The sequence below is a fragment of the Cornus florida genome, unplaced genomic scaffold, assembly GCF_030987335.1.
Source record: "Cornus florida cultivar Cherokee Brave unplaced genomic scaffold, ASM3098733v1 CherokeeBrave_3.0.0_Hap2_Chr11, whole genome shotgun sequence".
Classification (NCBI taxonomy): domain Eukaryota; kingdom Viridiplantae; phylum Streptophyta; class Magnoliopsida; order Cornales; family Cornaceae; genus Cornus; species Cornus florida.
The window spans coordinates 42,809,392-42,953,570 of NW_026775581.1; the positions used below are offsets into that span (position 1 = coordinate 42,809,392).

The following is a 144,179-nucleotide window of genomic DNA, read 5'->3' on the forward strand; positions in this document are numbered from 1 at the left end:
TGAAATTTCACACATTCAAAAGGGACGGGAACAAAGTAGTCCTAACCTGCTTGGTTAGAGATTTTGCCAATTTTAAGTTTGAGGCTGTTAGAATTGGCCGAGGTTTTATTATATACATTTGGTAAATGGCTTCTGTTTTTGGTTGAGAAGACAAAGCACGGGTGATTGTAGATCTAATATAGTTGTACACTCTTAAGGTACAATGGCTGGTTGGATGCATTTCATAGGATATGGACGACTGAAGGCACAAGGGGAATGTTCCGAGGTAGCATCCCCAGAATTATATGGTATGTTCCAGCCTCTGCTCTTACGTTCATGGCTGTGGAGTTCCTCAGGGACCATTTCAACGAGGCATTAAATGACGGTAATAACCAGAAAGTTGCAAGCTTATCAACAACCGACAAAAAGAAGTCTTGCTTGCAAGAGTTGTCTTAAAGAACTACAGAATTACAATTTTTATCTTCTTTTCTTTGGTCGATCGAGCAGAAACATAAAGGCAAAGAGAATATATCTTGAGATAAACCTTCAAGGGATGTAGTTTCTTGACTTGGGGCTTTGTTCGAATACGACTCAAGCTAATCATCTAGTTCATTTTAGTGATGGAACACTGTATCATATCAAATTTCACAGATCCGACGGACACAATCAATTGTATTTGTCTGATGAAAACCTCAGCTACATTGAATCAACGTATCGGGATCATTGGATTTGGCTTTGAGAAATCTCCCTTGTTACACATGTAGAATTAGAAGACAAGCAATAATCGATTTTTTTGATATTGTTTTAGAAAAATATATCATGTTTTGGTCCTGTTTTGTGGTTTGTAATTTTCTGTATTAATGTTTTTTTCCAGATAATGGTTTATTGTACCAATAATAGTGATTTTTAGGAAAATTTTATTCATTTTGGTGGAAAAAATGAAACATTGTGGCTGCTGAAAGCCATACTTTTAGTTTTCAGTTGAAGCACGAATATAAAATGTATTCCCTAGGTGAATGCTTATTTTCTTTTTTACCTCGAAGCTTGGTCCTTCTAAGCTTAGAAGGTGGTTGATTTTGTGACTCTTTTGAGCTCCTTACAACATGTGCATAGCTTCTTTCAATTCCTTATGTGGTTTTCGATTAATGTTCTACTGTTAAAATATTTGGGATAATGCAACTTATAGTCACGTCCCGCAACTAGAAGTTACGTCATGAAAGCTTTGTGAAGGTACTCGGTTTTTTTTTGGAAAGTTTTGTGAAGGTACTTGTTACTAGAGGGGTAAGCATTGAGAAGCAATATGAGCACACTGATTCAATATGCACTCTAAATTATTGCATATTCGATGTAATTAGTATTTTATTTTATTTAAATTGTTTCATGAATGAATGTGATTTTGGAGGAATGTAATTAGTTTGTGGCTAAACAAATCTTACATATTCTTAAATTTCATTCTTTTTAGCAGTAATTATCACTTTTCATATTTTTAGTTCCAAGCCCAATCACCTATATAATAAATATATGATTATCACCACTAATAAGCAATTGTAACAATAAATGTAACCAAGATTATTGAAAAAGATTTACGACAAAATATTTTTCAACATTTACGAATTTTTTTTTTTTGGGTAAATTGCAGTGACACCCCCAGGTTTGCCTAAAAGACAGGTAAATATAACTTGGGCCATTTTTGGACAATGACACTACCAGGTTTGTAAACTTGAACAATGACCCACCCCATTTTATAAAAAAGTACAAACACAGCCTTGATTGACATGAAATATGAAAATATATCTAAGATATATTTTAATTCTCTCATAAAATGACCAAACTACCTTCTCCTTATCTTTCTCTTTTCAATCTTATTTTTGCCAAACACAGATTTTCATCTCTCTCTTTCAACCCTCTCATCTCAGTGGCGGCGGCGAAGGTTGTGGGTGAAGGTGCGGTGGTCGGGTGGTGGCGGCGGCAAAGGTTGTGGGTGAAGATGCAATGATTGGGTGGCGGCGGCGGCGAAATTGATCATAAATTGATCTTGATATTTTTGTGTTGGCTTTTTTACAGTATTACGACTCCAACGTCATACCAGACAAGCAATTCGTCTGTTGCTCCTCCTTCCAAGCCTGCTGAAACCAAGTCATGGCTAGGCTTAGCTGCTCAATTCTCCATTGTAGTTTAAGCAACATCTGCCGTCTTTTTTTTATTTTTTTATTTTTATTACTTCCTTGCTATATATTTTGTTGTCAACAGCAATCTTTATTAACTATATGTTTTGGGCATTTATCTCTTTTGGCTTTATCATTCCTAGGCTTAGATCTAACTGTTATGATCTTACTATTAGTCACCTCATTCCAATCATCATTCTTCCATTTTAATAAACTTTAATGAAGAATTTAGAATCACCATTCTGGTATATGTTTGGAAATTTCAATGAAAAAAATAATGTTTATAATTTATTTATTTATTCCAATCACTGTATCTTCACCCACGACTTTTGCCGCCACCGCCCGCCCACCGCTAGTTCACCCACAACTTTCGCCTCCACCACTGAGATGAGAGGGTTAAAAGAGAGGGACGAGAATCTGTGTTCGGTAAAAATAAGATTGAAAAGAGAATGATAAGGAGAGGGTAGTTTGGTTATTTTTTGAGAGAATTAAAATATATCTTAGGTCATATTAAACATTTCATATCAATTAAGGTTGTGTTGACTCTTTTTTATAGAATGGTGTGTCATTGTTCAAGTTTGCAAACCTAGGGGTGTCATTGTTCAAAAATGGCTTAAGTTATATCTACCTGTCTTATAGGCAAATTTGGAAGGTGTCACTGTAATTTACCCATTTTTTTTTTTTAATTTACTGAAAATAAAAAGGTGTTTCAACCTCCCAAATAATTTTATAAATGACAATTATATGTAATCTAATTATGTGTCTCAAAAATCAAGGATATCTTTTTAACTTCCTAACATAGAAGACGAAAGGCTCTTATATGAGATAATTTTAGTGGTGACGACCTTAAATGAAAATAAAATAATTATTTTTTAAACGAAAATAATTATAGTACAAAAATATAGATATTAATTGAATAAATTTTCATTCAATAAGTTTATGATTGTATTTGTTGAAAAGTTTTTATCTTGTAAAAACACAAAGTTGGGCCTTTGTACAATTATTTAAAAATAGACATGCAATAACTAAAAAAAAAGGTATAATGAGTGTGTGGGGTTAAATATCTTATATTATTCGGTTTTGGGATTTTTTTTTTTAAATGTATGGAGTAATTCTGAAAATATAGTATTTGATTTGCTTTGACCTAAAAAGTCTACGAAGTGCTGGATTTGTGTTCCGCATCGTGTCCGACACTGACTTTTTATGAGCGCTCCTAAACACATAGTCAACATTTTATAGCCATATCCATTATTTAAAAATAAATTTTATAATTTCAAACACACACTTGGCCTACACATCTTCGATAGTTGGTGACACTCTCAACACTTCCTACACTAAAATTAATATTATGAACATAAATTAAAGTGGTTTAATTTCTAAATAACAAAAACAAAATTATAATGACAAGATAAAATAATAATATTATATATAATATAATATATTCTTTTTGATGTTTGAATAATGATATTTTCTAACTCAAGTGACTTTAATATTGAAATTATAAATTAATTAAAATTTTATGATTGTCTCAATCAATAGAAATATATACTGTTTAATGTAACTAATAAAATCAATTTATCACATACAAATATTCTGTTTAATGAAGGTAATGATCTCTTGCCCATTGGTCAGTAAGAGATCAAAGTAACCCCATTCAACAATCATCCATGCATTATGTATATAAATATCTGTTCATGAGTAAGCAAGAGATCAATTACATGGTAACAAATAAAATTAGTCATTACAATATTTTTGTGTTGTTAATGATATGGAAAATGATATTATTTACCACCCTACATATATACTGTTTATCATTAACTAATAAATAATCTGGCATTACCACCTCAAATAATGATATTCAATTTTAATGTGGATATAGATGTGATGGGCCTACTGAGGTGAAATGTTGGACAATATGTGGCCTTAAATATGGGACAAAGGACAACAATATTTCTGAGGCAGAGACTTACAATTAATTATAAATTAGGAAAATAATAAAAAAAGTAATAAGAAGGGTGGCTGAATTTATCTAAAAAATTTACTTTTTTTTATATATTATTTTATTAATTCTATAATTATAGACTTCATATATATTTATATTTAGATCACATTCACAATAAAAAGAATCACTTAAACACCAGTGAATAGGTAAGTATATGATATTAAATGTCTGAAGTATATGTTTTTTTTTTAGTTACAAATTGCAACAATAGATTTTTTATAATTATAACTTTTCTAAGTGTTCAAAAAAAAAAAAAAAAAAACCGTATACTCCTTCCTTCCGTCTCAAATTAAGTTTCAGTATATAGTAAGAAAATAATTAAGTTTCAGTATACAGTAAGAAAATAAGTGATGGAGATCAAATATTGATATTGATATTGGTCGTGTCAGTGATTCAGTGAACGGATTAATACTTTACTTTTTCCATGTGCTCTCAATTATTTTCTCCTACTTTCCTGCTTTGTGGCCGACACTTTTCAACGTCTCTGTCTTTAGCAAAAGACTTTTGAATATTCTAATCAACCCACTGTGGGCGGCCCAATCTAATTTCAGGTGTTAGGTAAAAAATAAAAAATAACTTTTTTAATAATATAAATAAAATTATTTTCAACTTAAAAAAACAAAATATACAAATATATATGCACACAAATTTATAATAACAAAAGTGAATAAAATAAAAATACAATTAAAGATAAACCACCATTGAACCTCACTTAGAAAACCCAAATCTAATACTTTTACAAATTTTTTAATAAAATAAAAATGCATTCATAACAACTGTAAACTTGTAATGAGATAGGGAGGAGAAGACTTGCTTAAAAGAAGAATATGACACATTAAAAAAAAAAAAGAATATTAAAAGTTTTCGCCATTTTCCCATATAACAATATTAAATAGATATTTAATATTTTAGTGTTGGTGTAACTTATCCAAAAATATTTTTTAACCTAAATGAGAGGGAAAGAAAGAGAGGAAAAAAATTATTTAATGATACAATTCTTTGGGTCCAATATTAAATGTCTATATTAGTTAGGATTTATTGTAAAACGTGAATGAGAGTAGAACAAAGAAGGGAAAAAAAGTTGTATGAGGATATAAATCTTTGTGGGTGGCCAATATTAAATTTATGTATCAATTAGAGTTCAATGGAATGAAGGAGGTGAGAGAAAAGAGAAAAAAGACGAAGTTATGTAATATTTTCGATTTTTGCCATTCTTTTTTTTTTTTTTTGGAATTTAATGTTTTCGCAAGGGCATTTTCTTCTTTTCATGTGTTGCGCGCCGGATATCGTGGGGTGTGCCGGATGTATCAAAGAGTTATTTGGAGCATTTTATTGAGTCATGACTCTTTAAAATGCAAAGGTTGTCATTTTTGCATTTTTCCGTTTTTCGAGCCGAACGATCCCGTGTGAGACCCGCTCTAGGAATTGTTGTATACGAGAATTTTAGTTGGGTCCATCTACATCTCATATATTTTATTTAATGTGTTTATGTGATTTTATATGATTGTATGTATGTATATAATTTTGTGGTGAAAAAAAATTAAAAGGAAAATAAAAGAAAAAGTTAATTAAAAGTGGTAGGACCCACATGCACCTTTAGTCATCAAAATGACCAAATGTCACTTTACAGACTTCATTTTCCTCTCTTTCTTTTCCTCACGTCAGTTTGCTCTTGCTCTCTCTTTCTCTCTCATTCTTCTCCCAATTTTCTTTTTCTTTTCTATACAAACTTTAACTCTTGATTAATCTCTCATTTCTTAGAGTTTTTGGGAGCTGTTTGCGGCAAAACGGAGAACACGGCGAGATCTACGTGTAAGTGCAAGCAATTTCAATTTTGGCCTACCCTAGGATTTCTAGTTTTGAGACCCATTTTGAGAGTTTTTCTATAATTTGAGGTAGGGGTGTTCTAATCCATGACTTCTTGAATTTTTGTGAATTTTCCTCTTTAATTTGACCTTAAGCATGCTTAATTTTTATTATCTTGTCCATTACTATTGTGGTTGTATGTGCTCAAATTGACAAATGTGTTTTACATGCTAATTGGGTTATATACATGGCTATTTACATTATTGTGAAGAAGCAAGCTTAATTTTGGTATACTGTGTGACTTGTGAATTTCTAAATTGCTATGAAAATTGATGTTGTGGTTATAAAATAATTATTTGGAATTTTCTATATATAAAAAAAGAAATAATAAAATAATGATGATGTAGAAGATCATGTAGAATTTTATTGTTGAATTGATGATTTGAAACATGGAGCATTTTTGCATCCATTGGGAAGAGAAATGGGAAAACTGTTTTCAAAACAAAGGAAATTAAATTTTAGGAAAATGTTTTCTAAAAACGTTTGCGAAAATCTGGATGCCTAGGAGGCGCCTAGTGGTCCGTGGTGTTAGTATGATCTAAAGGGAGTTAGAGAAAGACTCTAGTGTGTTTGAGCTACCCAAACGACGCCATGTGGTCTGGGAAAAAGTAGCTAACCCCTCCCTCGTGATGCCTTGGACGTGCCTTGGGTTGGATAACACTAACGGTTTGGATGTTGAAACGGAAATGTTTCCGAAATGGGAAGCGACATGAGCATGACATTGCACTTCATTGGCATACATGGCGTGTTTGTGACTTGGATGGCATATGTGTTTATATTGGATGTTGTGGTTATGGTATACATCCCAAATATAGTTAGTATGATCCCGTTCTCTTGTTTTCTATTCTATATATGGATTCACATGGTCTAAGAAGTGTATCTTAGACACTTTCTACTGAGTTTATGTTCACCCCTTTATTATTAACATTTTTCAGGACACGGAAGGGAAGTGGCGGACGACACTTCTCCACAGGGTTTGATGGGTTAGTGGATTGTTTTAATATATTTCGTAGCTATGATCTCATTTTATTATTATTGCTATTGCTATTTTTTTTTAAATTCTGGGATGACACGTATATTATATATTGACGTAGGAAAGGACGGTAGTGTCCTTAGTTGATCTCGGGTTCGGATAAGGACCGGTTAGCGATTCGGACCCTCAGGCTCGGGTTGTTACAAGTCATTTTAGAATATAAATATTTGAGACCTAATATAAAATCGGAATGAAACGAGGAGAGAGAGAAAAGAGAAAAAGAAGAAGAAGTTATTTTAGGATATAATTTATGAAATCTAATATAAAATTGAAACTAATGGGAAAAAAAAAAAGAAAAAAAAAGGGAGCTACTTTAGGATATAAATCTTTGAGACCTAATATAATTATTTATTTATTTATTAGAGTTTAACAATATTAGGAAATAATTATAGAATAACTTAATATAAGAAAATTTTAAAATTTTGGGGCTTTCTTATGGCTTGGCCTTAGGCAATCACCTAAATCGCCTAAGGCTCGAGCCGACCCTGTTTGTGCTTGGTTTGAATTTGAGTAGTTGCAGAAACCAATTCGACCATCATATTACTCAATAATTTACAAACTTACCCATCTCTTTCTTCCTTCATTTCTTGCTTTGATATCACAAACGATCTGGATTTTTCTGGGCCGATATTTGAGGTGTTGCTTGACAAGCTGGTCTCTTTCATTCCTCACTTTTATACTATGTCAAGAAAAGTCAACAACGGGCCTCAATAAGACCCCAAAAAACAAAAGTCGTCAAAATGCGCTCAAACGGACAAAACACGTGAAAGTAAAAATATCGGTATAAAAAATAACGAATAACAAAATTAACGGCGTCGAAAAATAATCCCGAGCTGAAAAATCCGGTCCGAACCCACGTGGTGAACTCTTGGGTCAAAAATCCAAAAATGAAGGAAGTGGTCCAGAATACATTTCTAAGAGTCTAGAACTTGAAGAAAGGCTAAAAAGAATCCCGAGAACCCTGTACACATATCCCAATGTCATAAAAATAAAAGAAAAAAAAAATTCGAAAAAGGACTGGTCCCTACAGGTGCACTTGTGGAGTGCATTACTTTATTTAAATGTATAAAATACGTTGTGGGATTATTAATAATTTTTGGGAGACACTTGTGACCTTTGTTACTTTGAGAATCCGAGAGTTTGGCGCTCGCGGGTGAGCTTGGGCTCCCCAATTTATAGTGGTCACTTAGGTAGTTCCCTGCGGGTTAGTAGCCTAAAAATAGTTATTTTTCTGGTGCATGTAGTGCGCATAAGTTATGTGATTTTGTATTTGATTTTCAAGTTGACATCCATGTGTAGTTGTAACTTGGCTCTTTTTGGATTTAATGTATATAGGGGGGGGGGGGGGGGGTGTTGTGCGTCCAAGTTATGTAATTTTGTATTTGATTTTCAAGTTGACATCCATGTGTAGTTGTAACTTGGCTCTTTTCAGATTTAATGTATATATATCTTGCATTGTGTATATAATTGAAATGATCATATGATTATTTATTCAATTGTTAGTTCTTGGATGTCTCTTAGAATTTTCATTGAATTAGACGTTTAGGTGGCATGTTCCATGCTTGTATAGCAGGTGCTATATTTGCGAGGCCAAAAAAATCTAGTTTAATGTATTTTCCTACGAAGTAACTTAAATTACTCACCCTCGTTGATTTAATATTTTTTAGGTAAGGACGTGCTCTATTTGGACGCACCTCCATCTTAGCTTAGATTTACTTAGCTTACTTTTTTGATCTATTTTGGATGACATTTACATGTTATGTGTTAAGTATGTTCTTTTTGTATTAATCTTGGAAATGTAATAATATGGATTTGTGAATTTTGAGAAAGAAAATGGTGTGGGAACTCGTCCTTGAGTGATTTCCTCTTCTTCTCTTCTCTTTTGTAAAACATGGATAAATGTTGTAATGAGGCCAAAATGTCATTTTAATGCTAATGAATGAATTCCCTTCTTTTAATGCATACTTTTATGTTCAATGCATACATGGTTTGCCTCACAATTGTTATTGTCATGATCTTGTTGCCATGAATTGGTTTTTCTTGCATTTTTGACAATTTGAACATCATTGGTACTCATATATTTAATATAGGTAGAATCCATGGTCATGGTACCTCGAGAGGACCTTTTTTTCAGCTCCCAGGAAGTTTTGGTCGATTGGTGATATAAGTCAGCAGATCGACATACTATTTTTGGCTTGGACAAAGAGTGCACCAGCTAAGAGGCATGTTTCAGCCCACTGAAAGTGCAGTTTCAGCTGGCTGATCCTCCCTAAAGCCTTCCATTTTCAGTTTTTAAGGACAACTTTGATTTGTCGACTTCTGACAGCCATATCTCATTTATTTCTAATCTAAATTAGGTCATTCTTAAGTCCATTTTGAACGTCTTGAAGTTAGCTTTTCATTGATACCAACCTCATTTAAAAACTCCTACTACAATGAGAGTTATGTTTGTTTCTATGAGACAATTTTGTGATATCTCTTAATTGGAGAATGTCGTTTTGAAACAACCATTTCTCCAAGTCTTAGAACCTTGTTTAATGTTCATATAATATTAATGGACTTTATTTGACTAATCATTCATGATCACATTAGACACGTGGGCTAATGTGGGTTTTGGCTTTTATAATCGGGTTAGACATTTTTGGTTAACGCACTTGATAATGAAATTTAGGACGTTACAAGTATATAATATTAAATGTTTAAAGTATATGTCTTTTTTGCCCGATCACAAGTTACAATAATAGACTTTATTTTTAAATTGTAACTTTTCAAGAGATTAATTTTGAAATAGAATAAAAATATTACAATTCTCATACAACAAGCTACTTTTTAATGAACAATTATTTAAATTTGCATTGTTTGAGAATTTTTACAGATAATTGAGTTATTTGGGTTATTTGGTAAAAAAATATTATATAAAGAAAATGTCTTTCTATGATCTTAGTTTAGGAAAAATTAGTATATGATTTCGAGATTGTTAATTGTGCGGATCAATAATTCATTTTAACAAAAGGCTAATTAAAACTTACACCATTATGGCAAATTTATTGTTGTGTCCCAAATCATGTAATAAATTTTCTAAAGAAGGTGTTATTGGAGCTCCACAAATTGTACTATCTACACTCCTTATTCTTATTACATAAACTGACGAAAAGGACCTTGCGCCCCTTTCTCAAACAGACCACAATCCCTCCAGTCTTCTCTTTGATTTTTCCTCTCTGATCAATAATAACCAGCCACTGAATCCAATCTCTCCCAAATAAAATTAATTTAACTCCTTATCTTCCTACTTATTTTTATTTTTATTTTATTTTATGCACAATTATCGTATTAGTCTAAATCAATTAAAAAATTAGACACAAGTTTTGGTTGTTTCATTTTTATTTATTTTTTATTTTTTTATATGATTAAGATATACAGTATAAAAGTATTCCAACTCAACACATGGAATCTACAAATATAATTAAAACTCTACCTTCTTTTTCTTTCTTTATTTTTATTTATTTATTATTGGATATGTAAAACTCTTTTCTTTTTTTTATCCAAATGAAAAACTATTGCAATCAAGCTGTGAAGTTTGAAGGAGAGGAAAGTAGTGTACAGTTGGCCATGGAGAAAAGAAGGGAAAGGAGAACAAAGAGAGATAATAAGAAGAAAATTATGAAAGGAAAAATTGTACTTCCTGGATCCAAAAAAGGGTTTTGTCTTTTGAAAAACCGTGACTCTTAACCTTATTCTTTTGAGTCATCATTTAAAAAAAAAAAAAAAATATATAAGGAGGGTATGGGGCTGTTTTGGCATTTGATTTTATTGACATAAGAATGGAGCGCAAGAGAGACATTTGTGGAGCTCAATTACGATCAAGATAATATGCTATCAAAATATGACAGCAGAGCAAAAGTACTCTCTAAAAATGAGCGATGGAGATCAAATATTGATATTGGTGGTGTCGGTGAATGATTGATGCTTTACTTGTCTGCTTTTCAATCACCTATACTTTTTTCATGTGCTCTGAATTATTTTCTCCTACTTTCCTGTATTGTGGCCGACACTTTTCAATATCTCCAAAATTTTTGAATATTCTAATCAACCCACTTGTGCTCTGCTCTTGGTTTGACTTTGAATAGTAGCAGAACCCAAATTGATCATCATATTGCTCAGTAATTCACGAACTTACCCATCTTCTTCTTCCTTCAGTTCTTGCTTTGATTTCACAATCGATCGATCCATGGAGGTTGCCGGGATTTTACTGGGGCCGATAATTGAGGTGCTGCTTGACAAGCTGGTCTCTCGCACGGTGGCAAACCACGCCCGTCGCCAGGGAATTGATCGTCAGCTGAAGAAGTTGGAGAAAATGTTGCCAGATATTCGTTCTGTTCTCGCCGACGCTGAGGAGAAGCAAACCACAAACGATCGAGTCAAATCGTGGATGGAGGATCTCAGCGACTTAGCTTACGATTTGGATGATTTGCTGGACGACTTACATACCGAAGCTTTGCGACTCGAGCTGATCATGCCGGAATCTCAAGCTAGCAGCAGTACTAGCAGTACTAGTAAGGTAAGAAAGCTACTCATCCCAACTTGTTGCACTACCTTCACTAGTAGTAGTACTCCTCCTAGTTCTGTTAAGCTTGATCACAATATGATGTCCAAAGTAGAGGAAATCACCACCAGATTAGAAGATATTGAAGACCGAAAGAATAGTCTGGATTTGAAAGAGAATGTTGGAGGGATTAAGTCCAACAAAGTTAGAGAAAGATGGGAAACGACTTCTTTGGTCAAAATATCTGATGTTTATGGCAGAGAAGGAGATAAAATGGCTATCATCGAGTTGTTGTTGAGGGATGAAGCTCATGTTTCTGTCATTCCCATTGTGGGCATGGGAGGAATTGGTAAGACGACTCTCGCGCAGTTGGTCTACGACGACAAACTTATAGAGGGTCGTTTTCATCCCAAGGCATGGGTTTGTGTTTCCGATGATTTTGATGTGGTTAGAGTGACTAAGACGCTACTAACTCAGGTCACTTCACAAACTCGTAACTTTGAGGATCTAGATTCACTTCAATGTACACTAAAGGAGAACCTGTTGGGGAAGAAATTTCTTCTTGTTTTGGATGATGTTTGGAACGAGAAGTATGAAGACTGGGAGCTCCTGCAACGGCCTTTTATGTTTGGGGCACCTGGAAGCAAAATTATTATCACAACTCGCCATGGAGCCGTTGCATCAACTATGAGTCTGTCTCCAACTTACTCTCTAAATGGGCTGTCGAAAGATGACTGTTTATCTTTATTTGCTTATCATGCACTGGGGAGAGCAAACTTTGATGCACATCCGCGTTTGAAAGGTGTTGGTGAGCAAATAGTGTTGAAATGCAAAGGCTTGCCTTTGGCAGCAAAAACACTAGGAGGCCTCTTGCGCAACAAACCACTACAAAGAGACTGGGAGAATATATTGAACAGCAAGATATGGGATTTACCTGAACAAAAAAGTGGTATTCTTCCCGCTCTTAGATTGAGCTATCATCATCTCCCATCTCATTTGAAGCAGTGTTTTGCTTACTGTGCAATATTTCCAAAAGACTACGAATTTGACAAGGATGAGCTAGTTCTGTTGTGGATGGGGGTAGGTCTTTTGCAGCTATCAAAAGAAAAGAAGTGCATGGAAGATTTTGGTGATGAATGTTTTGATGATCTATTATCAAGGTCATTTTTTCAACAATCAGGTGGCAGGAAATCACGGTTTGTGATGCATGACCTTTTAAACGATCTAGCTCTACACGTTGTTGGGGATATATGCTTTCGGCTGGAAAAGGTGGAGGGTGATATGCAATTTGAAATTCCTAAAAGAGCTCGGCACTTGTCATATATTCGTCAACTATATGAAGTCCTTCAGAATTTCAGGCCTCTTTGCAAAGCGCAACATTTGAGAACTTTTCTACCGTTGTCGGGCCAGTATAGACAATGCTACTTAGCAAACAAGGTTCTGCTTGATTTACTCACAAAGTTACAATGCCTAAGGGTGTTATATTTGTCTAATTATGCCATAACGAAGTTACCAAACTCGATTGGTGATTTGAAACATCTAAGATATCTTAATTTATCTTGGACTTTAATTAGACAATTACCTGAATCAGTGAGTACCCTCTACAATTTGCAAACGTTGTTACTGCGTGGTTGTCGTGATCTTTGTATGCTGCCCCCAAACATTGGGAATTTAATTAACCTACATCATCTTGACATTACTAATACTCCACAATTACAAGAGATATCCTCAGGGATCGGTAAATTGACCAATCTGCAAACACTGTCAAAGTTCGTTGTGGGCGAAAATAATGAGCCAGGATTAAAGGAATTGAGGAATTTGAGGCTCTTGCGGAGAAGTATTTCTATTACAAAGTTGCAAAATGTAATGGACGTTCAAGATGCAAATGAGGCGAATTTAAAGGCTAAGCAATACATTGAAGAACTAGAGTTGGCATGGGATAGTGAGTTCAATGATGTTCAAAAAGAAAACCTTGTATTGGACGTGCTCGACAAGCTACAACCCCACAAAAACATAAAAGGACTCACAATTAAGTTCTACAGGGGCATAAATTTTCCAAGTTGGATAGGTCATTCATCATTCTCTGAAATGATGAAGTTGACTCTTTTAGGGTGTAGAAAATGCAGATCTTTACCACCACTCGGGCAACTACCCATGCTCAAAGAGCTACGCATTGAAGGTATGCATGAAGTACAAACTTTGGGGGTTGACTTCGGACATCCTTTTCCATCACTCGAGAGACTGATATTTGAGGACATGCCATCATGGAAAGAATGGTCATGTTCTATTGGCGTTGAAGAAGGTGCAAGACAGTTCCCTTGCCTCCGTGAGCTCACCATATGTGGTTGTCCCAATTTGATTCAGGTGTCACTTTTGAGGCTTCCATCACTTCAAAAATTAGAATTGGAACAATGTCATGAGTTGGCGCTAAAAGGTATAGTTGATTTGACCTCACTAATCAGCTTGACAGCTAAGAATATTATAGGGCTATCTCGGCTCGATGAAGCATTATTGCAGTCATTGGTAGCACTTGAAAGTCTTGTGTTCAGAGAATGCAACCAACTGATGGCTTTATGGAAAAACGGCGGGAGGGTTACACACAGAAATAATCTTGTCCGTCTACAGAGACTGAGTATTTCATCATGCCCCCAACTTGTTTCCCTTGGAGAAGAATTAGATGATGAAGAGCTGCCTTGCATTAATCTTGAGGAATTGGATATAGAAGATTGCGTGAATCTTGAGAAGTTGCCAAATGATTTGAATAAGCTGTCGTCTCTCACATCCTTGAAGATTAAGGGGTGTTCAAAACTTGTGTGCTTTCCAAAGGCTGGTGTCCCGCCCATACTTAAAGAACTTCGGATAGAGAAGTGCAATGCGTTGAAGTCCCTCCCTGATGGCATCTCTGGTCTTGAAAAGTTGGAAATTGAAGGATGTTCATCATTGACGTCCTGGCCCACCATCACATTACCCACTGCCCTTAAGAGGCTTCATATTCGTGAATGCATGAATTTGGATTACTTCGGGAAGGTTTCGGAGACCACGATGGTGCAGCAGCAGCAGGAGGAGGACTACTATAACAACATTAATATTAATATGTCATCATCAATTGAAGAGTTAAGCATCTACAATTGGGCGAAGGTTGGAATGCTACTACTTGATGTTGGGGGGTGCGTTAAGAATAAAAACAATAATTTCGCTAGTCTCCTTGAACTTGAGATATATAATTGCGATGTCGTGGAGTCCTTGTCGTTTCCAGAAAGAGCCTTACCCAACCTCAAATATCTTGATATAGACGGTTGCGTGAATCTCCGATCCTTGGCTGCTACGACCAACAACATTCTTCAAAGCCTCGAAGACCTTTTTATCTGGAATTGTCCTTGTCTTGAGTCTATGCCGGAAAGAGGAGGCCGCTTGTCCACCCCCAACCTCAGATGGCTTGGTATCAAAGATTGTTCAAATCTGAGGTGCTTGCCATTTTTTGATCAGAATCTTCAAAGCCTCGAATCCATCGGCATAGAAGGTTGTCCATGTCTTGAATCTATTCCAGAAAGTGGAGTCTGCTTGTCCACCCCGAACCTCAGACGGCTTTATATCATAAATTGTTCAAATCTGAGGTGGTTGCCATTTTTTGATCAGAATCTTCAAAGTCTCGAATCCATAAAAATAGATGGTTGTCGATGTCTTGAGTCCTTTCCTCAAGGGAATTTGAATTTGGCCCCCAACCTAATTGAGCTTACTATACGTACTCGCGGGCAAGTACTGAAGCCATTGGCAGAGTGGGGTCTGCACAGACTCACCTCTCTTCGGGTATTCAGAATTGAAGGTGGATATCCGGAGCTGGTCTCCTTTCCATTTCCCGAAGAAGAAGATGACAAGTCCTGTCCACTTCCTGCAACTCTAACCACATTATGCATCCAAGATCTTCCAAATCTGGAATCTATATCATCATCATCATCCAAAGGCAGTGGCGGTTCCCTCCAAAATCTCACCTCTCTTCGACATCTAGAGATCAATAATTGCCCTAAGCTTCGATCCTTGCCCAAGGAAGGCCTGCCTTCCACGCTTCAAAGTCTTCAACTAATCCGATGTCCACTTCTTGAAGAACGGTGCTTGGAGGACCAAGGTGACTACTGGCTCAACATTGCCCACATTCCCTGCGTCGAAAGGTTTTTCTTTTTGCTTTCCAAAGGCTCTTCTTTTTATATATGTATATATATATGTATATGCTCATCACCACATACATAACACATGCATCCAACTGAGCCACGTTCTACTACTTTCCCGTTGACACGGGTTTTCTATTCTACATATTCTCTTCTAAAATTATCATTTGGATAATTTGAGGTCGAATTTATTTCTTCATTGTACTGGGAAATTTTCTTACTTGAAGACGGACTATTTAGTAAGGGTGGCAATTTAAGCCTAAATTCATTAAATCGTCTAAATTCTTTTATTAAAATTAAATAATTTGGATAATTATAATTAAAATTAAAATTTAAGTGAGTAGGTTAATAATGAGTAAGAAGTGAGTATCCATTCAATATAAAGGTAAATGGTGGATTAAGAGTGGTACCCATCTTAACCCACGGAAATTTTTTTTTTTTGTAACTTTTGAAATAAAAAAATTAATGTAAAAATAATTTTATTTTATTTTTTTTGTTATTCAATAATATTACTAGAAGTGTATGTATTCTAATATTATTAATATTACTGTAATTCTTCTTCTTCTTCTTTTTATTTATTTATTTATTATTTTTTATCTCTCCTCCCTTTTCTTTTATCTCTTCTCTCCATTTCTCTCTCTTCCATTTTCTCTCCCATCTTTCTTTGTTTTTGGGCCGTGATAACCATCAAAGTAAGTTGTATAATAACATTTTTTTTTAAAAAAAAAGGAACAAAAAATTAATAAATTTAATATAAAAATAAATTTTTTTTATATTTAACAATTAAAATAATTTGACAATTTGTATTTAAAAATATTTGGACAATTGGGTTGGGTGTGTGTTAAGTAGCCCATTTAACACCCAAGTGACCCAATCCTTTAATCACCCATCATAAATGGGTTAATAATGGGCTATTGACCCAATGGATTGAATTATAGCATGCTTAATATTTTAATGATTCTGTACCCAAAAAATATTCGATAAAATAAATCATCCAGAACAGTTCAATGTTGCTACAAACATTAAAAACTTGTAGTGATCTCAATGTTGCTACAAACATTAAAAACCCATAGTGATCTATTTGATTAGCCAAACAATCCAAGTTTTCCTTGATTGTTCAATGTTAAATCGAAGTTTTGTTTATGTAAATCTTCTTTTTTATCAACTACCACAGTGAGCAATGGCCTAACCTCCAGGCTCTAGGTGGAGATCTCATTTAAAGAAAGAGGAAATATTAAAATTTGCAAATCTTCAGTCACTAAAAGCTGGCCATAAATGCAAAGCAAACTGAACAAACTCATTTTTCTCAGCATTTGGTGATGAAAAACTAGAAGCCGTATTTTAATGACATGGTCACTCGACTTTCTTTTAATTTCACCTAATTATTTTGTAGATTTATTGGACCTCGCATAGATGCGATTCTATTATCTATGAACAGGTTGATTTTATAATTAAGATGCCATCAGATGTTCATGTTAGTTGATGAATGACTTGACTAACATTGAGTATGTATCAATGTGTTTCTCAGATGCCATCAGATGTTCAGGTTGATTTGACTAAATTTGATAGGAGATGTTTGATCATTTTTTTTGTTTTATTTTTGTACACATTTACATCATATTTGACTAGACATAATACAAAATCAAATTCTTTCTCCATTTTATGCATATATATGACAAAAATGGCTAGATGTATATTGTATGAACTTAATGGGTAATGAAATGCTCTTGTTTATGAATAATCTTATCTCGTATCTTCTTATATGATACTTAATTCGGGAATATGAATCACTTTTCCGGTTACACAGAGGTCATGTTTCAATGGTCATTTGGGCTAACAGCTGGCTGCTTGTGGACATGAAACTCATATCCCCCTGTGACTCACACCATTTTGTCTAATAAATGAAATTGCTATGTCACATCTCACTGTCCATTTGAACATGATTTTCTCCTTCGCATGTGCCTTATTGTCTAATAAATGAAATTGGTGTAATACACAGAAGTTGACAATATATGCGAGGAGCAGGCTGCCATTTCGTGATATTGAAGTCATTTTGGAGAATGCGTAACCCCAGTAAATTTCTTATATATTCAACGATTCCAATCCTTTTGTAGAAGATGTGAATTTTTTTGGCAATCTAGGATGGTATAGCTGTTCGTCTAAAGGTATTTTCTTCAGCATCACTGCAAACTGAAATTTTCCGTTCTTGTTGTCCCTGTGGCTGTTAGTTTTCGTCTTGTTCTCTTTTCAAAATTACCAAACTCTAAAATAATATTGCCTATATGAGTGCTCAACTGAGTTTGAGAAGTGAAATTTATTTCTTGCATTAGAAATTGTTCTAGAGACGGCTCTTGGCTACTAACCATGTGCCGGTTTTTTTTGTTGGGCTGATTTACAGCATGGTTAAAATATGCTTATTTTTAATAATTTTGATTTGAAAAGGACTTTGAGAAATATAATTTCATCCATTCCACAAGACAATTTTTGTATATACTTATTTATTTATTTATATTCGTGTTTTATCGTATAAGAATTCAATTGAATAGCTCTTTTATCATTTGGTTGCTGTAGACATTAAAATTTTGCGTTGTTGTAATGGTCATTGAGTCATTCAAAGAATAGTTCAGTAATCTAGCTAGCTTTATGTCATCATAAAAACTGTGTAATGAAACTGAATGGAAGTTTTGAGTTGTTCTTCCGGCTTGTTTAGCTATATTAAATTATCGTAATTTTTGTACATTTATTGGACCGAACACTGATGCAATTCTAATTTCTCAAGTTTGATAACTGTCAAACCTAATTGCAACTATTGTGTCTTAAGTTTTCTAAATTTTGAGATTAAGAATCCTTTGAATTTCTTAATGATTAGTAACCTAAAAATGGCTCTATAAATTCTGTTTTTCATGGTAGATCTAATAAAGTAAAGTATATTTTTCAAGCTTCTATATATTCCTCTAATATGATGTATTATTAATTGGCCTGGATAACCCTTTCCACGGAAATCACCAACACTCAAGGATTGCTTCATACATATTTTTGTTGTACCTGCAGGGTCCATCCAACCCTAACCAAGTTGAAGATAGACAGCATTTTTGAGATCATTTGTTATCATGCTTTTCCAAATAAGCCAAGTCCATAAAAAGGTGAGACTATAGTTATTGTTGCTTTTTTGTTATAATTAGTATGTTATATTTAGAGTTTATTGTTAAGATTTAATGTTTATTGGTTTGTGATTATAGTGTTAACGAGAGAATTGTTTACTTGTCATAGATTGGCAATGAAGCTTGCACTTGCAATCAAAATCTCAGAGCTTCATCCACCAAGGTAAATAACTTTCTGAAAGTTTTATATACGGTATCTATGTCATGGAGTTGGTTGAGTTATATGATTTATGGGTGCCCAAGAAGGGCGAATGTGGATGCTTTAGGGATGTTTGAAGGAGGAATTGTGGAGTTGTTTGTATTGCTTGTGAATTTAAGGAGTTCTATGCTTTATTTATAGAAGTTGTACTCTGTGTTGTTGAATTGATTGATCGTGTCATCTAATTTGTACCTTACTTTTGAAAGTTTCTTTTTCCATTTATGAAGGAAGATGTGCATGGCTGCCTGTCATTCACTCTGTTTAGGAATATTTACATGAATCATCTTCACTTATATACTAAAACTAGTGGTTATAAAAAAAATCACCTGATAATTACTTATTAATTTATTAATCTGTTCCATATAATTATAATCCGTTAACCATATATTGCGTAGATGAAGTATAGATGACTGCACTAAGATTTCATTATTTTTAGCTGTTGAAGGAGATGGTTGAGTTGTAAGAATTTTGATGGGTTGATCCAATTGATTTGATTGGGTTCAGTTTTGAGAGCCAAAAAAAAGAACTGCATCAGAATATTCTTGAAAATGACTTGTTCCCTCATAAGTATTCTTGTAAATTAAGTTGGAATTTTTTCTTTGATTTTGTTGGCTTCTGAATCCGAGGTTCTATTGTATACATTTACTCAACGGCTTCTGTTTTTGGTTGAAAAGACAAAGCACATGTGATTGTGATTTAAGGTACAATGGCACGACTTGGGGAATGTTCCGAGGTAGCATCCCCAGAATTATATGGTATGTTCCACCCTCTGCTCGCTCTTACGTTCATGGCTGTGGAATTATATGGTGAAACATTGTATCATGTCAAATTTCACAGAAAACCAGATTGAATCAAGGATCGTTGGATTTGGCTTTGAGAAATCTCCTCTGTTACACATGTAGAATAAGAAATCAGAATCAATAATTGAAAATTTTGATACTGTTTTTTCCTTTCTTTTAAAAAATTTGTTTCATCATGTTTTGGTCCCCTGTTTTGTTGTTCTTAATTTTTATGTAGTAATGGTTTGTTTCATTATTAATTGTCATATTTAGGAAAATAGTAAGCATTTGGTGGTGTCAAAAATGCATTTCAATGGAATTGATTATGGGAGAGTATCTATTCATTTTGAAATCTGGTACCGTTTTGATCGACGTGAACCAATAAAAAAAAGTTGTTATTTTTGTGTTTATGTGTGTTTTATCTGTTTGTTTCTTTATTTATTTTTTGTTAATTTTGCCACATGATATATTCATGTATTCAAGCTAAGGCTTCTTGTTGAGTGACCAAAAAAAAAAAAATTGAAAAGGTTTCTGCGTGTGTCTATATATATATTTGCAATAAGGTGTATTCATTTTAAGGAAAGCCTAAGAATGAATAACATGAAAGAAACTATAAAGTCCAAAAGTAGATCCCATCGGAAATCAGTTTTGTTAATATTTGTAAAACAAAGTTAGAAATCTACTTGTTAGGAAATTCCTTCCTTTATTCTTCTCATTCAAAATGGTAACCCCCTTCAACTACACCGCTGGAACTTCTCAAAACGTGTATCAACTAAAACGTAAAACGGGGCTTGCTGAAAATGAAAGCTCTGTTTTTATTTAAGAGCGGCTATTTGCGCTCTAAAATTATACTAAAAGGTTTCATTTTTATATCTTCACACACTAAATTAATGACAAAAATAATCTTGAATTCTTCCAAGGTCTGTCCTTTTTCTCTCCCCCACTTGTTACGACTCTCTCTTGTGAGTTGCATTACGCGGAATGATTATAGAATTGTACTTTGAAAAATACCTAGAGGGGGTGAATAAATTCAATTCGCACTTCTGTCTGAATTTTACTTTTATCAAAATAAAACTAGAACCAATCCACAAAGCATTGGGTAACAGTTGCTATGTAGTAACAACTCGACATCTTCTATGTAGTAAGCGTTGCATTGGGTGGGGGTGAGCCATAGTGTAAATTTTTAATAATTTTAATATAGTCGGTAGTATAATTTTATAGATATATATATATCAAAAAATGTAAATTAACAGGATGTATTATTATGTGCTCACTTTGATATAATACCATATTTGCTAGTTCGTTGCAATCTAGCACGACTTCTAAAATCTCTCCCAATATATTTGGACACATATTTCATTTCCATAATCTCTCCTACCAAAATTTTTTTAATTTAATCTTTGGTGCCATGTGGTGATGAGGTTGCATATATGGTAATCAGCGCACCTTTTGCATCTACGTGGCAAGTTTTACTAGAATTCATCAGCAGGTCAAATTTTCGTATCAACAAGATGCATTAATTATATATAAGAAAACTAGAGAATAACACACAAGTATTATTAGAGGACACTGTACACCCATATATAAGACACAGAAATCTTATTACAACACACATTATTTTAGAAAATACACACATATATAATGGAAGCACACTTTCAAACTTGTCACACGCACTAACTTGAAAAACATTACCTGAAATCACACACATGGAAACAAATTTGTGTTGTCTTAACCACTTTGGGCAAGTTTAAAGGACAACACAAAACATCCATGTATATATATAAGTGCATAGATCCCATGGAAATGGAGTTAATTATTGATTATATATAATACCATATCATTAAAATGTGGATATATCATGATCATTATCCAAATTACTTTATTTATTATAATAATACTACTACGGTAAAGTGGATGATCATGTCCAAATTTTTTCTGAAAATATGCTCCAATCGATTCTATATCAAAGAATCCAACCAACTTGCGATTATCTGCTGGGGATGGACAAAAAGGAGACGAACATGTTTCCCCGGGATTTTTTACGAATCCAAGATTGCGTCCTGACGCGTCAACGCTTTCATAGTATCCACTAGCTACGGGCATGGTCTGCAACGATAACGATAAACATAAGATAAATGTGAATAAGATGCAGTATGAAAAAAAATAAAATAAATTACAAGTATGATCATAAATGAAGTTAATTTGAATGCGAAAGTCAGGTCAAAGCTATACATAATAATATGGTTTGTGCATGAATATTGTATATGCATGTGTCTATGACATTTAAGGAAAAGTAGAAAGCTAGGCTTCTTGGCTGACGATCAAATTTGGTATAGAAGTCCTATTAGGGTGATTATATCTACTTCAATATATACGCTCTGTTCAATTGATTTTCTGAATGTGTGTACATATTGACACGCAATTGCATATATGTGTTAGAGCTCATTAACACCAACACATGTCACACAATATATATTGGAAGTTGATTACCAAAATTAGTAGTATTACTTTGTCTTTTATAGTGGGAGGGTGATAATCTCTAGATTCTGATGGGGGCAAAGCAAGTGCGCAGATTATTTATCGGCATAACAAAAAATAAAAAATAAAAAAGCATAAGATACAAAAACTCACAAGTGTTTTTCATATATTATATATATATATATTTATATACACACATAATGGTGAAAATAAAGAATAACTACTAATTTACTCACCTCTAGCTATGTTTGAAAGGAACTAAACTCGGAGAAAGAGCTGTCTAGAAAGGAAATGAAGAAAGAGTGGTGTGCAGGAACAAAGGAAGATGGCATGGGTTTTTATAACCAATCTCTCTCTCTCTCTCTCTCTCTCGTTCAATAGATCGTTTCATACTAAAAGACAAAAAATAGTTTGTTGAGTCCTGGATTCATTTTATTATTATTATTATTATTATTATTTTTTTGACAATGAGCTATTATGAGGTCGTTGAACTAGTCGGTATTTTTTATTTATTTTTTCTTCCCTAATAAATTCTAACAACTTTTAGGGTAAGGTATACCTTGCCAATATTTATCTATTTATTTTAAACTGTGATGCCTATCTTCCCTTTACATCAAATATTTTATCAATTTTTTTTTTTTATATTTGTATAAAAAATAATGAGTTAATTTCACTGACACACTCCTTCAGATTTGGCTAAATATCACTCTCAAACATTTTTCGAAATTAACTATCACTCATATCCCAATTTTCTTTTCTGTTACTTTTATCCCTATTTTTTAAAATCTATTTTAATCCAAAATATAAAAAACCTGAAATAACCAAATTGCCTTCATTTATTACTTTGTCATCCCCAAAACTCTTTATCTCACAAATATATATTTTTTGGTGTACATGATGATGATAAGATATATATATATATATATATATATATATATATGTAAAGAATAATTTTAAAAATAATTAATTTTAAATTATAATTTGGTTGGTTTTAAAAAATAATTATAAATTTATAATTATAATTTGGTTGGTGTAAATAATGAGAAATATATATATGGAAATATGCAAGTTAACAACAGAACATGAATAACTTTGAAGAACTTTTGATTAAAATATGGAACTTACAACTTTGATCTTTGAATACAACACTTTTGTTCTGAGCCGAGCTCCTTGGATGAAGTAAAACTAAAAACTTAAACTTAAAAATTACAATTTGAACTGAGAACTTTTGAAACAGAAACTAAAATCTAAACTTGAAAATTGAGCCTGCCTCCAATGTCTTGAGGAGCTGTTATTTATAGGGCCTCGAAGGAGCCTTGGGGAGCTTTGGATTCCTTGGAGATAAGGATGCAACAGGAGGCCATGTGCTGAGCCTGAAAGGCTGATTTGAGGTGATGTCTTCTGAATGATGCCGGAAGCCATGTGCAAAGCCTGAAAGGCTGAATTGAGGTGATGGCCACTGACTTGCCTTGGATTCCTTTTTTGAAAAGCTTGTCTGTCATGAACACCGAAAGGTGCTAAAAGCCTGAAAATGGAGAACTGTTGAATAAAATTTTAAACTGTAGTTTTTGCCTTTTATTTATTTATTTTTGAAATGAAATGATGATTTTTGAGAATATTGTTTACTGGAGCTGTTGGGTAAAAATACCGAAACAGTCATCTTCATTGGGTTGGGCCAGATCTGTTTGGGAATCATGGAAAGAACCTGAGCCTTCACTTCTGTTGGAGCCCAATTTTGAGAAGGCTATGGGATTGACTTGGGTTAGAGCTTCCATGAGGAAGGCTTCATACTCATCTTGGGATTTTGCTGAAGAAAGCTTTGCTTGGGCCTGGCTTTTGGATAGGAGGAAAGCCGAAGACTCTCCTAAGCCAGAACATGATATTGCAGGGTGCTTTGAGAACCATTCAGAAATTGCTTCCGGAGTAACATTTTTGATAGAGAATTGGTCCCACCATTTGACTTTGAAAATCCTTCCTAGAAGAGAAAGATTAGAAGGGGTTTTGAGGATTTGGAATTGCCATAGTACTATCCATGGCAATGCGAAATTTGCAAAAAATAAGAATGATTTGGGAAATTCGGAAAGCTCAGGAGGAGCATGGAATTTTTCATTGAAAATTGAAAATCCCTTGGACATCGTTTCAGGGATGATTTCTTGGCAGGGACCAAACATATGCCACCAGTCAATGAACCATCTAGGGACATTTAGATTGAAATTTTTTTGGAAAAGGATAAGCCAGGAATGGCTATAATCCTGATTTTGGAAATAAAAGGTATTGTACCAGGCATCCTGATAGTCCCAGTAATTGAAAGTTTGAGGGTTGCGAGGCTGAGAAAATTGCCTCGGAGCATTGATGTTTTTACCTCAGGCTGCTGGAGTAAGGACTTTTTGAATGGTACATGTGGTGTGAGAAATGAAAGACTCATCACCCGGTTTTGAATGAGTTCGAATTTTGACGGAATCAGTATCCACTAAAATAAACTCATAAAAATTTTGTATTTTCCGAAAATCTGATGTTGGATAATGAAAACCTTTGACAAAATGATTTTGAGAAAGTAAAACTGGGTTTTGGTTAAAAAGCTCTTTTTCAACCACACAAATGGTTGATGAAGTTGGTTTTTGAAAATAACGAGATTTTTTGAGAGTGGGATTGTTGACCACCACTTGCTGTGAAACAGATCTTGAGGAAATTTGTTTATCTGATGCTGAAGAAATTGCAGCATAAGTTTTTTGAAGGGGAGGAAAAATTGGTTGTTGGGATTGTAAGTATGCTTGGATGGGGTCATACTAGATTGGGGACATGTCTATGATATGTTGGGGAATTGTGGTTAGGGCTGAAAACTGGTTTGTAATTAATGGAGGTGGACTAGCACACATAACTTCTTCATCTTCCTCGACTTTATCATACCAGGTTTTTTTGGAAGGGTTCTGAGAGGAGGATGATTGAGCATATGCATCTTTTGTTTTGTGGGGTTTTGTGCTTGCAACTGAGGCTCCTCTACCTGCCTTAGGAGGCATAGTAACCACCCCTAAGCTCCTGCTTTTCCCTGCAAAAATTCCCTGGTGAGAAAATCAGGAAGAGAATTGTTTTCTCCTTTTATATATTCAATATCAAAGTCAAATACAGAAAGAATAGCTTGCCATCTGGCGAAAATTTGTTTTGAGACTATGTTATGAACATCTTTCTTTAAAACAGTTTTTGCAGATTGGCAATCAACACGAACCAAAATTTTTTGATTTAGTAAGTCACTTTGAAATTTCGAAATGCATAAAATTATAGATAAAATTTCCTTTTTGACTGTAGAGTAATTTTGTTGTGCTTGGTTCCATGTGCCAGAGGCGAACTGAACTAGTTGTTCCTTGTCACCTGTTTTTTGTTTTAGGATACCTCCATATCCTAATTCAGATGCATCAGTTTCCACAAATTTGAAGGCTTCTGGATCGGCAATAGATAGGCAAGGAAGGTTTTTTGTTTTGCTTTTAAGGATTCTGACTGTTTTTGTATGCTCATCGGACCATGGGGGAGGGGACTTTTTTAATCTTTGGCGTAGTGGAGCACAAAGAAGGGAAAGATCCTTAAAAAACTCAGAGAGATAATTTAGGCACCCTAAAAATCTTTGAAGCCGGGTTTTGTCTTTAATTTCATCAAGGAATTTATCAGCAAATTGGATGGATCTGTTGATTGGGATGACAGTTCCTTGGTGGATCTGGAAACCTAAGAACCTAATCTTAGTCTGAAACAAAGTTAATTTTGATAAAGAAAGGACTAATCTATTATGCTTGATGGTTTGAGCAAAGACATTGAGATGTTTCCAATGAGCATCTATAGAAGAAGAAAATATTAGTATATCATCAATATAAACAATTGAAAAATTCGTAAGATGAATAAAAATATCATTCATAATTTTTTGGAATTCTGAAGGGGCATTTTTTAATCCGAAAGGCATCACATTTCATTCGTAATGGCCAAAAGGAACCGTGAAAGCTGTTTTGTATCTATCTTTTTCAGCAATTTAGATTTGCCAAAATCCTGACTTGAGATCAAACTTTGAAAAAACGGTTGCATGAACGAGACGTTGGATTAGGTCCTTTTTATTGGGCAGGGGATACCTGATCCATTGAAGAACTTCATTGAGGGGCTTGTAATTGATAACTAATTTGGGAACACCTCTTTCTATTTCAGCATTCTTTTGGACATAGAAAGCGGCACAGCTCCATGGGGAACGGCTTTTTCGGATGAGGGATTTGTTTAATAATTCCTGTACTTCCTTCATACAGTAATTAAGAAGTTCTTGACTCATTTGGCTAGGACGGGCTTTGGTAGGGATATCCTTTTCATTGAAAGATTTTTCATAAGGTAATTCAACAATGTGTTGTCTTCTGTGCCAAAAAGCGTTTGGGAGATCAGAGCAAACCTGACTTTCAAGTCTTAATCTGAACCTTTGAATAGAGTTTTGGAGACTTTTTTGACTGAGTCGTTCATCAATCTGTTTGAAGATTAGTTTTTGTTTGAGAAAGTCTAAATGCTTTGTTTTGCTTTCAATCCTGTTGACAGCAGGGACTTGAGTAACATAGGAATCCTTAATGGTATTGAGATCCTTGGTGTCTATAGGATGAGCAAAAGGAAAGCAAGTTTCTTGTCCAACTAGACTTGTTGAAATGCCTTAGCTATCAACTTTGAACGGGTAAAGAAGAGAAATAAATGGAGTTCGCAGAATAACAGGGGTATGTTCCGAGGACCATCACTTGGAATGAAGTCACCTTCCCGACAGAGTGGACTCTCGAGCATGTAGCTCCTCCTTCAAAGATCGAGCATAAATGTTTGGAACAAATATCTCAATTTTCTGATGGCACGGTAAAGGTTAGATTTAACTCCAACAGGCCCAATAGACTTACTATCCAAGAAATAGAAAGATCTAGACCTTCTATCCAAGAAATAGAAAGTTCTAGATCCTCTTTTTCTCATGCTACTCCCTCAAACTATTCAAAAGCCCCTTCCCGAAAATCATTTTCAGGAATGCCTACAAGGTATCCAAACCTCGTTGGTGTAAAAAACAAAGAAGTTGCTAACCCGGTTTATCAGGACAATGTTAGCATACAAACTGAGGAAGAAGACATCCATCCTCTTCGCAGCACTCCTTTACCTACACAAATTAGTTCTCAAAACAAAGGTCTGCAAAACCCTCCCCTAAATGAAGATCATCATGATTCCCCTCCATCCCCAAATGATTCTCAATTTGAAGATCCCGATCATCAGGTTCATCAGCTCTACATGATAGAAAAGGTTTATGAGATCGATAAAGACTTTTTACGCAAAGATTTCTACTCTGCGATCAATGATTCGAAAAGACAATGGTATTTCCAAACCTTTTCAGCTCAAAAAACCATCCTTATTAGAGAAAAGTGGTATGCTTTCTGCATACAACACAAGTTCTCAGCCCCTTTCTTCACATGGTTTGAAAAATATTGTCTCGACAACAATATTGATTTTCCTTTCTCTACAATCAAATCCTTAAATGTCACAACCAAATCCACTATTACCTGGCAAACATCACGTGGTGAGGCTCTTGAAGCCATCCATCCCCCAGCCGAGGCAATTGAATTCAAGACTAAGGCGTCAGGAACAGTCACACTTACTGCTTCTCCTTTCAAGACAAAGGCAGGTGCCAATGACAATACCACATCCACGACCCGTGATGTACGAAGCATCATGGAACAAAATAACTACACAAACCAACACCTCCAGACACTTGGCGATCAACTTTCTCGGGTAGAAACCTTGCTTCAGAAAGAACAAATTATCCCCATTCAATCTGATAATGCTCCCCCTTTCATACCCCATGAAATCCCCTTACACTTGTCCAAACAACTATTTAAACGTAATGCCATTGAAGAAGCACAGGACAAGGTTAAGCGTATCGAATCCCTTATGACCTCCACAACTACGATTCCTGATACGCCTGACAGACCTCTTGGAGCCATCAATACTCTTAACCAAGAAATTGGTACCGATACTGAAATTGATGAAATTACTGAGGTCTTCCAGAACCAACACGTCAATAATTTAGAACCAACTTCTTCCCGAAATTATTATCCCAGGCCAACTTTCCCTGACCTCCAGATCGAAGAACGAGGCCAGTTTTCCCAAACTGCTTATCATGGTGGTACCATTTATGAATGGAACATAGATGGCAAAACTGAGTATCACTTTCTCAATACACTTCAAGAAATGACAATGGTCAGCACTGCTTACAAAACCAGGAGTGACTCTTCTGATCATGCTATAGCACAACTCCTTGTAGGAGGATTCACAGGCCAACTCAAAGGATGGTGGGACAACATCCTCACTCCAGATAAACGACAAGCCATTCTTAACTCTGTCAAAACAACTCCTGAAGGAACAATTATCAAAACAGAAGAAGGTACGGATATAGAAGATGCAGTTGCTACTCTCATTTTCTCTATCGCCAAACAGTTCCTCGGTGACCTCTCAATTGTTAGAGACAAGACCTCAGAAATTCTAGCCAACCTTCGATGTCGCAAACTTCAGGATTTCAGATGGTACAAGGATGTCTTCCTCTCAAAGGTCCTCACCAGGACTGATTGTAACCAAGCCTTTTGGAAAGAAAAATTCATTGCTGGACTCCCCAATCTTTTTGCTGAGAGAATTCGCAAGCATTTCAGATCAAAACATAATGGCCATATTCCTTATGACTCCCTCACCTATAGTGACATCATTAGTACCATCACAGCTGAAGGAATTGCTCTCTGCACCGATTTCAAACTCCAACAGCAAATCAAGCATGAGAATGTCACTAGCCGAAAAGAATTAGGAACTTTCTGCCAACAATTCGGCTTCAAAAACCTAACCCCTCCTTCCAAACGAAAAAGTCACACCCGCTACCGTAAGCCTTTTCCTAAGAGATACGAAAACAGGTCACGGTATAACAAGGGCAAACCCTCATTTGCAGATAAATATCTCTCCTCTGAGAAAAATAGACAGAAAAATGCCCCTCCTCCAAAACATTTTCAAAAGAAACCTGCCACCTCAAAAGCAGATATAAAATGCTTCAAGTGTGGCAAGATGGGTCACTATAAACGCAATTGTAGAGCCAAACAGAAGATTAATGAGCTCGATCTCCCTGAAACCGTCAGGAGCCAACTGATGCAAATTCTTTTAAACTCTTCTGATGACGAATCCGAACATGATATCAATGGTATTCAAGAAAATGACTATCATGCTGATATAGATTATGATTCTGATTCTTCCAACCCATCTTTGGATGACCAACCTATCAAAACCAAGTGCATCTGTATGATTACTAAGGATCAAGAATTCATGTTGCAACTCATTGACAAAATAGAAGATCTTGATCAACGCAAGGAATGCTTGATTAAATTCACCAACAGCATTGGCCAAAGAAATGACAAAGCTCCCGTTGTTATACCAAATACTTACAACCTTACTGATATCTTTGAAAGATTTGGTACACAACCCCAGATGCCAATTACGATTTAAGATCTCCATAAAGAAATCAAACAAACCAAGCAAGAAATTTCACTCCTAAAGCAAGAGGGCAAGGCTTTGAAAGATTCCACTGCTCATGATATTCTTACCCTCAGAAGCCAAATCCTTTTTCAACAATCCCAGATAGATGCCTTACTACCTAAGTCCTCTGCAAAACTTGAACAACAAGTTTCTGAAAATCCCACCAAGGACAATGAAACTTACATCAACCTTCTGACCCAGATAACATTTCAGAAATGGCATGTTAATCTAAAAATTGTCAACAACAAAGACTATACCCTTCATACAGTGGCTCTCATTGACTCAGGTGCTGATCTCAATTGTATCAATGAAGGACTTGTCCCTACGAAATACTTTGAGAAAACCAAAGAACGGCTTCAAGGTGCTAATGGTTCACGACTCACTGTTCAGTACAAGTTAACCAAAGCCCATGTTTGTAATCAGGGTCTTTGTATTAAAACACCTTTCATCCTTGTCAAAGACCTCAATACCTCTGTTATTTTGGGAACTCCATTTATTTCTCTTCTTTACCCTTTCAAAGTTGATAGCCAAGGCATTTCAACAAGTCTAGTTGGACAAGAAATTTGCTTTCCTTTTGCTCATCCTATAGACACCAAGGATCTCAATACCATTAAGGATTCCTATGTTACTCAAGTCCCTGCTGTCAACAGGATTGAAAACAAAACAAAGCATTTAGACTTTCTCAAACAAGAACTAATCTTCAAACAGATTGATGAACGACTCAGTCAAAAAAGTCTCTAAGACTCTATTCAAAGGTTCAGATTAAGACTTGAAAGTCAGGTTTGCTCTGATCTCCCAAACGCTTTTTGGCACAGAAGACAACACATTGTTGAATTACCTTATGAAAAATCTTTCAATGAAAAGGATATCCCTATCAAAGCCCGTCCTAGCCAAATGAGTCAAGAACTTCTTAATTACTGTATGAAGGAAGTACAGGAATTATTAAACAAATCCCTCATCCGAAAAAGCCGTTCACCATGGAGCTGTACCGCTTTCTATGTCCAAAAGAATGCTGAAATAGAAAGAGGTGTTCCCAGATTTGTTATCAATTACAAGCCCCTCAATGAAGTTCTTCAATGGATCAGGTATCCCCTGCCCAATAAAAAAGACCTAATCCAACGTCTCGTTCATGCAACCGTTTTTTCAAAGTTTGATCTTAAGTCAGGATTTTGGCAAATCCAAATTGCTGAAAAAGATAGATACAAAACATCTTTCACGGTTCCTTTTGGCCATTACGAATGGAATGTGATGCCTTTCGGATTAAAAAATGCCCCTTCGGAATTCCAAAAAATTATGAATGATATTTTTATTCATCTTACGAATTTTTCAATTGTTTATATTGATGATATACTAATATTTTCTTCTTCTATAGATGCTCATTGGAAACATCTCAATGTCTTTGCTCAAACCATCAAGCATAATGGATTAGTCCTTTCTTTATGAAAATTAACTTTGTTTCAGACTAAGATTAGGTTCTTAGGTTTCCAGATCCACCAAGGAACTGTCATCCCAATCAACAGATCCATCCAATTTGCTGATAAATTCCTTGATGAAATTAAAGACAAAACCCGGCTTCAAAGATTTTTAGGGTGCCTAAATTATCTCTCTGAGTTTTTTAAGGATCTTTCCCTTCTTTGTGCTCCACTACGCCAAAGATTAAAAAGGTCCCCTCCCCCATGGTCCGATGAGCATACAAAAACAGTCAGAATCCTTAAAAGCAAAGCAAAAAATCTTCCTTGCCTATCTATTGCCGATCCAGAAGCCTTCAAAATTGTGGAAACTGATGTGTGATACCCCTCGATTCTAGGACCACGGGTGATCAAGTCCGGGCACAGACCCGAGAGATACCAAACAATCAATATGTAATTGAACACAGAATATACAATAAAAATGAAATAAAATGAAATAGCTGAAAAGAATTGTAATTGTAAAACCTCCAAAATAAAAGTTTTAATATAAATAAACTTTCCAATCCGTACAACTCGGGAATCCATCTAGTGGACCCCTAATATTTCCAACTAGTAAAACATTTATAGAATTAAAATCCAAAACCAAAATAAGAAAGAAAATCCTATATAGTCGGAAGAGTGAGTGACTGTATCTGCATCACCACGATCAAACCCTAAGCTTGGTACTCACGAACACCTGAAAAATAAAGGTGGGTCAGGCCCACATGCAAGTTCCATCCTACTACAATCCGTATATAAACCCAATACGCAGATACATCCTAGATAGCTCGGCAATATCTACAATAGTCCATAGATATATAAATACACACTATAGGATGCTCACTAGCCTATAACATAGTTCAGCCTGGGTAGAAGGTGACATATAAAACACGCTTTTCAGCGGCCAAGTACCTAGACCTACCAGGGAACATTAGCTATATCTAGCTACTCAACCTTTGCAATATACGCACCCTAACCGTGATCAGGAGACTCAAGCTCGTATCACGGTACCATAAAAATATATATAAATTCTTTCCTAATGCAGAAAAATAAAATAAACATCCGTTATGTCGTTCAACTGTTTTAGTTGACAGGACATGCATCCATGTAGGATTTAACTATTTTAGTTAATCCATTCCGTATGTATGAAAGGGGTAGGACTTAGCTTTTTGATCTAATCCATCCCTGATATGTCATCGTCCCATACCGGTACATATAATGCATATGATCCACACATGATGCACACTCAAAATGAACATCAAGTATATTCAGAACCAACATAATAGAAATCAGATATAAATAAGCTCCTATCATGCATCCAGTGTATGATTATATTCATAGATCCTCCTTTTAAATTATTAAAATAAGAATAAACAATTTAAACCATCCATTTCCATGTAATTGATAGAACAGAAAATTAAGACAGTTCAGCAATTATCCTTCATAACATAATATAATGAATATCAGAATTTTAAACTGCACATTATACTAGAATTCTAAAACAACACATCCATACTAGTTCGTTTAAGATGTTAAAATGATGACTAGCATCTAAATCCTCCCATATCCTTTACGGCATGCAAATTTATAATTAAATCTCATGGCATCTATGTAATTCCCCATTATAAATTCTGTGTCGGATATAATGACACTCCAAAGTTTAAGTACATCATATGAAACTTCAAAAAGTATTTTATATGAGTTCCATTTAATTTGCTAACACAAAACTAGCAACTAATCTTCCACTACTCCCGATAATATGCAGCTTATTAGATAAGGGTACATGACGTCATAACCAACATTCCTGGAACTGAGCTACGCTAAATATATCATTGATATAAATTATAACAGTAATTACAATGTCAGTCCAAATTAAGTTGTCAAAACAACTTAACAAAACAAGCATTCCTCCTTCCTTGACAGTAGGCCTATTATAAGCTTATGTTTTATGACATGCATTTAGGTTTAGCACCTTAGCATAAACCAACTATTTGAAGGCTTTAACAAGTTAATTTTAATCATTTAAAACCCCCCATCACTTTTCAGTAATTACCTTTAAGCCCCTGAACTTCAGAAAAATTGCAGAAAACACTCGTAGGGGTTTTTTTTTCCATGGGAGCCGGCTCCCCTTTATTGGAGCCGGCTCCTAGGCTTCTAGAGCCGGCTCTCCCTCATGGAGAGCCGGCTCTCTCTTCATGGGAGCCGGCTCCCACCATTTAGGAGCCGGCTCTCACCCCTGAGAGCCCCTCTCTGCTTCACTGCTTCGTCTTTGCTTCCGGCAGAAGTTCCAACTGTCTGTCCTAAGTTTCTTAAGGATATTAATAGTTCAATTTAAGCCCTAATACTCCTAGAAACTCCTTTGATTTCCCTAAGAATAGTTTGGCAAAAATCTAATTTGAAGACAAAAATAGTTTATGCAACCAACCAATTCAGTTCTTCTTCGCTTCCGGCGAAGTCCCGTGTCATATCCCAAACTTTTGTAGCATTCTTTGGATACTATTTAAGTTCTTATAGTCCTAGAACCTCTCATACTCCAGTGTAAATCAAACGCCAGAAATTAAACTCACAACAGAATAGTTTAAGCAACAACGGGTTTAAACTTTAAAAACACAGAACAGATTTCAGAAATCATCTAGCAATGCATAAAATCCGTTTTTAATAGTTTAATTAAGTTCCTGGAGTCTATATAAGATGCACAGAACACAAGTTTATGGGGAAAGAGATAGTCTGAAACTTGCCTATGAGATTTTGAATTAAAACCTCTACGCCGTCTCTACGTTTCAGAATTCCCCAGATTGTTTTCCTTCTTTGATAAACCTTCCATTCCTCTGTTGTTTCTTAACTTACCCACGAGCAACTCCTCTGCTCGTCCTCTATCCTTCCTCCATTAGCCTCACAGAATCTCTCAAGAACCCTCTCTGTTTTCCCCTCAAAATACTATTCCGTGAATAGGGTTTTGTTTTTGTTTCTCCAACCCTAGCAGACCATACAGTTTTATATATATAGGCTATTATTTAACCTATGTTTAATTCAATTAAATTTAGCAGTCGGCTACACCATGAATAAATGAAACCCTAACTTAAATTAAAATAACCCTAAAATAACCCTATAAGCCATAAACAAGACACGTCAGTTAAAACTAATTAAATTAAAATAAATAAATAAGTAATTTAAAATACCAATTCAATTAAACAATTAATTTAAAACTAATAAACAATTAAAATAAATCAATTAATCTAAAACAAATAATTCACACTTAATCAATTAAACAAACCAATTCACTATATAACAATTAAAGTAAATACACACAAATAATAATAAATCAACTAATTTAACCAAATAACAAATAAGTCCAATAATTTAAATAAAAATGAAAAACAAACCAAAATATTCCCATTTTATCCTTTTGAAAACTAGGGGTATTACATGATGCATCTGAATTAGGATATGGAGGTATGCTAAAACAAAAAACAGGTGACAAGGAACAACTAGGTCAGTTCGCCTCTGGCACATGGAACTAAGCACAACAAAATTACTTTACAGTCAAAAAGGAAATTTTATCTATAGTTTTATGCATTTCAAAATTTCAAAGTGACTTACTAAATCAAAATTTTTTGGTTCGTATTGATTGCCAATCTGCAAAAACTGTTTTAAAGAAAGATGTTCATAACATAGCCTTAAAACAAATTTTCGCCAGATGGCAAGCTATTCTTTCTGTATTTGACTTTGATATTGAATATATAAAAGGAGAAAACAATTCTCTTCCTGATTTTCTCACCAGGGAATTTTTGCAGGGAAAAGCCGGAGCTTAGGGGTGGTTACTATGCCTCCTAAGACAGGTAGAGAAGCCTCAGTTGCAAGCACAAAACCCCACAAAACAAAAGATGCATATGCTAAATCATCCTCCTCTCAGAACCCTTCCAAAAAAACCTGGTATGATAAAGTCGAGGAAGATGAAGAAGTTATGTGTGCTAGTCCACCTCCATTAATTACAAACCAGTTTTCAGCCCTAACCACAATTCCCCAACATGTCATAGACATGTCCCCAATCCAGTATGAACCCATCTCTCCTAAAACCAATTGGTGTTAGGAAGGTCCATACTTATTCCTTTAAGCCTGACCATAGCCCAGGACCCACCGCGTGGGTACAGATCACACAGATCTTCTTTACACCATTCCCCTTCCCGGGGATTCGATACCTGGCACTTGGCTCTGATACCACAAAGGTCTAAGCTGGGAACCCATCTCTCCTAAAACCAATTGGACAGGATAAATAAGCCCATTTAATCTTTCTTCATTTCTTTGAAGAACTTTTGATTAAAATATGGAACTTACAATAGAACATGAATAACTTTGAAGAACTTTTGATTAAAATTTAAAATGATTTTAAATTTATATAATGAAGGTCAAAGGGTATTCAAGTCATTTCAACCATTTTTTAAGTCAACAGATAGTTAGAAGGGTAACAATGTCATTTTATATGCAAAAAGGTATCTAACACACTTAAAAAGTAAGTTTTGGGGTGTAAGTAAAAAACAGACCAAACATTTGTAATGCAAGTGATAGTTATTTACAAAAGATGATTTAATGTGATAGTTAGCCAAACCTGATGGGGTGTCAGTGAAATTAACCCAAAAGTAATTATTTAGATTAGCTCATTTAATAAAATTTAAACTCAAGTTTCGACTCATGATTTGCTTAGTAAATGAGACCAACCTGAGCTTTAATGGAACTGATTATGAGTTATTGATCAACAACTCGACTCATTTGCAATCATTGGATAGATAGCCAAAATCTTGTTAAAAAACAGCTAAAATCTTCAACAAAAATAAGAAAAACAAATGCTTGTTAATTGATTTGGTTCTTTGACGACGGCCGCTCGTGAACGCCAAATTGATGTAGTGAATGTGCGGTTCAAGAAAAGCCTTTTGGGTCAAATTTAAATTTATAAAAACCACTACCAACACTACTACTAAAGTAGCAAGAGTGAGTAGGGATCGTCCCAAGGGATTATGGGGATTGAACAATGTCGAGGAATCACAATTAGGGCTAGTAGGTCGAGTGATCAAACATTTGGTTGGTTGGTTGATTAAATAGCAACTAAATTAAACTAAATAATAGCAAAAGAGTGCAATTAAAAGTAAATAAGAGAGAGAGAGAGAGAGATATTGGGGTTTAGAGATCACCACCAAGCAATGCATTTCTATATCACTGACAAGTGATTAATGAGGGCAAAAAGTGTGTTGCAATATTGGTGTATGTGTGTATTTGGTTGATTCAACAAGCAAGGATGACTAATTAAGCATGTATTGTCTAAACATCATGTGAAAGACACAATATATCTAAGCAATGAAGCATATATTGTCTAAACAGCATGTGAAAGGCACAATAAATCAAAACAAGTCATTAATCCTTTCATTAAGCTCACAATCCAAACACAACACAAAGATAGAGACATATGCTACTTGCATTCAAAAGCTTGGATCATCAAACAACAAGCATAGATTGTCCTCCCATTTAACACTACACTACAACTACACTACATCTACACTACTAGCATAAAAATAAACTAAGGGAGAGGCACAATCTATGAAGAGATAAGTATGAACCATCAAGAGAATCACAAAAGCATTCCTTTAAGCACTATGTTTTAACAATCTCCAAATTTATAGCATCAATACACATAGACGTGCATTAGTAACACAAAATCTAGAGACAAGCACATGAACATCAATTTTAGCATACATAAACATATGGATAGAATGAAATGATCAATTGGAAGCATTAAACTACATAAATCATTGAATAAACAAGATCTATATATATCAAAGTGTCAAAATATCAATTACAACACTAATCCCTTAATAATACACAAGATTAAGATATAGAAAGCATGCTTGGGGCTAACTCTAGCCCCAAAAGGATGTCTAGCCACTCATGGTGATGATGCTCCAACCCTCAAGGGCTAATTCTATGGTTGAAATCTGCTCCTTGTTGATGAAGAGTCTCCAATGGTGTCTCTAGCCTCATCTTCCTCTCCAAAAGATGATATGAAATATTGTTCTCCTCTTTTTGTAAAAGCAATCCTTATCCTTATATAGGTAGGTCAAAAATGACACCCAAAATGAGTTAGGGTCGTGCACACAATATTCCCTGATGATTGGATAAAGGACAACTTTCAATGAGATGGAATTTTTAAATTTTTTGCACTGGAAGAAGTTCGATCGATCGAACCTTGAACTTGGATCGATCGAAAGTAAGTGAGATCGATCGAACTTAGGCTGGATCGATCCAACTGGCTGAGCTTTTTGGAAAAAGAAAAATCCGAGATATTTATGGGAAAAAGACAAAAGTTGTTAGTAGGTGGTACAGCTGTGGATAGGATCAATCATTTGAATAAGGACAAAAAGTGTTCGATCGATCGAAGGATGGTGTTGGATCGATCGAACTTTCGGAACTTTATGCTTTTGGGTCAAGGCTTGGATCTATCTTGAAGTGCTGAGATCGATTATTGTTCGATCGATCGAACCTTCAACTTGGATCGATCGAACTTTGCTGCTTGCCACCTTTGGCTTCATTTGCTTCCTTCTTTCTCCACTTTGCTCCTTTCTTTGATTAATCCCAGAATTGCTTCAATTAAGCTCTTATTTGGCTGAGTTAGCTTATTTTCGGGATAAGTGCCTGAAAATGGAAATAATACAAAATCAATCTAAAACGGTAAAGTAAGATAGATAAAGGTACTAGAATGCCTAAGCTTAAGTTGTTTAAATATGCACTTTTCAGCGCTCATCATTCTTCTCCAGTCAAAAAATGTAGAAATCTCGGATAAAATGGTGCCATATTATCATAAGAAAAAGGCTTAAGTGCACTAGACCCCCCCTGAATTATGAGTTGATTGCAAGAAACCCCCTGAACTAAAAAATACCCCTTGATAAGCACTGAAAAGTGCGCATTTAAACCCTTAAGCTTGAGTAATCTAAGACCTTATTCTATTTTATCTTTCCGTTTTAGTCTAATTTTATGTTTTTGTTTATTTTAGGTCAATAAGATTAAAACGAGCTAATTTCGGTCCATTAAGGCCTTTTTGGAGTCAAACTAAGTCTTGGTGAGAATTTGGAGCAAAAGGAGGCTGATCTGGATCAAAAGGAAGCTGATGCTAAAAACTGCCAAGTTGGAACGATCAGAGATCGATCGGAGATCGATCGAACTGTTCATAGAAGTTATTAAAAAGCATATCTAAAGGTCATTTCGATCCAACTCGGGTTGTGCTTGAAAGGGGAGATCCTAGGGTCGAGTTCTCACATTTTTGGGCTCTAAAAGCCCTGTATATAAAAAGGATTGAACCATTTTTGTAGGGAGATTCATATTTTTACATTGTAATTTCTATATTGTTGTAGTTTCTCTCTCTAGAAAGTTAGAGATTAGGTTTAGAAAAAAAGAGAAAAATGGAGGCACATCTCAAGAACACATCTCTAGATCTACATACTCTCTATCTCTTGAGCTTCAAAGAAGAAGATGATAATGAAGAAGAAGATAGAGCTATGTTTGAAGCTTGCCCATGAGGGTTTCATAACCACATCCACCTCCTCCATGATTGGCTAGATCTATACTTAGGGCTTAGATGAGCCCTAAGTCTCGTGTAATCTAAACCCTTGTATTTCTATTTTTGGGAATTTATATATATATATTGTTTTAATTAATGGTTAGCCTTGTGATTATTGATTCAATTCTTCCTAGCAATTCTCTATTTTAATTACATGTTATCTTATGTGTGATTATTTGGGAATTGATCTCTACATTAGATTCTCTACATTGGTTACATGTCTATGTGTGATTAATTAAGGATTTAGTGATGGCTAAGTATGGTTTTCATTGAATGGGTTTGTCAATTAATTTGATGAATTATACTTATGCTTAATTGGTTGTTCTACAAAGACAATCTTTGCTTGGTTTGATACTCCACACTTATTATTGCAAATTCCATGATTCTCTAGATTGATGTGTGCTCTCATTAGACCAATTCGTTAATTAATTGATGGATTATGCCTTTGTCTTGATGGGTTGTTCTACATTTAGTTTACTTGTTGGTTAGGTAGACAATTCACTCTTGCATTAGATAGTTCACCCTTTTACATGCAAATTGTGTTTATGTTTATGGCCATATCTTGATTGCAATAATGTATTCCCCATTAATGGAAAGCAAGTGGTTAATTACATGAGCTTAGTGGTGATTCCAACACCCTAAGACGTCTCTTAATATCTCTTAAATCCCTATCTCTCACTAGTTTAGTTTAATTACATTTTAATTTCTTTGCACCTTAGTTTAATCAACCAAACCCTCCTTTGCAATCTTTTGATACGCTAGAGTCAAAGTAAAATTCCAACACGTATAATCCCTGTGGACAATCCCTACTCGCTATACTTCATTAGTTGTAGTAGTGGTTTTATAAACGTAATTTTGACTAGAAAGGCTTTCTAAACCACATTCATATTTTGACCTTGCGAAGCGACCTCTTGCATTACAAAGTCCATTTTCTTAATCACTTAGAGGAAGGGGCGAGACTCATCAAATTTTGGCGCCGTTGCCGGGAATTAACAGTTTTGTTGGAGTTAAACTAGACAATAGCGTTCATTTGATTGTTTCTATTTATATTTTATTTTCCATTGTATATTCATTTCTCATTCTTGATATTATTTGTTCAATTAGGTACTTGACTACAAGGAAGGTAAACATTGGATCTTAAAGCAATCATTGGAGCTTAAAGCTAGCATTGGAATTTGAAGTTGCTTAAGGACCTTTGGAATTTCTTGAAATCTCGTAGTTTAATTGTTTCACTTCTTTGCTTGTGATAGCCCTTGTTGAGGCTCATTATATTGCTTAAATTTTTGTCCAAGCATTGGCCCGTGTGGAAGCCATTATTTGTTGCATTTGGATTTTGAATGTAGATGGAGCCATTATTTGACTCAAATTTGGGAGAAAATTACTTCCCTTCACCTTATGTCCCTCCACCATATTTGGATCCTTATGAGATTGAGTTAAATGCATTTTAAGCATCATCATCTAACAGACTTGATCATACTTTTAATCGTCCTTATGACTACTACCCTCCCCCACCATTTTATAAAGAACCACTTCCATCACCTTATTCACCTGAGTTTCAAGAAAAAGTTTTAGCTCTACTTGATGGACTTAATTCAGAAACTCAACTTATCCTTTCACATTCCCAAATTTTAGCCAAGCTTAAAGCTCAAGTTGAGCAAATTGCAAGTACTCTTTCTTGTCAAGAGGAGGAGGAAGAGGCAAATGAAAAAATGGCAATAACTTCATTTATATAGATGAGGATGATAAGAGTGAAGAGGAAGAAGTAGCAAGTGAGCTAATACCTAGCATTCTATCTTGTATAGAAGAGGAAATGGCAAGTGAGTTAGTGGCTAATCCGATAGAGCACAACATGACTTATGAGGATTTTCCTTATTTTGATCATGATTTAATTCCGGCCTTTGATACTCTAGAGAGTGAGAAGATGGTGACCACTATTGTGATACCCCTCGTTTCTAGAGCCACGGGTGATCAAGTCCGAGCACAGATCTGAGGGATACCAAACAATCAATATGTAAACAAGCAGGAATAAAATTTGAATTAAGAATAAAATAACAAAACACTAAAAGAATTCTAAAAATAAAAATCCTCAACTTAAAATAATAAATTAATAACATTTAAATCATTCAATTCTGTACAACTCGGGAATCCATCTAGTGGACCCCTAATAATTCCAACTGGTAAAACATTTATAGAATTAAAATCCAAAACCAAAATAAGAAAGAAAATCCTATGTAGACGGAAGAGTGAGTGACTGTATCTGCATCACCACGATCAAACCCTAAGCCTGGTACTCACGAACACCTGAAAAAAATAAAGGTGGGTCAGGCCCACATGCAAGTTCTATCCAACTACAATCCGTACATAAACCCGGTACGCAGATACATCCTAGATAGCTCGGCAATATCTACAATAGTCCATAGATATATAAATACACACTATAGGATGCTCACTAGCTTATAACATAGTTCAGCCTGGGTAGAAGGTGACATATAAAACACGTTTTCCAGCGGCCAAGTACCTAGACCTAACAGGGAACATTAGCTATATCCAGTTACTCAACCTTTGCGATATACGCACCCTAACCGTGATCAGGAGACTCAAGCTCGTATCACGGTACCATAAATATATATATAAATTCCTTCCTAGTGCAGAAAGATAAAACAAATATTCATTATGTCGTTCAACTGTTTTAGTTGACGGGACATGCATCCGTGTAGGATTTAACTGTTTTAGTTAATCCATTCTTTATGTATGAAGGGGTAGGACTTAGCTTTTTGATCTAATCCATCCCTGATATGTCACCGTCCCATACCGGTACATATAATGCAAATGATCCTTGAATGATGCAACATTATGAGCAGTACATCAAATAAAGTCCACATAATCCATATAGTTGATAAACATAGATTTTAAACAAGTCATCAACTAAAAATCTAGAATCCATCCATGTAACTAACGAGACAAAGTTTAATAGTTCATCAAGTTTAAGTCCAGCATTCATCCGGATAATTCAACAGAAAATATATAATTAATTCTGCAATTAATTCCAGGCCAACATCCAATTAGATCGACAGAACTTAAGTTTTAGTTCAGCAATTTAAGTCCAAATCAAAATTCAATAATTTCAGGGTAGTTCGTAATATTACAGCAATTAAAACCTAAGCTCAAATCCATGTGTTGTAGAAAAGAATTTAGTATTTTCACAGTTACCATCCGAGGTATGCATAGATCAAACATGATATATAACTGACCCTAGCATACAACCAAAATAAGATTTGTAATCAAATATATATATTCCGTTAAATTGCTAAAATTAAACTAGGCATTTAAACTCCTTCCGTCCGTTAACAGCTTGCACCGCTGTATACTTTATTATGGTTAAATCTATGAGCAGAAAGACATTAATTTATTTAATGTGGCTCTAACCTAGCATAATAACATATTTAAATTCCATGCTACAATCCGTTAAATTTTTAAAAGAAGATTTAGCAATTTAGTCCGTTCTATCCGTTAGCAGCATACAAAGTTGCTTATTCTTACCCTATTTCTTCCAATTACCTTATGGACCAAATTATACATTTAAAGGGATTAAAATCCATTATAATTACTTTTAGACTTCTCATTCCAGTCCCTGAAACCATTTAAAATCCCAAACAGTGCCCAAAAATGTCCAAACAGTGTCCAAACCACGTCCAAACATAACCCAACCAAGGGAGCCTGCTCTAAAATCAAAGAGCAGGCTCTTTGCCACTTAGAGCCGGCTCCCTAACCCCTTGGAGCCGGCTCTTTGAAGGGGGAGACGGCTCCCATAAATCTGGAGCCTTCTCTTTCCCAACTTTGAGCCTTCTCCACTTTTCTGCTTCACCTCTGCTCGTGCGGTTGATGTCTGTGCTTCCGGCGAAGCTTCCTATCGTATCCCCAAACCTTTGTAGCATCTTTAGGATTCTATTTAAGTTTCTTACAGTCCTAGAACCCCTCATACTCTAGTGTAAATCAATCGACAGAAACTAAACTCACAACAGAACAGTTTATGCAACAATAAGTTTAAACTTTTAAAAACGCAGAACTGATTACAGAAATAATCTAGCATGCATAAAGTCCATTTTTAAAACTTTAATTAAGTTCCTGAAGTCTATATAAGATGCACAGAACACAAGTTTATAGGAGAGAGATAGACTGAAACTTGCCTTTAGGTTTCGGTTCGAAACCTTTCAACGCCGTTGCTAAATTCTCCAAGACTGTTCCCTCCTCTCATCACTGTTCTCTACCTCTGTTATGTCTTGGTTCAACCCACGCACAATCCCCTTAATTCACCTCTCAAGACCCTCACTATGTATCTCTCTTCACATTCCAGAGCCTTTGTTTTTTTCCTTTTCAAGATATTGCGAGAATAGGGTTGCAGACATATAAGAATATATGTATATATATATATTGCTGTCCCCAATCCTAAGTCTGCTTATAACTTTATATATATAACCTTCTATGAAGCCCTAATCCTAGATCCAGCCTAATGATATGTCGGCTACTATATGAAATAAAGCCCTAACCCTAAACTATAAATACAACACACATAATTTTATAAGCTACCCAAAATTAAATTAAAACAATAATCAAATATTTAAATTAACCAAAAATTAAATTAAAACAATTACAATCAATTTAAACAAACACAATTACCAATTAAGTAAATAAAACAATTAAGCTAAACAAATAACAAATAAGTCCAATTATTAAATTAAAAAAAAATGAAATACAAATCAAAATTGAAAATTAAATTCCCATTCCCATTTTATCCTTTTGAAAACTAGGGGTATTACATTCTTCCCCCCTAACAAAAGGAATTCCGTCCTCGGAATTCACAAAAATCTGAATTAATGACTTTGCAAAATTCATTTCCATTTTCGTGTGGCACAGCCCCTTTAGATGAGCGCCACCCAAATTCCAACACATCCAACCATATACAAGATTCCTATGTTTAAGAAATAGCATAAATGTGCAACTCCTAGATTGTATCTAGCAACGATCCAATCTTACCCAATATTTAATGAAGGGTAACCATCCCTCGTCCTTCCAATTCCATATAACTAACACATAAAAGTCCTATGCATCCAGCGCTTAACAAGTTGGTAACGCTAAACAATAGGCTATTACCGAAACCAATTACCAAAACCCGTGAAGAATCAGTGCGATACATAAAACTGACTTTCCTCCAAAACACATTGCTTCCGATACGGAAAACCGCTCAAACAACCCTTCCCTGATAGAAAACTCCCATGTATGAGTTCAACTAGCTACGAAATCCGACTGTCGCCTCCAAACCGTGAGCACTCATTACCAAAAGAGAGCATGGTTCTCCAATGTATCCTTACATAAAGTCAAGGTCTTATTAGATAACCTCGCTTCCATGTCGGACCAACCAGTAAGAGATCGACACAACCCGACTATCTAAAATCCCAAACATTGTCGCACGAACCTCCTTGTGCCAACAATAGCACAGATAATATCTGAAACGGTAAGTAACGCTTTCAATTACCCATGCCAACCTAGGATATATATCCTAAGCATATTTGCCATGATTAAATAGAATATCACGATCTCATTTCCCGTCTAGAGATGCGAAGCATCGTTGTTGCTCCAACACCTTCAGAAAGCTCCTTTGACATAGCACCGGTTATCTTCCATATTGAATAACCACATGCTATAACTCCGTTATTAGCGCAATGTACAACTGATAAGAAATGCCAAAGTCAACTCCACTAAAGTGTAGTCCACAAGCGAACTTGCTCTATCCACTACTCTTAAACCATATGGAATTAAAATTCCAACAAATGTCACTAATTTCTACCAACCATCCCCTCCTGATTAGTCCTACTCCCATTTCGATATAAGAAAGGACTAAAACCTCCAGTGATATCCAAGTATCAATTTTCCACCTTACTAACAGATGATACTCTTGGAGACAGTTATGGACATGTCCCTATCCATACCGCACCAAAACTAACATTGTATGTCGGGATGCAAACCATAACCAGTTGACTGCACCGTAAAATTTATGAATTTTACAGCTCAGTCACTCCGACCTTCCTAGAAGCAGAAAGATAACTACCAATCTTCCTCCAGTACCTTAAACTCATCTGAGTAAGGTACTACCTCCTGTGGGGTCAGCTCCAATATTCTAAGTTAATCGCCTCCATTTTCCTGATAATGGCAAGTGTTGTTATTTTCTCATGCGAAAACTTAACTGACTTTCCAAAATAATCCACCAAAGGTTAAATTATTATAACGGTTGATAAAATCAGCCTTCTCCCCAGCACCTCCACTAGACGTAACTTAATGCAAAGTGTGAATCACCACACCTGTCCATCTAAGCCATCTCGTGATCTGTACTATTCGTAGGAGTTAATATCTTACCAGTTCTAAAATAGTCAACACAAAGCTGATTTAATTTTATCAGTCACCCAGAATCCTAACCCCTGTGTAGAATTAGCAATCTCTCATCTAGATCCGTGGAAACTACTCTGTCAGGCCCGCTCTAGCACGAGAAATGGCCACAAGGATTAAATGATTTCTGACGGTCCATCTAGATTATTTAATAGATATCAGACTTTGCGACAAAGCATTATGTCCCTCCTCCTACTTGCCTCCCAATTTGTCTAACAACAGTATCCCTAGTCTGGTAACACCAGCTCCCATATTTAGATGTTTGATCACACCCTTAGGAACCAAATTCTTAATTAAGGATAGACTGACGAATAGTTAATCCTGTCTACTATCCTCAATTGGTTGCGTTCCTACAAGTACTTAAACCAGTACCAAAATCCTCCTGCTGACTTGGGAACACCCGCTTAAAGTTTCTAAGAAGATATTCAGCCAAGTCATTTCTTCTGATAAACGTTACAATCTATCAAATGATTCTTTATCATTTGACTCGAACCACTGGGTTTCCTATCCCATCTTGAAAACATATTATAACTACACATGTCTAGGTTCATCAGATTAGCTAAAGTTAGATATACTTACCAAATCCTATGACCACATGCCCAAAATCCTAGCATAATTAACGCTATTCCTCCAAAACGGTAGTTGACTGTTCACTCACTTGTGTCCCCAACTAAACCGTATTTTCGATCCTAAATAATTAACGAAAAAGGAAGCACACAAAGCACACACAATGAAACACAATAAAACACAATAGAACCCTACGTAAAACATTGTTCCTCCTAGCAAAGAAAATCTCTTTTAGAAATCAACTTTACCTGATTGGTTCACAATCTTCTTTTTACAGTTTCAGAGGAAATCATCCAACCTCGAAACATAAGCTCAAATCATAACTCAACACAATCGATTTGCTTCAGCAAATTCCAAAGGCTTAACCTTCATCCTCTTTATACACGGAATGCCAACTATCCAAAGTAGCTTTGTAAAGCAACTTAGAACGTCCCAACCTAATCCCCATACTCCTCGGAACGTGATATAAAATCATCGCCTCGGTCTGAAAAGAACTCCATCCGATCTTAATCTCCTAAAGAGTTCACTTTATCTACCTTTTCTAAAGGTAATCCCAGAGTTTAACTATCTGTAGGTCGATACATGCCAACTCGACTAGTATCGTTCACTATACTATTAGCGAACAAGATCACTCTCGCGTGATCCTTGCTTTCCAAGATTCAATACCCTCTTTCTTGAGTATGTTGAAAACTCCTCCCCTAGAGTCCTATTTGGACTCCTATTCCTCGATTGTCTCCTTTAGGAGAACACTGAAATCGTGTTGGTCCCTCTATACCGTGACTTAAAACACATTCCTAAATCCTTCCTTGGCGTAAACTTCTAAAAGTAGTGCCAACCGGAATTAACCTTCAATCCCAAGTTCTGCTTCTGAAAGAGAACTTGATAATATACTCCTCTACTCCTTTGGTCTGATTCGCGGTCGCCGCGGACCCCATCCTCCTTCTAGTGTCAACCATTCCATAACTATGGAATATAATTGACATCAGTTGCTCCTCCTAACGAACCGTAAAAGAGTACAACGAATCCTAATATGGCTCTAAGTTTTTAAAAGACGTAACGCGGAAGACTTCTAACGAAAGACACTCCTAAGGACACTAGAACCTGGAGTGCTCTGATACCAACTGTGATACCCCTCGTTTCTAGAGCCACGGGTGATCAAGTCCGAGCACAGATCCGAGGGATACCAAACAATCAATATGTAAACAAACAGGAATAAAATTTGAATTAAGAATAAAATAACAAAACACTGAAAGAATTCTAAAAATAAAAATCCTCAACTTAAAATAATAAATTAATAACATTTAAATCCTTCAATTCTGTACAACTCGGGAATCCAACTAGTGGACCCCTAATAATTCCAATTGGTAAAACATTTACAGAATTAAAATCCAAAACCAAAATAAGAAAGAAAATCCTATGTAGACGGAAGAGTGAGTGACTATATCTGCATCACCACGATCAAACCCTAAGCCTGGTACTCACGAACACCTGAAAAAAATAAAGGTGGGTCAGGCCCACATGCAAGTTCCATCCTATTACAATCCGTACATACACCCGATACGCAGATACATCCTAGATAGCTCGGCAATATCTACAATAGTCCATAGATATATAAATACACACTATAGGATGCTCACTAGCTTATAACATAGTTCAGCTTCGGTAGAAGGTGACATATAAAACACGTTTTCCAGCGGCCAAGTACCTAGACCTAACAGGGAACATTAGTTATATCCAGTTACTCAACCTTTGCGATATACGCACCCTAACCGTGATCAGGAGACTCAAGCTCGTATCACGGTACCATAAATATATATATAAATTTCTTCCTAGTGCAGAAAGATAAAACAAATATCCATTATGTCGTTCAACTGTTTTAGTTGACAAGATATGCATCCATGTAGGATTTAACTGTTTTAGTTAATCCATTCCTTATGTATGAAGGGGTAGGACTTAGCTTTTTGATCTAATCCATCCCTGATATGTTACCGTCCCATACCGGTACATATAATGCAAATGATCCTTGAATGATGCAACATTATGAGCAGTACATCAAATAAAGTCCACATAATCCATATAGTTGATAAACACAAATTTTAAACAAGTCATCAACTAAAAATCCAAAATCCATCCATGTAACTAATGAGACAAAGTTTAATAGTTCATCAAGTTTAAGTCCAGCATTCATCCGGATAATTCAACAGAAAATATATAATTAATTCTGCAATTAATTCCAGGCCAACATCCAATTAGATCGACAGAACTTAAGTTTTAGTTCAGCAATTTAAGTCCAAACCAAAATTCAATAATTTCAGGGTAGTGCGTAATATTACAGCAATTAAAACCTAAGCTCAAATCCATATGTTGTAGAAAAGAATTTAGTATTTTCACAGTTACCATCCAAGGTATGCATAGATCAAACATGATATATAACTGACCCTAGCATACAACCAAAATAAGATTTGTAATCAAATATATATATTCCGTTAAATTGCTAAAATTAAACTAGGCATTTAAACTCCTTCCGTCCGTTAACAGCTTGCACCGCTGTATACTTTATTATGGTTAAATCTATGAGCAGAAAGACATTAATTTATTTAATGTGGCTCTAACCTAGCATAATAACATATTTAAATTCCATGCTACAATCCGTTAAATTTTTAAAAGAAGATTTAGCAATTTAGTCCGTTCTATCCGTTAGCAGCATACAAAGTTGCTTATTCTTACCCTATTTCTTCCAATTACCTTATGGACCAAATTATACATTTAAAGGGATTAAAATCCATTATAATTACTTTTAGAATTCTCATTCCAGTCCCTGAAACCATTTAAAATCCCAAACAGTGCCCAAAAATGTCCAAACAGTGTCCAAACCACGTCCAAACAAAACCCAACCAAGGGAGCCTGCTCTAAAATCAAAGAGCAGGCTCTCTGCCACTTAGAGCCGGCTCCCTAACCCCTTGGAGCCGGCTCGTTGAAGGGGGAGACGGCTCCCATAAATCTGGAGCCTTCTCTTTCCCAACTTTGAGCCTTCTCCACTTTTCTGCTTCACCTCTGCTCGTGCGGTTGAAGTCTGTGCTTCTGGCGAAGCTTCTTATCGTATCCCCAAACCTTTGTAGCATCTTTAGGATTCTATTTAAGTTTCTTACAGTCCTAGAACCCCTCATACTCTAGTGTAAATCAATCGACAGAAACTAAACTCACAACAGAACAGTTTATGCAACAATAAGTTTAAACTTTTAAAAACGCAGAACTGATTACAGAAATAATCTAGCATGCATAAAGTCCATTTTTAAAAGTTTAATTAAGTTCCTGGAGTCTATATAAGATGCACAGAACACAAGTTTATAGGAGAGAGATAGACTGAAACTTGCCTTTAGGTTTCGGTTCGAAACCTTTCAACGCCGTTGCTAAATTCTCCAAGACTGTTCCCTCCTCTCACCACTGTTCTCTACCTCTGTTATGTCTTGGTTCAACCCACGCACAATCCCCTTAATTCACCTCTCAAGACCCTCACTGTGTATCTCTCTTCACATTCCAGAGCCTCTGTTTTTTTCCTTTTCAAGATAGTACGAGAATAGGGTTGCAGACATATAAGAATATATATATATATATTGCCGTCCCCAATCCTAAGTCTGCTTATAACTTTATATATATATAGCCTTCTATGAAGCCCTAATCCTAGATCCAGCCTAATGATATGTCAGCTACTATATGAAATAAAACCCTAACCCTAAACTATAAATACAACACACATAATTTTATAAGCTACCCAAAATTAAATTAAAACAATAATCAAATATTTAAATTAATCAAAAATTAAATTAAAACAATTACAATCAATTTAAACAAACACAATTACCAATTAAGCAAATAAAAAAATTAAGCTAAACAAATAACAAATAAGTCCAATTATTAAATTAAAAAAAAAAATGAAATACAAATCAAAATTGAAAATTAAATTCCCATTCCCATTTTATCCTTTTGAAAACTAGGGGTATTATAACTATAGAGGTAAGAGAGGACGAGGAGGAGAAAGAACTTGTTGAAGAGAACCTTCCTTCTATTATCTTCAAAGACCTTCTTGAGATATGCCTTTTTGAAATGTATGCAAATTGTGGTTTTGACCTTGAAAGCTCCAAAAATGAAGTGAACTTTCTAATGGACTCCTTAGCTAACTTGGAAAGTGAGGAGATGGTGATTATTGAGGAAGAGAAAAGGGTTGAAGAGAGTGCAATTCCTATTAATCCAATTGAGTCTTCGAAAGTCTTTTCCTTGCCAAGTGCAAGGCTGCCCATTATTGATTTCATTTTCAAGATCGTGGATGAAAGGAAACAAATTGCATCTTTCATAATTTCTTTTCATGTCATTCTTTTGGGAGGTGTTTCCATTGTTGTGAGAGAGGATCCACTTGGGAAAATTGACAAGAGGGTCAATGACGATGTTTCATATCTGGTTTTTGATACGTTCGACTAGTGAGTCGAACCAACGTCTTACTAGAGACGTTAAACACTAGCATTTGTAGAGTTTTCAACTCTATTCCTCTCTCATTTCTTTTTATCTTTCACTTCTTGCAGCATCTAGATATGTTCCATTGAGCTCTTTTCTAGATTTCATGCATGTTAGGCATAAACACTGGTTATTCGTAGAGTTTTAAAACTCTATTCCTCCCTTATTTCTTTTTATTTTTTGTTCTTGTGTACATTCTTCCATCCATTTTTCAATCTCCATTCTTGTTACCATCATTGGGGCTTAGCATATGATTTTCTACACTTTCAGCTCAAAATTAGGCATTTGGTGCCAGTTCGATCGATCACAAATGTACCTTCGATCGATCGAACCATTTTGCAGTCTATTCTCTATAGATTTTAGGTCTCTACCTATTGTGCGAACTTTCTGTTCGATCGTTCCAAGTGCACTTCGATCGATCCAGTTGTCCCTGTAATCGATCTCACTTCCATATTGAGAAAAATTTTCAAAGCTCTACAAATTTCATGCCTTTGTCCTATCGTGCAAGCATAGAGATCGATCATGGTATGATCGATCCAAGTCAAAAAAATTTACAGCTTTGCCCCTTTGACTTTTTGAATTTTTCCTCTTTCTATTTTTATTTTATTTTATTTTTCATTTGCTTTTTCTTTTGTCATTTTTTTATTTTATTTAGTTACTTCTCTCTTGTGAAAAAAAAAAAATTTCTTTGCGTTCTTTATTTCTTTGCATTTTTACTTCTTGCATTTTTATTTACTTGCCTTTTTATTTTTGTTTGTATACATACTTGTTATGTCCAAAATAATAATAATAATAAAACAATCTTTTAATGTGGCATTTCGTCTTGCTAGAGACGTTAAACTTAGCAATCATTGTGCATATTTCTTGCATTTTATTTCATTGTACATACTTTCATAAAAAGAAAAATATAAAAACTTTTCTCCATTATGCCCTTATGTGTAGTCATGCATACTTTCATGCTTTAGTTAGGACTTGATCTCATATCTCTCTTTCATCTTGTGTTATTTTGCCTTAGAATGCATGATTTGATTATTCTTATCCCATTTGATATTTGATGTGAGTTTACTATTGTGGTTATTCAAGAATGTTGTTGATTCCAAGTTTGGGGGTGCACATTTTCCCAATGGATCACTTCCGGCCTTCATGTCTTTGCCACTACAGTATATTCTTTCCATTTTTTCCATTGTTCCCATTGCACATTGAGGACAATGTGCGGTTTAAGTTTGGGGATAAAGTGACTTTGTTGCATTCTACTTAAAGTTTTGATCTTTAAATGCATGAATGAGATTTGAGGTCCATGTTATCTATGATTTTGATCTTTTGAGGACTATATTGCTTAGAATTTAAAAATTGCTTGACCTGAGAATCCAATACTCCTTTTATGCCTTGTGGATGCCATTTAGGAGTAATTTTTTTGAAAGATTGATATCATGCTTACATTTGTGGTCCACATCATCTTGATTTTGTGATTGTTTTGAGATTCACTTTTGGATTCTATACTAGCACAGGCGCACACTAGAATTCATTTATGGGGTACGTGCTTTGTTGATTATTGATTTGGTTATATCTTAATTGAGCCAGTAGTGCTTTGAAAGCTTTCATTCTTGACAAAGGTGGATAACAAGCCCTTTTCACTAAGTAGCCGGGATTCTAGCCTCATCAAACACTAAATTTCTCACATCGAAAAGTGGAGGGCCCAAACTCTAGGTTAAAAATAAATAAAAAAATAAAGAAACAAATTTGCAAAAGCAAATAAAAGTGAGGACTTCTCCCAAAAGGTGAGAAGTGGGAAATGATTAGATGAGGTTGTTTTGATTTGTAACCTAATTGATTTGAGATTGTAAGTCCTTAGGGGTGTTTAAACACCTAACACCCTAAAGCTGTCCGGTTTGGAAGTCATTGACCTAACGCTCGACCTCATGGATAGCTAGAAAGCTTAATAGATCAATATATTGCACTATGCCTCCATCTTTGATCCTTAGGGACAGAAAAAAAAAATCGAGTGAAAAAAATAAGTGCACCTAGATTAATAAAGCTTTAATAAAAGGTTTACTGTTTGTCTTGATGATCGGTACTTGATTTGTGTGCTAGTTTGAGGTCGGATGTGATTATTTCTTTAATTGGCTTAGATAGCAACATATTTGATGCCGATTCACTTAAAAAGGATTCTAGAGTTGTTTTGATTTACATGATCGTTGTCTTGATGTGCGGAGGACCATGCTTGCTTGCTTGATATTGAGATTTTGGGAGATTGCTTGGAAATGGTTGAAAAATTGCATACTTGAGGTAGTTTTCTCCTAATGCTTGTTTGGAATATTGGTGCCTCTTTAGTTAAAAAGAGCTTAATGTTTGTGGGTATCATTTCTGGAAACCCTCACGAGACTTCACTCGTCCACTAGGGGTAATCTAGGGGTTTCAAAGGCTTGTTGCATGTGTTAAATGCAATCATGTTCCCTACAAAAGTGGCATTATCCATTTATTGTTTTCTAGTTTATAGTTGTATAGTTGTTCATTTCTTTATTTTCTTCGTAGTTCATTGCTAGGGAATAGTAATATGTAAGTTTGGGGGTATGATAAACATTTAAAAGTGCGTATTTAAACCCCTTAAGCTTAAGTATTCTAGGATCTTATTCTATCTTATTTTTCTGTTGTAGTCTACTTTCATGTTTTTGTTTATTTCAGGTCAATATGATTAAAACGGGCTAATTTCGGTCCATTAAGGCCTTTTTGGAGTCAAACTAAGTCTTGGTGAGAATTTGAAATAAAAGAAAGTTAATCTGTAACAAAAAGAGGTTGATGCTGAAAACTACCAAGTTGGAACGATCAGAGATCGATCCAACTCTGATCGATCACACCATACCTCTAATCAATCACACTGTTGGTTGGATCGATCGAACTGTTCGCAAAAGTTATTAAAAAGCAAATCTAAAGCTCATTTCGAATCAACTCGGGCTGTGCTTGAAAGGGGAGATCCTAGGGCCTAGTTTTCACATTTTTGGGCTCTAAAAGCCTTGTATATAAGAAGGATTGAACCATTTTTGTAGGGAGATTCATATTTTTACATTATAATTTCTATATTGTTGTAGTTTCTCTCTCTAGAAAGTTAGAGATTAGGGTTAGAAGAAAAGAGGGAAGTGGAGGCATATCTCAAGAACACATCTCTAGATCTACATACTTTCTATCTCTTGAGCTTCAAAGAAGAAGAAGAAGAGGAAGAAGAAGATGGAACCATATTTAGAGCTTGCCCTTGAGGGTTCATGACCACATCCACCTCCTCCATGATTGGCTAGATCTACACTTAGGGCTTGAATGAGTCCTAAGTCTTGTGTAATCTAATCCCTTGTATTTCTATTTTTGGGGATTTATATATATATTGTTGTGATTAGTGGTTAGCCTTGTGATAGTTGATTCAATTCTTCCTAGTGCTTCTCAATTTTAATTACATGTTGTCTTATGTGTGATTATTTGGGAATTGATCTCTAAACTAGATTCTCTATGTTGGTTGCATGTCTATGTGTGATTAATTAAGGATTTAGTGATGGATAAGCGTGGTTTTCATTTAATGGGTTTGTCAATTAATTTGATGGATTATACTTATGCTTGATGGGTTGTTCTATAAAGACAATCTTTGCTTGGTTTGATACTCCACACTTATTATTGTAAATTTCATGATTCTCTAGATTGATGTGTGCTCTCATTAGACCCATTTGTTAATTAATTGATGGATTATGCCTTTGTCTTGATGGGTTGTTCTACACTTAGTTTACTTATTGGTTAGGTAGACAATTCACTCTTGGATTAGATAGTTCACACTTTTACAAGCAAATTGGGTTTATGTTTGTGGCCACATCTTGATTGCAATAATGTATTCCCCATTAATGGAAAACAAGTAGTTAATTACATGAGCTTAGTGGTGATTCCAACACCCTAAGACGTCTCTTCATATCTCTTAAATCCCTATCTCTCATTAGTTTACTTTAATTGCATTTTAATTTTATTGCACCTTAGTTTAATCAACTAAACCCAACTTTGCAATCTTTTGATACGCTAAAGTCGAAATAAAATTTCAACACGTATAATCCCTGCGAACGATCCCTACTCACTATACTTCATTAGTTGTAGTAGTGGTTTTATAAATGTAAATTTGACTAGAAAAGCTTCCTTAACCATATTCATATTTTGACCTTGCAAAGCAACCTCTCACATTACAAAGTCCGTTTTCTTAATCATTTAGAGGAAATGGCGTGACTCGTCACCCCTTTAACTATAAGACTGTTGCACTTTACTCCACTGTGCGCATCAAAAAACCATTAGCTGGAAAATAAAATTACCATCTTGCCCATTAATTAAATGGCGTCTTTTCCTCTAATATCCAATTTGAGTTGTTGATTTGGTCATTATAGCCTCTATTTCCAATGAAAATTTGACGAATCATCCTATATATCTTTATAAATAATTTTTCAGGTTTTTAAAATATTAAAAATAACATTGTTTATATATATATATATATATATATACACATAGAGTATTAATATTTTCTTCTTCCCCAACTAACCACCTCCACCGTCCATGGATGCCACCACCGCCTCTCCCTCTCTCTTTATAATCCACCTCTATCTTTCTCTAATCCACTTTGAACCCTAACAAAAAATTGAAGAAGAGGAGAGAAAAAAAAATGTTACACCAAGTAACAACACCCCCTCTATTTCTCTCTTTTTCTAACCCTTAGAAATGCAACTTTCCTGCATAATCAAAATGTAATACGCATAAACCAATCACAAGACCCCAAATTCTAGACGCAAGACCGAATAAAAAAATTCACTTGCAAAAGCCCCAAAAATCTATTGTCGCCGATTTCTTTACAACAAAACAAATTTTTGTTGAATGATTTTCCACCTTTTCGTCATTCTTGTCATTGCCGGAGTTAGAGGTCAAAGAAAGAAAAATATAAATAAATAAATAAAATAAAGAGAGAGAGGTGAATTGGAAAGAGATAGGGAGTGGTGACGGTCGTGAATGGTGGAGGTTGTGGTATGGGAAGAAGAATCTTTGTGGGAGACAGAGAGCGGTGGCGGTGGTGGCCATGGACGGACAATGGAGGTGATGGCCTTGGACAGGTAGAGGTGGTTAGAGAGGGTGAGGATCGACATTGTTAAACCAAGAAGGGGGGTTAATTGGTCTGTTTCAAATTATTCTTTAAGCATAATGATGATTACAATATAAAGCAAATATAATATAACACAAGGTTTACAAGGAAAACCCTTTCAATAGGGAAAAACCTTGGTTTTAAGCCTCAAACAATAAAAGTTCCACTAATTGTATGCAAATAGTTAAACACTGAGCTATCTCACACTCGACATACACCTTTGTACAAGTTGAAACACTAGTTTTCATGGCCTCTATACACACTAGCTCAACAATGTGCTCAACAACACCCCCTATCCAAAGCAACCCTGCTGCTGGGACCTTGCAAGCTTTCACAGCTCACCAAATACAATAAAATGTATGAACAATAACAATATTCAAGCATACACAAAGAATAAGAGTGGTTATGCAGCTCAAAACAACAACCAGCTCCCTCTAGAACTCATTCTGCAACAGTTAGGGTTTGAGGGATAAAAATGGAAATTCATGTCCCCCAAATTTTGAGATCAATCCCATAGCCTTAGATCCTCAATACAAACATGCTCAGATGATAAACATGATGAATGTAACATGTATATAGCAATATAGTCCCAATATGCCTAAAACAACAACAACAAATGAAGAACTAGGGTTCTGTCATACCAAAAATAGAGATGACCACAATTCTGTTCAAAATCCAACTTCAACAGCCTTGATTCAACTATATAATCTTGCTAGCATATAGATCAATCATAGTACAGTAAGATATAACCATAGTGTATGCAAATTAAAAGGCTAAACTAGTAAAAGTACTCAAATCACAAGTTTGAGATGTGAAAATCATTTGCAGCTATATATATCTCAAGAACAAGTGCTCAGCAAATGTAAAAAGCCAAAATATACCAGTCTCAACCTTGACTTAGCACCACACTAAGCTCAAGCCATAAGTGAACCACCAATCCAACCTCTACACCAGAAATCTGACAGTAATTGAACCTTATGCTTCAACATAGCATTGTGATCACTAAAAGCATTATTCTGAGTATATTTTCAGCTCAAATCATCTACTATTATCCCAGGAAGAATGAATAATATTCAGCTCTCGAGTCTCACATAATGCAGGTGCAATTTAGGGTTTCTAAAAGAGGCAAAAAGCAGCTACAATGTTATAACAATGTGTATATATACACTTAACAATTTAATTCAAGTCCTACTCCAATAAGGAAATACAATAGGCACCTATAGCCAATGATTGGCTAGGGAATATGCTGATATTCCCTCACTTAAAAAGACCACTGTACCCTCTTGCCACCTCAGCTTTTGTCTTCTAGTGCACCACAAAATACACAGTTCACAACAATGATATATTAGCATTCTTATCCATAACTTAAAGCTTAAGAATTGTAATCTCAGTATATACACTCTCACACTAGAACCACAACTACGTATGACACATTAAAGCCTTGAGAAAAAAGACTAAATTGTTCTTGAGACAACCACTTGTCATTCTCAGCACATAACTGTTGCTAAAACTATATAAAGAACAATGCTATTCAATTTAGAGTTGTTCAATACAATTCAGCATGCTGGACAAATGTCATAAGATATAATTTAACTGTGAAATGACCACATTGCCCCTAAATAACCCTGTAGCCAATTTTCATCTACAGAACCTCAATGAAATTAGAAAACAGGCTGTGAACTGAAATAAATCACAATGTACCATTTTAGGTCATTATGAAAGAGTACCACAAGATGGTAAATGACTAAAATGACCTTGTGAGATGTTATAAGCCACTTTGCACAACAATGGTAAAAAGGGAACACCTCAATAGCCTTGTAAAGCATATATTTGACATTAAAAGGGCAAACACACGAAACTGCAGGGACTAACAATCTCCCCCTTTTACCTTTAATGTCAAAATCTCTCAGATGAAATAAGAGCAAGATAGTGGAGTAATATCACCTCAAATGCAAAAGTTTAGAAGGACCAAAAATGTAAGCCCAGTAGGGAGGTGAAATAACCCTGAGAAGGTCTCTAAGGGTTAAAAATCTCGAAGGAAGAAGAGGTTTGGTCATGATATATATGTGATATTCCTCAATTCCGGAATACGGGTTGATCAAGTCCGCGCACGAGACCGAGGGGAATATCAAGCAATTAATATTTTAAATCAAATACAGAATACAAAAGATAGATAAATAAAGAAATAATATTATTGAAGGGAAACTAATAAATAAATAAATCATATCCATTAAAGTCCATTAATCCTCAACGATAAATAATAAAATTCTCAAAGAATTAATTCTCTAAAAGAATACAACTCAAGAATCCTTACACATGGACCCTTAATAAAATCCCATAACTGAAAATAAATAAATGTCTAATAAACTGAAATAACTAATCAGAAGATAGAATCCTACGTTGATGACACCGAAAGAGTGATAATGCCAAGTCTCCGATTTGCACGAACCGTTGCTAATCTACTACTAACGAGGACCTAAAAAGTATAACAATAGTGGGTCAAAACCCACAACAAGTCATTTCTATGACAACCCAAATAGAGACTTGAAGAAATTACACAGCTAACTCATGCAATAGCTACATAGCCGATAAGAATATAAATATACACACTAAAGACTCTCACTAGACTAAGGCAGACTCAACCGTGTAGTGAGTATCTCTTGCAAATCGCTCGCAAAGGTGGTCATGAGTCCTCCTTCTATTAGGGCACACACATCCCTAAATCTAGCTACCCATCTTTACTGGCAATTTCGTCCTAACCATTGATCACAAGACCTCAAGCTTATATCATAGTACACATAATGACCAGTCCCCTTTGTGTTTATCAAAAAGATGAACTTTTAAGTGTGAAAAGTCGCTTCACAATGTCAAAATATGTGTGAACATGTGGTTTTGAAAGAAGTTTTGAAGAGTCAAATTTATATTTATAAAACCAATACTACTATAATGAACTATAGCGAGTAGGGATCATCCCAAGAGACCTTTAACTTAGATTTAAACTTCGATAATTGGTTTACAAGCGATTAATATAAGTAAGATAGAGAGAGAGAGAAAAAGAGATTGGTTTGGTTGATTACTCTGGTGTGCAATTAAGTAAAATGCAAGTAAATTAAACTAAGTTAGAGCTAGGGGTTTAAGAGATATGAAGAGAGAGTCTTAGGGTTTATTGGAATCACCACTAAGCTCATACAATTAACCACTTGCTTTTTATTAATGGGGAGAACATTGTTGTAATTTAGATGTAGCTACAATCATTGGCACAATTTGCATATGTAAGCATGATTATCTAATTCATTACAATGAGATATCTACTTAACCAATAAGTAAACTAAGTGTAGAACAACCCATCAATCTTGAGGTCTAACCTATCTCAGCAATCAACAAATGCATCCAATAAGAGCACATATCAAGTGGATGATACAAAATTCAAGTATGATGATGGTTTGATTAATCAAGTGTAGATTGTCTACCTAATGACAAGTAAACTAAATGTAGTGCAACCTATCAAGACTATACCATAACCTATCAAATTAAGTGACAATTTACATTTAATCCACAATCAAGAAGATAATACTAATTGCATATAATAAGTGTGAAAAATCAATTTCAAGTGTGAATTGTCTACTCATCAAGATAAAACGTATATAATCCATCAAACTAATTGGCAATTATATTCACTAAGTACCATGCCATGACCAAAAAGTATAATCCTCAATTAATTACATATAGACATGAAATTAACATAGAGAATTAATGAAAGAATTAATCTTTAACATCTAATGAAGAGTATAACCCTAGATTAATCACACATAGATATGCAACCAAAATAGAGAAATAATGGAAGAATTAATAAACAATAATCTTGGACCATCCACGTATAAAATCACAAGACCAAAGCATTAACTACAATAATATATTAATCTCCCCAAAAATAGAAATTGGAAAGGTTTAGATTACAAGAGACTTAGGGCTTAACTAAGCCCTAAGTGAAGAGCTAGCCCATGGTGGATGTGGTCAAGATGTCAACAAGCCCCTTCTCCAATCATAGCACCATCATCATCATCATCTTCTTCTACCTTGAAGCTTTTGAGATAGGGAGTGTGTAGATGTTCTTCAAACCTATGTGCCTTCACTCTCCTCTTTTCCTCTAGCCCTAATCTCCCACTTCTAGAAAGAATTCTAACCTAATGAAATAATACAAGATGTAAAATAAAAACTAACTCCCTATAATAAATGGTTCATTTGCCTTTTATACAAAGCCTTTGGAGGCCAAAAGAGGTCAGAAAATGAGCCTAAAAAGACCAATCCCGTAGCTAAATAGGTTAGGTGAAGTGCGGGCGAGCTCGAGAAAAAATATCTTTGCTGCCAGTAGACTTGCGATCGATTTCGGTGATCGATCGCCGCTGATGTGTCATGAAAGTATATTTTTTTTATGCTTATCCATGCTGAGTTGGCATTTTGACGTAGCACTGCGATCGATCGCCAATTTCGGTAATCGATCGCCAATTTGGCGATTGATGATGTGGCAATCCTATCATTTGCTGACTTGGCCTGATAATGCTGATGTGGCCAGCGATGGATTGCAGGTTTAGCGATCAATCGCTGATTCCAGCGATCGATCGCCAATCCTCTGACTTGGAATTTCTGACTTTTTTTAGATTTTTCTAGAATTTTCTAGAAACTTTTGTTTGACTCCAAAAAGCCTATAATGGACCATTTTTAGCCTGTTTGAACCTTATTGACCCGAAATAGACAAAAACATAAATTACTACTAAAATCGAAAAATAAAGATAGATACAAGGACTAAAATACCCTAACTTAGGTGCTAAAATGTGTAACATTTGATCACTTTTCACATAATATCATTATAAATTCAACTACCCATATCATAACAATGGGTTGGAATATATATAAAAATATAAAATAGCCATATCCTAACAATGGCATGTCATCCATATCCTGACAATGGAATGACATAGAACCACATCCTGACAATGGTTCTCAAATAACCCAAACATATATATATATATATAACAGTAAATAACATATAATTTCATGTTATTAAATCATAGGAATAACTTATAATTCATTTAAAGCTTCCTACAACAATTATCTCAACAAAATTTGAACCCTAAACATGCTGATATTTTATATTCACAACCAATTAAGAGTTCCACAAATATATCCCATGTTAAATATTTAATCTCAACTGTTAAAACAATTTGAAAGATTAAGTTCACCAATTCATAATAAATAAATTCCAATTGCTTGCATCGTTATTATCATGCCTGTTTAAATTCACATATCACATTCCCTAAGTCCCTATTTAGTGTTCGGAACCTTAAATAATCAATTCGGAACCAAATGGGACATATTTGCCCAAAAACCTCACACAGTGCTCAAGCACTGTCCTTAGTGTGCTCGAGCACTATTTCACAGAAGACAGTGCTCGAGCACTATAATACTGTGCTCGAGCAATTTCCCAATAGTACTCGAGCACTATTTCGCAGAAGACATTGCTCGAGCACTGTAATAACGTGCTTGAGCACTATTTCAGGAAACAGCTCGAGAACTCCAATTTCAGCCCTCTTCTCCATTGTTAAGGGTCCTAAAACATGTTACTAAGTCCCATAAACACCCAAGCACAAATTTACAACATTATAACATGTAAAAATCCATTTAAATTAGATCTAAGCCATGAATTTACCAAATCATACATCAAGAACAAATATGAACATAAATCCACTAAACCCCACGCTCTAGATCAATTTACAAATGGATTCAGATTCTATTAAGCTCTTAATTATCCCTAAAGTTATGTTAAAGACATATAGATCACAAATCTAAGGGAAAAATGTAAAACAGAGAACTTGCCATAAACTTTCAGATCGAAAGCTAAACTCTTTCTTCTCTAGCGCCGGTAGCCTTCGGGTTATCGTTGTCCACTCTAATGATCCTTCTTCTTTTTCTTCCTTCTCTTTCTTTCTCTCTCTCTCTCTTTTTTATGCCATTCTCTCTTTTCTTTTCTCTTTTTCTCTTTTTAGATCTATTCTATATGTGTGTGTATATATATATATACTACATATATCCTAAACCTAACATACGTTTGACAATCTCAAACAAACTAAATAATATAATAAATAATTATTTTAATGAAACATAATATAGATATATATATATATATATATACACACACACACCTCATTGTATATATAACAACTAATCCCCATGGGTCACTATTTAACCCATTTAAGATCCCGTTTAAATAGTCCAAGACCCATCTAGCTAGTTTATCGATTACAACCCAAAACTATGAACTTTTAAAATAAAATAAATCATTTAACTAACATAATTAAACATTTAAAAGCAATTTAATTACATAAACAAATCACATGAAATCAAATAAAATACACATACACAATTAGCCAACATAAATAATTTAATTAACTCAATTAAAATAATTAAATAAACAAATAATCAATTAATCACACAATTAAATATAAAACAAATAATCAATTAGCGACATAATTAAATAAAAATACAATAAAAATACTTAAATAAATCTCCAAAAATTAGGGGTATTACATGATATCTATAATTTGGTGCTCAGTGGGCAGATAAGTGATATCAATTAGGCCTTTTTGAACCTTATCTCCAAGAAAGTGATACCTAATATCAATGTGCTTTCTTTTCCAGTGGAGAACAGATTCTTACTGATGGCAATTGCACTCTGGTTCTCACAATAAAGCTTGGGAGATCTTGAGAACTGACGACCAAGGTCTTTGAGTGTTGTTCTCATCCACAGTAATTGAGAACCAACTTATGAACCAGCAATGTGCTCAGCTTCAGAGATTAAAAGGAACATACTATCTTGCTTCTTACTAAGTCAAGAGATAATGTTGGTGCCAAGAAAGTAACAATAACCTGAAGTACTCTTCTTATCAGGTAATGAGCCACCCCAATTAGCATCAAAATAGGTTGTAATTAGCAATGTAGGGGAAAACAAATAATGCAAGCCATAAAAGAGAGTTCCTTTGACAAATCTTAATATTCTTTTGGCAGCTAAAAGGTGAGAAACTCTTGGATTGCTTTGAAATCTTACAACTAAACCCACAAAATACATAATGTCAGGTCTAGAGGCTGTAAGATACAACAAACTTCAAATGATGGACCTATAAAGAGTTGAAGGGACAACTTTTATGGTACACTCAAGTGTAAGCTTGGTATTTGGGCATAAGAGTGTGAATCAACCTTGTTTTCAGCCATATTGTACTTCTTAAGCAACTCAGTGGCATACTTCTCTTGAGAAATGAAGATGCCAATGAAAGATTGGTGTATTTGAAGGCATAAGAAGTACCTTAGAGTGCCAATCGTGAACATTTCAAACCTTCTTTTCATAAGGTTTACAAATTCAGAGGTCAAGAAGGAATCTGAGCCACAAAACATGATATCATCAGCATAAATCTGCAGGATTAGGAATTAATCTTGATGTGTTCTAACATAAAATGTGTTATCAACCTTTCCTGTGTGAAAACCTTATTCAATCAAGAAGTTGTGTCGCTTCTCATACCAGGCTCTAGGAGCTTGTTTAAGACCATTTAAGGATTTTCTTAGCTTGAAGACATGTGAGGAAAACTCTAAATCTTCAAAACCCTTTAGTTGTTCCAAGCAATTAAACTTCTTCATTTAGTTCTCCATTAAAAAAGGCAGACTTCACAGCCATTTGATAGACCTTAACTTGTTTGTGATAAGCAAATGATAACATCATTCTAATGGATTCCATTCTTGCCACTGAAGCAAAAGTTTGATTGTAATCAATACCAGCTTATATAACATATCCCTTGCATACCTATTTTTCCTTATTTCTGATCATAGAACCCTTCTCAATCATTTTGTTTTTGAAAATCCACTTTGAACTAATAACATTCTTGTCTTCTGGTCATGATACAAGAGTCCAAGTATCATTTCTTTGGATTTGATCAAGCTCTTCTTTCATAGCTACAATAGAGTATGCCAAAGTGACTGTATTCTCCTTCATCTTCTTGTTCAAGTTCACTGAGCCTCTTCTTGGCTTTGGTTTATGTGATGACCTTGTAGGCGGGTGTGCTGTGGGCGAGTATGAGAGACACTGTTAGGCTACCACACTGGTGAGCTACGGGTGCACAGTCCCACATCGCCTAGGTAGAGGAAAGGTGAAGTGCTTATATATAAGTGTGTCATCCCTAATTGGTATGAGGCCTCTTGGGGTGAAGCCCAAGAGCAAAACTGTGCGGGTTCAGGCCCAAAGCGGACAATATCATATCATGTGGTGGAGTGGGTCATTACAAATGGTATCAGAGCCTGACCCAGTCGGAAGTGTGCCGACAGGGACATCGGGCCTCCAAGGGGGGTGGATTGTGATGACCTTGTGGGCGGGTGTGCTGTGGGCGGGTGCGAGAGACACTGTCAGGCTACCACACTGGCGAGTTACGGGTGCACAGTCCCACATCACCTGGGTAGAGGAAAGGTGAAGTGCTTATATGTAAGTGTGTCATCTCTAATTGGTATGAGGCCTTTTGGGGTGAAGCCCAAGAGCAAAACCGTGCGGGTTCAGGCCCAAAGCGGACAATATCATACCATGTGGTGGAGTGGGTCGTTACAGTTTGAATGCCCTTTTTAGGGCTTACAATGATGTTTTCATTTTGAACTTGCTTTTATAGAAAATGAAATGAAGTTTCTTTGTGGATTGTAGGCTCTCAAGGTGAAGTACTTGCTTCATTTGACCCTGGAAATGAACTTTCATCTTCATAGACAATGGCTTAAGGTTTTTCATCAAACTTCATATGAATTAACTCAACCATCTTGGAGGATCTGAGATTATAACATGTATAAGCCTTGCTCTTGGTTTTGTAACCCAAAAAGATACCCTCATCAGCCTTTGAATCAAACTTCCCTAGGTTGTCAATGTGATTAAGAATGGAACATTTGCTTCCAAATACTTTGAAGTAATGTACAGTTCTAGGTCTTCCATACCAGAGTTTAAAAGGGGTTTTAGTTGAATTTGGCTTGAGAAGCACTCTATTGACAATGTACACAGCTGTATTCACAGCTTCAGCCCAAAAACCCTTAGCAAGACCTTCTTCAAGCAATATTGTTCTTCATATTTCTTGTATAGTTATGTTCTTCCTTTCAGCCACCCAATTTTGTTGAGGTGTGGCCACAACTGAGAACTCCTTCTTGATACATTTTACATCACAATAGCTTTCAAATTCTCTCATAGTAAATTTTGTGCTAAAATCTGATCTAAGCTTCTTAACAATGCATCATCTCTCATTTTTAACAAGATTAACAAACTTGATGAAGTGTGAAATGGCCTTAGACTTTTCTTTCATAAAGTAAATCCACACCATTCTGTTGAAATCATCAATGAGGAACATGAAATACTTACTTCCACTAATGTTTGTAGTTCTTATAGAGCCACATAGGTCCATATGAATTAAGTCAAGTGGCCTTGAGGTGTTGACTTCTTTAGTGGGGAATGAAACCTTAGTTTGCTCTCCTTGTTGGCAGGCTCTACAGGTGTGATCTTCATTGAACTTCAACTGAGGTAAGCCTTTCACAACTTTAAGCTTCAAAATCTTAGAGATATTCCTTGAGTGAATATGTCCAAGCCTTTTGTATAAACATTTCCTAAGGATCTTATGGCTGAGAAGAGAACCTTGTCTGAGGCAAGTTTAACCACATTATACTTGTTTTTGTCAAAAAACACCTTCTTGCTAGTATCGCATAATTGGCTCACACTTAGAAGATTATGTTTGAGTACTTCAACATGTAGAACTTCATTTATCTCTGGTAGTTCTTCAACTTTCTCACAGTGTCAATATCAACAATCTCAGCCTTCTGATTATCTCCAAAGATCACATTGCTACCATCAAACTTCTTTAATGATGAAAACTTTGAATTGTCACATGTCATATGCCTTGAACACCCACTGTCAACATACCATTTGTCATTAGTATTACAAGCCTTAAAGGTTGTGTAAACCAACATACTAACTGAGTTCAGCTTCTTAGGTAACCACATCATCTTATTCTTAACAAAAGACCCTTTGTTTTTAACTTTCTGAGCTTGTAAGAGATCTGCTTTCTTCATTTACATTGGAGTGACCTTGATGTTCTTCATGGTTGTAGTGACAAAGTGTATTGACCCGAACCTAAGGGTCCGAATTATTATTTGAGTCCTTAACCGAATCCGAGGTCATCTAAAGGAAATACAGTTATTTCTAAGGTTAAAATATGATTAACACACATCACTGGTTAATGTGGCGCACAACAATACCAATGATGTAATACCCCTTGATTCCGGAACACGGGCTGATCAGGTCCGCACACGAGATCGAGGGATATCAAAACAATTAAGGTAATAAACGAACACAGAATACAAATGGATAAATAAAGAATAAATAAGAGCTGAAAGGAAAACTAAAATATTAATTAAATAATTAAATTTTCAATGAATAAAATCTAATAATTAATAAACTTATCTGATACCAATAATCCTCCAGAATATAACTCGGGAATCCAGACCATGTAGACCCCTAAATAAAATCCCAACTGAAATAAATACTAATACTAAGTCTGATAAATAAATGAATAAACTGAAGAATGTCCTACATCAATGATTTAGAAGAGTGAAGATGAATAATCTCAAATCTACACGAACAACTCTAAGACTGGTACTGCCGAGGACCGGAAAAATAAAATAGTGGGTCAAGCCCACAAACAAGTTCCCTCTACTACGACCCAATCAAAGAACCGATAATCAATACATACCTAGCCAAACTCATGCTATATCTACATACTCAATATATACATATATACACACTAGGGCTCTCACTAGTAATATGGTAGTCTCAACCGTGTAGTAGGCATCATACAAAGAGCACACAAAGTGGTCATGAATACTGTCATCTACCAGGGCACACACATCTCCTATTCTAGCTACCCATATGAATCCGACAATATACGCCTCAGTCCTAACCATAGATCCCGAGACCTCAAGCTCGTATCATGGTTCACATATAGATATACAACATTAATAAATAAATGTCATATCTAACAACGGCACAAGTAGAGTGTCATGACTTAACAGCTAGCCCCCTTACATATTAATACAATAATACCATATCTTAACAATGGTATAAAATATTAAGGAGCCTGGCTTAGTAACCATCTTAATGATCACATCACAAACAAGGATAAATCTCATCATATCATCAGCATAATAATTATAGTTCATTATAATTCCAACCAAAAACAATAGATATGATAGAAGCATGATTAATATCATAATAATATTTTATTCATAACTAATCATGTTAAGACAAATATTTACAACCATGTATCATGCTAGTAATTCTTAGGTAAATCAACGACAATGATTAAATCACATATCATCAACAACCATATTTAATTACACAAATTAACTATTAAAAAGATTAAATCATATTTATTTAATTAATTAGATCCTTTCCATCTAATATTGGTGACTAGCAATTCTGATGTCCTAAAATTGTGATTGTGTGATTTGGTGGCCAAGTTTGAATTTGTAGAATGCCACTACCACTACTAACTACTACTAGCGTAGGAAGAATGAGCAGGGATCGTCCCAAGGGAAAAGTAAGGTATTTCGGAATCAATGTTAGTAGGTCGAATGATCAAAAGAGGAGTTTGTTCGTTGAGTTATACTACAATTTAAGCTAAAGTAATGCGATGTAAAATAACTAAATAAATGAGGTGTAGAGAATGAAAGAGGGTTTTTGGGACATAGAGCTCACCACTAAGCCTTGCCTTTCTAGACATTCAATATTTGTTAAATTAGGGGGATTATATGTTGTAAAAGAAGTGTGTGCCATTAATTGAAATATTAAACTTGGATGGCCAAGTAAGCATACATTGTCTAATCAATCTAGTGAATAGCACAACATATCAAATTAAGCCATTAATCCTTCCATAAGCCCACAATTAATGCACACACAAGAATCTAAAGAAATATATTACTTGTACCCATAAGCATGGATCATCAAACAATAAGAATGGATTGTCCACTTATCTAGGAAATTAAAGCAATTATACTACAATTATGCTAATAACATGAAAATTAAACTAATTAAGTTAAGGAGGTAGTACAATCCATCAAAAAATAAGTTTAATCTCTCAAATAAACCACAAGAGTAATCCATTAAGCACCATGCATTGACCAACACTGGATTTATAACTCCAACATACATAGACATGCATCAAACTCATAAAATCTAGAGATAAGCACATGACCATTCATTCTAACATACATAGACATATGAAGAAAATTAAAAGATCAATTGGAAGTATTAAACTACACAAACCATGTAGAAACAAGATTTATATAAATATGAGGTCAAAACAAGAATTACTACACAAATCCCCACCAATTACAAAGTATCAAAGTTTAGGAGGCAAGCTTAGGGTTATCTCTAGCCCCAAGAGAATAGTCTAGCCACTCATGGTTGTTGTCATCCACCCCTCAAGTGCTTTCTTCATAATTGAATTCATCCTTCTCCCTTGGTGTTCTTGGTAGAAACCCTAAAAGAGTGGAAGAACTTTCCCAAAATGTGTGTTCTCTCTCTAATCTCTAGCCAATCCTCTCTCTAACTAACCAACCTCCCTACTAAAAATAGCCAAATTCCTTATATAGGTAGCTCAAATGTCACACCTAATGGTCAAACCTCATGCACTAGGACCTCCAAATGATTGCACCACGAGCACACCTTCAATTGGGCTTGAAATCTAAATTGCACACATTTTGAGGCAGTTCGATCGATCACACTGCTGCTTCGATCGATCAAAGTATTGCGGCATAATTATTTGGTTAATGACAAAGGCTGAGATATTTATAGGAAGATGACAAAAGTAGTTATGAAGATAAGATCAAAAGGTTCGATCGATCGAATAAAAGGTTGGATCGATCGAATAGGAAATTTTCCTGAGGATAAGAACAAGGGTTTGATCCATCATGGCAGGGTGGGAACAATCACAATGTGATCGATCATAGCTTTGTTCGATTGATTAAATATGAAATTTTCACCACTTTGCTTCCACTTTGCTCCTTTCTTCTACTAGACTTTAGATTGCTTCTTCCAATGCACTAATTTAGCTGATTTGACTTATTTTGGAGATAAGTGCCTAAAAAGGAGAAAAATATGAAATTAGACTAAAACGAGGAAATAAGATAGGATAAGGTTCTAGAACATTCAAGATTAATGTGATGTTTCCAATTTTCACCATTTTTTTATTTTTTTGGAAATTTTTGTCGGTCCAAGGGCATTTTTGTCTTTTGCTGTTTTGCATACCGAACACTGTGGAGTGTGTCGGTTGTAATACCCTTAGTTTTCAAAAGGATAAAAAAAGGAATTTAATTTTGTTTTTATAGCATTTTGATTTAATTATGTGACTTATGTGGTTTATTTGCTTAGTTGATTTAGTGGGAATTTATTTTAATTTAATTGGTTAATTGTTATTATGTATTTGTTTATTTAATTGGTTAATTGTAATTATTTGTTGGTTGGTTTTATTTAATTGTTTAATTGTGATTAAATTTACTTCTTTGATTTATTAGTTTTAATTAACGTGTCTTGGGTAGATTATATTTGGTAGCTTTTATAAGTTGTTTGTGTCGTAGGGTTTTATTGTTTCGGTATAATTAGGTCGCCGACTTATATTAGGGTTTAATTAAAGCCTATAGAGATACGGATACAATCAGACTTAAGATTGGGATGCCTATTTATATATCCTGATATGTCTGCTAGGGTTGGGAAGAACTCTATTCACGTAATAAGGTTTTGAGAGGAAACCAAAGAGAGGTCTTGAGAGGAAAACTAGAGAGAAGCTTAAGGGGAAACAGAGAGGGTTTTGATGATAGCTTGTGAGGCTAAAGGAGAATGAAGGGGTTGGTTTTAGATAGAATCAAGAAGTCACAGAGGAGGGGAACGGTGGCCAGAGGAGGAGAACAGTGTTGGGGTTACCGGAATTTATAAACCCGGCGTTGAAAGGTTTCAAACCGAAACCTAAAGGCAAGTTTCATTCTATCTCCTTCCTGTAAACTTGTATTCTGTGCATTCTCTATAGTCTCCAGGAATCTAATTTAATTATTAAAACGGATGTTTATGCGTGATAGAGTCTCTGTACAGTTTTAAACCCCTGTTCGCTTTTGAAACTATGAACTATTATGTTTTTGTTTTAAATTTTTGTCATTAATTTCATAAGAGAATTTGAGGAGTTTCTAAGATTCAATGAACTTGAATTAAACCCTAGGAATGTAAGAAAAATTCTAGAACGAAGGGTTGAACTTCGCCGGACGCGAAGAAGACAAACGGATAAAACATAAACTGTTGCGTTCATGGTTTAAGCTTTTGCTAGGTAATTCATGCTAGAATTAAAGAAGTTTCTAGGCTTGTTAGGACTTAATTTGAACCTTAGAAATCTTTAACAAAAAGGTGGGACAGAGGGCTGAGGCTTTGCCGGACACGAAGAAGGCAACATAGAGGAAGTAGAGAAGGAAAAACGGAGGCTGGGGAAGTGGAGGCGGCTCCACACTTCAATGGAGGTGGCTCTATTGAAGTGGAGCTGGCTCCACAAAGTGTTGAGGATGCTTTAATATGGGTGGAGCCGGCTCAACTTAAAATTGGAGGCGGCTCCAATTTTCTAAATGCCCAGTACGTGGGTTTTTTATGGTTTTTGGACTTCAGGGCCTTGGAAGTGAATTCTGGGAAGTTGTGGGAGGTTTTATAAGTTTAAAATTAATCTATTTAAGCATGGAAATAGTTATTACAAGCTAGTGTGCTAATCATAAAAGGTTGAGCATGAAAAAAATAAACATATGATTAGGCATACTGTCGAAGAAGGAGGAAGATGGTTGATGCCAGTGGTTTTAGCAAAGTAACTGGACTGGAATGGAAGTTGTTCTCTGGGGTGTTATATCAATGTTATATTTTATATAAGGGCCAGGAAGTTGGTTTACACCGAATTAATAGACTTCATGAAATTTTAAGTAATAATTTGCATGTCGTCTCGGAATATGGAAGGTTTAGTGCTTTTGGTTGTTTTAACAAAGTAAACGGAGTAATAGGAGTGTGGTTATGGAATCTGAGTGTAGGTGCTCAGGTTATATGTCTGTATGTTATTTATATCACACTCCAGATTATAATCGGGGATTAAATAGACGCCGTGGGATTTATATATTAATTTGCATGCCGACAATGATTGGGGAGGATTTAAATGCTAGTCTTCGTTTTAATAATGTAAATGAACTAGTATGGATGTATTGGTTGGGAATTCTAGTATAATGTGCAGTTTATAATTCTGATATTCATTATATTATTTTATGGATGATAATTGCTGAACTGTCATAATTTTTGTTCTGTCAATTATATGGAAATGGATGGCTTAAATTGTTTATCAGTACTTTAACAATTTAAAAGGAGGATCTATGATTACAATCATATACTGGATGCATAATAGGATCTTGTCTATATTTGATTGCTATTATGTTTGTTTCTGAATATATTTGATGTTCATTTGAATGTGCATTATCTGTGGATCATATGCATGTTTGTACCGGTATGGGACGGTGACATACGGAGGGACGGATTAGATCAAAACGCTAATTCCAACCCAATCATACATACGTAATGGATTAACTAAAATAATTAACTCCTACATGGATGCATGTCCTGTCAACTAAAATAGTTGAATGACATAATGGATGGTTGCTTTATTTTTCAATCTTAGGAAGGAATTTATATATATATATTTATGTTACCGTGGTATGAGCTTGAGTCTCCTGATCACGGTTAGGGTGCGTATATTGCCTAGGATGGATAACTGGACATAGGTGTTGTTCCCTGGTAGGTCTAGGTACACATGACCATATTATATGTGATTTGCATGGTATCTCTACTTAGGCTAAGACAGATCTACTGGACTAGCGAACGTCCTATAGTGTGTACTTATATCTATATGGACTACTTTAGCTATTATTGAGCTATTTAGGATGTATCTACGTATCGGGTTTATGTACGGATTGTAGTAGATTGGAACTTGCATGTGGGCTTGATCCACTCTTATTTTTCAGGTGTTCGTCAGTACCAGGCTTAGAGCTTGATCATGTTGATGCAGATACAGACACTCACTCTTCCGCTTACATAGGACTTCCTTTCTATTTTAGTTTTGGATTTTAATTTTGTAAACGTTTTATCAGTTGGAATTATTAGGGGTCCACTAAATGGATTCCCGAGTTGTATGGATTTGAAGGATTTAAATTATATTAATTTATTATTTAAAGTTTGAGGATTTTTATTTTAGATTTCTTTCAGCGCATTATTAATTTATTCTTAATTCAGTTTTTATTCCTGCTTGTTTACATATTGACAGTTGATATCCCTCGGATCTGTGCTCGGACTTGATCACCCGTGGCTCTAGAATCGAGGGGTATCACATCGGTTGTGTTCGAGAGTTGGTTGGGGTGTTTCATTGAGTTTAAGACTCTTTGAACTGAAAGGTTTTGTAATGACCTGGTCATTTACCTTCCTTTCCTTTTTCTGAAATTTTACGGATAATTTTTTTTCTTTTTAATTTTCCTTCCCGAGTTCTGTTTCTCGTCACTGAGTGTTGTCTCGAGTGCTCGAAAATGGTTTCTGAGACTCTTTCGTTTGGATTAACAACTTCCTTTAAGGACCGAGTCATTTTCACATTTTTCGTTTTTTGACACTATTCACTTTTTGTCCTTTTCCCTATTCCATCCTTTTCCCTATTTTGTCTTTTTTCCGTTTGTCACTTTTTGGCTCAGCCTCACTTTTCATGCTTGGAGTTAGTTTTTGACTTCACGTATCTTCAGTCTAAGTGGTTTCCACGAAATACGTATTTTTACTTTTGCAAGAAAGTACTCTGGTTGCTCCCGGTGTCCATAGGGGCATGGATGCACAATTCTTCGAAATCTTTTTCTTTTCTTGGGATGTTTTTCGTAAATATATTTTGAAGATATTTTATTGAAGGGATTTTTAAGAAAATATTTTTGGAAGATATTTTCATTCTGGGTCATTAGTGCAGTTAACCCTTTTTGGAGGGGCCATTGTGCAATTAACAAAAGTTATTGTAAAAATACCTCGTTTTGAGCCTGGATCCTCGTACGGGATTCATTTTCACATTTTGTCGAGTCGTGTACTCTTAGAATTTCCTTCTGGTCGTTTTTCTCCAGTTTCAGGGTTTCTGGCCCTAGTTGTCGCCAAACTTGTTTGGGCCATATCTCTCTGCTCGGGACCAGTTTTTGACGCCGTTTCTTCCGTTGCGCATATTTTCTCATTTTGAATCTTTTTTGTTCGTGGAGTTTTGCTGTTTGAGCGCGTCTGCTCAAATTTCACTTTTTCGGACCTGGCGGGACCCTTTCGGGGCACTTTTAAGATTTTCTATAAATAGGGGAGTCTTAAGTCAAAAGGTCAGATTTCTTCATCTTCTTCCCCCCTCTTGGCCAGAAGCCATGGGAGCTCAAGGGGCAGCCTTCATTCTTTCTTCTCCTCCACTTGATTTCCTTAGTGAAAACTCTTCGGCTTTAACGTTTATCGTGGGCCTTGACGTGTTCTACCTTTTCCCCTTATTAGAATCAATTTCTGACCATTTCTTGCATTCAGGTTTGAAGTTAAGTTGTTATTTTCATGGGGCTTCCTTCGGATTCATGTTCACCGTGTTGGCCCTGACAAAATCCCTCGGTGTCGTCGGATTCGGAGCACTTTTCTTTCGGTGGGGATTTGAGATTTTCATCTTAAATTAAGGTAGAGGGTGTTATAATTTATTTTCTTGTTATATTGCATGCTTGTGATGCTTATACAACTCATTTACATGTCTTTGTATCAAATATAGAAACTTTAATTTATTATTTCTTTGCGTGAGATTTAATTTTCCCGGTTGTCCATAACTTGGTTTAAACATGTGGCATGATAGAATATTACACCTTGACATGTTCATTGATATATACTAAATTGAGAACATTTGGATAAGTATTGGAGATTTTAATTAATATTTTTCTAGAATGAAAATTTAATTCATGTGACCTTATCTAGCTTGAAATTGATATGAGATGTCATATTATATTAGGCCCTAGCATGCTCTTCAACATAGGTGAATTTGAGAGTAATCGGAGATATTTTGAAATCTAGTAATATTTAATTTATTTGATAAATTAATTTATTCCATGTGTACTATTCACTCCATTGGATTTCTGACTTGATATTTTTGATGTGCATGCCATGTACTTTCACATATATTAAATCCAGAATATTTGATTAAGTTTTGAAATCTTTCATTTATTATTTTTCTAGTATTAAAGTTTAATACTCATGGCTGTATCTTGCTTAGAATTCACTTGTATCATGCTTTAAAATCAAGTCTTGACATGTTGTATAACATACATTAATTTGAGATCATTTGGACTTGCCTTGTAGTCTTGATAATTTAATCCCTTAAGTAGATTAAATTCCCTTTTTGCTTCCATCGAGTTAATCATGCATTCATATTGAACTTACCTTTGACATGATCCTTGACATAACTTGTTTGTAGAACATTTGGACTTACCTTGTAACCATTATAATTTAATCCCTTAAGTAGATTAAATTCTTTTTTATGCTTCCATCGATTTAACCGTAACTCCTTGTATATCGGTTTCATTAATGTAATGAATAAACTTGCACCATATCTTTGAATGATTTAATTACTCATGTGTTGCTTAGTAAGTACTTGAATCATGTATCTTATACTTGTGGTATTTTTCCTTCAATGGATTCCATGTGCTATATATATCTTGGTTCTAATCTATATAGATGCATACTATGATTTCTTGACATTTCATATACCATTATAGTTGATGAACTTAGGGCATGACTTGTGTGTTCCAAAATCTTGGTTGTGCATGAAACGTGGTTAATGCATTTCTTGTATTTTGATACAATCTTGACTTGCACAACTTATTGATTTTGGGACTTGGGATATCAATCAAAAATTGACATGGCTAGGACTTGGTTCTAGTACAGGAGATAGAGAGCTCCCTACACTATAGTGGGCACTAGGGGAAGGTACCCATGGGTTAGTAGCCCTAAAGTGATCCCAAGAGTACGGTTTTAGTCCGGGCGATATCCAAGTTTCCTCATTAGTTGATTTCACTCTTTAAATTTCAAGTTGTTATTCCTTAAAGATTTAAAACTTGTCTTGTTATATGAAATGCACCAATCTTGTTTATTGCATAGATATTATGCCTTATCCTTGATTTCATGTATTACTTCTATCGTGTTAATTGGATGCTCCAATCATGTTAATTTCATTGATAATGAAACCCTTGTTGACTTATATCCGAGTATACTTCTTGTTATGTTAATTGGTATGTTCCAATCATGTAAATTGCATTGATAAGTGATCCTTGTATATCTAGTATCCTCTTGTCGTGTAGTATGGATTATTCCAAACCTTACTTAATTGTATTGATAATGCAATTCATGTTAATCTATTTTTAAGTATCATTCTTGTCGTGTTCTTTGAAATATCCCAACCTTGATTCGCTTCGTATATGTATATATATCATGATTCTTGTTGATATTATTCTAAGGTAGTTTAGGATGATTCATGAGTCTCACTTTGACATAGACGTTAAGTGGCATGTCCCCTTCTCATTGTTTCAAGTTAATGTAAAAGTCTCTAAAGAAATCGAGTCATGCATGCTCATTCTCTATGAGTAAACTTGTTCACTCACCCCAAAGTTACTGAGGGTTTTGTTCAAGTACGAAGACTTGGTTCGTGATGCACATCGCTCCGTGGATGACTTGTAGCTTTTAGGTTTCCATTTCATACAAATGTTAACGTGAAATATCATTTCATAGCCTTATGTATCAAAACTTGTATTCTTTGATGCCCTATATGTAAAGTGTGCATAAGTACACTCCTTTCAATGTATATGACATGTATAAATTGAGGCTATAGGCCAATGGCATCAAATTTGTATCATATGTGTGATACCCCTCGATTCTAGAGCCACGGGTGATCAAGTTCGAGCACAGATCCGAGGGATACCAAACAATTAATATGTAAACAAGCAGAAAATGAAAACTGAATAATAAATAAATTAATAATAATACGCTGGAAGAAAACTAAAATAAGAATCCTCAGACTCGAAATAATAAATTAATATAATTTTAAACCGTACAACTCGGGAATCCACCTAGTGGACCCCTAATCCCAAATCCTTGAATAAATTTACAGAATTAAAATCCAAAATTAAAATAGAAAGGAAATCCTATGTAATCGGAAAAGTGAGTCTCTGTATCTGCATCAACACGATCAAGCTCTAAGCCTGGTACTGTCGAACACCTGAAAAATAATAGAGTGGGTCAGGCCCACATGCAAGTCCTGATCTACTAAGATCCAAACAGTAATTCGATACGCAGATACATCCTAGAAAGACTCAACAATATCTAGAGTAGTCCATATATGTTTATAGTACACACTATAGGATGATCGCTAGTCCAGTAGGTTTGTCTCAGCCTGAATAGAAGGCAACATGCAAATACGCACCCTAAGGTGGGCATGAGTACCTAGACCTACCAGGGAACAACACCTATGTCCAGTTATTCATCCTAGGCGATATACGCGCCCTAACCATGGTCCTGAGACTCAAACTCATACCATGGCACATATAATAAATATATAAAGTCCGTACTCCTAACATAAAATATCATTCATCTGTATAGTGCTCTAATATATGTATAACAAATCCATCCTGAAACCATAGCAAGTCATTCAATTTATTTGATTGACATGACACAAGTAAATGATGGACTTAACCTTTATGGTTAATCCATAACTTAATCCAATTTGGGTAGGACTTAGTGTTTTGAAACAATCCATTCCCAATATAGGTAGGTCTTAGTGTTTTGAACTAACCATCCCTCATATGACACCGTTCCATACCGGTTCATATACATCCATATAAGTAGGACTTAACCTTTTTTATGGTTAATCCAACTCATTCCAAATTAGGTAGGATTTAGTGCTTGAACTAATCCATACCTAGTATGTCGCCGTCCCATACCGGTACATATAATCCTCCAGTTCACGTAGTTAATAGCGCAGTATAATTATTTATCAACCACATCCCAGAATAAACATAAATATAGTTTAGCATGTATACAACCAATTTATGCATCCAATATAATATTTAGATATCTCATTACAGTTCTTTATATGTATGAAAAGACTGTACAATTAGCCCCTCCAATTAACATAGTTGACGAAAACAGTATTAGATACTAATCAACCATAATCCAGTATATGCATAATTATCATTTAATACCGATAACAAGTCAATAGGAATTATTACAGAATCCAACTATCATATTTTAATCATTTAAAATGCTAATACAAGGCGTAGTAATCCAATCCTCCATAAACTCCTTAAATTGAATAGAATTTATAAAACAAATATATCAATTAATTCCAAATCAAGAATAGATGGTTTCAAGCACTTACTATTCTTATACTTCTGTTTAAACACAACCAAACAGTAATAAAATATATATGCCAGAAAAATTCCAAGTTTCAGTACATGGTTTAAATGTTCAAAACAGTTAGCAACTCCCGATATCTCGTAAATTTAATTTGCTCCAATCCTTAACCCAATCATGGATTAATATTTCCCTTAATATTACAGGTTTATTCCAGACCCAACAACAATTTAAAACAGTTTAAACAAAGTTCCAAGAACCTATACAGACCAAAAAGTGCACAGAAACCAAATTTAGTGCGTTCAACTGAGAGCAGGCTCATTCAAAACAAAGAGCCTGCTCTATTTTTTCAAAAGAGCCTGCTCAATTAATCCAGGAGCCGGCTCCTAGATGCTAAAGCCGGCTCCACCTTCCTTTGGAGCTGGCTCTAAGGTAGAAAGAGCCGGCTTCTCCTCTTCTTGGAGCCTGCTCTTCTCCCTTTAGTTGCCGTCGTTCGTTCTGCTGCATCTTCTTCGACTGCGGTGTTTTCCAGACCTCTGTAAGGTTCTTAATGGTTGTTCTAGGGTTCAATCTTAGTTCTAGGGTAATCTTAACCCACTGATATGCAACCACGATCTGAACTAGACATAAGTCTTACAGCAACGATTACAGAATTTCTGATAACAACTTTAGACAACTTACAACAGATTTATTTAGTAAAACTCAAAACTATTTTAAAATCTTGTTCTAGGGATTAAACTCATTCTCAGAATAATTATAAGGCATCCAATCATATTACTAATCTCAATAAAACAGGCTTAAACGTACAAGACACAGATAGCAGAATATCAACAAGTATGCAAAACGGTTAACTCACTGAGATCAAATAAATTCATATATGCATGGAAAACATGTGATTATGTTTGTGTCAATTTGTTTTAGCCTTTATTAAAACCCTAAAGTCTAACCAGGCATGCACAGAACACGAATTAAGGGGAAAGAATAGAACAGAGACTTGCCTGCAATTTCAGAGTTTGAAATTGTAAACCACCGTCTCTGAGTTCTCCGTCAACGTTGTTGACTACTGTTCTACACCTCCGACGCTCTTGGTTCATTCCAGAAGCAACCCCGTTCTTCCCCTTGAACCTCACTATAAATCCTCAAAGGTTTACTCTCTGTTTTCCTACAATTCCTCACTATTGCACTCTGTATTTTCTCTCTGTTTCTTAGGTACGTGAGAAGAACTTTGTGTATTTTTCTAAAACCCTAAACCCACATTAAACTATATATTTATAGAATCAAAATCTTAACCTAATTCTAATTTGTTTACCAACAGGAAAACAAAACCCTAATATCCATTCCCTAACTATGTCGGCGACATCCGTGTAAAATAAAACCCTAAGTTACCATAAAGAAAATACAGTACATTAATTAAATAAAACAATTAAATTAATACTAAAAAAAATTTAATCAGGTAATAAATTCAAGTTACATAATACTAAGGCAATTAATTTAAATAAATTCAAATAATATAATTAAACAATTGCAATTAACATGTAAATTAAATACACACAAATATTAATTAAATCAATTAAGCAACCACAATTAATCAATGAAAAATTAAATTAAATTTCCAATTCTTTCTTTTTGAAAAGTAGGGGTATTACAATATGCACTTTTGCTTTCAAAGTTTATTATGAAAATATTGAAAAACGCTAAGCCATTGCTTCATAAATTTTGTATCAGGTGTGGGAATTCTATTCTTTTTCTTTCATGGAGTTTCTATGATCATATATGAGGTGTGGCCAAGGGCCAAACACCATTTTGTTCTAAGTTTCGCATTTGGTTTCATTTATTACGTTTTAGGGTATTTTTGGCCATTGAGAGGTCATATTTTGCATTGGGGTTCTTTTGAGGCCGCGGACCATTGGGACGCGTCTCAAATATCTTTTTACGTTTGCGTGCATATCCACATTGCACAAAACTCTCAAGTTTCAACTTTGGATTTATTTTTGGCGATTTTTGTGAATTTTCATGAAAATTCATGCATGGGAGTGTCATTTGAGTTTCTCCTTGTTTTGGCATGTCTTGGAGGCTTGAACGGGTCTAGGAAATGTTTTAAAACTTGTCTGGATCATGTAGAATGCATGTAGAACCCTAGGATTGGCCTAAGCACCATTTTCACACATTGCAGTAGCTTTTTATAACTACAGCAGATGTGTTGGTCGGCTGATGAGGATTCACCGGTCGGCTGACAAGCCTCGAGACTCCATTATAATAGGCTTTTCTTGAAAAATGGCATTTCGGTCGGCTGACCATGGGGGTTCGGCCGGCTGATGATGCACTTTCAATCCGCTGACCCTTGCCTTCGATCGACCGATCCTCCTTGGAGCCTTCAGCTTTCAGTTTTCTTTGACAGTTTTGTCACACCAACTTCAGAGGGGTTTATCTCTTTCATTTCTAATCCAAATCTGGTCGTTCTTGAGTCTAGGTTCAAGAGCTTGAAGTTGCTTTCCAATGGTACCAACCACTCATCTAAATTCCATCTATAATGCGAGTTATTCCAATTTTAGTGAGATAAGTTCGTGGTAATCCTTAAACGGAGAAGGCCACTTTGTTTTAAATTCATAACTTTTCCGTCCGGACACCGAATCAGGCGATTCTTGACTCTAACTATGTTCATTTTTCGTTGTCTTTCCAATGGTGTGCACGGTGGCACCCATTTTTGTGTGAAATGACCATTTTGCCCTTGATTCATTCTTTTTGGGTTTGACATTCTTGTTTCATTTGCTTGGCTCATTTGAGTTCCGTGACTTCGTGGGGAGTCATCTTGGTGCCTTAGGGATGACGTACGTCTCTTAAGGCCATCTTGCTTCTTTTGCTTCCGCATTTCGAATCCGTTATCGGGTCATCTTTCGGTTCATCACAGGACACACTGGGTTGAAAAATCCAGGGTCGTTACAGGTTTGCCATTTTCACATTTTTTCATTTTTCGGGCGGGACAGTCCTGTGTGGGACCTGCTATCGGAATTATGGCATATGGGTATTTTAGTTGGGTTCATTTGCATCGCATGCATTTTACTTGATGTGTTTTATGTGGGTTACATATATATATTTAGTTTGTGTATTAAAATGACTTAATTGTGCTGCAAAATAAAGGGAAAATAAAATATTTTTTTTATGTTGGACCTACTACCACTTTAAGTGGTCATGAGACCACATTTTTGGTCTCCATCACTTACTTCCTCTCCCGCTGGTCTCTCTTTCTTCCTCTCAAACTTTCATTTTCTTTTTCTTTTTACTTCAAGGCTTTAAACCTTGATTTCTCCCTCAATCTTTAGTATTTTTGGAAGCCGTTTGCAGCAAATTGAAGATTACGGCGAGATCTATAAGTTGATCGGAGCAATTCCTAGTTTGGTGCATTTGGCAATTTTGAGATCTAGGGCATAAAATTTGGGGTTTTTCTTAGATTGAGGTAAGGGTTTCTAATTCCCATTTTTTTGTTCCTTTGTGAATTTTTCTTCAATAATTGTTATCAAGCATGTTTAATTTGAATTGATTGCCTACAAAAATGATATAATTGTTATATTTGAATTATATGCTTACGTGTATTGATGGAATTATGTGAAAAACATGCTTAAGTGTTAATTTCCATGCCTAAGTGTTAATTTTCATGCCTAAAAGTTTATTGTCTTGCTAGAATGACTATGTGGATGCATGCCAATTTGTGTACTAGAAATTTCATTAATTCCTTGGAAATGGCAAAGCATGTGTCATATATTCATAGCATTGGGCATGAAAAAGGGCAAAGTTATTTGAAATGAAACAGAAAGGGATTTTTGGGGAGAATTTGGATAAAATGGTTTTGAGAAAACCTGATCGCCGCGGAGTTACCAAAGGGCCGGCATGTTAATATAACCTATAGAGAACTAGGGGAAACACCCTAGTGTGATTGAGCTATCTGGGCCCCAAATGACACCGCATGGGTACCAAGGGTCAAGGACAGTAGCCAATCCTTCTCTCGTGTTGCTGTGGAATCACAAAAGGACGGATTATATTAACAGTTTGTGAAATGATGGATGATTTAGAAAATGGGGAGTGACATACATGGCATTGCACTCATGGCACAACATTTGTTTGTTTTGAACTTGGAATTGATGTTGTATTTTCCCGGCTTAGAATGATCCTGTTCCCTATTGTCCTAATCATTGTTTGGATTCACGGGGTCACAAGAGGTGTGTCTTAGGCACCACTTATTGAGCTTTATGTTCACCCTATCATTTAATATTTTTTTCAGGACTCGGGAAGGAAGTTGTGGACATTGAACCATCACAAGCTTAAAGAGGACTAAAAATTTGTTTTTGCCATCTTTTATGTATTTGGATCCATCCTTTTGTAAGGCCTCAAACCTTGGCAAACTGTGATCATTTTGCAAACCATGAACATGTATTGTAACCAGGGCTGGCCCTGGCCCAAGGCGGTCGCCTTGGGCCTCAAATTTTTGAGGGCCTAAATTTTTGAGGCCCATTGAGGATGGAAAAAAAAAATTATGTTAGGAGAAGTCTTGGTCGCCTTGGGCTTCAAATTTTGAGGCCCACAGGGGATGAAAAAAAAAAAAAAATACGGAGTATTAAGTTAGGGCAAGTTTCAGACGACACAATCTGCGTCGACACTCCGCAGGACGCAGCCTCCGCTATCGCCTCAGGTGACAAGGTATGTTCATCCTCTTTCTCTCTGCTCTCTCCTTTTGCACGAATCGATCTTTTATATATGTTTCTTTCTTTGGTTCATCTCATTATTTGATTTGTTCTAACTTTGGTTCGTTTGATTCGGGCCTTTACCTTTGTTCCAATAGTGAAAAGTAGCTTCCAAACTAGGGTTTTGTGTGTGTGTGTGTGTGTGTCACTGTGTGTGATGGCTATCAAAAGCTGAATGAATATATTATGGTTGTCTTAGTATTTTAATAAATGTGTGTCTTTCATGGCGATCGAGTCCATAATCTAAGGCAGGCACTTTTTTTTTTTTTTTTTTTTTTGTTTCCTCTCCTTAATTCCACTCCAATCTCACAACAGCAGCAATCATACCCCTTTTCCTCATAAGTTTTTGCATTTTCACATTCAATCCTACGAAAATTAAGGATCCCTTCTAGTGGGTTGAGCCGTTGAGGTAATAATTAACTTTTTCGATCTCTAAATTATGCTCATACTTAAAAGTGCCAAATTAAGGGTTTTTTTATATTTTATTTTTATATGAAGATACATACCACCATTATTGATGTTATTTGAAGTTGGCTCAGCTAGAATTTCAATTTATAATACTGTCAAAGCACTTGCCATCAGAATGTACAAACACATGGAAATCAAGAGCAGGCTTTAACAAAACAAAAGTTAATGGTTTTTTCTATTTATTTGCACAGGTCTTCTGTTGCAATGATCAATCAATCACTGCTACTAAAGTTGATTCCTCATCCTGAAATCAAGAAAGGGGTAATTGGCTCCCAAAAAAAAACACACACACAAAGTGTAGTTAATATAAAGAGTGAAAGACAAAACTATATATGGTAGTGGATGCCACATATAACCTAAAAGTCCCACTAATTCTTCACCACTACAAGTTCAGCCTCCTATATATTTATAGTCACCTCATCTCCACATATTTTTGTCATCCGTAGTCATCAAATTTTAGCAGCTATATAAACAATGAATGTAAAAAAGAAGCTGCAGTTTTCTGTTCCCCATTTCCACTTTTGGACTGTATTTTGGATACTCTGTTTTGTCTTCTCTCCTCTCCTCCAGATTCCAGTGAAAACTCCAGCCAGGAGATCATTTGACCAAACAGCTTGATTTTAGATTTTTTTTTATTATATTTATTGTATGATCGGCAATGCTTAGTTATTATTCTTTCTGTTTGATTCTCCATCTGTTTTATGTTAATTGTGATCTTCTTTCACATGCTAGCAGGACACTCTTCTTAGGATCTCGTGAGGTTATTTTGCCTTGAACTAGAATCAAATCATTGCATATTGAGGTAATATATATTTTCTTTAAACAAAGCAAATTATTATTATTATTTTTTTGAAGTCTAGATTTATGTTGATTCAATCTCAAAAAAGGCGATAATCTTTAGTTTTTTAGGAGCAATACACAAATAGAGAGTTTAGTTGAAGATTTGGTGAATGAAGAACATATGAATGCGAAAGCAAATGACGAAAATCTCAATAAACATGAAGATTTAATGAATGAAGATCATAGGAAGTTAGTCAATGAACATGAAGATTTAATGAATGAAGATTATAGTTATTAGTTAACCAATGCCGCAAGCAATGACACCTTAATAAACTATTTCATTTGGAATCTTAAACAATTTGGTATTCCTGACTATATAGAAAACCAAAAGTTCTAACTTTTTGATGCTTCTAATAAATTCTGTGTGATGTTTGTTATAATACCATTTTGTCCATGGAAGTTTTAGCTGGTAAATACATTTTATAATGAAAACTTTACCAAGTCAATGTCACTTATTTTGCTTCTGCTTCCTCAATGGAGAAAACAAAAGGAAATCGAAAAACATGCAGCAGTATTCTTGTTACAAATTTACAATGTGTCCGAGTTTACAGATAAAGACTAAGCACATATAAAGAAATAATGCAAAAGAAGTCAATGTTCAGATGAAAAGGATCTCTCTGTAAAAGATTAGAATTTATGTAATGGTTCCCCTAAGCATATATGCCTAAAGGTTAATATGGAGTTATCTGACAATGCTGCTAATATTTACCTGATTAACAAAAGTTGGAATTAGCATTATTTAAGTTTAAGTTTTCCCATGTTTATAATCAGTACAAACAGTTCTAGGATTAATTGTTAAAAACAACTTTGTACAATAAATTTTTGTAAGCTACTCACTTGGAATAAAATTAGGCCCCCTAAAAATTAACCACAAAAAAAAAAAAAACCCTATGCAACTACAATATAATATATATATATATATAGAGAGAGAGAGAGAGAGAGAGAGAGAGAGAGAGAACAGAAAACGTGAAATGGCTCTTTTCTCCCTACAATTAACAATGTTGTTTAGCAACTGAAAAAGTAAAAATCCCTAAAATGCACTTGAGCCCTATCTATTGATCTCTTGCTCTGTAATCTCACACGAGCTTCCCCTCCATCACTCAAAATCTCACTCTCTTGTTTGATCCTCTCCTTCACCGTATCTCAGTCCCTGCAAGTGAATCAAAGACAAGTCAAGGAGCATGGGTATTGCAGAATGATTTCGGTTTAATATCGCAAGTTCTGCAAGTTCGGGATCTAAACGAAATGTACACGTATAGAATCAACCAAGTTTGTGTTGCTGGCGTGGAATGTTCCAAGTTAAGTTTGTCGCTGAATGATGAGTTCAATGAAGAAATCGGAGGGAATTGAGGTGAAACTGTTGCTTGGAGGTGAGGAAAGCAAGAGAGGGAAAAAAAACCAGGGAAGGTGTTCTCCTGGAGAGCCAGATTTGTGAACTGGGTGAGCTGGTTGAGATTGGAAGGGAGCAAACGGACAGAGATCAGGAGGGGATGTTGATGGATGTGACCCAATTGAAGATATTGCAGCCCACCCGGTTCAGCTGCAGTAATCAGTGCTGGTCCGGTCGGATGGGGTTGGGGAGAGAGTGTAAGCTTACTTGTCATGGCGACGTCACCCCTTGTTGAGAGAGAGAGAAAGAGGAGATATAAGAGGATATACAGAGAAACTATGGTTTTCATAGATGTCGTGGTTGGAGTTTGAGTGTTGATGACAAGGAAGAAAAGGCATACAATGGCAGAGATAGCAAGAGAGAGACACAAAGTGTGATAGACAGAGAAAGAGAGGAGAAGAGAGAGACCTTGCATTCTAAAAATCCATCAGTTTTTGAACTTGTATTTCTGACAATAAAAAAGTACATCGGGGATTTTAAAAAGTTCTGACATTACATGACATGCACGTGAGTTTATTAATGGCTACTTTCTAGCTACAGATTGACGGAGGGGGTATCTTTCAATAACATTTGATCATTTAACGTGGTTCTATGCTAATATTTAGTTCAAGGGGTCAACATGCCAAAAATTTATAGTACAAGGGTTTTTTTGTGCAATTAACCCAATAGTTCCCTTTAAGCTTCACAAAATTTTGTTCGGTTATATTTTATTCCCTTTTTTCTTCTTTTCCTGATTCTTTGAATTACTTCATGCATATAAATGGTGTTCTTGATATTTTTAATTGATTAATATCTTCATAGATGATGAACAGTCCTCTAATGGCCCCAAAATTCCAATAATCATTGCAATCCTTTAGCTTCCTGAAATCCTGACACTCTGTTGCAACACACCTACTAGAGGTTTCTAATATACAAGCATCTAGGACAACCAAGGAATTGAATCTTACAACACTTCACATTACATTTCTCCTTTTAAGATTATATCATTATGGTACTGGTTGCTAAACATTTAAAAATAATTAAATGAGACTTACTTTTTTCCAGTACCAAGAGCATTCCCACCTATGAGGGATCACTTCAGCAATAATTTGTACCCATTATGTGTCTCTTTTTGCAATCTTGGTTTTGGCTGCTGAAAGGTTGCAAGAAATTCAGAGGGATGGCATGGGAGAGAAGTTTAAGGTTTATCTTGCTCATTAGATACCATTTGCTATAATGTGTGGGGGCTAGGGTCAAAGCTCATTCGCCAGTAAATCGAGTTCTCTTAGGGAAATGAATTTGGAGTTCACTTGAACAGAGTTGGTCAATGAAGTGCTAGCTTTGATGATTTTCTTGAGCATTGTGTTTCAGTGCAAAGTGGGAACTTAGTGGAGTCTTGGAAAGATTTGGTGTGAGGGGAGCACCCTAACGAGGAATCACATCATCTTAAGAGATTCTGTGAACAAAGTTGGATGGGTGAAGCATTTTGTAGTTCAGCATTGAGATGCTATGCATTGGAATGTCATCTTCCTAGAAATGTCCATGTCTGGGAATTAGAGAATCTTTTGGAGTTCTTCCCAAAGCTTTGTGATAGCAAGCTTAGACAAGAAATGAATGATGTCATTCAGAGAAATGGTTTCCAACCCTTAATTGGATTTCTTGTTGTCCTACAAACTTCTCTTTTCATAATTTTCATTCCTTCAGCTATTATATGTATTTTAAACAAACTTGTAGAGTTTATTTCATTTGAATTACTATATTCTAAACTGAAGTTTGCTATGTGGTTTAATTTAATAATAAATGTTAATGTGTTTTTCCAACTTCCCTCAATCTCCTCCCACTTTCTAAATTTTATAATCCTCACTCTTAATAAACGCATGCCTCTAGTTCTCCCTTTCCTCATTAGCAAGTTCACATACATCTGTCTACAAATCCTGCGTGCCTAACTTGTAGTACAAATAATTGACAGCAGCTACAAATTGCAATAATTTCCCAAGAACAATACTTATAGCACAGAAAAGTAGACCACAGAAATTCTTTCCTTAGCACAGTAGTTACATTGAAATGTTGTACGGAAATGAGAATGCACATTATAAGATACTGGTATACCAGAAATATCTACGTGTCCTTTCGTTGCAAAAACTAAACATATATACTTTCTCCAAACACAATGCAAAAGATGTTCTAATTTAGTAAAGAATAAAAGAAAAGAGGAGTACAATACCTTTAGATATGCAGTTGAAGGTACAACAGCAAATCTGTCATGGCAGAGAGCATCCAGCATTTATTTTTTTTGATAAGTAAAAATCCAGCATATTTGAATGAAGCCGGAACATAAGGCCTAGAATTTTGCTATGTTGACTATAACTTCATATGGCAACCCTGCCAAAAACCTAAAGGGAGAAAAACCTTCCAAGAAATTCAAATTCTTGAACACTAGCTTTATTGGGGTAACAGATTTCTATCCAGGTTCTATACTCTATGACCTATATTTACTCTTTTCGAACTCGCATAATTTCATACCTGGTAAATAGAAACCCTCTTCCTAAAACTAAATCCCGCAACTGCTTTTCCAGCTCTCAAAGCTTCCAAAATTGATGGGAAACCTATTTGCAAAGTCTGGTAAACTCAAACGAAAATCCATGTAACAGTGACAATGAAATATTAATGTGTATCATACGCTTCCTAACGCGTCCAAAACATTTTCCAGTTTTTATTTCAGGTTATTAGAATTTCTTAATATGCTACATCGCGTTTGCATTTATATTTAAAGCTTCATTTCCTGTTTCAGTTTCCCTACTGTTTCCAATACCCAGTTCCAATTTAATAAGTAGCTTCCTTTTCCTACTTTTGTTTCCCTCCTCTTCCTTCTTATTTGTGGATGATATTTATGATATATCCTTCACTACTGCCCACTCAGGAGCATTTCAACTATTTTAACCCAATTTGCAATTTTTGGTCATTCTGATTACTATGGCAATTTAATCAGAGGATCTAAGACCACAAAGTCAAATTGAGCCTTGCAGCATAACAATAAAATTGAGCCTCGCAGTATAACATTAACAGCCTGAAGCAATAATTTCTTTTAAGAAGTTAGTTGCACTCACAGTTCTAAACACATTTTTTTATAAATAAATAAAAATAAAAATTTAAAAGATCTTGATAGAGGGCACACAATTTCCCACAAGAACCATGAATTCCATAGATAACGTAAAAGGTTACATTTTCTAAAACATCAAGAGGTTTATAGAACATTGTACGACAAAAGCTTCAAGTAATAACCGAGTTAAAATGTAGAACAATACACCTAGCATGACAGACACCGGTAGAGCAGGCAAAGCTTTCTGATAAAATGCAAGGAGAATTAGAGTAACACCAAGACCGGCTATGATAGCAAGATAGCATGTGTAAACTGTCATAAAATCATACATTGCCGCCCTTCCAACTAAAACGCTGTAGAAGATGAAGTCCCCCAGCCCCAGTTTTATAGCACCAGATTATCCCAACCCAATACCCACGAGCGCCAAATTTTCCCTCGACACAACATTTTCCTGTAAATGCATCTGAACATTTAGTCTTTGTTCAATCAATGGTGCAGAGAGATCAGAATCTCTAACCCGCCCCTCTTCAATATTAACTGAATTTCTCTCATTTTGGCCGCTTCCTACAGCTAAAAGTGATCCAAGAGTTGAAGAATTGGCATCCAAATTAGAATTAGATCCAGAATTAGTATTTTCATTCAGATCAGAACCAATACCCCTGCCGTCTCTCCACACCCTCCTCTGAATTACCCCAGGTCTCGCACCCGAATCATGGTGAGTAGCAGGCCGAGCCTCATAAACGAAAGCTGGGATATCCTCATCCCTCGACATTGCAAGCTCTACCAAGAGCCTTAATGGCCCACTGGGCAACAAAACTGCAGCAAGATCATAGAGTGCCATGGCAACCAAAAGCATCCAAGTGGTCCATTCAGGCAAAAGAGTAAACCAATAAGCAGTCAACACCCCAATAGCAACCAAATAAGCTTGTGTCACCAAAATGGCCATTTTTGACATGAACACAGCCATCACTCCAACAACAGCGAAATTAAACAAAACCAACACAAATGTGATGCAATCAATAGGAAAGCTGAAATCTTGGATTAAGAATAAAGAAATTTCACCACCCATGAATCCCAAAACAAGGAAAGCAGAGAAACCCATGTAGTATTTCAAGAACTTGGTGCATCTAAGGTAGTAAAAGGAAGGTAACAACAGTGACAATGGCAACAAATACAAGTGAGTTCAAAAGGGCACCTTTGCGTTTGTCCCAGAATGAGTCTGAGCTGTCCTCAGTGTAAGCGATCGTGGCTATAGTGGTGATCGATGATGAAGAAGATGAGTCATTGCTGAGGATGCTGACTAGAATGACCACCAACAACATGCAAATTGAAACTGGTGTTATGATTCTGACGATTTCTTCTCCAAGGGATTCAAGAATGCTTGTGGGTCTCCCGTTTCGGTCCATTGGCATTCCTAATCTATGAATTTTGGGTTGGTGGTGGTGTTTCCTGTTCTGGGATTAATGGGTGTGTTTGGGATGTGAAGGGTGCTTCAATGGCGTAGGTTGAGAAATTGTATAAATTTGGGTATTTTGACCATTGAGTGAACCAATAAGGGTTTTTTTTGGAGACCATTCGCTGAAAACGACAGAAGAAAATAAAGAACCAACTGTGTGTTAAACGGCATCGTGTAGAAAAGCAAATTTCAAATTAACCTTAGCTGCGGTGTACGGAGTATTTCATTTATAGCTCAACTCAAGCTCCCTTTATTAAATAAATTAGTTAAATTGTAATTCTATTCCAGAACTTGTTTAACAAAACAAGCTAATTGTAGCAGGGTGCTTCGGGATCTGACTTAAAAATTTAAGTTGTTGGACGGGTCTAACATCCAACCCATTTATACCCATTACCAAAGCGGCTCGAAATAATTTGAGGCCTTATGCAATAAATAAAAAGTGACACTTTAATAATATATTAATATTAAATAATATTTGTTTGAAAATGATCCTTCTTACTTTTATGAAATTAAAAATTACTAATTAGATTATTGTATTTAAGTTTGGTTAAAATATGCAAATATATGAAATATATATATATATGCACACAAATTTATAATAACAAAAGTTAATAAAATTAAAAAATAATTAAAGAAAAATAATAATAGAACTTGATTTAGAAAATCTCAATTCAATGTTCTTACAAATTCTTCAATAGAATAAAAATGGGTTCAAATTGAGAGTAATGAGTATTTAGTAGAGAAGAAAGAAAACTACAAAATTGTAATGAGAGAGGAGATAGACGACAGAGAGGAGAAAGTTTGTGATGAATGAAAAAGTAAATAAATAAATAAAAGATAAAAGCAAGAAAAAGAACATGAAAAAAAGAAAATTTAGTGTCGTGTAAAAAAATACCAAATGAGAGAGAGGGAAAAATAAAGTTATTTAAGAATATAAATATTTGGGACCAATATTAAGATTGAGAATTTTTTTTTATTTTATTATTTTTTTTTTAAGATTATAAATATTTGGGACCAATATTAAAATTATGTATCAGGAGGAGAGAGATAAAAATAAAAATAAAAAAAAAAAATCCATTTCCATGAATGGTTCAAATTACAAAGACAATTTAGCCACAATTTTGTAAAGAGGTATTGACTGCATGACTGGTACAAAGATCATATGGTTGGAAATAGTATGAAATCAATTCTTTTATTTATTTATTTTTTTACATGCGCAACCAACATACCATGACATATTTTTTGTTTTTTGTTTCTCACGACCAGGTTCAACTCCACCTCTCCATAAAGATGATGAGAAGATTATATTATTGAATTAGATGCTATTTAATAATTAAAGAGATCAAAATTATAAATAAGTTTGAATTTGAAATTAACAAATTTAATTAAAATTTTGAACTAATTTTTTTTTTTTTAAAAAAAAAATTTAAAATTCAAAGTATCTATTCAATGTAGGCAACATTAAATTTTTTTCAAAACTTGTTTTGCTAAGATCTTTGAACATTGACTTCGTCTAGAGTAATGGTTGGAATAGTAAAAGAGAAAAGAATAAAAAAAAAATAAAGAAGAAAGAATAATAATAGTTATGAAAGGAAAGAAAAATTCATTGTAGCAATCTGGTCTTGCATTGGTTGATTAATGAAATAAAAAAACATATTATTTATTATTATTGTATGGAGTAATATATTACAGTCTAGTAAAAGTGATTGCACTAATCAATTTTCGTATTTAATTAAAATTTTAATTTTTAGTAATTTCTTTTCGTATTTAATTCATTTTCTTTCTTTTTTTTTTTTTTTTTAATATTATTATTTCACCTTCATTTTTCTACACCCAAACCCACCCCAAGCTGAAAATACCACTTTTAAAAGCATCAAAATGCGCGCCCTCTTCAAATCCCACACACAAACCCTAACTAGACGCAGAGAGTTTTAGACACACACAGCTGGAGAAATCTTCCTCTGCAGAATTTATGGCGCTTTCGAGTTCAAGTACCGACGGAAAACGAGCTCCAACGCTTCAACTAAACAAGGCGAATAGCAATCAGTTCTTTGGTGTGCTGTTCGTCACTCTATAATTTCCATTTCAATCGTCGATTCTCAGATCAATCCTGAGTTTTGGATATAATTCTGTTAAAAGCACACATACCATATGTTTTTGAATCAGAATATGATATCAGATATATAATGTCGAAGATATATACACAAAAATACATATTATTACACTTTTATATCTTTTTGTAGTTTGCCTAATCTGTAGTGACAGTGTAAATTGGAAGCCGAGGCCCAAAAGTTCTATACAATTAAGTCTTGAGATTGTACGCGATTTTAGTTGTGTGATACTTTGATTGTTTTCCTTGAAAAATGAAGTGGTGGTGTTAATGTTAACTATCTAGTTGTCTTCATAGTTGATGTTTATTAAGGTTTACTAATATTATTGTGAGCTTTGTTAAACAGTTCTGTTATAGTTTATTGCAGTAGTAGAAATTGTTAATCACTATGTGCTTTTTTGGGTGTAGTATGGAGGGAATTCTTGTGGGGAGGTATTGCCGGTGCTTTTGGAGAAGGGATGATGCATCCGATTGATACCGTTAAAACACGGATTCAAAGTCAAGCTATTTTTGGTGGACACCAGGTATGCATTGTTTGGTGGTATTAATCATTCATCATATCATATGGAGATTAGAGTTAGGTTTTATGAAATTTATGATGGTAGATATAGTGTTTTTTTATATTTTCTTACTGAATTAATAAGACTAGTTATCCAACCTCTAATATTGGGACAAGACTTAAAATGAACTTGGGTTGAGTTTTTGAGTTATGAAACTACTCTTACCAAAGAATATACTTTTTCTTGTTTTTCTCCTTGTTGAGTGTTATTGACATGTTACTTTGTTACCATCAATACCAGAAAAGCATATTACAGATGGTCTGAACAGTCTGGGTTACTGATGGACTAAAAGGTACATCATCTTTCACTTGTTTAACATTCTGATTATGTAGATGACAGGTATTTTTATTTGTATATTGAATGTGTGCCCATAAACTATCATATCCACATTGGGAATTTTCATTTACGAAAGAAATTATTAGTAGCTCTTAGTCATTTTGGAGATGATACACCATTGAACATAAAGAACATGGCATTATGTCATATTTTCCACAATTGATGTGCATACCATCCGATATAATGGAACTTGAATAGCTGGGATTCCTTTTTGACTCTTCTTGTGTCTGCTCGTTTTCACATTTTATTTTTTATGTATTGTCTGAACTAATTTCATTGATAGGATTTTATAGAGGAATAGCTCCTGGGGTTACTGGGTCTCTTGCAACTGGAGCAACATATTTTGGTGTCATAGAGTCTACCAAGAAGTGGATTGAAGAATCACATCCAAACCTTAACGGCCACCGGGCAAATTTTATTGCTGGAGCTATTGGTAAGGTCTTTGCTCCCCCAGTACTCAATAAACTCTGATTCACATTTGATGTCGTTTAAGTTTCTGCTAACATTTGGTTTGCATGTACATTTGCGTGTCAAAGGAGGAAGATAAAATGATAAGATTTTTAGTTGTAGTTATTTTATAAAGTGAACTGCCATTACCTATGCTCAAACTCGTATCTATGGTGTAAACCAAGTGTTAATTATGTAAAATACAAATTAGAGGCTTCTCTGTGGGCAAGAATATATGAGCGTCATTCGGTTATATTGCTAGTGTTTACTTTATAAAATTTTGAACTTATAATATGACTCCAATTATAGCTTTATGTTGATCTGGTACATTAATTTATTGCATAAGTTCGTGAACTGAATTTAGCATGTTAAATATTTTCTATTTCGTTAAGATCATGCACACATTTCAAACTACACGACTAATATGTGTTCTGAAGGTTATATTTAAACAATATTAGACTGGTATAAAATTAAATAAATAAATAAAAAGTGGCCAACAGAAAAGATTGGGTGCTTCTTTTTTATTTTTTATTATTTTTAGTTTTTTACCTGTACTCTAGGAATGTGGAAAGAAATTAAGCTATTGTAATGAATAAATTTTATATGCTTTGTTTGGAATGGTTTAAAGATGATATTGTCCCTGATTGAATGCCTATGACTAATTGCTTTAGGTTTTTAATTTTATTAATGAATCACATATGATATATTCACGATATCATAAAGATTAACTTTGAAAGTTAAACATGGTACTGTTTTTGGTGCTCTAGCTTGTTGATTTTCAAGATACATCCTCTATTAATTTCAGGGCCTTAAAGTGTGCAAGTTTAGCTATTAATTTATAGATCTCCAGAGATTTTATGTTAATATTAGTCACACTTGAATATGAATGTAATTTGTTTAATTTCTAGTATATACGCTTGTCATTATAACTTAAATCAGTGTGATGCTGGCGTTCTTCTTGGTATAGATGCCAGTTGATTATTTTTTAATACTCTTCTGCCCATTGTTCTTTATGCTACACTTACATGAGGTTCATAGAGTTGGAAAGTGATTCTGTCTCCAATATGTTTTGTTGCATCCTTGATGTCTATTGTTTTCTGTTAAATCAACTACTTTCTTGTTTTCTCCATTTTTCACCAATCTTGGGTCACGATTCATTGATTCCTTCATGGGAACTGTATAGATAATCTTTTATATATTTATGTTTTCTGTGTTAAGCAACAGTTAAATCGACACAGCAAACGCAAATCCCAAAAGAGTACAATGTGGTCATGGTGTGGACATGGCGATATATAAATATAGATTCCTATGTGCATGCATTTATTATATAACTATAGGTCTTTGATAAAAGAAATTTTTTATTTTTATACTAAGAATTCCATAATGTGTAAGTTGGAACTCGAGAAAATATCATAAAGATTATTATATAATATATATCGTTACTGCGCAATAGCCTCAGTTAAATCACATGCTATCATATCTTTCCTAACTTTACCCATTTTAATTTTGGTCTTCCCTTACCATGTTACTCTTCCCTACTGGCGCACTTTGTGGCTTCTCTGCATGTCTAAACAATCTTGATCGATTTTCTCATTTTTTCTCTAATTGGTCCTACATCGACCAATTCACAAAAGTGTTTATTTTTTATTCTATCCTTTCTTATCTTGCCGCACAGTCATCTCAACATTCACATTTCTGGCACACTCACTTTATGTATATGTTGCCTTTTGCTGATATTCTTGGCTGTCGTACTGGTTCATTTCCCATTTCTTACTTAGGATTTCCTCTGGGAGCTCCTTCGAGGTGTGTGGGGATTTGGGATCCAGTGGTGGACAGATTTGAGAGAAGGTTGGCGGGTTGGAAGAAGCAGTATCTCTCCAAGGGCGGTAGGGTCAGAGCACCCTCTCTTGTCTTCCCACGTATTTTATCTCTCTTTTCCAGATTCCCTCTTCAGTTGCGGAAAGGATAGAGAGGTTGCAGCGTAATTTTCTGTGGGGGGGTGGAGGTGAAGAGTTTAAGTTTCATTTGGTGAGATGGGACCAAGTTTGCAGGCCAATTCGCAATGGTGGGTTAGGTCTCCGTAAATTGGTGCCCTTTAATAAGGCCCTCCTTGGGAAATGGTTGTGGAGGTTCGGGGTGGAGAGACATCGGCTTTGGAGGAGGGTTGTGGCATGTCGTTTTGGGCAAATGAGAGGAGGGTGGAGTTCTTTGGAAGTTAGAGATCCTTGGGGGGTGGGGGTTTGGAAATTTATTCGGAAGGGTTGGGATGATTTTTCCAAGCACATTCGGTTTCGTCTCAGAGATGGGAGGAGGATTCGCTTCTGGGAGGATGTGTGGTGTGGAGATGTGCCTCTTGCCCTCGCCTTTCCTCAGCTTTACAGGATTGTTATGGATAAGCAGGTCATGGTGGTTAACTGTTATCATCTTGATAATAGAAGACTGGTTTGGGATGTTCGATTCAAGCGTTCCTTTCAGGATTGGGAGATCGAGGAGGTCATTCGTTTCTTGGAGTTGTTATATCGCCAGAGGATTGTGGAGGAGGATTCGGATTGTTGGTCTTGGATTGCAAACTCTCAGGGGCGCTTTGAGGTGAGGTCTTTCTTCAAGTGCCTCTCTTTTGTTCCTGGAGTTCGTTTCCCTTGGAAGTCTGTTTGGCGATCCAAGGCTCCTCTTAAGGTGGCTTTCTTTGTGTGAACTTCGGTCCTGGGTAGGATTTTAACCCAGGATAATCTGAGAAGGAGAAGTCAGGTGGTGGTCAACCGTTGCTCTATGTGTCTTAGTGATGAGGAGTTTGTGAATCACCTTCTTATTCATTGCCTTTTGGCTAGAGAGTGTTGGGTTTTGATGCTTGGCTTATTTGGTGTTTCTTGGGTTATGCCTGGATCTGCTAGAGGGTTGATTGAGGCGTGGAGAGGTTGCCCTGTGGGGGCTCTCAGTCAGGATGCGTAGAGGGCTACGCCGCTTTGTGTGTGGTGGTGTTTATGGCTTGAAAGGAATAGGAGATTCTTTGAAGGAAAGGCTTTGTCGATTTCGGTGCTTAAATTCTCGATTATTTCTACTCTTTTTTGTTGGGTTTCAAGAAGAGATCATTGTTCTTTGGAGGAAGTAGTTGATTTTTTAGCCTCTTTGAAGGCTTGAGGCCTTTGTGGTCTTTTGTATTTGCTTGGGTTCCGCTCCCCTTCTGAGCGTTTTTTTTATAAATTTTTACTTATCAAAAAAAAAAAAAAAAAAAAAAAAAGATTCTATCCCATAAAGCACAACTGGTCTAATAGCTGTTTTATAGAACTTAACTTTCAATCTTAGCTGGATACGCCAATCAGACAACATACTAGGTGCATTCCTTCATTTAACCCATCCTGCCTTGATTATGTGATTAACTTCATCTCCAATTTTTCCTTCATTATGAATAATTGAGCCTAAATAACAATATTGTTTACTTTTTGTACTTTTGGAACCTCAATCTTCACCGCATTCCTATTTGTATTTCTGGATTTACTAAAGTACTCCATATATTCATTTTTGTTTCTACTTGTCTTAAGACACTTTTAATTCTAGAGCTTTATCCAAACCTTTAATGTTAGAAATTTAATTCTTCTCTAGTTTCATCAATTAAAACAATATCATCAGCAAATAACTTATACCATGGTATCTCATCATGAATGCGTCTTGTTAGTGCATCCATAACCAAGGCAAGAAGATATAGGTTTAATGTTGGCCATTAATGTAAGCCTACAATAATTGGAAATTAATTTATTTCTCCCAGAGTCATTCCAACTACAGTTACACATCTATCATACATGTCTTTCATTGTGTCAATATATCCTTTTGTAATTCCATTCTCTTCTAAAATCCTTCATATTACATTTCTAGGTACCATATCACAGGCTTTTTCTAAATCAGTGGAAACCATATGAAGATCTCTCTCTCTCTCTCTCTTATCTATGCCATAAGTATATAGCCTCAATAGTTGACCTATTTGGTATATTTAAATTGGTTTTCTAACATTTCTGCTATCCGTCTTGGTTGTTCTATCACTCTCTCTCAAAGGTATATGGTATGACATTAATCTAATACTACAATAATTAATACAATTTTGCATATCCTCTTTGTTTATTTACACATGTATTAAAATACTTTTGCACTGCTCATCAGGCATTTTCTTAGTTGCTATTGTCTTATTAAACATTTTCTTAGCCAAGACACGCCATCAACCCCTAGACATTTCCAAACCTCAATAGGGATGCCATGTGGTCCTAAACCTAAAGCCTCTGATGATTTCATCTCCCTTAATACATTTTTAATCTCGCACTCCTTGGCCCTACGAAAAAATATGTTATCCTAACGTTATTATATTCTTCTAAGTCTAAACTTCGTTGATGATTTTTATTTAACAATTTCTCAATGCAGCTTTTCCATCTTTCTTTAATTTCGTTATATTTTACTAAAGCCCTTAATCTTCACTCTTAATGCATTTAAATGGTGACTATATTGTTAATTTGTTACTGGTGTCTTGTTATATTTTGTCATTATAATTATATTATCTTCCCATATTAGGTAGTGCTCATTGCATGCTTGACTCTTGTTGCTATATATACGATCTCTTTGGGGGAAAAAAAGAAAGTAAGATTGGACTCTAAGGTGTCTTAATCTTGTTTCCAACAATGTCTGAGATTTCTACTTGTAGACCTTAGTATGTGTTTCTGCCACACAAACAATTATTTAGAAGTGTCTAAGATGTGTCAGATAGTGTAGAAATTATGACATTTATTGTAAAACTCTTGACACGTTCATGAGATTTCAAAGATGCGTCTAGGAGTTATTTGCCAGGAAAAAGACGTGTCTAGGAGTGTTTGTAAAGTATCAGTGTCCGACATGTATTGAACACACACTGCACATTCATAGAAGTTGTTCATGCTTCTGAGTGAATGCTCCTCAGTGAACAGTCATAATGATTCATCGTATGTATAAGTTTTCCAGTTAACTACCATGTTTACATCAGTACCATTGTTGTATCATGTCTTTATAAAAATAAGGCAAGCACTTTTAGTAACAAAACTAGCAATACAAATGATCTTGGATTATCAGGTGTTACCGTGTTGGCATGCCTCAGAGCACTCAATTCCCATCGTTTTTCCTCCATGCATTTCAGGAGACACACTTGGCTCTTTTGTATATGTTCCGCGTGAAGTGATGAAGCAACGCATGCAGGTTCAAAGCACAAAAAAGTATTGGAGTTCTGTTGTCCTGAAAGACAATGCGTGCATGAAACCTGGCATGCAAATGTATGGTTACTATTCAGGAATGTTTCTGGCTGGTTCTTTAATATGGAAGGAACAGGGGCTAAAGGGATTATACGCAGGGTATATTTGATATCACTCCCCAATCCTTAATCTCTTTTTACCGTGATCTTTATTTGAACACATTAATACCATAGATTGTCAAGAAGAATCTTTTGACTCGATATTCTTCATGCTGCACTGATGACCAATTCTGAATAATACTTTTTTGTCTTGAATCTAGAGGACTATGATAAGCAAAAGTACTCTTTAGATTTGTAAACCAAACATCCATTCACTCCCTCTCCTCCTCTCTTTTTTCTCTGCATTATAGACAATTCCCAAGGGACAGTCATGAATAAATGGATTTTTGTAAATCATCAAAATTTCACTATTTTGCTAATAGGTGCCATGTGAACAAGCAAGATTAAGACTGGAAATCCTATTACGGAAAACTAATGTCGTTATGCCCTTGGATATGCATTTATAAAAGTTGAACTAGAAGCATGGAGTTCTTGCAATTGGTCTCATTATGACTTTATTGTTTTTTCTTTCCCCGTGGCCTATACATAACGTTGCATCGGTATAAATTGTTTCATGTAGTTTCTTCTTTGAATTTGTTGGCTTATGTGCATCATTTTCTTTTTCATTTTTTTGGGCAGATACTGGTCTACACTTGCAAGGGATGTGCCATTTGCTGGTCTAATGGTGTTTAAATTTATGAGCTTTGCAGTTTCTTGCTAATAATCATCAATTGACTTGTCTATTCATTGAATTAATTGTAGTGTTCTCACAGTGCATGCTACATATTACGTGTTTCCAAGCTACAGTGATTTTTGCAATCTAAGCTATTCTTGGTTTTGGACTAATAGTCCTTTTTGAAAATTTGAAGACTCACATCTTTCGAACAATCATTGGTCTCAACTCTCAAATCCAAGATTGTCTGAGAATTCCTGCTTTATCTTTGCCTTTTTGTTCTTTTAATATATTATTTGCCTCTTGGGCTGCAGTAGAAACCAGAATTAATAAAAAATTGGGATGCCGGCTGATTGGTAATTCTGGCCTTTTTGATCATTAGATCTGATTTGGGAAAAATAGTCGTCAATGGCATTGCTATAACTGGGGCTTCTTTGCTTCCATTCTAATGGCTACATTGTCTTTTTCTTTGTCGTTGTTGTCATCATCAAAATTGCAATCATTCTTGCTCAGATATCAGTTGGGCTTCTATGTTCTGATTTCTTGCTTTCATCGTTGTGTTGTCATCGTCGTCATTGTTCTCGTTCTTGCTCAGATATCAGTTGGGCTTCTATGTTCTGATTTCTTGCTTTCATTGTTGTCGTTGTCATTGTCCTTATAATAGTAATAATGGTGATTATGATGCTCTAACATCTAAATTACAACTATTCTTACTCAAATACTCAATTGGGTTTCTGTGTTTTCATTTCTTGTTTATGCATTTATTTGGGGGTCGGACACTTTGCAGGTCACCTTTTACGAGGCCCTAAAAGATCTGACGGAATATGGGAAACGAAAATGGATGCTTAACCCAGATTACCATGTTAATAGTTCTCTTGAGGGGCTCTTGTTGGGAGGATTAGCCGGTGGTATGTGTCTTTTCTATGTTGCTTACTATGTAGAATGGTTACCTAGCACTGGTCCTGCCTATGTGTAGTATTGGAAGGTGATGACTGGATACAGACCTAATCTTTGCTATTATTTTGCTAAAAGTGATTGCTCTCAGACTTGTGATATATATCCATATTAATTGAAATTTCACACATTCAAAAGGGATGGGAACAAAGTAGTCCTAACGTGCTTGGTTAGAGATTTTGCCAATTTTAAGTTTGAGGCTGTTAGAATTGGCTGAGGTTTTATTATATACATTTGGTCATTGGCTTGTGTTTTTGGTTGAGAAGACAAAGCACAGGTGATTCTAGATCTAATATAGTTGTACACTCTTTATGGTACAATGGCTGGTTGGATGCATTTCATAGGATATGGACGACTGAAGGCACAAGGGGAATGTTCCGAGGTAGCATCCCCAGAATTATATGGTATGTTCCAGCCTCTGCTCTTACGGTCATGGCTGTGGAGTTCCTCAGGGACCATTTCAACGAGGCATTAAACGACGGTAATAAGCAGAAAGTTGCAAGCTTATCAACAACCGACAAAAAGAAGTCTTGCTTGCAAGAGGTGTCTTAAAGAACTACAGAATTACAATTTTTATCTTTTCTTTGGTCGATCGAGCGGAAACATAAAGGCAAAGAGAATGTATCTTGAGATAAACCTTCAAGGGATGTAGTTTCTTGACAGTGGCTTTGTTCGAATACGACCAAGCTAATCATCTAGTCCATATAGTGATGGAATTTCACAGATTCGAAGGACACAACGAATTGTATTTGTCTGATGAAAACCTCAGCTACGTTGAATCAACGTATCGGGATCATTGGATTTGGCTTTGAAAAGTCTCCCTTGTTACACATGTAGAATTCGAACACAAGCAATAATCGATTTTTTTTTATCTTGTAGAAAATAAAAAATAAAAAATAAAAAATTCATCATGTTTTGGTCCTGTTTTGTCATTTGTTATTTTCTGTATTAATGAATTTCCAGATAATGGTTTATTATACTATTAATAGTGATATTTAGGAAAATTTTATTCATTTGGTGGAAAAAATGAAACATTATGGCTTGTTGAAATCCATGCTTTTAGTTTTCAGTTGAACATGAACATAAAATGTATTCCATAGGTGATGCTTATTTTCTTTTTTTGCCTCCAAGCTTGGTCCTTTTAGTGCTTAGAAGGAATATAACAACATTGAAAACTTAACCCCAAGGGATTGGTTTAGTGGTAAAATCACTTGGGCTTTCGGACACAGGAGGAAAAAAAACAAAAGAAGGTACATCACTGTGTCCCCAAAAAAAAAAAAAAAAAAAAAATGTATCACTTGGTCATCTACCTATTTATTCAATACGCTCTCTAAATTGTTTCAAATTCGATGTAATTAGTATTTTATTTATTTAAATTGTTTCATAAATGCATGTGATTTTGGAGGGGTGTAATTAGTTTGGGGCTAAACAAATCTTTACATATTCTTAAATTTCATCCTTTTAAGCCTGGTAATTTTCATTTCTCAAATTTTTAGTTCCAAGCCCAATCACTTATATAATAAATATACGATTATCACCACTAATAAGCAATTGTAACAATAAATGTAGCCAAGATTATTGAAAAAGAATTACAACAAAATATTTTTCAACATTTACCGAATTATTATTTTTTAATTTACCCAAAAAAAAAAAAAAAAAAAAAAAGGCGTTTCAACCTCCCAAATAATTTTATAACTGACAAGTTTATGATTGTATTTGTTGAAAAGTTTTTATCTTGTAAAACACAAAGTTGCAAAAACATGTTTCTTTGTGTGTGTTGGGTTTTAAGATCAAACACGTGTTTTATTTTGTATGGGCCTTTGTACAATTATTTAAAGATAGACATGCAATAACTAAAAAAAAAAAAAAGGTATAATGAGTGGGGAGTTTAAATATCTTATATTATTAGGTTTTGGAATTTTTTTTAGATGTGTTGAGTAATTATGAAAATATAGTATTTGATTTGCTTTGACCTAAGAAGCACATACACTTTTACGAAGTGTTGTGTCCCACGCTATGTCTGACACTAATTTTTCGACACTAATTTTTCATAGACACTTCCAAACACATGTCCAACACTTTATAGCTTTGTCCATTATTTAAAAATAAATTTTATAATTTCAAAGACTTGACTTACACATCTTCGATACTTGGTGACACTCCCAACACATCCTATACTAAAATTAATATAATGAACATAAATTAAAGTGGTTTAATTTATAAATAACAAAAATAAAACTATAATGTTCCCAGGGTTATAGCAATGTCGTCAGGAATTTTGAAGGTAAGTCCTTGAGGTCTCACTTTCGAATCACACTCCTAACTTGAATGATGCGTATTGTGGGACCGATACATATGTTCTGAGAAAAAAAATAATAATAAAAAAACAAAACTATAATGAAAAAATAGAATAATAATATTATATATAGTATAATATATTCTTTTTGATGTTCGAATAATGATATTTTCTAACTCAAGTAACTTTAGTATTGAAATTATAAATTAATTAAAATTTTATGATTGCCTCAATCAATAGAAATATATACTGTCTGATGTAACTAATAAAATCAATTTACCACATACAAATATTCTGTTTAATGGGTAATGATCTGTTGATCATCGGTGAGTAAACAATTCGTTTGCATCATAAATAATAACTATTAAATATAAAAAGAGTAGTTACTAGAAAAACAAAGCAATCGCATTCAACAATCATTCATGCATTATGTGTATAAATTTATGCTCATGAGCGAGCAAGAGATCAATTTTATCGTAACAAATAAAATCAATCATTACAATATTTTTGTGTTGTTAATGATATTATTTACCACCCTACATATGTACTGTTTAACATCATTAACTAATAAATAATCTGGCATTACCACCTCAAATTATGATATATTCAATTTTAATATGGATATAGATGTGATAGGCCTAACTGAGTTGAAATGTTGGACAATATGGGGCCTTGGATATGGGGATAAACGACAACAATATTTCTGAGGCAGATACTTACCATTACTTATAAATTAGGAATGTAATAAAAAAAAATAATAAAGAGGGTGGCTGAATTTTTTTTATTTATTTATTACTTTTTTAATTCCATAATTATAGACTTCATATGTATTTATAATTAGACCACCTATCAGAAGAATCACTTACTCACACACTAGTGAGTAGGTGAGTACATAATATTAAATGTTTGAAGTATATGTTTCAATTTTTAGTGAGTAGGTGAGTATATAATATTAAATGGTTGGTGTATATGTTTCTCTTTTTAGTTACAAGTTGCAACAATATATTTTTTATTTTTATTTTTTATAATTATAACTTTTCTAAGTGTTTAATTTTGAAAAGAAAAAAAAAAAGAGAGTATATTTCTTTCGTTGTAAATTAAGTGTCAGTCTTTAAAAATTGTCTTTAAATTTGTAACTCTAATAATTTTTAAAGATGGACATTTAATTCTAGAGTAATCAAAATCATGACAGCAAAGCAAAAGCATACAATAAGAAAATGAGTGATGGAGATCAAATATTGATATTAGTCGTGTCAGTGATTCAGTGAATGATTAATACTTTACTTTTTTCATGTGCTCTCAATTATTTTCTCCTACTTTACTGTATTGTGGCCAACACTTTTCAACATCCCTATCTTTTGGTAAAGCATGTGCAAAGACTTTTGAATATTCTAATCAACCCACTTGTGCTTTTACGCTGGGTTTGAATTTGAGTAGTTGCATAAATCAATTGGATCATCATATTGCTCAATATTTCAAAAAACTTACCCGTCTCTTTCTTCCTTCATTTCTTGCTTTGATTTCACAAGCGATCTATCCATGGAGGTTGCCGGGATTTTTCTGGGGCCGATGTTTGAGGTGTTGCTTGACAAGCTAGTCTCTCTCATTTCTCACTTTTTTGCTATGTCAAGAAAAGTCAACAAATAGGCCTCGACCCCAAAAAATAAAAGTCGTCAAAATACTTTCAAACGGACAAAACATGTGAAAGTAAAAATACCGGTATAAAATATATTGAATAACAAAATTAACGGCGTCGAAAAATAATCCGGAGTTGAAAAATCCGTCTCGGACCCGCATGGTGAAGTCCCGAGTAAAAAATCTAAAAATAAATAAAATAGTTCAAAATGCATTTCTAAGAGTCCAGAATTTGAAAAAAAGTTAAAAAGAATCCCGAGAACCCTGTACACATATCCCAATGCCATAAAAATAAAAGAAAAAGAAAATAAAAAAAATCGAAAAAAGGACCGGTCTCCACAGGTGCGTTTGTGGAGTACATTACTTTTTTTAAATGTATATGATACGTTGTGGGATTATTAATAATTTTTGGGAGGCACTTGGGACCTTTGTTACTTTGAGAATCTGAGAGTTTGGCGCTCGCGGGTGAGCTCGGGCTTCCCAATTTATAGTGGCAGCTTAGGTAGTTCCTTGCAGGTTAGTAGTCCAAAAATAGTTATTTTTTTGGTGCATGTAGTGCCCATGATTGGGGGTGTGTGAGCGTCCAAATTATTCCTATTATGTGATTTTGTATTTGATTTCCAAGTTGACATCCATGTATAGTTGTAACTTGGCTCTTTCGGATTTAATGTATATATATCTTGCGTTGTGTATATACTTGAAATGATCCTATGATTATTGATTCAATTATTAGTTCTCGGATGTTTTTTTAGAATTTTCATTGAATTAGACGTTTAGGTGGTATGCTCCATGCTTGTATAGTAGGTGCTATACAAGCGAGGACAAAAAAAATATAGTTTAATGCATTTTCCTACGAAGTAACTTAAATTACTCACCCTTGTTGATTTAACATTTTTCAGATAAGAACGTACTCTATTTGAACGCACCTCCATCTTAGCTTGGATTTGCTTAGCTTACTCTTTTCAACTATTTTGGATGACATTTACATGTTATGTGTTAAGTATGCTCTTTTTGTATTAATCTTGGAAATGTAATAATATGGATTTGTGTATTTTGAGAAGGAAAATGGCGTGGGAACTCGTCCTTGTCTTTTGAAGTCCTTGAGTGATTTCCTCTTCTTCTCTTCTCTTTTGTAAAACATGGATAAATGTTGTAATGAGGCGAAAAGGTCATTTTAATGCTAATAAATGAATTTCCATCTTTTAATGCATACTTTCATGTTCAATGCATACATCATTTGGCTCACAATTGTTCTTGTCATGTTCTTTTTGCCATGAGTTGGTTTTTCCCTGCATTTTTGACAATTTGGACATCATTGGTACTCATAAGTTTGATATATGTAGAATCCATGGTCATGGTACCTTGAGAGGACCTTTTTTTCAGCTCACAGGAAGTTTCGATCGACTTGTGATATAAGTCAGCCGATCGACAGACTATTTTTGGCTCGGACAAAGAGTGTACTAGCTGAAAGACACGTTTCAGTCGGCTGACACATGCCGTCAGTCGACTGAAAGTGCAGTTTCAGCTGGTTGATCCTCCTAGAAGTTTTCCCTTTTTAGTTTTTAAGGACAACTTTGATTTGCCGACTTCTGATAGCCATATCTCATTCATTTCTAATCTAAATTAGGTCATTCTTAAATCCATTTTGAACGTCTTGAAGTTAGCTTTCCATTGATACCAACCTCATTCAAAAAATCCAACTACAGTGAGACTTATGTTTGTTTTTATGAGACAATTTTGTGATAGCTCGTAATTAGAGAATGCCGTTTTGTGACAACCATTTCTCTAGATCTTAGAATCTTGTTTAATGTTCACATATGCCTATTTTTATATTAATGGACTTTATTTGACTAATCATTCATGATCACATTAGACATGTGGGCTAATGTGGGTTTTGGCTTCCGCATTCGGGTCTGGTTTTGAATCGGGTTAGACATTTTTGGTTAATGCACCTAATAATGAAATTTGGTACGTTACAAGTATATAATATTAAATGTTTAAAGTATATGTCTCTTTTGGCCTATCACAAGTTACAACAATAGACTTTATTTTTAAATTGTAACTTTCCAAGAGATTAATTTTGAAATAGAATAAAAATATTGCAATTCTCATACTACAAGTTAATTTTTAATGAACAATTATTTAGATTAGCATTGTTTGAGAATTTTTACAAATAATTGAGTTATTTGGTAAAAAATATTATATAAAAGAAATGTCTTTCTATAATCTTAATTTGGGAGAAATTATTATATGATTTAGAGATCATTAATCGTGCGGATCTATAATTCATGTTAACAAAAAGCTAATTAAAACTTACACCATTATGATGTATTTATTAATGTGTCCCAAATCATGTAATAAATTTTTTTTAAAGAAGGTGTTATTGGAGCTCCACAAATTGTACCTACACTCCTTATTCTTATTACATAAACTGACAAAAAGGACCTTGCGCCCCCTTCTCAAACAGATCACAATCCCTCCAGTCTTCTCTTTGATTTTTCCTCTCCGATCAATACTAACCAGCAACTGAATCCAATCTCTCCCAAATAAAATTAATTTGACTCCTTATCTTCCTAGTTTATTTTTATTTTTATTTTATTTTACGCACAATTATCATATTAGTCTAAATCAATTAAAAAATTAGACACAAGTTTTGGCTACTTCATTTTTGTTCATATGATTAAGATATATCAGTATAAAACAACCCCAATTCAACAAATTCAACACACGAAATCTACAAATATAATTAAAACTCTACCGTCTTATTCTTTCTTTATTTTTATTTATTTATTTTGGATATGTAAAACGCTCTCTTTTTTATATCCAAATGAAAAACTATTCGTGCCAAGCATGTGAAGTTTGAAGGAGAGGAAAGTAGTGTATAGTTGGCCATGGAGTTAAAAAGGGAAAGAAGAACAAAGAGAGATAATAAGAAAAAAATTATGAAAGAAAAAAAGAGTTTATCTTTTGAAAATTCGTGACTCCCTCAAGTTAAAAATTAAACTTTATTATATTTTAAAATGTCTTTGAATGTCATAGGTGTTTTTTTTATTAGGTATTTTATATTTATGTGAGTTTTTTATTAGAGTTAGTGGGGGACACGAGAGTTATAACTAGTAATGATCATGTTAGTGGAAGTTTTGCCCACAAAATGCTATGTTAGGGGGTGTTAATTTTGATTTACATTTATATTTTGAAGTTTATATAAATACATGTATTGTACTTATTTTTAATTAAGTGAAATAAAAAATATATTTTTTTTTATATTTTTATTCTCTTTCAAATAATGCAGTGTTACGTGTGTAACTGGTTATTATTTTTAACAAAGTAATATCGTAACAAAGTCAAAGAGTGGTATAAGAAAAAAAAGCCAACACTCAATAATCATGATTTTTCAAAAAGAGACTCCTTATTATGATTAATATTTTGATTTTACTGACATAAGAATGGAGCGGAAAAGAGACATTTGTGGAGCTCAATTACGATCAAGATAATATGCTATCAAAATCATGACAGCAGAGCAAAAGTACTCTCTAAAAATGAGCGATGGAGATCAAATATTGATGCTTTACTTGTCTGCTTTTCAATCACCTATACTTTTTTCATGTGCTCTGAATTATTTTCTCCTACTTTCCTGTATTGTGGCCGACACTTTTCAATATCTCCAAAAATTTTGAATATTCTAATCAACCCACTTGTGCTCTGCTCTTGGTTTGACTTTGAATAGTAGCAGAACCCAATTCGATCATCATATTGCTCAATAGTTCACAAACTTACCCTTCTCTTTCTTCCTTCATTTCTTGCTTTGATTTCACAGTCCATCGATCCATGGAGGTTGCCGGGATTTTACTGGGGCCGATAATTGAGGTGCTGCTTGACAAGCTGGTCTCTCGCACGGTCTCAAACCACGCCCGTCGCCAGGGAATTGATCGTCAGCTGAAGAAGTTGGAGAAAATGTTGCCAGACATTCGTTCTGTTCTCGCCGACGCTGAGGAGAAGCAAACCACAAACGATCGAGTCAAATCGTGGATGGAGGATCTCAGCGACTTAGCTTACGATTTGGATGATTTGCTGGACGACTTACATACCGAAGCTTTGCGACTCGAGCTGATCATGCCGGAATCTCAAGCTAGCAGCAGTACTAGTAAGGTAAGAAAGCTACTCATCCCAACTTGTTGCACTACCTTCACTAGTAGTAGTACTCCTCCTAGTTCTGTTAAGCTTGATCACAATATGATGTCCAAAGTAGAGGAAATCACCACCAGATTAGAAGATATTGAAGCCCGAAAGAATAGTCTGGATTTGAAAGAGAATGTTGGAGGGATTAAGTCCAACAAAGTTAGAGAAAGATGGGAAACGACTTCTTTGGTCAAAATATCTGATGTTTATGGCAGAGAAGGAGATAAAATGGCTATCATCGAGTTGTTGTTGAGGGATGAAGCTCATGTTTCTGTCATTCCCATTGTGGGCATGGGAGGAATTGGTAAGACGACTCTCGCGCAGTTGGTCTACGACGACAAACTTATAGAGGGTCGTTTTCATCCCAAGGCATGGGTTTGTGTTTCAGACGATTTTGATGTGGTTAGAGTGAGTGAGACACTACTAACTCAGGTCACTTCACAAACTCATAACTTTAAGGATCTAGATACACTTCAACGTAAACTAATGGAGAACCTGTCGGGGAAGAAATTTCTTCTTGTTTTGGATGATGTTTGGAACGAGAAGTATGAAGACTGGGAGCTCCTGCAACGTCCTTTTATGTTTGGGGCACCCGGAAGCAAAATTGTTATCACAACTCGCCATGGAGCCGTTGCATCAACCATGAGTCTGTCTCCAACTTACCCTCTAAATGAGCTTTCGAAAGATGACTGTTTATCTTTATTTGCTTATCATGCACTGGGGAGAGCAAACTTTGATGCACATCCGGGTTTGAAAGGTGTTGGTGAGCAAATAGTGTTGAAATGCAAAGGCTTGCCTTTGGCAGCAAAAACACTAGGAGGCCTCTTGCGCAACAAACCACGACAAAGAGACTGGGAGAATATATTGAACAGCAAGATATGGGATTTACCTGAACAAAAAAGTGGTATTCTTCCCGCTCTTAGATTGAGCTATCATCATCTCCCATCTCATTTGAAGCAGTGTTTTGCTTACTGTGCAATATTTCCAAAAGACTACGAATTTGACAAGGATGAGCTAGTTCTGTTGTGGATGGGGGTAGGTCTTTTGCAACTATCAAAAGAAAAGAAGCCCATGGAAGATTTTGGTGATGAATGTTTTGATGATCTATTATCAAGGTCATTTTTTCAACAATTAGGTGGTAATAAATCACGGTTTGTGATGCATGACCTTTTAAACGATCTAGCTCTACACGTTGTTGGGGATATATGCTTTCGGCTGGAAAAGGTGGAGGGTGATATGCAATTTGAAATTCCTAAACGAGCTCGGTACTTCTCATATATTCGTCAAAGGTATGAAGTCCTTCACAAGTTCAAGCCTCTTTGCAAAGTGCAACATTTGCGAACTTTTCTACCGTTGCCGGGCCCGTATGTACAATACTACTTAGCAAACAAGGTTCTACTTGATTTACTCACAAAGTTACAATGCCTGAGGGTGTTATATTTGTCTAATTATGCCATAACGAAGTTACCAAACTCGATTGGTGATTTGAAACATCTAAGATATCTTAATTTATCTTGGACTTTAATTAGACAATTACCTGCATCAGTGAGTACCCTCTACAATTTGCAAACGTTGTTATTGCGTGGTTGTCGTGATCTTTGTATGTTGCCCCCAAACATTGGGAATTTAATTAACCTACATCATCTTGACATTACTAATACTCCACAATTACAAGAGATATCCTCAGGGATCGGTAAATTGACCAATCTGCAAACACTGTCGAAGTTCGCTGTGGGCGAAAATAATGAGCCAGGATTAAAGGAATTGAGGAATTTGAGGCTCTTGCGGAGAAGTATTTCTATTACAAAGTTGCAAAATGTAATGGACGTTCAAGATGCAAATGAGGCGAATTTAAAGGCTAAGCAATACATTGAAGAACTAGAGTTGGCATGGGATAGTGAGTTCAATGATGTTCAAAAAGAAAACCTTGTATTGGACGTGCTCGACAAGCTACAACCCCACAAAAACATAAAAGGACTCACAATTAAGTTCTACAGGGGCATAAATTTTCCAAGTTGGATAGGTCATTCATTATTCTCTGAAATGATGAAGTTGACTCTTTTAGGATGTAGAAAATGCAGATCTTTACCACCACTCGGGCAACTACCCATGCTCAAAGAGCTACGCATTGAAGGTATGCATGAAGTACAAACTTTGGGGGTTGACTTCGGACATCCTTTTCCATCACTCGAGAGACTGATATTTGAGGACATGCCATCATGGAAAGAATGGTCATGTTCTATAGGCGTTGAAGAAGGTGCAAGACAGTTCCCTTGCCTCCGTGAGCTCACCATATGTGGTTGTCCCAATTTGATTCAGGTGTCACTTTTGAGGCTTCCATCACTTCAAAAATTAGAATTGGAACAATGTCATGAGTTGGCGCTAAAAGGTATAGTTGATTTGACCTCACTAATCAGCTTGACAGCTAAGAATATTATAGGGCTATCTCGGCTCGATGAAGCATTATTGCAGTCATTGGTAGCACTTGAAAGTCTTGTGTTCAGAGAATGCAACCAACTGATGGCTTTATGGAAAAACGGCGGGAGGGTTACACACAGAAATAATCTTGTCCGTCTACAGAGACTGAGTATTTCATCATGCCCCCAACTTGTTTCCCTTGGAGAAGAATTAGATGATGAAGAGCTGCCTTGCATTAATCTTGAGGAATTGGATATAGAAGATTGCGTGAATCTTGAGAAGTTGCCAAATGATTTGAATAAGCTGTCGTCTCTCACATCCTTGAAGATTAAGGGGTGTTCAAAACTTGTGTGCTTTCCAAAGACTGGTGTTCCGCCCATACTTAAAAAACTTCGGATGGAGGAGTGCAATGCGTTGAAGTCCCTCCCTGATGGCATCTCTGGTCTTGAAAAGTTGAAAATTGAAGGATGTTCATCATTGACGTCCTGGCCCACCATCACATTACCCACTGCCCTTAAGAGGCTTCATATTCGTGAATGCATGAATTTGGATTACTTCGGGAAGGTTTCGGAGACCACGATGGTGCAGCAGCAGCAGGAGGAGGACTACTATAACAACATTAATATTAATATGTCATCATCACTTGAAGAGTTAAGCATCTACAATTGGGCGAAGGTTGGAATGCTACTACTTGATGTTGGGGGGTGCGTTAATAATAAAAACAATAATTTCGCTAGTCTCCTTATGCTCAAGATATATAATTGCGATGTTGTGGAGTCCTTGTCGTTTCCAGAAAGAGCCTTACCCAACCTCAATTATCTTGATATAGACGGTTGCGTGAATCTCCGATCCTTGGCTGCTACGACCAACAACATTCTTCAAAGCCTCGAAGCCCTTTATATCTGGAATTGTCCTTGTCTTGAGTCTATGCCGGAAAGAGGAGGCCGCTTGTCCACCCCCAACCTCAGACGGCTTGGTATCAAAGATTGTTCAAATCTGAGGTGCTTGCCATTTTTTGATCAGAATCTTCAAAGCCTCGAATCCATCGACATAGAAGGTTGTCCATGTCTTGAATCTATTCCAGAAAGTGGAGTCTGCTTGTCCACCCCGAACCTCAGACGGCTTTATATCATAAATTGTTCAAATCTGAGGTGGTTGCCATTTTTTGATCAGAATCTTCAAAGTCTCGAATCCATAAAAATAGATGGTTGTCGATGTCTTGAGTCCTTTCCTCAAGGGAATTTGAATTTGGCCCCCAACCTAATTGAGCTTACTATACGTACTCGCGGGCAAGTACTGAAGCCATTGGCAGAGTGGGGTCTGCACAGACTCACCTCTCTTCAGAAATTCAGAATTAAAGGTGGATATCCAGAGCTGGTCTCCTTTCCATTTCCTGAAGAAGATGACAAGTCCCGTCCACTTCCTGCAAGTCTAACCACATTATGGATTGAAGATCTTCCAAATCTGGAATCCATATCATCATCATCATCCAAAGGCAGTGGCGGTTCCCTCCAAAATCTCACCTCTCTTCGACATCTAAGTATCAGTGATTGCCCTAAGCTTCGATCCTTGCCCAAGGAAGGCCTGCCTTCCACCCTTCAAAGTCTTCATCTAATCCAATGTCCACTCCTTGAAGAACGGTGCTTGGAGGACCAAGGTGACTACTGGCCCAACATTGCCCACATCCCCGACGTCTATACAGATACCAGTCACATCAAGACTTGAGCTTACTATTCGTCTATATGTTTTTCTTTCCGTGAGGTAAACCAAGCTCTTGTGTTTGATTTTCTACACTACTCTCGTGGCTCTTCTTATCTTATATATATATATATATATATATGTGTACGCTCATCACCATATACGTAACACATGCATCAAACTGAGCCACGTTCTACTACTTTTTTCTTCTTGTTGTGCTCCCCGTTGACACGGGTGTTCTATTACATATTCTCTTCTAAAATTAACAATATCTATATATACGTGCTCAATTGAATTTGAGGTGGAATTTATTTCTTCGTTGTACTTGGGAAATTTTCTTACTTGAAGACGACTATTTAGTAAGGGTGACAATTTAAGCCCAAATTTATTAAAGCGGTCTAAATTCGTTCATTAAAATTAAATAATTTGGGTAATTAAAATTAAATAATTTAAATGAGTAGGTCAATAATGAATAAGAAGTGAGTACTCATTAAATTTAAGGGTCAATGGTGAATTAAGAGTGGTACCCATTTTAACCCATTGAAACAAAATCCTATTTTCTTCTCTTTCTTTTTTATTTTTCTCTCCTCTTTTTTCTCTCAAAAACGGGAAAAAAAAATTTGTAACTTTTGAAATAAAAAAATTAATGTAAAAATAAATAATTTTTTTTTTTTATTCAATAATATTACTAGAAGTGTATGTATTCTAATATTATTAATATTACTGTAATTCTTTCGGTTTTTTTGTTTTTATTTTTTTATTTAAATCTCTCCTCCCTTTTCTTTTATCTCTTTTCTCCATTTCTCACTCCTCCGTTTTCTCTCCCGTCTTTCTTTGTTTTCTCTCCCATCTTTCTGTTTTTTTTGGGCTATCAAAGTAAGTTGTATAGTAACTTTCTTCAAAAAAAAAAAAAAGGGCCAAAAAATTTAATATAAAAATATTTTATTTTGTATTCAACAATTAAAATAATTTTTGACAATTTTTATTTAAAAATATTTAGGTAATTGGGTTGGGTATGTGTTAAGTAACCCATTTAACACCCAAGTGACCCAATCCTTTTATCAACCATCATAAATGGGTTAATAATGGACTATTGACCCACTTAATGGATTGAATTATAGCATGCTTAATATTTTAATGATTCTGTACCCAAAAAATATTCAATAAAATAAATCATCCAGGACAGTTCAATGTTGCTACAAACATAAAAAACCTGTAGTGATCTCAATGTTGCTACAAACATTAAAAACCCATAGTGATCTATTTGATTAGCCAAACAATCCAAGTTTTCCTTGCTTGGTCAAATGTTAAATCGAAGTTTTATTTATGTAAATCTTCTTTTTTTATCGACTACCACAGTGAGCAATGGCCTAACCTCTAGGCTCTAGGAGGAGATCTCGTTTAAAGAAAGAGGAAATATTAAAATTTGCAAATCTAGAGTCACTAAAGCTGGCCATAAATGCAAAGCAAACTGAACAAACTCATTTTTCTCAGCATTTGGTGATGAAAAACTAGAAGCCGTATTTTAATGACATGGTCACTCGACTTTCTTTTAATTTCACCTAATTATTTTGTAGATTTACTGGACCTCGCATAGATGCGATTCTATTATCTATGAACAGGTTGATTTTATAATTAAGATGCCATCAGATGTTCATGTTAGTTGATGAATGAGTTGACTAACATTGAGTATGTATCAATGTGTTTCTCAGATGCCATCAGATGTTCAGGTTGATTTGACTAAATTTGATAGGAGATGTTTGATCATTTTTTTTGTTTTATTTTTGTACACATTTACATCATATTTGACTAGACATAATACAAAATCAAATTCTTTCTCCATTTTATGCATATATATGACAAAAATGGCTAGATGTATATTGTATGAACTTAATGGGTAATGAAATGCTCTTGTTTATGAATAATCTTATCTCGTATCTTCTTATATGATACTTAATTCGGGAATATGAATCACTTTTCCGGTTACACAGAGGTGGTCATGTTTCAATGGTCATTTGGGCTACTTCTGCAGCTGGCTGCTTGTGGACATGAAACTCATATCCCCCTGTGACTCACACCATTTTGTCTAATAAATGAAATTGCTATGTCACATCTCACTGTCCATTTGAACACGATTTTCTCCTTCGCATGTGCCTTATTGTCTAATAATTGAAATTGGTGTAATACACAGGAGTTGACAAAATATGTGAGGAGCAGGCTGCCATTTCGTGATATTGAAGTCATTTTGGAGAATGCATAACCCCAGTAAATTTCTTATATATTCAACGATTCCAATCCTTTTGTTGAAGATATGAATTTTTTTTGGCAATCTAGGATGGTATAGCTGTTCGTCTAAAGGTATTTTCTTCAGCATCACTGCAAACTGAAATTTTCCGATCTTGTTGTTCCTGTTGTCCCTGTGGCTGTTAGTTTTCGTCTTGTTCTCTTTTCAAAATTACCAAACTCTAAAATAATATTGCCTAAATGAGTGCTCAACTGAGTTTGAGAAGTGAAATTTATTTCTTGCATTAGAAATTGTTCTAGAGACGGCTCTTGGCTACTAACCATGTGCCGGTTTTTTTTGTTGGGCTGATTTACAGCATGGTTAAAATATGCTTATTTTTAATAATTTTGATTTGAAAAGGACTTTGAGAAATATAATTTCATCCATTCCACAAGACAATTTTTGTATATACTTATTTATTTATATTTGTGTTTTATCGTATAAGAATTCAATTGAATAGCTCTTTTATCATTTGGTTGCTGTAGACATTAAAATTTTGCGTTGTTGTAATGGTCATTGAGTCATTCAAAGAATAGTTCAGTAATCTAGCTAGCTTTATGTCATCATAAAAACTGTGTAATGAAACTGAATGGAAGTTTTGAGTTGTTCTTCCGGCTTGTTTAGCTATATTAAATTATCGTAATTTTTGTACATTTATTGGACCGAACACTGATGCAATTCTAATTTCTCAAGTTTGATAACTGTCAAACCTAATTGCAACTATTGTGTCTTAAGTTTTCTAAATTTTGAGATTAAGAATCCTTTGAATTTCTTAATGATTAGTAACCTAAAAATGGCTTTATAAATTCTGTTTTTCATGGTAGATCTAATAAACTAAAGAATAATTTTCAAGCTTCTATATATTCCTCTAATCTGATGTATTATTAATTGGCCTGGATAACCCTTTCCACGGAAATCACCAACACTCAAGGATTGCTTCATACATATTTTTGTTGTACCTGCAGGGTCCATCCAACCCTAACCAAGTTGAAGATAGACAGCATTTTTGAGATCATTTGTTATCATGCTTTTCCAAATAAGCCAAGTCCATAAAAAGGTGAGACTATAGTTATTGTTGCTTTTTTGTTATAATTAGTATGTTATATTTAGAGTTTATTGTTAAGATTTAATGTTTATTGGTTTGTGATTATAGTGTTAACGAGAGAATTGTTTACTTGTCATAGATTGGCAATGAAGCTTGCACTTGCAATCAAAATCTCAGAGCTTCATCCACCAAGGTAAATAACTTTCTGAAAGTTTTATATACGGTATCTATGTCATGGAGTTGGTTGAGTTATATGATTTATGGGTGCCCAAGAAGGGCGAATGTGGATGCTTTAGGGATGTTTGAAGGAGGAATTGTGGAGTTGTTTGTATTGCTTGTGAATTTAAGGAGTTCTATGCTTTATTTATAGAAGTTGTACTCTGTGTTGTTGAATTGATTGATCGTGTCATCTAATTTGTACCTTACTTTTGAAAGTTTCTTTTTCCATTTATGAAGGAAGATGTGCATGGCTGCCTGTCATTCACTCTGTTTAGGAATATTTACATGAATCATCTTCACTTATATACTAAAACTAGTGGTTATAAAAAAAATCACCTGATAATTACTTATTAATTTATTAATCTGTTCCATATAATTATAATCCGTTAACCATATATTGCGTAGATGAAGTATAGATGACTGCACTAAGATTTCATTATTTTTAGCTGTTGAAGGAGATGGTTGAGTTGTAAGAATTTTGATGGGTTGATCCAATTGATTTGATTGGGTTCAGTTTTGAGAGCCAAAAAAAAGAACTGCATCAGAATATTCTTGAAAATGACTTGTTCCCTCATAAGTATTCTTGTAAATTAAGTTGGAATTTTTTCTTTGATTTTGTTGGCTTCTGAATCCGAGGTTCTATTGTATACATTTACTCAACGGCTTCTGTTTTTGGTTGAAAAGACAAAGCACATGTGATTGTGATTTAAGGTACAATGGCTGGTTGGATGCAACGACTTGGGGAATGTTCCGAGGTAGCATCCCCAGAATTATATGGTATGTTCCACCCTCTGCTCGCTCTTACGTTCATGGCTGTGGAATTATATGGTGAAACATTGTATCATGTCAAATTTCACAGAAAACCAGATTGAATCAAGGATCGTTGGATTTGGCTTTGAGAAATCTCCTCTGTTACACATGTAGAATAAGAAATCAGAATCAATAATTGAAAATTTTGATACTGTTTTTTCCTTTCTTTTAAAAAATTTGTTTCATCATGTTTTGGTCCCCTGTTTTGTTGTTCTTAATTTTTATGTAGTAATGGTTTGTTTCATTATTAATTGTCATATTTAGGAAAATAGTAAGCATTTGGTGGTATCAAAAATGCATTTCAATGGAATTGATTATGGGAGAGTATCTATTCATTTTGAAATCTGGTACCGTTTTGATCGACGTGAACCAATAAAAAAAAGTTGTTATTTTTGTGTTTATGTGTGTTTTATCTGTTTGTTTCTTTATTTATTTTTTCTTAATTTTGCAACATGATATATTCATGTATTCAAGCTAAGGCTACTTGTTGAGTGACCAAAAAAAAAAAAAAATTGAAAAGGTTTCTGCGTGTGTCTATATATATATTTGCAATAAGGTGTATTCATTTTAAGGAAAGCCTAAGAATGAATAACATGAAAGAAACTATAAAGTCCAAAAGTAGATCCCATCGGAAATCAGTTTTGTTAATATTTGTAAAACAAAGTTAGAAATCTACTTGTTAGGAAATTCCTTCCTTTATTCTTCTCATTCAAAATGGTAACCCCCTTCAATTACACCGCTGGAACTTCTCAAAACGTGTATCAACTAAAACGTAAAACGGGACTTGCTGAAAATGAAAGCTCTGTTTTTATTTAAGAGCGGCTATTTGCGCTCTAAAATTATACTAAAAGGTTTCATTTTTATATCTTCACACACTAAATTAATGACAAAAATAATCTTGAATTCTTCCAAGGTCTGTCCTTTTTCTCTCCCCCACTTGTTACGACTCTCTCTTGTGAGTTGCATTACGCGGAATGATTGTAGAATTGTACTTTGAAAAATACCTAGAGGGGGTGAATAAATTCAATTCGCACTTCTGTCTGAATTTTACTTTTATCGTAATAAAACTAGAACCAATCCACAAAGCATTGGGTAACAGTTGCTATGTAGTAACAACTCGACATCTTCTATGTAGTAAGCGTTGCATTGGGTGGGGGTGAGCCATAGTGTAAATTTTTAATAATTTTAATATAGTCGGTAGTATAATTTTATAGATGTATATATATCAAAAAATGTAAATTAACAGGATGTATTATTATGTGCTCACTTTGATATAATACCATATTTGCTAGTTCGTTGCAATCTAGCACGACTTCTAAAATCTCTCCCAATATATTTGGACACATATTTCATTTCCATAATCTCTCCTACCAAAATTTTTTTAATTTAATCTTTGGTGCCATGTGGTGATGAGGTTGCATATATGGTAATCAGCGCACCTTTTGCATCTATGTGGCAAGTTTTACTAGAATTCATCAGCAGGTCAAATTTTCGTATCAACAAGATGCATTAATTATAGGGAAAATTACATATAAATGGAGTTAAAGTTCCATATTTACTTAGAGGCTGAGTCAAAGTTCCATATTTCTTTAAAATGGATTGCTGAGGTGACACATGGTTTTTTACTGTTTAGAAATTGTGGTGCCTAAAATACCCTTTCGCGAAGGTACTACTTTTTTTTCGAAGGTACTACTTTTTTGAACTGAAGGTACTACTTTTTGGCGTCCAGGTATCATGTTTTTTAAACACCCGCGAAGGTACTACTTTTTCTCCGAAGGTACTACTTTTTTGAACTGAAGGTACTACTTTTTTGTTAGGGAAGGGCATTTTAGGCACCACAATTTTTTAAACAGTAAAAAACCATGTGCCACCTCAGCAATCCATTTTAGAGAAATATGGAACTTTGACTCAGTCTCTAAGTAAATATGGAACTTTGACTCCATTTATATGTAATTTTCCCTTAATTATATATAAGAAAACTAGAGAATAACACACAAGTATTATTAGAGGACACTGTACACCCATATATAAGACACACAAATCTTATTACAACACACATTATTTTAGAAAATACACACATGTATAATGGAAGCACACTTTCAAACTTGTCACACCCACTAACTTGAAAAACATTACTTGAAATCACACACATGGAAACAAATTTGTGTTGTCTTAACCACTTTGGGCAAGTTTAAAGGACAACACAAAGCATCCATGTATATATATAAGTGCATAGATCCCATGGAAATGGAGTTAATTATTGATTATATATAATACCATATCATTAAAATGTGGATATATCATGATCATTATCCAAATTACTTTATTTATAATAATAATACTACTACGGTAAAGTGGATGATCATGTCCAAATTTTAATTATTGGTCTATTTCTGAAAATATGCTCCAATCGATTCTATATCAAAGAATCCAACCAACTTGCTATTATCTGCTGGGGATGGACAAAAAGGAGACGAACATGTTTCCCCGGGATTTTTTACGAATCCAAGATTGTGTCCTGACGCGTCAACGCTTTCATAGTATCCACTAGCTACGGGCATGGTCTGCAACGATAACGATAAACATAAGATGAATGTGAATAAGATGCAGTATGAAAAAAAATAAAATAAATTGGAATTACTATGTGTTTTTGAGCTCCCTGCGTAATGGTTATGCTGCCGGTCGTCTGTTTATACTCAATATATTCATTATCTTCCGATCCGCCGACGTATAATATTATTTGATTTACGCGCTCATAGTTTCTGTCATTGAAGTTCCTGTCAATGTGAGGATATGGCCCGAAGGGAATTTCCTGCCCAGGTGCTGCCATGGAGACCTTGAAGGTATATTACAAGTATGATCATAAATGAAGTTAATTTGCATAAGAAAGTCAGGTCAAAGCTATATATATAATAATATGGTTTGTGCGTGAATATTGTATATGCATGTGTCTATGACATTTAAGGAAAAGTAGAAAGCTAGGCTTCTTGGCTGAAGATCAAATTTGGTATATTACAAGTATGATCATAGCTATATATAATATCGTTTGTGCATGAATATATATTGGAAGTTGATTAGCAAAATTAGTAGTATTGGGAGGGTGATAATCTCTAGATTCTGATGGGGGCAAAGCAAGTGCGCAGATTATTTATTGGCATAACAAAAAATAAATAATAAAAAAGAAGAAGATACAAAGACATACAAGTGTTTTTCATATATATATTTATATACCCACACAGAATGGTGAAAATAAAGAATAACTATTAATTTACTCACCTCTAGCTAGGTTTGAAAGGAACCAAACTCGGAGAAGAAGCTGTCTAGAAAGGAAATGAAAGAAAGAGTTGAGTGCAGGAAAAAAGGAAGATGCCATTGGTATTTATAACCAATCTCTCTCTTGTTCATCATGTCGTTTCATACTAAAAGACAAAAAACAGTTTGTTGAGTCTTGGATTCATTTTATTTATTTATTTTTTTTTCTGACAATGAGCTATTATTATTATTATTATTATTATTTTTTCTCTTATTAATTCTAACAACTTTTAGGGTAAGGTATACTTTACCAATATTTATCTATTTATTTTAAACTGTGATGCCTATCTTCTCTTTGCATTAAATATTTTATCAATTTTTATTATATTTGTATAAAAAATAATGGGTTAATTTCAGTAATACACCCCTTTAAGTTTGGTCAAATATCACTCCCAAATATATTTCGAAATTAACTATCACTCAGACCCCAATTTTCTTTTCCGTTATTTTTTCCGTTAAAAAGGTGCAAAATGGCAATTTTATCCCTATTTTTTAAATCTATTTTAATCCAAAATATCAAAAACCTGAAATAACCAAATGGTCCTCATTTATTACTTTGTTACCCCCAAAACTCTTCATCTCACTCTTTTCTCCAGAAATATATATTTTTTGGTATACATGATGATGATGATGATGATATATATATATATATATATATATATATATATATATATATATATATATATATATAATTTTAAATTTATATAATGAAGGTCAAAAGGTATTCAAGTCATTTTAACTCTTTTTTAAGTCAACAGATAGTTAGAAGGGTAGCAATGTCATTTTACATGCAAAAAGGTATCTAACACACTTAAAAAGTAAGTTTTGGAGTGTAAGTGAAAGACAGACCAAACGTTTGTAATGCAAGTGATAGTTATGTTACAACAAGCAACAACACCCAATCTCTTTCTCTCTTTTTCTAACCCTTGGAAACGCAACTTTCTTGCATAATCAAAAAGTCATACGCATAAACCAATCACAAGACCCCAAATTTTAGATGCAAGACCTAATAAAAAAATTCACTAACAAAAACCCCAAAAATCTATTGTCGCCGATCACCAAACCAACCTAATCGCAACTATACGTCCCAAAAAATATATGTTATTCGTTCAAACAATTCCCCTCGAAACACTGATCTTTACAACAAAAACAAATTTTTGTTGAATGATTTTCCACCTTTCCATCATTCTTGTCATCGCCGGAGTTGGAGGTCAAAGAAAGAAAAATATAAATAAATAAAATAAAGAGAGGGAGGTGGATTGGAAAGAGAGGGAGTGGTGGCGGTCGTGAATGGTAGAGGTTGTGGTGAGGGAAGAAGAATCTTTGTGGGAGACAGAGAGCGGTGGCCGTGGTGGCCATGGACAGACGAAGGAGGCAATGGTCATGGACAGGTGGAGGTGGTTGGAGAGAGTGAGGATCGACATTGTTGGACCAGGAAGGGGGGATGAATTGGTCTGTTTCAAATTCTTCTTTAAGCATAGTGATGATTACAATATAAAACAAATATAATATAACACAAGGTTTACAAGGAAAACCCTTTCAATAAGAAAAAACCTTGGTTCTTGGCCTCAGCCAATAAAAGTTCCACTAATTGTATGCAAATAGTTAAACACTCAGCTATCTCACACTTCGAATACCCCATTGTATAAGTTAAAACACTAGTTTTCATAGCCTCTATACACACTAGCTCAACAATGTGCTCAATAGCACCCCCTATCCTAAGCAACCCTGCTTGGACCCTGCAAGCTTTCACAGGTCACCAAATATAATAAAATGTATGAATAATAACAATATTTAAGCATACATAAAGAATAAGAGTGGTTGTGCATCTCAAAACAACAGCCAACTCCCTCTAGAACTCATTCTGCAGCAATTAGGGTTTGAGGGATAAAAATAGAAAATCATGTCCCCTAAATTTTGAGATCAATCCCACAGCCTTAGATCCTCAATACAAACATGCTTAGATGATAAACATGATGAATGTAGCATGTGTATAGCAATATAGTACCAATATGCCTAAAACAATAACAACAAATGAAGAACTAGGGTTTTGTCAGACCAAAAATAGAGATGACCACAGTTCTGTTCAAAATCCAACTTCAACAGCCTTGGATCGACTATATAATCTTGCTAGCATATAGATCAATCATAGTACAGTAAGATATAACCATAGTGTATGCAAATTAAAAGGCTAAACCAATAAAAGTACTCAAATCACAGGTTTGAGTTGTGAAAATCATTTTTAGCTATATATATATCTTAAGAACAAGTGCTCAGTAAATGTAAATAGCCAAAATATACTTGTCTCAACCTTGACTTAGCACTACACCAAGCTTAAGCCATAAGTGAACCACCAATCCAACCTCTGCACCAGAAATCTGACAGTTATTGAACCTCATTCTTCAACATAGCATTGTGATCACTAAAAGCATTATTCTGAGTATATTTTTAGCTCAAATCAATTACTATTATCTCAGGAAGAATGAACAATATTCAGCTCTTGAGTCTCACATAATGCAGGTGCAATTTAGGGTTTCTAAAAAAAAAAAAAAAAAAAAAACAACTGCAATGTTATAACAGTGTGTATATATACACTTAGCAATTTAATTCAAGCCCTACTCCAATAAGGAAATACACTAGGCACCTACAGTGAATGATTGGCCAGGGAATATGCTAACATTCCCTCACTTAAAAGGACCACTGTACCCTCTTGCCACCTCAGCTTTTGTCTTCTAATGCACCACAAAATACACAGTTCACAACAATGCTATATTAGCATTCTTATCCATAACTTAGAGCTTAAGAATTGTAATCTCAGTGTATACACTCTCACACTAGAACCACAACTACGTATCACATATTACAGCCTTGAGAAAAAAGACCAAATTGCCGTTGAGACAACCAGTTGTCATTCTCAGCACATAACTGTTGTTGAGACTATATAAAGAGCAATGCTGCTCAATTCAGAGTTGTTCAATACAATTCAGCATGCTGGACAAATGTCATAAGATATAATTCAACTATGAAATGACCATATTGCCCCTGAATAACCTTGTAGCCAATTTTCATATACAGAACCTCAATGAAATCAGAAAACAGGCTGTGAACTGAAGTAAATCTATAATGTACCATTTTAGATCATTATGAAAGGGTACCACAAGATGGTAAGTGACTGAAATGACCATGTGTGATGTTATAAGCCAATGTGCACATCAATGGTAAAGAGAGAACACCTCAACAGCCTTGTAAAGCTTAGATTTGACATTAAAAGGGCAAACACACGGAACTGCAGGGACTAACAATCTCCCCCTTTTGCCTTTAATGTCAAAATCTCTCAGATGAAATAAGAGCAAGATAGTGGAGTAATATCACCTCAAATGCAAAGATACAGTAGGCAAAAACAGATAACATAAAGCCACAAAATAGACTTGAGGATAAAAACTATCCTTATTTCAATCATTTTCTCCCCTTTTTTGATATTGAAGGGCAAAAGTTGAGAAGGACCAAAAATGTAAGCTCGGTAGGGAGGTGAAACAACCCTGAGAAGGTCTCTAAGGGTTAAAAATCTTTAAGGAATGAGAGGTTTGGTCATGATTTGTGATAACCCTCGATTTCGGAACACAGGTTGATTAGGTCCGTGCACGAGACCGAGGAGAATATCAAGCAATTAATATTTTAAATCGAACACAGAATACAAAAGATAGATAAATAAAGAAATAATATTGTTGAAGGGAAACTAATAAATAAATAAATAAATTATATCCATTAAAATCCATTAATCCTCAACGATAAATAATAAAATCCTCAAAGAATTAATTCTCTAAAAGAATACAACTCGAGAATCCTCACACATGGACCCCTAATAAAATCCCATAACAGAAAATAAATAAATGTCTAATAAACTGAAATAACTAATTAGAAGATAGAATCCTATGTCGATAATACTAAAAGAGTAATGATGCCAAGTCTCTGATTTGCACAAACCACTGCTAATCCTGCTACTAATGAGGACCTGAAAAATATAACAATGGTGGGTTAAAACCCACAACAAGTCCTTTCTATGACAACCCAAACAGAAACTTGAAGAAACTACGCAGCTAACTCGTACAATAGCTACATAGCTGATAAGAATATAAATATACACACTAAAGACTCTCACTAGACTAAGGCATACTCAACCGTGTAGTGAGTATCTCTTGCAAATCTCTCACAAAGGTGGTTACGAGCCCTCCTTCTACCAGGGCACACACATCCTTAAATCCAACTACCTATCTTAACTAATAATATATGCTTCCAACCTAACCATTGATCACAAAACCTCAAACTTGTATCATGGTACACATAATGACTGGTCCCCTTTGTGTTTATCAAAAAGATGAAATTTTAAGTGTGAGAGGTCGCTTCACAATGTCAAAATGTGTGTGAACATGTGGTTTTGAAAGAAGTTTTGAAGAGTCAAATTTATATTTATAAAACCACTACTACTATAATGAAGTATAACGAGTAGAAATCTTCCCAAGAGACCTTTGGCTTGGATTTAAACTTCGACAATTGGTTTACAAGCGATAACCATAAGAGAAAGAGAGAAAAAGAGATTGGTTTAGTTGATTACTCTAGTGTACAATTAAGTAAAATGCAAGTAAATTAAACTAAGTTAGAGCTAGGGGTTTAAGAGATATGAAGAGAGAGTCTTAAGGTTTATTGGAATCATCATCAAGCTCATGCAATTAACCACTTGCTTTCCATTAATAGGGAGAACTTTGTTGTAATTTAGATATAGCTACAATCATTGGCACAATTTGTATATGTAAGCATAATCATCTAATTCATTGCAATGAGATGTCTACCTAACCAATAAGTAAACTAAGTGTAGAACAACCCATCAATCTTCAGGTCTAACCTATCTCACCAATTAATAAATGCATCCAATAAGAGCACACATCAAGTGGATAATACAAAATTCAAGCATGATGATGGTTTGATTAATCAAGTGTAGATTGTCTTCCTAATGACAAGTAAACTAAATGTAGTGTAACCTATCAGGACTATACCATAACCTATCAAATTAAGTGACAATTTGCATTTAATCTGCAATCAAGAAGATAATACTAATTGCATATAATAAGTGTGGAAAATCAATTTCAAGTGTGAATTGTGTACTCATAGTACAACTCATCAAGATAAAGCATAATCCATCAAACTAATTGGCAATTGTATTAACTAAGTACCATGCCATGGCCAAAGAGTATAATCCTCAATTAATCACTCATTGACATGAAATTAACATAAAGAATTAATGAAAGAATTAATCTTTAACATCTAATGAAGAGTATAACCTTAGATTAATCACACATAGACATGCAACCAAAATAGAGAAATAATGAAAAAATTAATCAACAATAATCTTAGAACATCCATGTATAAAATCACAAGACCATAGCATTAACTACAACAATATATTAATCTCCCCAAAAATAGAAATTGTAAAGGTTTAGATTACAAGAGACTTAGGGCTCAACTAAGCCCTAAGTGAAGAGCTAGCCAATGGTGGATGTGGTCAAAATGTCAACAAGCCCCTCCTCCAATCATGGCACCATCATCATCATCATCATCTTTTTCTTCCTTGAAGCTTTTGAGATGGAGAGGGTGTAGATGTTCTTCAAACCCTTGTGCCTCCACTCTCCTCTTTTCTTCTAACCCTAATCTCTCACTTCTAGAGAGAATTCTAACCTAATGAAATAATATAAGATGTAAAATAAAAACTAACTCCCTATAATAAATAGTTCATTTGCCTTTTATACAAAGCCTCTAGAGGCTAAAATAGGTTAGAAAATGAGCCTAAAACAGACTAATCCCGTAGCTAAATAGGTTAGGTGAAGTTTGGGCAAGCTCGGGAAAAAATATCTTTGCTGCTAGCAGACTTGCTATCGATCGCTGATTTCGGCGATTTCGGCGATCGATCGCCGCTGAAATGTCATAAAAATATCTTGTTTTGAAACTTATCCATGCTGAGTTGGCATGCTAACGTGGCGCTGCGATCGATCGCCGATTTTGGCGATCGATCGCCAATTTGGCGATTGATGACGTGGTAATCCTATCCTTTGCTGACTTGGCCTGATAATGCTGATGTGATCGGCAATGGATTGTTGGTCTTGGCGATCGATCGCCGATTCCTGCGATCGATCGCCAGTCCCTGACTTGGAATTTCTGACTTTTTTCGGATTTTTCTAAAATTTTCTCGAAACTTTTGCTTGACTCCAAAAAGGCTTTAATGGACCATTTTTTGCCCGTTTGAACCTTATTGACCTGAAATAGACAAAAATATAAATTAATACTAAAATGGGAAAATAAAGATAGATGCAAGGACTAAAATACCTTAGCTTAGGTACTAAAATGTGCAACATTTGAACACTTTTCACATAATATCATTATAAATACAACTACCCGTATCCTAACAATGGGTTAAAATATATATAAAAATATATAATAACCATATCCTATCAATGGCATGTCATCCATATCCCGACAATATAATGAAATAGAACCATATCCTGACAATGGTTCTCAAATAACCCAAACATATATATATATATATATATATATATATATATATATATATATATATATATATATATATATAACTTTTTTATTCATAATTGGATCTTGTATAAAAAAAAAGAAAAAAGATATTTACAGGCGCACAGAGGGCATACCCTCAGAGAAGAATTGAAAAAAACAATTCTGAAATGAAAAATTCAATCAAAAAGGAAAACAACAAGCAACTACCTAAGAAGATCTTGAATAGCAACATTGTAGATATTAAGCACTTCACATAAAATTTGTCTAGCAGCATCTTGTGGTTGTTTAGATAAATGACCATGTAACTTTCCATTCCTTTCTTGCCAAATAGTCTACAATGCAGCCACAAAAATTAAATAAGTTAACTTACTGGTCTGTTGAGAGAACCAGTTGAACAATTCTTCAAAAGTGAAGAATGAAGAAATATCAGAATTCCAGCCCATAGTATCATTAATCCATTTCCAAATTTTTTTTGCAAAAGGGCAGCCAACAAAAATATGATCCCTTGAATCACTCTCCTTTAAACACAAAGAACATCTTAAAGCTAAACTCACTTTCCTCCTCTGCAGATTTACCATTGAAGGCAGCCTATCATGAAACAGAAAAACACCAAACACATACCATCTAGGCCGTGATTTACCCTAACAAACCTTAAACCAGTCCACCTCTGGAAATGATATTCTACAATTTTCCCAAGCTGATTTGAAAGAAAAGGGCCACTATCCCACACCAGTCTATCTTCTCTAGCATTAATGATCAGAGCCTGCACATATTCTTTGATAGGCCTGAACATATGATCTTGTAAAAGCTCCAACTTCCATACACCATTGTCCATAGATTAGACAAAGGAGTGTCCCATAAAAAACTAAGTTTTCTAACAATTCTATCACCAAATTTCTGAATCATTGTTTGACCTTCACACCAAGGGTTTGTCAAAAGCTTAAATCAATGCCCAATACCAATAAAAAACTGATGTTGAGATGCATGAGATCCCTAGTATTAATCAGGTTCTTCCAAAGAATAGAATGAGAGAACTTTGTAATATCATTCCAATAAGTAGATGTAGAAGAGTACCTGTTTTTGAACCATGGAATCCAAATTATGTCTGAACTTTGCAAATAATTCCAAGCGAACAGACATTGAGAAGTAGGCTGCAAGTTAATCAATTTTCTAATACCCAACCCTCCTTCCTTTTTTGGCCTACACATCAAATCCCAACTCATAAGGTGTAATTTCTTCAAATTCTCTTTACTCCCCCAAAGAAAATCTCTACATAGCTTTTGAATATGGTTTAAGACAACAACTGGCAAGGGAAAAATACTACACCAATATAAACATATTAGAGTAATAACTGTCTTAATTAACTCTCCCTTCCCAGCAACTGACAGTAAGTTATTACTCCAAACAGTGAGTTACTTTGAAATCTTGTCAATAAGCACAATATAATGAGCTTTCTTAAGACCTGTAGAACACAATGAAATACCTAAATATTTCAAAGGAAGCACCTCTTCTTTGTATTACAGCAGATCAAGAATAGCCCTTCTTCTACGAACAACCTTTGAAAAAATAACACTTGTCTTCTGATAATTAATCTTCAAACAAAAGGCCTCACCAAATATTTTAAACATGTCTTGCAAGGATCTATCATTAGATATAGAAGCTTTACAAGTGATCAACAAGTCATTTGTAAAGAAAGTGTGACATGTAGTAGAACCAGCCTTCAATGCAGTATGAGATAACTTGAGCGTACCCTTAGAAACTTCAGAGTTGATAAATTGGGTAAGTTGATCAGTCACCAAGGTGAAAAGAAGAGGAGAAAGAGTACATTCTTGACGAAACCCCTTTGTTGGTTGAATAAATCCTGCAGGAGAGCCATTCAGTAGAACCGAATATCTAGTAGATAACAGCAAAGTTGAAATCCAATTAATCCAGTTTGAACTAAAACCAACAGCAACCAGAGCTTTCAAGAGAAAATTCCAAGAGACTGAATCAAAAGCTTTAGAAATATCAGCTTTCAGAGCCATAATAGGATGCATGTATTTAAATTCACTAACCATTTCATACCCCATGATAATAGCATCCTGAATTTTCCTACCTTTTATAAAGGCATTCTGTTCTAAACCAATTAAATTGGGCAAAACCCGCGAGAGTCTAACAGCCATTATCTTAGAAATGATTTTGTAAACTAAATTACAAAGGGCTATAGGTCTGTAATCTTTTGGTTTAACAACATTTCCTACTTTGGGAATCAAAGTTAGAAAAGAACTACTCACCCCAATAGGAAGATTACCCGAACTAAAAAAGTGTTGCACAGCTGCACACACTTCAGGCTGTACAATAGACCAAAAAGATTGAAAAAATCTTGCTGGGAATCCATCCGGACTAGGAGATTTATCAGGTTTGAAATTCATAACCACAGCTTTAATTTCCTCATTAGATATAAGAGAATCCAAGACCAATTTATCTTCAACAGATAGTAGATATCTATTCTTAATATCAAATGGACACTCAGCTGCTGCTCCTTGATAAATACCTTGATAATAATCCACAAATGATTTACTTATCACAGGTGGATCAATAGAAACTTGGCCATAATCAGTTTCAACAGATTCAATGGCATTGAATTGTTGATGCTATTTCAACTTATGATAAAAGAATTTAGAACACCTATCATTCTCCTTTAACCACAAAATTCTAGACTTCTGAGCAAAAAGAATCTCCTGAGATGATAGAGCATCATGATAATGATCCCTAACTTGCTCTTCTTCAAATAAGACATATGTGGGGGACGATAAAAGGTCCATTTGGATATTTTCCATATGGAGCTTAGATTGAATGACCTTCTTTGCTATATCTCCAAATGAGTTTGTGTTCCAAATTTTAATAGCTGCCTTAACATTTCTTCATTTTTTGAGCAATCTATGAATTGGATTCCCTGAAACCTCTTCATCCCAAGATGTTTGAATCATAGCCCTAATACCATCATGTAAGCACCAGACTTTTAACATTTTAAAAGGCTTTGGACCACTAGTAAAATTTCTAAAAATGTTGATAATTACTCCATAGTAATTCAAGGAAGTATAAGCTGAATAAGTCATTTTAGTACCTTTGAAAAGTTGAAGCCAAGCATCATTTGTAAAAACCCTATCAATTTTAGCCATGATTCTTCTGTCTTTTCGCTGCCTGTTACACCAAGTCCACTCTCCATTAGAAGCAGTTAATTCCACCAGGCCTGCTTTCTGAAGACTGTCATTAAAATCATCCAGGAGTCTTTGAGGAACTGTGCGCCCACCCTTCTTATTAGAGTGATATCTAGTAGCATTCTAGTCTCCAACAACCAACTAAGGGCCTGTAACCATAGAAGCTTGCAAAATCAAATTATCCCACAGTCTTCTTCTACCTGCTACATAATTAGAAGCATATACTGGAGTGCAGAAAACCACCTCTCCAGTTTGAATAATTTGAACTTGCAAAAGAATACTTTGATCCATCTCTGATATCACATTAACTGAGAATAAAATTGAATCCTAGCCTATCCATAGCTTCCTTAAATCATTAGAGATGTAATTGTGAATCTAATTCCAGTTTTTGTTAATTTTCCTAGAAATAGAATCAAACTTAGGCTGTTTCACCCTAGTCTCCTGTAAACAAACAATATGAGCATCATTAGATTTAATCCATTGCCTTACCTCCTTTTTGCCTTCTAAGCTTATTCAAGCCTCTCACGTTCCAAGAACAAATCATTGAGAAATTGGAGGATGGGAAACACCCCCTTTACTTCTAGTAACTCTAGAAGAGACCTTGGCCCTGTAAAATTTTTGTTCTTAATAATAGATGGCTGTAATTCTGAATCAGCCTCTTTAGAGATATGCAATTGATTAAAATCATAAAATACAGATATGCAATTGATTAAAATCATATCATATCAAAACAGTAAATAACATATAATTTCATGTTATTAAATCATAGGAATAACTTATAATTCATTTAAAGCTTCGTACAACAATTATCTCAACAAAATCTGAACCCTAAGCATGCTGATATTTTATATTTACAACCAATTAAGAGTTTCATAAACATATCCCATGTTAAACATTTAATCTCAACTGTTAAAACAATTTAAAAGATTAAGGTCACTAATTCATAATAAATAATTTCCAATTGCTTACATTGTTATTATCATGCCTGTTTAAATTCACATATCACCTTCCCTAAGTCCCTATTTAGCGTTCGGGACCTTAAATAATCAATTCAGGACCAATTGGGACATGTTTGCCCAAAAACCTCGCACAGTGCTCGAGCACCATCCCAATAGTGCTCAAGCATTATTTCGCAGAAGATAGTGCTCGAGTACTATAATACTGTGCTCGAGCACTATCCCAATGTTGCTCAAGCACTATTTTGTAGAAGACAGTACTCGAGCACTATTTCAGGAAAGAGCTCGAGAACTCCAATTTTCAGCCTTGTTCTCCATTATTAAGGGTCATAAAGCATGTTATTAAGTCCCATAAACACCCAAGCACGAATTTACGTCATTATAACATGTAAAAATCCATTTAAATCAGATCTAAGTCATGAATTTACCAAATCATACATAAAGAACAAATATGAACATAAACCCACAAAACCTTATGCTCTAGATCAATTTACACATGGATTCAGATTATATTAATCTTTTAATCAATCATTCCTAAAGTTATACTAGAGATATATAGATCACAGATCTAAGGGAGAAATATAGAACAAAGATCTTGACTTAAACTTTTGGATCGAAAGTTAAACTCCTTCTTCCTTGTTCTTCTACTCTAACGCCGGCAGCCTTCGGGTTACCGCCGTCCACTTCGATGATCATTCTTCTTTTTCTTCCTTCTCTCTCTTTCTCTTTCTCTTTCTTTCTCTTTCTTGCGTCCCTCTCTCTTTTCTTTTCTCTTTTTCTCTTTCTAGATCTACTCTATATATTTGTGTATATATATATATACTGCATATATCCTATACCTAACATACGTTTGACAATCTCATACTAACTAAATAATATAATAAATATTTATTTTAATGAAACATAATATAGATATATATAGACCTCATTGTATATATAACTACTAATCCTCATGGGTCACTATCCAACCCATTTAAGATCCCACTCAAATTGTCCAAGACCCATTTAGCTGGTCTATGGGCTACAACCTAAAACCATAAAATTTTAATTTAAAATAAAATAAAATAAAACAAAACATTTAACTTACATAATTAAACATTTAAGAGCAATTTAATTACATAAACACATCACATGAAATTTAATAAAATACACATACATAATTAGCCAACATAAATAATTTAATTAACTCAATTAAAATAATTAAATAAAACAAATAATCAATTAATCACACAATTAAATATAAAATAAATAATCAATTAGACACATAATTAAATAAAAATACTTAAATAAATCTCCAAAAATTAGGAGTATTACATGATATCTATAATTTTGTGCTCAGTGGGCAAATAAGTGATATGAATTAGGCCTTTTTGTACCTTATCTCTAAGAAAGTGATACCTGATATCAATGTGCTTTCTTTTCCAGTGGAGAACAGGATTCTTACTGATTGCAATTGCACTCTGGTTGTCATAATAAAGCTTGGGAGATCTTGAGAACTGATGACCAAGGTCCGTGACTGTTGTTCTCATCCACATCAATTAAGAACAGCTTATGAAGCAACAATGTGCTAAGCTTTAGAGGTTGAAAGGGATATAGTATCTTACTTCTTACTAAGTCAAGAGACAATGTTGGTGCCAAGAAAGTAACAACAACCTGAAGTACTCATCCTATCAGGTAATGAGCCACCCCAATTAGCATTTGAATAGACTGTAATTGGCAATGTCAGGGAATACAAGTAATACATGCCATAGAAGAGAGTTCCTTTGACATATCTTAAGATTCTTTTGGCAGCTAAAAGGTGAGAAACTCTTGGATTGCTTTGAAATCTTGCAACTAAGCCCACAAAATACATAATGTTAGGTCTAGAGGCTGTGAGATATAACAAACTTCAAATGATGGACCTGTAAAGAGTTGAAGGGACAGCTTTTGTGGTACACTCAAGTGTAAGCTTGGTATTTGGACAAAAGAGTGTAGAAATTTCAACTATATTGTACTTCTTGAGCAACTCAGTGACATACTTCTCCTGAGAAATGAAGATGCCAGTGAAAGATTGGTGTATTTAAAGGCCTAAGAAGTACTTTAGAGTGCCAATCATGGACATTTCAAACCTTTTTTTCATAAGGTTTGCAAATTTAGAGGTCAAGAAGGAATTTGAGCCATAAAAGATGATATCATCAACATAAATCTACAAAATTAGGAATTGATCTTAATGTGTTCTGACATAGAGAGTGTTATCAACCTTTCCTATGTGAAAACCTTGTTCAATCAAGAAGTTGTGTCGTTTCTCATACCAGGCTCTAGGAGCTTGTTTGAGACCATATAAGGATTTTCTTAGCTTGAAGACATGTGAGGAAAACTCTAAATCTTCAAAACCCTCTAGTTGTTCCAAATAATTAAACTTTTTCATTTAGTTCTCCATTCAATAAGGCAGACTTCACATCCATTTGATAAACCTTAACTAGTTTGTGACAAGCAAATGATAGCATCATTCTAATGGATTCCATTCTTGCCACTGGAGCAAAAGTTTCATCATAATCAATACCAGCTTATTGAGTATATCCCTTGCATATTAGTTTTTCCTTATTTTTTATCACAGACCCCTTCTCATTCATTTTATTTATGAAAATCCACTTTGAACTAATAACATTCTTGTCTTTTGGTCATGATACAAGAGTCCATGAGTATCATTTCTTTGGATTTGATCAAACTCTTGTTTTATAGCTGCAATCCAGTTTTTATCATTTTTAGCTTCATTATAGGTTTTTGGTTCAATGAAAGAGAGCATGTCAAAGTGACTGTATTCTCCTTCATCTTCTTGTTCAAGTTCACTGAGCCTCTTCTTGGCTTTTGTTTGAATGCCCTTTTTAGGGTTTCCAATGATGTTTTCATTTTGAACTTGCTTTTGTAGAAAATGAAATGAAGTTTCTTTGTTGACTGTAGGCTCTTAGGGTGAGGTACTTGCTTCATTTGACCCTGGAAATGAACTTTCATCTTCACAGATAATGGCTTGAGGTTTTTCATCAAACTTCACATGAATTGACTGAACCATCTTGGAGGATCTGAGATTATAACATCTATAAGCCTTGCTGTTGGTTGAGTAACCCAAAAAGATACCCTCATCAGCCTTTGAATCAAACTTCCCTAGGTTGTCAATATGATTAAGAATGTAACATTTGCTTCCAAATACTTTGAAGTAATGTACAGTTCTAGGTCTTCCATATAAGAGTTCAAAAGGGGTTTTAGTTGAAATTGGCTTGAGAAGCACTCTATTGACAATGTACACAGCTGCATTCACAACTTCAGCCCAAAAACCCTTGGCAAGACCTTTTTCAAGCAATATTTTTCTTCCCATTTCTTGTATAGTTATGTTCTTCTCTTCAACTACCCAATTTTGTTGAGGTGTGGCCACAGCTGAGAACTTCTTCTTGATACCTTTTATATCACAATAGCTTTCAAATTCTCTCATAGTAAATTATGTGCCAAAATCTTATCTAAGCTTCTTAACAGTGCATCTTTCAACAAGATTAACAAACTTGATGAAGTGTGAAATGGCCTCAGAATTTTCTTTCATAAAGTAAATCCATACCATTCTGCTGAAATCATCAATGAGGAACATGAAATACTTATTTCCACCAACGCTTGTAGTTCTTGTAAGGCCACAGAGGTCCATATGAATTAATTCAAGTGGCCTTGAGGTGTTAACTTCTTTTGTGGGGAATGAAACTTTGGTTTGCTTTCCTTGTTGGTAGGCTCTGCAGGTTTGATCTTCATTGAACTTCAATAAAAGTAAGCCTTTAACAACTTTAAGCTTCAAAATCTTAGAGATATTCCTTGAGTGAACATGTCCAAGCCTTTTGTGCCACATAAGGTTAGCAAGTTGCATTGAGTTAATTAATCTTCTTTAGTGATTATGTAAACATTTACTAAGGATCTTATGGCTGAGAAAAGAACCTTGTCTGAGGCAAGTTCAACCACATTACACTTGTTTTTGTCAAAACACATCTTTTGCCAGTATCACAGAATTGGCTCACATTTAGAAGATTATGTTTGAGTCCTTCAACATGTAGAACTTCATTTATCTCTAATAGTTTTTCAAACTTGCTCACAGTGTTAATACCAACAATCTTAGCCTTTTGATCATCTCCAAAGACCACATTGCCACCATCAAACTTCTTCAACGATGAAAACTTTGAACTGTCACATGTCATATGCCTTAAACACCCACTGTCAACATACCATTTTTCATTAGTATTACAAGCCTTAAAGGTTGTGTAAACCAACATACTAACTGAGTTCAGCTTTTTAGGTAACCACATCATCTTAGTTTTAACAAAAGACCCTTTGTTTTTAGCTTTCTGAGCTTGTAAGAGATCTACTTTTTTCATGTACATTGGAGTGACCTTGATGTTTTTCATGGTTGTAGTGACAAAGGGTATTGACCCGAACCCAAGTGGTGTGCCTCGTCGTCAATGCACCCAAAGTTGCAATGAGGTGTGTAGTGTGGCCAAGTTTAAATTTATAAAATGCCACTACCACTACTAACTAAAAATATAGTAAGAGTGAGTAGGGATAGTCCCAAGAGATATGGAGTGTATTTTGCTTCGAAATCGATGTCGAATTAGTAGGTCGAATGATCAAAAGATTGTTTGATTGGTTAATTAAACTATAATTTAAGCTAAGTAAATGCAATGTAAGACAATTAGAATAAATGGAGTGTAGAAAATATAAGAGAAAGGTCTTGGGACTTAGAGTTCACCACTAAGCATTACCTTCCTAGACATTCAATGTTTGATGGATTAGGGGGATTATACGTTGCAAAGGAGAGTGTGTGCCATTAATTGAATTCTCAAGCATGGATAGCCAAGTAAGCATACACTGTCTAGCTATACTAGTGAATAGCACAACATATCAAATCAAGCCATTATTCCTTCCTTTAAGTCCACAATCAATGTACATCATCAAATTAGAGAAATATACTACTTACATTCATAAGCATGGAACATCAAACAACAAGCATAAATTGTCCTCCTATTTAAGAAAGTAAGGTAACTACACTACAACTAAGCTAGTGACATGAAACTTAAACTAATTAAACTAAGGAGGAGGCACAATCCATCAAGAAATAAGTATGAACCATCAAACAAACCACAAGAGTAATATATTTAAGCACTATGCCTTGACCATCACTAGATTCATAATATTAATACACATAGACATGCATCAATATCACAAAATCTAGAAACAAACACATGAACATTCATCCTAGTATACATAGACATATGGATAGAATTAAATGATCAATTGAAAGTATTAAACTACACAAATCATTGTAGAAACAATATTCATATATATATAAAATGCCAAGATAAACATTATAACACAAATCCCCTTTAATTACAAAGTATCAAAGTCTAGGAGGCATGCTTAGGGCTATTTCTAGCCCTAAGAGAATGGTTTAGCCACTCATTGATGTTGTCATCCAACCCTTAAGGGCTATCTCCATGGTAGAAATGGTCTTCTTCTCCTTGGTGGAAACCCTAGATGAGTGGAAGAGCTTTCTCGAATGGTGTGTATCTCTCTCTCTCATCTCTAAACTCCTCCAACCTCTATCTTCTATCTATGGTTGTATATTTGGTTCCAAATGGCTAAAATCCTTATATATGTAGCTCAAATGTCACACTCAATGGTTAGACCTCATGCACTAGGACCTCCAAATGATTGCACCACGAGCACACCTTTTAATTGGCTAGAATTCTGTTTTTCTCGCACTTGAGGAGGTTCGATCGATCATAAGGTTGCTTTGATCGATCGAACTAAGGCGGTGCCTTTTTGGAATAAAGACAAAGCAGAGATACTTTCGGAATATTTTTGGAAAAGGACAAAAGTAGTAGGTGTGGATAAGATAAAAAAATGTTTGATCGATCGAAAAAATGTTAGATCGATCGAAAAGGGAAATTTTCTGAGGAGAAGGATAAAAGGCTCGATCCATCTTGGTATGGTTGGAACGATCACTGTGTGATCAATTGGAGCTTGGTTCGATCAATCGAAGAATGCAGTTTTTCACCACTTTGCGTCCACTTTGCTCTTTTCTTCCACTAAGCTTGAGATTGCATCTTTTATACTCTAATTCAGCTAAATTGACTTATTTTGGGGATAAGTGCTTGAAAAGGGAAATAACATCAAATTAGACTAAAATGGAACAATAAGATAGAATAAGGTTCTAGAATGTTCAAACTTAAGGAGTTTAAATGCGCACTTTTCAGCACTTATCCCCAAGGGTCTGAATTATTGTCCGGGTCCTTAACCAAACCCGAGGTCATCTAAAGGCAATACAATCATTTCTAAGGTTAAACTATAATTAACACACATCACTGGTTAATGTGGCACACAATAGTACCAATGATGTGATATCCCTTGATTCTAGAACACGGGTTGATCTAGTCCGCACACGAGATCAAGGGATATCAAAATAATTAAGGTAATAAACGAATGCATAATACAAATGGATAAATAAAGAATAAATAAAATCCGAAAGGAAAACTAAAATATTAATTAAATAATTAAATCCTCAATGAATAAAATCTAATAATTAATAAACTTCTATGATACCAATAATCTTCCAGAATACAACTCGGGAATCCATACCATGTGGACCCCTAAATAAAATCCCAACTGAAATAAATACTAATACTAAGTTTGATAAATAAATAAATAAATTGAAGAATGTCCCACATCAATGATTCGGAAAAGTGAAGATGAATAATCTCTGATTTGCACGAACAACTCTAAAGACTGGTACTGCTGAGGACCGAAAAATAAAATGGTGGGTCAGGCCCACAAATAAGTCCCCTCTGCTACGACCCAATTAAAGAACTAATAATCAATACATCCCTAGCCAAACTCATGCTATATCTACATAGTCAATATATACAATATTAATATTTCTACTGTCAATTCCTAGTAATAGGGTAGTCTCAACCGTTTAGTAGACATCATGCAAAGCGCACACAAAGTGATCATGAATACCGTCATCTACCAGGGCACACATATCTCCTATTCTAGCTACCCATCTGAATTCGACAATATACGCCTCATTCCTAACCATAAATCCCGAGACCTCAAGTTCGTATCATAGTTCACATATACATATACAACATTAATAAATAAATGTCATATCTAACAACGGCACAAGTAGAGTGTCATGACTTAACAGCTAGCCTACTTACATATTAATACAATAATACCATATCTTAACAATGGTATAAAATATTAAGGAGTCTGGCTTAGTAACCATCTCAATGATCATATCACAAACAAGGATAAATCTTATCATATCAACAGCATAATAATTATAGTTCATTATAATTCCAACCAAAAATAATAAATATGATAGAAACATGATTAATATCATAATAATATTTTATTCATAACTAATCATGTTTAGACAAATAATTGCAATCATGTATCATGCTAGTAATTCTTAGGTAAATCAACAACAATGATTAAATCACATATCATCAATAACCATATTTAATTACACAAATTAACTATTAAAAAAATTAAATCATATTTATTTATTTAATTAAATTCATTCCATCTAATATCAAAATATGAAGACCTATCTTCAAAATATATATCTTAGACCCATATTACTGTTCCCAATGCTCATAAATATGTTCGGAATTGATTACACTTAAAACGGAGTCATTTAAAACAATTATAACAAAAATAGTCGCTACAGTGATGAGTGTAGAATTATGGATTATGTCGTTGTTTTTCTACACTTCGTGCAAAAATAAGAAAAACCTGCAAAAATTAAATTAAAGATGGTATAAAATAAGCAAGGTCGAACCATACAAGATTTAAACTCGTGAATCAAAATTAAAACCAAAATTTAAGAAAGAATAACTTTTAAAATAATTTAATGATTTTTTTTTTTCTAATGAACTAAAAATAAAATAACTAAATAAGACAAATAAATTCTGATCAAATAATAAGAAAAATCTAAAGGAAAGAATCCACCACCATAGCTCATTATAGATAAATTTGTATATTTTCTCTTTATGTAAATTTTCCTATTGTAAGCAAATCACTCCACCAGCCAATTACAGTTTGGAAAGATGAAGGAAAATAATAGCGTGAACTAATAATTGCTTGAGAACATATTTTACTTAATTTGATATATCTTCGGAAAATAGAAGTAGGCATTCTCCGAATTACCATTAATTGGCAAACACGAAGAATCCTCTTTCTAATTTTTTTTTTTTATCAAAATAAGAACACAAAATAGAAGAGTAAAATAATGCTCTAAAGAGAAAATTTCATAAAAGAATTAAACTAAATTTACTTATATTTCAGCCATGTTGGCTTCATCACTCCCTTAAGAAGGGGTGTTTAAGTTAGCATAATAAGAAAACAAAATAAAGAAATAAAAACAGTCTTCATGACAAAAATTATAAGAAATAAATTGGAGACAAAAATTCTCTCTAACTTTTATTATTTTATTTCACTAACAATGTACATCCACCTCTTCTACATATGTCCCTATTTATAGAGTTTGAATGGAACGATTGGGAGGAGAAAATTTTAATTACAGAAGTGAAATAAAATAAAATAATATCTTCCTAAAATCTTGCTTCTTTCCAATTTGGTCTGATCTTTGACTTGATGTGATGGAAAGTTAAATTTGAATTTGACTGATCGTATAATCTCATAAACTTGCTATTTTTGTCTCTTTTCTTCTTATTCTAAAATCAACCCCTACAAAACATGAAAAGTAAGGATAAGAACATTTATCTAATAAAAAATATTAATTAATCATTTATTATTAAGTATAAAATAACAAGTTTTGTACACTTATCATAGAGCTCGAGTAGAACCCATTTGTGCTCGAGCACAAACCCCAATGCTCGAGCACATACTGCGCGTTAGAACAGTTCTGTGCTCAAGCATAACCCTTTGTGCTTGAGTACAAGGTCGCTGGGAAGAATGCCTAGGCCTGAATTTTGACCTGTAACTCCCTGATTTGGATCCTAAAACCTATTTTTTAAGTCCTATATGATCATCAATGATTTATACATCAAATATACAACATATTCAACAATTTAAAACAAGATTTATGCATTAAACAAAGAACCCATCAAGTTGAAAAATAAACACATAAGAACATGAAACCATTTAGTTTAATTCATGGATAGCAATTAATTTGTCCAATTTAATTCTTTAATTTAATCCCTAAAGCCTAACATGTGATGGAGAGATCATAGATTCGAAGGGGAAGAGATAGAATAAGAACTTGCCTTATGATTTTCAAATTGAAAATCAACTATATGAATTCTCCGGTCTTCTTCTATAAATCTGACAACCTCTAAGCTATCCCGGTCACCTTTTTCTTCCTTTTCTTCTCTCTCTCTCTAGATCTATTTCTTTTTTGCAATTCACGTATATGTAAAAACCATTTTCTTCTAACTACTATATCTATATATACTAACATCCAAATCCTAACCTAAGACTAATTAAAAACTAAAAATTAAATAATAATTAAATAATAATAATAATACAAACAACATATATATATATATATATATATTTATTTATTTATTTATTTATTTATATATAAATAAATGCACTCATTGGTCTTAATTCTTACCTATCTAAGCTTCCTATTCAAGTAGTCCATGAGACCCATTTGGTTGGTCCATTACTACTATCCAAATCCCTTTAAATAAAATAAAATAAAACATTTAACCTAACAATTAATTTCAAATAAATACACATACACGAGGTGTTCTTGAATGAATTATACTAGAAATGAAGACTATAATAATATGTTATTTATTATGGAATTCTTATTTTCATGCTCCAAGTACTTATTGTTCATGCAAACTGCTTTTAATGCATAGTTTATTGATTGAAAATAATTTTATTCATGCATTATATGCTTGAAATTGCATTTGAATTACTACACTTAGAATTGATAAAATTGCTTTAAAAAGTGTAGGTCTCATAAAACATTACTTTCCAATAAGTTATCATTATTTGAAATGTAAATTTGATTCGGGAAAGAAATGTATCTTCCTTATAATTGTTGAATCCTTTAAGGATTTCAAATTTAGGCACTTTACTTGACTTTGCCCATTTAGGAAGAATCTCGTATATTTTGTTGATTCTAGATTCTATCATGGATAATACATATGGTACCTTTTATCATGATCTATATATGAAAGTGTACTATTCACTCAACTCTTATTCATTTCATGTTGAGTCATTGAGATGAACGTAATCACAAGCATCTATTCCTTGAATTGACAAATGCACTAGCATGCTAGATCCACTAAAATTGCAAATTCTGTTTGAAGCATGTTAATCAAAAAGAGTACTACATTTGTGCCTTGTATTGAATTATGTTCTAAAAGGAACCTTCAAAATGTGTACTAACTAATGAGGACCCTAAAAGTATTGGGTACCAAAGAATTCCACTTGAGCATACTTTGTAGGTTAAAGACCTCTTCTTTCAAGAACAAGTGTATTCACAAATATGGAGGGCTAAAGCACATCAAGAGAAATCAAGCCATGAATAAGATGAGGGATGCACTACAATGAGAACCTTTGCGAAAGCTAACGGTATTGATTGCTTCGGTAAATATCCCCTCTTCATCGCAAATGTGCTTTTAGTTGATAAGCTTAAATGTGACTTAATTATGCTATGTGATAAGGACTATATTATCATTTTTATATCTAGTCATGGCATAATTAATGTAATTGGTGATTTTGACATAAATGCTACTTGTTAAAAATGTCTAAGGTATAGATTTTGATAATTTATATAAAACTAGTTTATTAAGACACATTGTTGATCCTTAAAGCTACTTCATTTAAAGTTATTCAAATCTATTAAAGTAGCATGTCTTGGATTATGTGACTTAAACATGCTACCATGCATCTATTTTTAATCAAGACTAAAATTGTGAAAGGTACTTGGAATTGCATGCCATCAAGGAAAATCCAAAAACTACTAAATTTTAATTTATTATAAATAGCTATATGTAGAAAGTCATTCATGTGCCTTTGTGTCTTTAAATGTTTTACTTACATTCTTTTGGCATCACTAGCACATAATATGAAATTATTTGAACTTGAAAATAATTGGATCAAATCTGAAAAGTTAAGTTCTATTTCAATGAGGATATTTACTGGTTTTGCATTTCTGTACAAACCGGTCAACCGAAGCTAAAATCGGATGATCTAAATAGCTATTTTGGAAAACCGAAACTCCAATCCGGCCGACCGAAATAAGCAAACATAAATTGCTTCAGGGATGTAAACCAGACTACCGATAGAGTCATTTCGATCGACCGATGTGTGTACAACACCAATACTTAAAGGGCTTTCAAATCTTCATCAGGATATGCATTGTAGGTCATTATTGGTAATTAAGCTAGAATATGTTCTCAAGAGTTCAACCAATAAAATGCCTTGAATATATATATATATATCTTTGTGCATATGGCTTTGAATTAAAGCAATAAGAATGCTACATGCTCTTGCATGAAATGATTTTTATCCAATGCATGATTTATTGACTTCATACCAAAAAGGGTATTTTAAGGAAAAATCACCCGGATTTGAAATGAACTACATGTTTAAAATTATCGATTACCTTTTGCAGTTATAAATAAGCTCCTAAAGCTCATCTTGAAAGGCACAAGTGATTTTCTTATGAGTAATGGTTTTTGACAAAATTTATATATATATCTCTCATTATGTTCAAAACCATTGATGACATTGTGTTGATTGCACTTACATGAACAATATTATCTTTAAATCGACATTTATGTTTTATACAAAGAAGTTTACCACTAGTATGCAAAATGAATTGAAATTAGCATGATGAGTAAACTTGAATTTTTTTTAGGAGTAAAACTCCTCAAGTGTCATGAAAATTAAATTTCATATATCTATTTGACACTTTAATCTTGGAATTATATTATTCAAAGAATACTTTGTTCTAGCCTAGATGACTAACGAGATATCACAAGTGTTAATTTATTTGATATATCTATTTTTAGCATTCTAGAACTTCATATGATATTTCTTGATCAATTCTTAAATAATGTATCTAAAAGAGATAGTTTGTTTATCCAAATGAAGAGTTATGTAGCCAATCTCTCACCACATCTCTTAAAGAAGATATTTTGGTATTAAGGCCTCATTCTATACACTTCATGAGATCTCTTGACTTCATTCCTTAAAGAAATGTGTGCAAAGAGAAATATTGAGCTCATTCACATGTACAATCATGTACTAATTATTTGTAATTATACGTGTCCAAGAAAATATGCTTTTGCATAATTGGAAATTTATTGCACATAACTTGAGTAGTGACACTACTTGCATATGCCTTATGCTTTACATGCCATATGTGATTTTTATCATTCAACCATATGCTTGTAAAAGAGGATCTTTGGTATAAAAGACTTAATTTATATATCATTACTTTTAATGAGGTGTATCCATTAAATGATATATGATGCAAATGAAAGCACACTCATAGTGGGAGATTATTGGTAATCTCTTATAAAGGAATATTGCATGACTTGTTATGCCTAATTGAATTATTTTGGAAATTGTCAAGCATATTACGAACGACTTATTGGTCATTATACTTACACTCATGAGCTTTCATGATTTTCCCTCCTTCTTAAAGATATCAAATGGGAAAACTATATTAGAATTGAAGCATACTTAAATTCCTAGATTTGCCTTACAAGGTTTTTGCCTTTTGGTTTATTCTAGTCCATACTTCATCTTTATTTTTGTTATGATTCACTATGTATACTTTTGCCTAATTGAGATTATTTTTCATCTTTGGTTTATGCTTTATGTATACTTTTGTATATGCCATGAACCTTTATGATTTATTGAACTCATGCTATCAATGAAATTGTTATCTAATGATATAATTGATTATATGTTGCACTCTAAAGCATATCATAGTCATTACCAATATATTGCCATTTCGTGATAATGATTGCTTCACAATGCTAAATGATAAATGCTTAATGAAGTTGTTTAGGCCTCCCACCTTTTTGAGATGACAAAAGGGGAGAAAAGTGTGATCTGTGAATTTAATATCAAGGGGGAAGATGCCTCTAGTTATTGATTCAAATGTTTGATGTTATATATATCATTATCTCATTGTGCTTATATGTCAAATGAATGATATATATCTTTTGATAGAAACATATTGATAGGGGGAGATTTGTAGAAATCTCTTGAAAAGAAAAATGATCTTATATGCATGTTAACGTCTACAATTTATGAAGAATGTACAAGCATGCTATTTTATAACATTATGTTCATTAAATGCACTTTGATATGGGGAGCATTTTTCAAATGCTATTCCACTTGCTTATGAACACATCAATGTTTTGTCATCATCAAAAAAGGGGAGATTGTTGACCTTAAGGACTCCATCCAAGGACAATCTAGAGGTTTTGATGATAACAAATCCTTAATGGTGTTTAAGGACTAATGTTTACATTGAGTGTTATAGATTATTCACATTCAAAGGATGACCTCAATGAAGCACGAAAGATCATTCTAAGTATTCCATTATTCAAGATCACATCAACGAAAACAATGGATATAAAGAAGACATGAAGTTGCAAAGAACCAAATGCAAAATCCATCCAAAGATAGCTTGGACTACAATGAGTAAGAAAGCAACTCAAAGAAAAGAAGAAAACAAGTCTACCTAAAAGCCTACACAATCATGGACAAAGCGTGAAGAAAGGGGTAGATAGGATGGTGAGTGTTTAGGATTCAATGTCAAAGTATTTATGAATCCATTTGAAGCTCATCTCTATCGGATCATGCATATCATATCATCATTTATATGCTCCTATATCCATTAGCAATAGACTATGTTTTTCATTCATTTACAATTGACATATGGAGTCTTTGCTAAAGAGTGAGTTAGTTCAAGCTTGCATAAGCTTTGAAAGAACTCATCACT

General features: G+C 34.6%; 2 protein-coding genes, 3 long non-coding RNA genes and 1 pseudogene across 25 annotated transcripts in view; 4 read left to right on the plus strand and 2 right to left on the minus strand.

Moving 5' to 3' along the window:
- Positions 1 to 1,021, plus strand: part of LOC132283863 (S-adenosylmethionine carrier 1, chloroplastic/mitochondrial) — a 9,160-nt gene extending 8,139 nt beyond the window's left edge. For 2 of the 3 annotated variants that reach the window (XM_059785898.1, XM_059785897.1), the window contains one exon: positions 228 to 1,021. In XM_059785898.1, coding sequence (XP_059641881.1) covers positions 228 to 358 — 131 coding nt within the window. In that variant the 3' untranslated portion in view covers positions 359 to 1,021. Of the gene's footprint in view, positions 1 to 197 lie in introns of all 3 variants that reach the window. The other variant, XM_059785896.1, reaches the window with a different exon arrangement.
- A 4,648-nt stretch (positions 1,022 to 5,669) lies between these two features.
- LOC132285435 (uncharacterized) lies at positions 5,670 to 9,502 on the plus strand. The gene is made up of 3 exons (XR_009472541.1): positions 5,670 to 5,958; positions 6,948 to 6,995; positions 9,136 to 9,502. It is a non-coding gene; the product is annotated as an uncharacterized LOC132285435 (long non-coding RNA).
- Positions 9,503 to 10,488: 986 nt separating this feature from the next.
- On the plus strand, positions 10,489 to 116,366 carry LOC132286085 (putative disease resistance RPP13-like protein 1). Of its 19 annotated transcripts, none has more exons than XM_059788346.1 (8): positions 10,489 to 15,258; positions 111,117 to 111,759; positions 113,353 to 113,379; positions 113,949 to 114,115; positions 115,007 to 115,098; positions 115,226 to 115,279; positions 115,990 to 116,082; positions 116,165 to 116,366. In XM_059788346.1, the coding sequence occupies exons 1-4, from the start codon at positions 11,274 to 11,276 to the stop codon at positions 113,953 to 113,955; spliced, it is 4,662 nt and encodes a 1,553-aa protein (XP_059644329.1). In that variant the 5' UTR covers positions 10,489 to 11,273; the 3' UTR covers positions 113,956 to 114,115; positions 115,007 to 115,098; positions 115,226 to 115,279; positions 115,990 to 116,082; positions 116,165 to 116,366. The 19 variants fall into 19 exon arrangements, 10 of the variants coding, with proteins under 10 accessions (XP_059644329.1, XP_059644328.1, XP_059644326.1 ...); XM_059788345.1 differs by having other exon boundaries at positions 116,017 to 116,082; XR_009472670.1 differs by lacking the exons at positions 10,489 to 15,258; positions 111,117 to 111,759; positions 113,353 to 113,379; ... (3 more) ...; positions 115,990 to 116,082; positions 116,165 to 116,366 and adding exons at positions 81,671 to 81,875; positions 83,123 to 83,189; positions 91,671 to 91,786; ... (3 more) ...; positions 98,544 to 98,589; positions 99,365 to 100,453.
- Positions 19,818 to 20,087, plus strand: LOC132286089 (uncharacterized). Its single transcript, XR_009472677.1, has 2 exons — positions 19,818 to 19,866; positions 19,949 to 20,087. It is a non-coding gene; the product is annotated as an uncharacterized LOC132286089 (long non-coding RNA).
- LOC132286087 (presenilin-like protein At2g29900) lies at positions 87,824 to 89,129 on the minus strand (annotated as a pseudogene).
- Positions 116,367 to 118,143: 1,777 nt separating the features above from the next.
- LOC132285751 (uncharacterized) lies at positions 118,144 to 119,488 on the minus strand. The gene is made up of 3 exons (XR_009472600.1): positions 119,392 to 119,488; positions 118,757 to 118,951; positions 118,144 to 118,679 (listed from the first exon to the last, which is right to left on the minus strand). It is a non-coding gene; the product is annotated as an uncharacterized LOC132285751 (long non-coding RNA).
- Positions 119,489 to 144,179: the final 24,691 nt, after the last annotated feature.

Excerpts from the sequence above, each read along its gene's own strand:
- LOC132286085 (XM_059788346.1), top strand. The coding sequence starts at position 11,274 with ATGGAGGTTGCCGGGATTTTACTGGGGCCGATAATTGAGGTGCTGCTT. Across the intron at positions 15,259-111,116 it reads CGAATCCATAAAAATAGATG|GTTGTCCATGTCTTGAATCT; the intron begins GTTGTCGATGTC and ends TCGACATAGAAG. Across the intron at positions 111,760-113,352 it reads CACATCCCCGACGTCTATAC|AGATGCGATTCTATTATCTA; the intron begins AGATACCAGTCA and ends TGGACCTCGCAT.